The sequence below is a fragment of the Cyrtonyx montezumae genome, unplaced genomic scaffold (genome assembly GCF_038088225.1).
Source record: "Cyrtonyx montezumae isolate F1298 unplaced genomic scaffold, pur_monq_1.0 scaffold_3, whole genome shotgun sequence".
NCBI classification, from domain to species: Eukaryota; Metazoa; Chordata; class Aves; order Galliformes; family Odontophoridae; genus Cyrtonyx; species Cyrtonyx montezumae.
In genome coordinates, this window is record NW_027072034.1 from 18016791 (window position 1) to 18160969 (window position 144179).

The following is a 144179-nucleotide window of genomic DNA, read 5'->3' on the forward strand; positions in this document are numbered from 1 at the left end:
TTAGAGGACTTATAAAACTTTGGTCTGCAAGGCATGAACAATTCTAACAGATATTCTTGACTGTAATTAGTTCCAAATTGAAATTTTTATGGGAATATTATTTACTGCAGAGTATAGCTATGTGCCTGTATAGTACACTATAAGGAAGAAAAATAAAGCAAATAGAGTAATGATAATGGGGAGGAAAAAAAGAAGAAAAAAAAAAGAAAAAAAAGAAAAAAGAAAAAAGTAATATTACCACTCCTCAATTTTATGAAATTCATTTTAGAAATAAGATCATGCTATTATTCACAGATTAAAATATCCTATATGTGATACACCAAATGAATTTCATAGAAGTGTTGATGTTGTAGTTTGACAACATGCATTGCATACCAATACCATTCATTCTTGACATATAAAGCTACTTCAGTACTGTGACTTTTGCTCGTTACTGTTATTACTGAAGTGTAATAGAAAAAAAACATGTCAAAATTTAGTTAGGTTATGGCAAAAGACGACTTACCATATATACGTGAACTTCTCACCTATTTTACTATAAGTTATTGATCACTTTTTTCCAACATCCAGCATAAATTATATTTTCTACTCTTCTTGTTGGTAGGTGGAAAAACAAAGAGATTCAGGGTTTGATAGTGTCCTCTACAGATCAGAGGAGATCAGAAGTAAGATGTATACTTCCATGTGTACACATATCTGTGAATATCTGTGTCTGGGTAAAACTAATCAGAATTAGTTACAGAAGGGTTTTTAGAAATATTTATATATGTATATATTTATACTATTTAGTATTTTGTTTTATCTGTTGAGATTTTTATAGTAATCCTGAATGTACAATTTACTGATTGCTGGTTGATTACATATTGTTCTGATTCTGATTTTTTTCATAAACTAAATGAAGAGCTGTTTTACTCATTGATAGTGATATTTAATTACATATCAGAGTATGAACTGAAATTATGAAGTATTATATAGTGGAAAAAACATTTCTCATGTTTTGTCTATCTTGAAATTTCTTCAGATCATATAAAACTATTTTGAATCCTAGAGGGCTTATAAATATATTGCAAAAAGAACATTTTCTTTCATATTTCTGTAGTCTAATACTAGATGTGTTTTTTATTGTTGTTTGTTTGTTTTCTCCATAGTCATTGTCACTTATAGGATCACACTGTCTGTGCATATCTCCCTCAAAGGTTGCCTCAGAAACGAACACATTTCCACAAGAAATATTTCAAGATACTGTAAAAACAAACTGAAAAGTAAACAAAACAAAACAAAACAAAAAAATGGAGCAGAATCTCACTTAAGTCGTATTTGTTCTGCTTAGTGAAGGTACAGGATGCTATTATGCAGATCTTAGTAATCAATATGACTATCTTAAGAGCAGAAAAAGAATATATGGGACCAGGCTTTTCTCAGCAGTGCCCAGCTACAGGACAAGGGACAATGGACACAAACTGGAGTACAAGAAGTTCCATAGTAACATGAGAAAAATATTCTTTCTGAGAGTGACAGAGCACTGCAACAATCTGCACAGAGAGGCTTTGGAGCTTCTTTCCTTGGAGATACTCAAAACCCAACAGGACATTTTTCTGTGTAACCTACTCTAGAGAACCTACCTTAAGAGAGAGGTTAGACTTAGTGATCTCTAGACATCTCTCGCAACCCCTATGATTATGTGATTCTATGTATAATAAAAATATTTCAAATAAATTCTTCTAAGATCTATAGAGAAATTTTAACCTTTAAATGAAAAGAACTGTATTATAAATCTCTTCTAAAATAGATACTCATTAGATATCTATTTTACCCTGATATGAAACAGTTGTTGAAAAAAAAATCAATAGGAAAAATAAAGGATTACGTTCTTTATTGCTGTGCACATTGTGTAGTCATTTGCATTAATACTAAGTATGTGCAAACGCATTGATTTGCAAATGAATAAATACTCTTGAAAAGTGAAAGCACTGTCAGACTCAGACTATAGCTCCAAGACTTGGAACTGACTTTGAGCTCTTCTGAGAAATTCCAACTTCGTATATCATGAGTCATTAAGTTAGTCCCAAAAATAGGGCTACTGAGCTTAATGGAGTTAATGAAAAATGGAGAAATACACTACATCTGTGGTTTGAAATCCCATTTCACACATAATAAGCTGGTTGAACATATCAGTTACTTCATCAGAAAACTCCTACAACTGAACCTGTTCAGAACAAGTGTAGAGACACATACACATGATTGCTAACTAGAGCAAATGTTGCTTCAGGTTTGTGAGTTTAGTAAACATACTATACACAAGCAGCTTTACAATCCAAACACTTCCGATATTTGGAGTTTGTGTGATTTTGACTTTATACTAAAGTTTCCCTTACTATAAAAACGTTGGAGTTCATAAATCTCATGTCACAAGATTAAAAGTACAGTTTAGTATTTTCTTTATGTCAAGCATCAACCTAAAAAATTCTAAACACTACAAACAATTCTACCAAGCTTTTATCACCAAATTGAACTTTTTTTCATAAAAAGTTTTCAAAGTGTTGTTCCACTTAGTTCTATGGAAACTGGTTTCATATTTAACTAGCACTGAGTCTTTCTGATTGATTCAGACCCACTATCTCCTCCATTCATGCATCTGAGGTCTACAGTATGAGTGCAATGGACTTCCTTTCTCCAGTTATGAAGTCAGGTTCTATCCACTTTTATCCATTATTTATCCTAGTTTAAGGCAGAAAGGTTTCACAAAATCATAGAATCATAGGGGTTGGAAGGGTCCTCCAGAGATCACCTAGTCCAACCCCCCTGCCAAAGCAGGCTTCCTAGACCTGGTTGCAGAGGTAGGAGTCCAGGTAGATCTTGAATATCTCTAGAGAACAAAACTCCACAACTTTCCTGCTCAGCCTGTTCCAATGCTCCGTCGCTCTTACTCTGAGGAAGTTTCCACACATATTTGTGTTGAATTTCCTATGCTTCCCATGACAGACAAATTTATTTTCTAAACAGAAGTATAGGGAACAAGAAGGGATCCTTTATGTCCTTAATTCCTATTATATGCTCACGAAGGGAGGAAGTCACTGTTGATGAAAAGGCAATCTGGATCTAAATATCACCTATTTTGCCATTTCCACATATAAGACTCATCAATTTTCACCTCCATTTTTTGGAAAATTTCATTTCATATTCATTTATTTATTTTGTTTGTACATTTACTTCCAGTATAAATGTATTCCCAAACATTATGTACAATTTTTAGTAAATGATTTATAGTGGTTTATTATCCTAAATAGGAATTATGTGCCATTGAAGCTTTTTACACATGTATTTAAAGACATCCATTACATCATTCAAATTAAGCACAATGTTTTGACCTCCACTTAGAACATACTCAATTTTTCAGATCAGATGAGAATTTCTCCTCTGGATTTACAATGGTTCAATTTCATTTTATAACAAATGTAGTGAGATTTATACAGATTACTATGGAGACTGTATGTGTAACTTACACAGTATCATTATTAATCATTTAGAGTTAAAGAAAATAATCTTGATTTGCATGTCCTAGACATGCATTTGTATCTTTCTCAGATGCATTATGTAAACTATAACTTGACTTGTGATAGCTACATATTCTGCAGCATGCAGAAAACTGCAGAAACTATGAAATATTCCCAGGTGTTAGTGATGATACAAATATCTGCAATCAGTTAATAAAACAATTTCTTAATAATTTCTTAAGGAAAATTCTTAGCTTGTAATAGAAGTGTAATATATGGCCTTCGTTTAGTGTCACTAAATTTCATTTAACATCTATTCCTCAGAGGTGAAGTGGTCCTATGCTCCTGCTCAAGAAAAGATGCCTAGAAAACTTTGTCCAGGACTATGCCACAGAATTATGGAAGATCTGGATTGGAAAGAACTTGATATTCCAGTTAGTCCATTTCTCCAACCTGTCAAGGTCTATCTTGGAGGACAACACAATCTTCTATAATCTTCTCCTTCAAACTCATTGAGTGTTGTTGTTTTGTTTTGCTTTTGTTACTGCAGTTTGTTGTTTATGATTTTTGTTTTCCTTTTTTTTTTTTTTGTTTTGTTTATCTAATAAAAGCACTACATTGCAACATGAATCAAGTTAGCTCTCTGCTCACCAGAAGATTTAACATCATTTCCCAGATTTTCAGTTGGAGACATGAATCAATGCTTTTTGTAGCTTTCTCCTAAACTTAAGACCTTCCCTTGCTGCTCAATCAAGTTCTGGCATAAGATTTTGCTACTTAATGGCTATTGATATTTATGAGTATATTCACTGAATTATTACTTTGGCTCATATTCAGACCTTTTATATTCTATTTAAAACCAGTTTGTGTGTGAAAGTCTCAGAGATAAAGACCATTCTGCATTTTGGGGTTCATTTATTCAAATAGATTCTCAACACTATTGCAGAGAAATGCAAAAACAGGAATTTTCAGCAAAGGGAAATAGAGTCTGAATGAAATTTAACAAGAGCAAGTTTAGAGTCTTGCACCTAGGGAGGAATAATTGCATGCACCAGTACAGGCTGGGGGGTGACCTGCTGGAGAGGAGCTCTGTAGAGAGGGACCTGGGTGTCCTTGAGGATGGCAGGTTGACCATGAGCCAGCAGTGTGCTCTCATGGCCAAGAGGGCCAATGGCATTCTGGGGTGCATTAAAAAGTGCGTGTCCAGCAGGTCAAGGGAGGTGATCTTCTCCCTCTACTCTGCCCTGGTGAGGCCTCATCTGGAGTACTGTGTCCAGTTCTGGGCTCCCCAGTATAAAAAAGACAGGGATCTCTTGGAGAGAGTCCAGCGCAGGGCCACAAAGATGGTGAAGGGCCTGGAGGATCTCCCCTATGAAGAAAGGCTAAGTGAACTGGGTCTGTTCAACCTTGGGAAAAGAAGACTGAGAGGGGACCTGATCCAGGTTTATAAATATCTGAGGTGTGGGGGACAAAGTGGCGAGGCCAGACTCTTTTCAGAAGTGTGTGGAGACAGGACAAGGGGGAACGGACAGAAACTGCAGCACAGGAGGTTCCACATAAATGTGCGCAAGAATTTCTTCATGGTGAGGGTGACGGAGCACTGGCACAGCTGCACAGGGGGGTTGTGGAGTCTCCTTCTCTGGAGATATTCAAGACCCGCCTGGACGCCTACCTGTGTGACCTGGTGTAGGGAACCTGCTTTGACAGGGGGGTTGGACTCGATGATCTCTTGAGGTCCCTTTCAACCCCTATGATCCTATGAGTCCTGGCACCTGATGAGGAATAACCTCCTATACCAATACTGTACAGAGGCCAACTGTTGCAAAGCATTTTGGTGGACAAGACTCTGAGAAACTTTATGAACATGTTGACAATAAGCCAGTAACACGTTTGTGGTATAGAAGGCTGTCAGTATTTTGGTCTGAGGTAACTGTTCCATTTTGAAACAACTCATTTGTAAATGGGTTTGGAGGAGAGCCTGAGAGAAGATATTTTAATTTCTGAGCCTTAAGAAGAGACAGCAAAGGAAGATGTTACTGTTGTCTATGGCTTCCTAATGGGAATGAAAGATACATGGAAGACAGAGTCAGATACTTCTGAAATACTCACAGAGGGAGCACATGAGATGAAGGTGCCTGATCAACTTCAGAACTGGCTATGCTAAATTGTCATATGCATAGAAGAGAGGGGTGAGCACCATTCCATGGATTTGCATTTCATAACCCCACGCTGGCTGCATGGGTTCTAGTCATTCAATTGCCCCTTACATGTCATGTGATTAGTCCCACCTCAAGCCATTTGGTAATTCTTAGAAATTAACTGCATATGCTAATATTTATTTTGTCAGAAGAAAGCTGTGAAAAGAAAAAAAAAGGAACATTTTTATGAAGATTGTATTTCCTGGATGCTTCTAATTATCAATGCAAATTTAAGAAAAAGGTATTTTAGTCCACATTTTTCAGAGATTAAAAAATATTTCAACATCCTAATGAAACACAGAAATATTTATGACAGAAAATGCAAGCATGTAAAAATTTGTTTTATTTAGTTTTAAAGAAAGTTACTATATTTATAAAGCTTGAATAAAATAGCATTTTCTCAAAATCCCTTTAATTGTGACATTTAAGAAAGCATTTAGTCTAGACAATCTATTAATATAAACAACTTAGAATTGCATTTTGAGCAGAGAAACCTTATTAAAATAGAGATCAAATAACTGAACTACTTCTACAGCATTAGAATAAAAATAGTATTTGTGAATTGCTTATTCATTATTTGTAAATGCAGACAGTTTTAATATTTGGGCTGGTATTTCTGGTACTTGATTCACATTTACATATCTAACACCAGTATAATTGTGATAATTCATATTATGCAATATACTTTTGAGTATAATTGCTCTCTGTGCCCCACCAGTAGAAATCAAACAGAGGAGGCAATAAACTAGCAAGGATGAGCAAGGGACATGCTAGACAAGCTGAGCTAAAAGAAGGAGAAGTATAAGCAGAGGAAGCAGTGATGGCTGGACTGGGAAGAATATAAAGATGCTGTCTGGATGTGCAGAGATGAAATCAGGAAAGCTAAAGAAAGGAAGGAATTAAAATTCTTGAAGGGTGTGAAAAATACCAAGAAGGAATTCTTTATATACACTGGTCACAAGAGACAAGCAAAGGATAGTGTACCTCTTCTGATACATATGAGGGGAGAACTGGCTTCAACAGACATGGAGAATGCAAAGGTATTTAATGTATTTTTTTTTCTCTCAATCTTCACTGCCAACCAGTCTTCCCATGCCTTTCATGCCCTGAACTTGCAGGGATCAGGGCAGCAAAACCTCCACAGTAAGACTGGGGCTATGTCCAAGATACTCTTGTATGACCAGCATTTGGGTGTTGACCTGCATGGCTGAAGCTTTAGCCCACCCTCAACTCCTCCCCATGGCCTTGCTCAGCCACCCCACAGCTTTAACCTTTGGCCTTGGTCTATCCTTATTCTCGTGGCCTTTAATTAGAATTTAATTAGATTTATTTAGAAATGTTATTGAAAACACCACAATAAGACTTTTTTTTTTTTTTTGGCATGTTTGATTTTACTAAGCCTGCATAATTTTCAGCTGATTAAAAATACTGACAGATGATTAATGCATTGTATCCATAACAACCTTTGCCAATAAAACACTTGCAGTGGTGTATAATGTTACCAGTTTAGTGCCATGATCTGAAATTACAGTATATAGCAGTATCAAGCTTTAAGCTTTTGCAAAGATATTATAATCCATCAGGAAAAAAAAACCCAAAAACAAAAACAAAGGGGGGCTGGGGGGGAGGGGGAGGGGTAGGTTGAGTGGGGACATTCTGATTTGTTTTATTTTGTTCTTCCCACAAATATCTAAGTATCTGTGTATTCTCTTTCAGATCACTATACTATTAAAGTGGAGTTCATTGTCAAAATATTTATTTTTCTCTTTTCAATTACATAACAGTTACAAAGATATGTTTCTTTGTTTTGTCTTGTTCTTAGAAAACTCCTTAGCATTTTGCTATATGAGTGCCAACTGATCCAATTCCAGACTACTTTCTTAACAGTCAGTGTCTTTCAGGACTAGCTATTCTCTGAATTACTGAACAGATTGTATTTCCTCATTTCTGACATGGAAAAAATACAAAGAAGCTTCTTTGATCCATTTACCAAGAGAATATTGTAACATTACTAGCACAGAGGTGAAAGTTGGATATTTAACAGAATGGAATGTCAACCTCAAGGCTTTTATTATGGCTTAAATCAGATTGTAGTAAATCTTTCCCTGGAATATAATTTATGGTTTATAGAGGTGCATATACAAAATGTCTAGTTTTCATTTTCCAAGTTGAGTGTTGGTGTTACCATCCACAACATTTAATTTCGTACTTGCAAATTTCCACAAGGTAAATGCTATTATGTTTAAATTATATACAGCATATTAAATGTTATATTTTCACCTGAAGTATTACAGAGCACTCAAAACAGAAGAGAATATAAAATTTCCATTTGACCTTGACTTTTAGAAATATAATAATCCTTCTAACTGTACTGTTCTGAGTTAAAACCAAGAGAAGGTATAGATATCAGCAGAAAAGAGTATGTCTGTATACTCACAAAATCATACAATAAAGAGATCTGAATGGAATGAATTATAGTTGTGACTTTGGTATCTTTATTTGTATTTATATATCTAAAGAATTTTTGTACCACCATCAGGAATGGAATTTTCAAGGTATTTATTCGTGGATTAACTGTACATTTTTTTTTAATCAGTGTGAAAACCCTGACTTCGATAATAATAAAAAATGTATATGAAGCCTGTTGTTTTACATATATACATGCTTTCAGTATTACTGTTTAGTAGAGATTAGAGTGAAAACATACAGGCAAACACTGAATATAATTCTCATCCAATATTATTTTGTCCACAAAAAGTCCTCATGATGGTTTAAATTACACTTCAATATTCCTTCGAGAAACAGTTATTTTTGTATCCAGAACTGTATCTGCCCAGCTCTAACTGATTAGATTACTCCCCCTTTACTTTGGAGAAACAAAGAAACACAAATGGTCTTTGTTAAGTCATTATCAACCTTAACACTTTAAGAAAAGGAGACCAATGGGTGATTGCAAGTCAGTAACAACGGCTAAACTGCATTAGAAACAGTAAAGATGTCCTAAACTCTCCTGGAGCTATACGAAGAACCAGGCCACTAATGGCTTAGATCGACAAACTATTTCTAAAACACTAAGTCGTTAAGAAAAAAGCTGGTCACTAGGGAAGTTGGAGTTGGAGCCCTTTGCACATTAATCCAAGGAGCCAAGAAGTCAAGCAGACAGAGCAAGCGTCTTGTACCCCTGGGTTTGTAGTGGAGGTGCAAACAGGTCAGGAGAAGATCAGACATTGGCCTTCCTCTCTAAAGAGGATGTGATATATCACCAAGTGCTGAGTATTTGTTCTTGCATTCATCTTTACCCCAAATTCATCTGTGACAATTTTCAGCAAAAGTTCAAATGGATTTGTGTCAAATTAAATTATTTCTGTGCTATGGTTCTGTACTTTCCAGACAATGAAAAGTAGCTGAATAGTAGTCTTCCATTGTAGCTAGTATTCTGACTAAAAATAACAGAATACTGAAAAGATATTTTTGGCTGATTTGCAGTACTATATAATTATGATACTTTGGGAGGTGGAAGATATTAAACCTGCAAACTCAGTGGAGCTATTTGAATAAGTATATGTTGCAAGGCTAAAAGTTTTGTTCAAAATAATATGTTTCACTTTTAAAAATAACTAAAATATTTTAATAACTTTTCCATTTTTACTATACTGAATTATTATTTTTGCATGTTATTTTTAATTATTAGACAAATGTATGCAGGCTTTTGTGACTAAATAATCACACCTTTCTGCGTAGAGAGGTCATTTAAGTTTGTGTGGTTTCTCTGTCCCTGTATTTTTTGTTTGGACGTTTGATTTTTGTTTCTTTGGGGGAAGGTTGTTGTTTGTTTGTTTGTTTTTTAATAAACGAGTACATGAATATATATTACAAAATTGTTTTCCTGTATTCTTTTGAATAAAACCTCTCTGAATGTTAGTAATCTGGTACTATACTCACAGTAGTTAATTGCCCTCAATTTATGATTTTCAAAGCCTACTTATCTCTACTTTTTGAGATAATTTTTGTCCTTGCTTGCTTCCTTCCTTTGCTTGATTGCATGATAGCTTGTACTGAGGAGTCCAGATCTGAGCTCGGCTTTCCAGATGTGACCTCACCAGAGATGAGGAGAAGGTTCATTTCCCTCTTTCCAGCCTACTTGCAATGTACTTAATACAGACCAATGTTCTCTTGATCTACTTTAAGCAATGGTTATTTAGAGAAAATAAATAATGTGCTTAAGCTGTTAGCTTGTTTGTAATATTTATTTTTCTGCATGTTAAATTTACCATTGAATCCTTACACAAATAATATTCAATTCCTTACACCTTTTTATGTGAACAATGCAAAAACTTACACAATCAATACAAATAAAAAGGCTGTACCAGATGCTCAACAGATTATCGTGTAACTAAACAAAATATACTAATGATGGATGCAGTAATATGGCAAACATGAAAGGTTTCTTATTCAGAGTTCAGACAAAAAAAAAAAAAAAAAAGAGAGAGTGAAGAAAAAGCAACATTCTACCAAATTGTTCACTAATAAAATGACAAAGAGGAAAACAAACAAACAAACAAAACACTAAAACCAGAACATCAGTTTTATGAAAAATGAGCAAGGAACATAAGTCAGAAAGGATGAAAATACCTTGATGAATATCTTCCCCCTTGTATGGCCTATTCTTAATGTCAAGAGACTGAATACTACACCCTATTTCACTTGAATTGGGCTTGTTTCTATCCTATTCTAAAACTCAGTACAGATTACTCTTGATTCACACATCACCTTATCTTTTCAACATGTTGTGAACATTCTCCAGAAGACCCCAACATAGCTGTTTCTGTAACATTTCAGATTATCCTGTTGTCACCTTTAGACAAGATTCAGAAATAATTCAAAATCTTATGATATCATGATTATTCATTCTCATAATTCTTTCAGAAAGCAAAACACTGAAAAACACTGACACATCAGTCTCAAGTCGGTTTGATTAACAAATACAGCACTCATTTTTATCACAAGAACAAATCTGAAAACTATTTTCTGTAGAGACATAATGGCATATTAATAATTTCACTTTCCTGCTTTTAAGATGAAAGGAGATTACAAAATGTGATGTGTGCCATGATATCCCAAATGTGCCCCAAAACCAAAATCCAAACATCTCATTTTTCTTTCTTAGGATTAATGTTAACAAATTTAAATATCAGCTTTCACACTGTGTAGAGGGGTACATGCCAAAGCAGAAGAATCTGCAATGAAAATCTAGCAGTTCTATTTAGAGGTAACTGCCAGAGGAGGATCAATCAGAAAAATTTTCTTATCATAACAGTTGTCAAACACAGGATAAGTTCCCCAGTGAAGCCCACATCTATCAATGTTTAAGAGATGTATGGGCAGTGCCGTCATTAATATGCCTTAGCTTCTAATTAACCCAGAAGGGGTCAAGCAGTTGGATCTGATGATTTTTCTAGACTCCTTCCAACTGAACTTTTCTCTTACTTTTTGTTGAAGGAATAAAGAAGCTACTCAGACAGTGCCTCCTCAGTAATCCATCCATTCATTCATAATTTTACCAGAGGAAATCTGGTAGCTATCTTTCATTCAGTATCCTGGAAAACAAACAAACAAACAAATAAACACCCAGGTAAATAGCTTTTTCTCCTGTTTTTCACAGTCATTGTAGAGGCATTCCCTTGATTTTATCTTTCCTTTAAAATGGTATTATCTAGACATCACAGACAATCCTGTCCATGTTAAATTTGTGAAAAATGAATGAGATGAAAGTTCAATGACACTCTCACCCTGTCATGCCTTGTAAACCCATACTACAATATGGAAACATCTATCTAGTCAAGAAAGGGCATGTGATAGTGAATCTGATACATATCTCTCAGTTTTGTCTGCTTTCTATTGATTTCCTCTTTTTATCTTGGTTTTGTTATGAGGCAAGCTACTGGACTGCTACTGATGACTCTGTCTCTATAAGTACTTCTTTCCTGTGAAATAAAGACAATGGTTTATGCAAGAGCTAGCTAAATAGAAAACAAAAACAAGACCAAACCAAAACAACAACAACAACAACAAAAACACCCAGGATATACATCCTTGTTTCTTGCCCTCATAGATGGGCCTTGGATTTTTGTTGCTATTGTTTTCAACCAAACACCTTTAAGAGTTCAAGGATCAACTACTTAAAAAATCTCTTGATCAGAGACTAGTATTTTAAGCTGATTCTTGGAGTAGAAGTCTTCAAGGTTCATTACAACTAAGTGCAATTTTCTTCAAGTGGCTAAGCAGAAGGTAGACTTACAAAAATACTTATGCTTATATTGAAGCAGAAGATTTTCAGCTAATATTCTTCAAGCTTGCTTAGTCTGAAGAACAGCATGAAATATGGTTTTTGTTATAAGAATACGGTTAAAAATGCTATTATAAAGATTATTATAGCAATCAGGTAAAAGCATTTAGGTCTACATCATCCAATAACCGTTATATGCATAATGCAATTTTCTAACAGAGAAAAGAGCAAAAAAAGGTTGAATCATTTGATAAAAACAGAAATATAAAATAATAATAATAATAAATTAAAATAAAAGTTTTATAGGGAGTTCTTATTTTATGCATACCACCTACAAAACTCATGTGAAAGGTTCTTCTGTTAAGCAAGCTCTTTTACTAGTTAATCATAAGTTAGTAGTTAACTCCGAGTCAACACAGTGCTTTCAGGATTTGCTTTCACAAATCTCTAATCATTAAAATTATGACTAGAAAGTCTGCTGCTTGAATTCTTACATGCATTCAGTACTTAAGAAATGGACAGAGACTTCAGTGTTTTCATTAGAAAAAGTTTTAAACAGGAAGTGGAAGAATTAAAGTAATAGAGTAACATATTAACATAGTTAATAATTTATAACATTCAAAATGAAAGGGATGAAAGTCAAAAAAGGATTTGCAACTTTTTTTTTTTTCTGAAGGAACTGATCATGTCTTTTGTTTTGCTTTGCTTTTTTTCTTGATTATCTACTTTCTAGAGATGCAGTTATGATTAAGAAGCAATGCTGGCTCTGTCCATTTCAGACAGAAGTGCAGTGTGCAGAAGTCAACTGCTGCGTGTTTAACTTACACTAAGAGTCTTCTTAACTCTATTCCTATATACCATTTTTTGATTGGATAGTCTGTTCGGATAATTCACAAACTTATAATGTTAGCTGATGACAGGATGGGAGGGAGGGGTGGGAGGGATGGGGTGTTTTGACTCATCCCACTTTTTATCTCAAGAGATAGAATTGATAATTAAAGTTTATAAATTGCTGACACAATATTCAGTTCTGTTTTGTATGAAAGAATCTGAAATAACTAACTTGAAAAATATTTCTGTATAAACACATGACTAAAAATCAAGACACTAACAGCTGGATTAATTCACCTTACTTTTCAGCCATTTTTCTTCACAGTGGGGAGGATGCAGCATTTTTAGTAACAATGCTTGTAGCTTTTTAGTTTCCTTGAAGAACACCTTAGTTGAATACCACACACTTGACAGTTCTAGAAGCTGAGCATGAAAAATTGTAAAGTTGCCTTGATAAAAAGCCATTTCCCTGTAGGCGCTTGCGGGGTTTTGACTAGGCTGAGGAGTCTGGAGTTAGCTCGCTGTTGCTATGCAACAGGTAAGTAAGAAGCAGATATTTCTTAAGGAAATTAAGTGGTACTCTGCCAGGTGTTTGAACACAAAGAAGGTTTGGGAACGGGGTGGAGGGGTGGGAAACAACACCAAAACCTTTTTCTTCACTGACAATATGACTGAACATTTTAAATAGTGAAAGGTTATGTGCTGCACTGACTACATCCTGAGATCAATAGGATGGTCAATTCTTTTTCCTCTCTTTCCTCCTGCAGGAGTAAACAAAAATAAGTACATTACTAATCTGTTGTGAAGTTCAGTCTTTTGAATTTATATTTTACCACATTACTACTTTTCATGTTAATCTGAACCATATGTGGCTGTATTCAAAGAGGAAAGCAGGTTTACCTAAAGGAACAGGTGATATTTTATGTTGAATTTTTGTTGCAATATGTAAGTAGATCACCAGATGTTATGCACAAATGTAGGAGGAATTGAAATTTAAGTGAGGAATTGACCTATTTGAGGAAACACTAGTGTTTTTATCCAGTTATTTAGTTCAATAAAATGATGTGATAGTAGAATAATGGTTGTTATACATCAAAGTGTAACTGTCAGAATTCTCATACCTTCACTTATCTTCCTGATAAAATGTGGTAGGAGACCAGATAACACACTCTCCTATAGCCAAACTGACTGAACTGAAACAGTAGGAGAACTGAAATAATTACTATGAAAATGAAATTGAGGTTTTTAAGTTCAGGAGTTATATAGTATTAAACACTTTCCTTCTGCTGGAATCAGAACAGTGCACCCTGAGGAACTCATCTTTGTCAACGGTTTACGGGCAGGTTCGGCCCGGTTCCGTGACAATTGGTGCGGGGGACCCACGGACCCATGCCCCAGGAAAGGGGAAGGGGGAAAGGGAAAAGGGAGACAGGCCTTGAAACAAAACAGCGGCAACAATCTGAGGAGGAAAACTAATTTACTAAATAGATATAGGAAAGCAAAATAATACAATATAATACAATATAATTGGAATTAAAGCTAATAAATCAAATAAAATGAGCAAGAGAGAGTGTCCGATAAACCGAAGGCCTTACGCTAACGCTGAAGGCGGACGGCAGCGAGCACCCACTGCTGAGTCGAACCCAAAGGAAAGAGAGTGTCCCATGACCACAGTTTTTATCTTTCCCTCTGAGCGTAAACACGTAAGAACGCAAAGCATCGCAAAGTCCTCTGGGGAATGGAGTTCTTCTTCTCTTTTGAGACAGGTATACCTGGAACTATCGATGATCCACGGAGCTGGAGCATTAACTCTTTAACTCCAAATGCACTACATGATGTCATGATGTGGAATACCAGTACCAAAAATCATAAAACCATGACTATCTTCCATCACACTGAATGAAGAAAAACACATTATGCATAAATGAGATATTTTAGTTTGTGAATGTTGTCAGTAATGCTTAAACTTAGTACAAATCTTTGTATATATATTCTTAGATATAGCAAATACATACATAAATCTAAGTAAGGATGACCATTCTTGAAAATACTGAAGTGATTAAGTACAGGAATTCTTAGTTACAATGTGATAGCTAAACTTGTCTATGAAGATAGGAGCATCCTAAGAAAACATAATTAGATACCACGTCTAGCTAGCTTGAGGAAGGGAGGAGATTAACCTTACTTCAACTGACCAATTGTAAGCCAGAGGCTTAACAAACAATAAAAAATAATATGTATAAAAAGATGCTAGAGAAGTCCTGGGGTGTGCTAGCTTTGTGGAAGACTACCAAGCACTTAAATTTGTGCAGCTTTGCAAAAAAATCAATACCTGGTCTCTGTGCATGAGATTGGCTTACAGCACACCAGGTAACAAACAAACCTTTCAGATAAGACTGGTTCTCAAGAATAAATAAATTGTCTTCAATAAAGATCAAAAGCTCTATGAATCAGAAGAAAAATTGTTTCCTATTGTAATAAATCATGAGAATATTCTGAGAACAACGTAAGCAGATCTAAGCTGAAGGACAGGAGGTTTGCGTAAATACAAGCTCAGTAACAAAACTCAGAGACCTCAAAACTTGTTGTCAAGTGAAGATAAAGTAAATAGATGCCCTGTTTCTGAAGATAAAATGGAAAAACAGATGTGTAAGCTCAATGTAATATCCATGGGAACCAGCTCGGGCTACCCTCCTTGAAGACTGGAAATTTACAGTGAAAAAGACTGTTAGCTTTACTCCCATGACCACCAGAGTTATCAATAATTTATTGGAATTTCTGCCCATGTCCTTAGAATGTAATGAATATGTATGTGCTATGTCTTTAAATTTGTGGTCATTTCTCTCTTTGGTGTGTATGTTTGGTGAGCGATACTCATGCACTCAGCACTGTAAAATAAAGAGAATACCTGCTTGACTTAACTCACTGGCATGTCAAGTTACTTTGTTGGGTTTTTTTCAGCTTCAGTAATGTTTGTGCAAATTTCTGTTGTGAACAGAAGATATTCTTGAGGGAAATCACACGACATGTGCATGGCAATAAAGGGATCAGACCCAGCCAGCACGGGTTCACCAGGAACAGGTCGTGCTTGTCCAACCTCATCTCCTTCTATGACTGGGTGACCAGACAGGTAGATGAGGGAAAGGCTGTGGATGTAGTCTACCTGGACTTCAGCAAGGCCTTTGACACGGTCTCCCACAGTGTTCTCCTGGGGAAACTGGCAGCCCGTGGTGTGGACAGGTTCACTCTTCTCTGGGTGGAGAACTGGCTGGAGGGCCGTGCCCAGTGGTTAATGGAGTTAAGTCCAGCTGGCGTCCTGTTACGAGTGGTGTCCCCCAAGGGTCAGTTTTGGGGCCCATATTGTTTAATATCTTTATTGATGACCTAGACGAGGGAATTGAGTGTACCCTCAGTAAGTTTGCAGATGACACAAAGTTGGGAGGATGTGTCAAACTGCCTGGGGGTAGGGAGGCCCTTCAGAGGGATTTGGATAGGCTGAACAGCTGGGCTGAGCTCAATGGGATGAGGTTCAATAAGACCAAGTGCCGGGTCCTGCACTTTGGCCACAATAACCCCATGCAATGCTATAGGCTTGGGGCAGAATGGCTTGAAGAATGTAGAGAGGAAAAGGACCTGGGGGTGTTGGCTGATGCTCGGCTCAACATGAGCCGGCAGTGTGCCCAGGTGGCCAAGAAGGCCAACAGCATCCTGGCCTGTATTAGAAATAGTGTAGCCAGCAGGAGCAGGGAGGTGATCATCCCCCTGTACTCAGCTCTGGTGCGGCCTCACCTCGAGTACTGTGTTCAGTTTTGGGCCCCTCACTACAAGAAGGACATTGAGGCCCTGGAGCGTGTTCAGAGAAGGGCAACAAAACTGGTGAGGGGTCTGGAGCACAAGTCCTATGAGGAGCGGCTGAGGGAGCTGGGATTGTTTAGTCTGGAGAAGAGGAGGCTCAGAGGAGACCTTATTGCACTCTACCACTTCCTGAAGGGGGGTTGTGGTGAGGAGGGGGTGGGCCTCTTCTCCCTGATAAATAATGACAGGACGAGAGGGAATGGCCACAAGTTGCGCCGGGGAAGATTTAGATTAGACCTGAGGAAGCATTTCTTTTCTGAAAGAGTGGTCAGGCACTGGAATGGCCTGCCTAGGGAGGTGGTTGAGGCACCATCCCTAGCGCTGTTCAAGAAGCGTTTAGATGAGGTAGCAACCACTCTTTAGCAAGGTCTTTAGCAACCACTCATGGCAGAGTCAGTGATGAGAGGCATCTCCAGCAATGATGTATGGTTTATGCTGCACCCGTATAACATTAGTGATATTAGTTGGGAAAGAGAAGACTTGGGTGGTGTGGGCAGCTCGGTGGGTGAGGCCACTTTATTTTACAAATCATCCCAACAGAAATACATGATATAATTTTTTATTTTTTATTTTTTTGGTTTTGTTTCACTAAGTAAAATTTCAACTGTGCTCCATCCTGTTTTAAAACAGCTGGGTAGATAACCTGCCTTGTTTAAGAATATTAGTAGTTTAGTGGGTAGGGATGGTGTTAGGAGGATGGTTGGACTAGATGATCTTGTAGGTCCTTTCCAACCTAATGTACCTATGAACCTATGAACTAGGTGCTAAAGGATTTGATTTAGTAGTTGGGTAGAGATAGTGATAGGAGGATGGTTGGACTAGATGATCTTATAGGTCCTTTCCAACCTTATGAACTTATGAACTTATGAACTTTTTCTGCTGTTTAAAAAAAAATTACTGAATGGACTACAGTGTAACATTACAGCTGTCAAAACTGAGGCCCTTGAGAAATGTGGGAATGAAATAAACACATTTACATCTTTGTCACCTTTGTGACTTTTTTTTTTTTGTTTGTTTATTTTCTTTTCTCTATCGTTTCCTATCTTTTTTTACTTCAGTTTTCTAGACATCATCAGAGTTTCATCCAGAAATCCTGAATAATATCAAGATATTTGTGAGTACATGTATTTTCAAAATCTTCAAACAAGGTGGCATCTTTCCATGACTTCAGCTTCATATTCTTAGTGTTTTATTTACTAATAACATATTTGATTTAGCACATCATTTTGTACTGAGGATGCGTGATCTTGCACAAGATTTCAGGCTCTTCCCTTTTCGTTTTGTTCTCACTGCATAAAACTTTAGAATTTCACTGTTGCTCTCAGTGACAAGGAGCATATGTGTTAACGCAATGATTCGCAGATCTTGCATTTTGTATTTCAAGTGTTTATTTCTACTGTTCTCATTATAAAACTTCTGAAGCAATTAAAGTGTTGAATTAACACTTTGATCTCTTTCTTTTTAAGGTTTACACCAGTGCTTTTGCACTAGGAAGTTATGGGTGCACTAGACATGCACAGTTGTCTGCATTTCTTTTGTGAAATAAGGTTAAGTTTAACAGGTTTTATAGGATATTCAATAGTTGAGTTCTTTCTTAACCACCTAACTATTTAACTGGGCATTTAGCAATTCCAAGAAATAAAATTTTAAAAGCTTCTAAATATTATATATATATATATATTATATATATATATAATTTGTCCTTTATAGTGTCTCCAGATTGCTATTTTCAAAATAAACATGGTTTAACAAGTGTTAACAGACCAAATTTCTACTATCTCTCCATATTAACCCAATAGATAATGATCATCTTGACAAACAGTCGATCTTTTCAGATAACATTATCTCATTTTCTTATTTGCCTCCTGGTAACATGTTTAGCTGCAGCAGTTTACAGTCTTTGAGAAGTAAAACAGATTAGACACACAAGGACATATAGCCTGTGAAATTACAAGAAAAGCATATGACAGGAGAGCTTTGTTAAACTACTTGACAGTAGCAGGAACATCAACAACAAATTGAAAATGACACACTAATTATTTGAACTATACTAACTACAAAACCTGTGTAAAAACACTAAACATTTTGATTTTTCATTGTAATCAAAACAATCATATAATCATAGGAGTTGGAGGGAACTTCATGTTTCAGAAAAAAATTCTTTGTTTAAAACCTATAAGCAAATAGCTGTGCACATTAATTCCCACTGACATTTTCATTACTGTCCAAGTATATGCTATCTATAAAACCACAGAACTACAGTCTAGTAATCTGAAACTTGTCTGACAGTGGCCAAGAAAATCAAGTCATCTCAGTGAGGATTTTATTTCCCCAGTGAAGTTATTATTACATTGCTTATATATTCACGATGGAAATCCTAATAAAAAAAGATTAGTGAAGTTTCAAGTGTTAAGGGCATTAATTATTATAAAACACAGCATTTCAAAGGAAAGTAATTGTAATTCTTTGCGTAACTTAATTCTGCATTTAAATTACCATTAAAAATCACACATGCACAAAAACAAACCAAAACATAACAAAACAAAAAAAAAAAATTATTATATTCTCTTCTTCATCAAATGTTTTATTTTCATCACAAGTATTTTCTTTTCTTTTGCTTATATTAATCTTGGTCCCTGTGGATGATTTTGTGTAGAAAAGTAGGACAGTCTACACACCTGAAGTTTAGAGAATCTTACACAAAGAGGCTGATGCTGTTGGGATTATTTATGATGTCCCAAAAGTTATCAGACAAAGAAAATCTGCTAAAATAATAAGAGAAACTGTTTTCTTTTTTCTAATAAGTCCCATAAACAACATCCTTTCCCAGCATTCATCTTTCAAATATTATCTAAAGAAAGATGTAAATATTTCCGTGCTATACAATCAATAACCATATATTCATACTCAAATATTTTTATCTAAGACTAATAAATATAAAACAAATTCTATGGAATTGATGCAAGATTGATATAAAATTAAAATATTTCTATCCTTACTATGGAAACAGCAGAATGCAGGAGAAACAGAGGTTACTTGTCAATGCTTTAGTTTCTCACTATGTTTCCTCACTAAACCAGATATTTTCTAAATTTATTTAAACTACTATGTGAATTTTAAAGATGTTTTGACACAAAATGTTCCATGCAAAAACCATGGTGATTGAACACATATCTTTAATCATAAAATGTATTTAGCTTTCTAATATTACATAAAAGAAACAGACAAAGTCCATTCTCCAAAAGTTCCTCACAAAGGAAGGAATATTAAAATGGAAAATTTTCAGCTTAAGAAGAAATTAACCATCCAAGAAATCATGCAGATATTTATAGAGAAAGAGTTATTTTAGCAAGAAGGAACTAAGAGCAAATGAGAACAGCCTTAAATAACAAATCTTTCTCTCAGAATAATTAATTAATTAATTAATTGATAGGAGTGATCAAATCAAAAGAATTAAAAGAAATACTACAAGATATACTACAATAAGATCTTGAAATGTAGTCATTTATTGTATTGTACTGTAACACTTTATCCTTTTCCTGTTTCCTCTTTCTCATTCCCTCTTCCTATTTTTTTTTCTCTTTTTTTAATGGTTTTGTGGGTCCACTAAATAATTATCATTGAGAGTTTCTCTTGGCCACTCAGGAGACTTTTCTATCATTTTCTTTAGGTCATCTTGACAGATTTTTGTCTGCCTCCTGTGCTAAAGGTCACAAAACCTCTTTATGGTTCTTTAGGTTCTGCTTCAAAATGAGTTCATTCAGTTACAGGGCTATAATGAGTGTCTTGAGTTCATTACCATTTTCTACAATATACATGTGGAACCCTACATGACATCTGTGACAGTTAAAATACTTTAACATAAGTCAGATGCAGGTACATAACAGTTTAACTAAAAGAAGTCTTAGTTGTTTTTGTTTTTTTTTTTATCATCCTTGACAGAAGGTTTGAGATCTAGCTTGACTAGTTTGAGGAGCTTGATATGACTGCCAGAAGTGTTTTTGGATAAAATAATGTTTTACCTCTTTTATTTTAAAACTTCAGGGCTCCATCACTCTTTTTAAGTTTTGACTCAAGTCCAATACTCAAACTCTATGATCAATGGCCCAAAACTAAAATCTAGTGGATAGCATCTTCAGAACAGTTGTTGACAATGCAAGTGGACAACAAAATCTTCAGAATTATATCTGTCAAAAACTGAATGCAAATTAAGACAGTGTGTTATCAGATATACTAAATGACTATCTTATACTCACCTTTCACATTTGTTCTTGGAAAAAGATATGTCTGGATTTTCAACTAAATTTTTAGATTCTCATTTAAAACCCTCAGGCCATTACATCTACTTCCACATATTGTTGCTGTTTAAAAAGCAGACTCTTATGAATAACCTAGGGAAAAAAAAAGAAAAAAAAAAAAGCAATATTTTCAGTAGAGGAAGTTTATTGAGCTTACCGATGAAGCATGAAAACCTTCCTTTTCATTTACTACAGGAAGAGTTTTTTTCTGTGTCGGTGGAAGAAATACTTATTTGTATTCTATTTGAAACTCCTCTCTAAATATGTAAATCATCATTATATATGCACCACACATCATATCAGTTCCAGTAAAATATTTGTTGAGGATTTTTATGCTAATTTTGACTCAGGAAGATGGATTAGAGATAGAAAGATCTTCTGTATGCATTAAGTAACATTTATTTAGAATTAGATTTTTATATAAACTGCTCCAATCAGTTCAGTAAATAGGCTGCAAACCATGAATTATAAGTAAATCTTTCATAAAATATACACTTTGAATAAAACTGTCCACTTGTTCCATCCGTGTATTAAGAAAGTTTTTCCTGCTTTGTTAATTCTTTATCCTGAACGTTTCAGCAGTGAAGTCTATAATATTCTATGATCTATATTGATGCTATAGCATATATGTCCATGATTTCCATTAGCAGAAGTGCAGGATTTTTCCTAGCAGTTAATGCAATGGGGACACATGGGGGACCAGAATCCATCCTCAGGATTCTCTAACGATGACAGTGGCTGCTGGCCTGTGTGGATGATTTCTTTAAACACAGATCAGTGGACTAAAAGTTACTCAACCTTTCTGCTCCCAGGGCTGTTGAGGAGAACACTGAGATTGTTGTAACCAATGAGACTCACTGGGAGGAGTCCACCAAACAAGCCCTTCCTAGTCTTGTAGGACTCAGTATAGAAGGGAAAGAACAATTTTTGACTGTGCCTAAGATTTACATATTACTTAGAACCAGTTTTTAAGCAAAAATGTGAGTAACATTATTGGATATATTTAGGAGAAAGACGAAAGACAGTGAAAGGTAAGAACCAAAGAGAACCAGCAAGGAATAAGCTCTGGAATAGGCTCCCCAGGGCCTATTCCCTCAATAGGGAAATCTGTTTTGATGTGCTGCTCAGGGACATGATTCAGCTGTGGGTGGTTAGAGAACAGGTGGTATGGTTAGGTTGAGTTTGGACTTGGTGATCTTGAAGGTCTTTTCCAACCTGAGCAATTCTATGATTCTATGAATAACTGTTGAAAAATTGAGGACAAGGGATGAAATGAGCCTGTAGAGTGTCAAAAGCTTGCTGGTCAGCATGCTTATTTGACTGAGTTGTGATGATTGCAATCTCTCATTTATTCTTACTATATCTTATTTCCACCTATTTTTGTGTGTGTCCATGCTCCATTTTGAGTATCTGTGAACTTGAGTGAAATTCAAGCTAGAACAACTAGCAAAAATTCTAAGACTCCTAAGCAAGTGGAGTGAGAGTGATGACCTCTAGGCTTGTGGGTCCAGTCACCAAAACATGGATAGACCAGGGGGTTCTGAGGCCAGCTGCTAAATAGGTTCAATGTTTAAGTCCAACCATTGGGTGTGTCTATGTGTACAGACAAATGTACCCATCCATATTCCACCAGCAGACCACAATTTGAGCTACTTGATTAGCTGAACAACAACAACAACAAAAAAAAAAAAACAACCACTCAAACAAACAAACCTGCCTCCTAATTATTTCTATGGAAACTACAACAGATAAAAGGAAACCATAACAGTATTTGATAAAGCAAATTGTCAGCTAAAAAACACTATTTTTCAGCATAGTCGTCACTAGTAGCTATGCAGTTTTGCCAGTGATGAGCAAGTGCCTACATACTGTGCTTGTAAAAATCTATACAAGAGGAGGTGACCCACGGTCACTGTCACCACTGCTGAAACACTCTCAGCTCGCATCCATAGTTTGGTCTCCATAAATGCTGAGCAAGTGCTGACGAGTGTCAATGGGTGCAATTTTTTTTTTTTTTTCTGCATGAGGGAATCCAGTTACATACCTATGCTTCATCTGCACTTCCAGGTCAGACACCGTTTTGTGAGACTGCCCTTCTGCTGCCACCTGTCACATAGCAACTACATTTAACAGAATATTGGCAGGAACATTCAACTTCTACTGCCATACAACCAACATCCTCTTCTGATGTTGTGGGTGAAAATAATCATAGAATGGCCTGGGTTAAAAAGGACCTCAAAGACCATCTAGTTTCAAGATGACTGCCATGAGCAGGGTTGCCTACCATTAGATCAGGCTGCCCAGAGCCACATCTAGCCTTGCCTTGAATGCCTCCAGGGATGGGATATCCACAGACTCTCTGGGCAACATGTTCCCGTGTGTTACCACCCATGCAGGGAGTCAAAAACTTCCTCCTGATACCTAACCAAAATTTCCTGTCTTAGTTTAAAAGCATTCCCCCTTATCCTATCACTATCAACCCATGTAAACAGTCATTCTCCCTGCTGCTTATACATTCCCTTCATGTACCGAAAGGCCACAGTGAGGTCTCCTTGGAGCCTTCTCTTCTTTAAGATAAATAAATCCAGTTCCCTCAGCCTTTCTCATAGGAGAGATGCTCCAGCCCTCTGATCATTTTAGTGGCCCTCCTCTGGACCTGTTCCAAGAGGTCTGTGTCTTTCTTTTGCTGGGGGCCCCAGTCCTGGATGCAATACTCCAGATGGGGCCTCACAAGAGCTGAGCAGAGGGAGACAATAACCTCCTTCTCCCTGCTGGCCACCCCTTTTTTAATCTAGCCTAGGATATAGCTGGCCTACTGGGCTGCAAGCATGTACTGCTGACTCATGTCCAGCAGGACCGCCAAGTCCTTCTCTGCAGGGCTGCTCTCCAGGAGTTCTTGTCCCAGTCTGTAGAAATACCTGGGATTGCCCTAGCCCAAGTGCAACACCTTGCACTTGGCCTTGTTTAACCTCATTAGGTTCTCATGGGCCTTCTCCAGCCTGTTCAGGTTGGTCTGGATGGCTTCCCTTCCCTTCAGTGTATCAACCACACTGCTCAGCTTTGTGTCATCTGCAAACTTGCTGAGAGTGCACTCGATTCCACTGTTTATGTTATCAATGAAGGCACTGAAGTGCACCACTCCCAAGACTGACCCTTGGAGTACACCTCTTGTGACAAGCCTCCACCCAGACACAGAACTATTGGTCACAATCCTTTGGCTGCAACCAGCCAACCTGTTCTTAATTCATCAAACAGTCCATCTTTCAAATCCACACCTCTCCAATTTAGTGGGAAGGATGTGGTGAGGGGCCATGCCAAAGACTTTTCAGAAGTCCAGGTAGATGACATCCGTTGCCTTTCTCCTGTCCACTGATGCTATAATGAAATAGGAGACGCTGCTTTCAGCCCTCGTATGTATAGACAAGCATGGAAAACAAATGGCAGTTACAAACTCATACACATGTACATATCCATCACCTTACGGATTATTGAGAGGTGGTGAAATAAGTCACAAGGCTGAAATATTAGTGGTTAGACACAGGCTTGTCAGGAACAACAGATGAGGAAGAGGGGTGACACTGTGCAAAGGAATGTCTGTTGTGTTTGTAGTTTTCCTTGACACTCAGAATGAGCTGCTTGAGCAGTTCATTATGAATAATGATAAAAGGATAGACCTGTATGGATGACAACAAGGTGTGAATAAGTTACGGAAAGCCTCATTAAAAAGAGGAAGCAGATGAAGCCTTTAGACAACTGAAATAAAAATCTCTATTTTCAGATATCTGCTCGAATAGTAATGGTTCTTCATACAAGCAGGAGAAGAGAAATGTGGAGTGTTTTTCTGAAGAAGTATTGATGCAAATGACTGATGAATATGCTATAAGATGTTTTTATTCACAAATGTGACAAAAAAAAAAAAAAAAAGTATGCACATACTTTCAGTCACAAATGAAGAACTGTTGAAGATGTGAATGTCAAGGAAAGTCTTGACTGCAGTGACCATGACAGTGTGGAATAGAAAATCTTGAGGAACAGAAGTAAAATAGAAATAAATAGAAATTATATATATATATATTATATATATATCTTAAGCAGAGTTATGTGATAGTTGTAATAATCTAGTTAAAATGGATTTTCTCTGAGCCCAAACATAGTTAATCATACTAAAATATGGTAACCAACAATATTATGCAAGTATCTATTTATGTTGTAGCATTAGCAAACACAACACATTTCATGTACACACTTCTTATGCAAACATTCAAGCAATGTAAAAAACAAAAAGCAAATGTTTTTGTGGCTACAAACAGAATAGAGGAGAAATCATGGCAACAGTGACATAAATCAACAACATTTTCAAGATGAAGGCAAATAGGCAGAAAAATTATATAGTGTTATTTTGCTCTTTGCAGCTGTTGTAGTTTCTACGGAAACAAATAGGAGGCATTACTTTTGGAGCCACCCATGTGCATATTAATTACATGATTGTAATATTTTTTAGTCTAGCTCCAAAACTCAGAACAGAACAAAGCAAAACAAAAATAAAACATTGTTCAGGATTTGCATACAGTAGTAATTTTGCAAGATAAGTCCAGTTTTCCATGTGAAAAGTTCCAATGATTTGCTGCTATATATTCAGTGAGTATGGTTAGTCAAATCTAAATGAATAAAATTTGGCAAGATACCTAAAAAGAATATAAGACTGTCAGGGAAACTTAAATATCTTCACAAACTCATTGGGATTTGTTACATACTGGGTAAAATAAAAATAAACTCAGTGATTTATTGAAGAAAAGGCTCTTCAGTTTATTGGAAAAGAATAATACGTAGACAAGAACAAAGAAACAGAAATGCTAAAGTGAATTTTCTGAATGGAAAATTGATACTTCTGATGGCCCAATTATTGACATTTCTAGGAACTGAATGTCTAATAATCAGTGTTGGAGAAGTTAATAAACATTTACTTACAAACAAATGCTTTCTGTATTGTTCATCACTTACTTAAATATCACTTTAATTTCACTTTTATATATGCATATTAGTTTGCCACTGTTAATTAGTTCCACATACAAGGCAAATTGTATCCTAATTATTGTGAAGTTTAAAATAACTTCAGGCATTTTAATAAAATCTAAATGTTAAATGAAAATGACTCTTAAAACAAAGGCATTTTAACAGTCCTATGATTTTAAGAGGCTTTGTTAAATTCAGTAGGAATTTCTATTTGGTTTCACCATGTTGAATGTGGTAAGCATTAGTTGTTTTTTTTTCAAAGCAAGTGGTTGCTTGCTTCATGCAGTCAGCTCAGCTAAGGATAGATCCATCCTAATATCAAGTCCCCTTTTATTCAGTACAGTTTGTTTCTACATAATGTATGATTTCTCAAAAGTATTTTGGCACCAATGAAGACTTTCATAAAGACATACAGTTCCATCCAGTGGGGAACTTCTAGCAGACTTCTAGTACTTAAACTGGGCATTCAGGAAAGATCAGAATGGATTCTTCATCAGGGATTGTAGTGAAAGAAGGAAAGGGGGGTTGGACTGGATGATCTCTAGAGGTCCCATCCAACCCCTACAGTTCTGTGACTCTGTGTAATGGTTTTAAACAGAGAAAAAACAAACAAGCAAACAAACAAACAAAAAAAAAAAAACCCACAAAAACTGGTAGATTTAGACTAGAAGTAAGGAAGAAATTCTTCACGATGAGAGTGGTGAGGTTCTGGCACATGCTGCCCAGAGAAACCGTGGATTCTCCAACCCTGGAAGTGTTCAAGACCAAGTTGGATGGGACTTTTAGCCATCTAGTGAAGTGGGAAAGTGGGAGGTATTCCTGCCGGTCACAGGGAGATTACAGCCAGGTAACTGTTAAGTCACTATCAATCTAAACTGATCTATCATTTTACAATTCCATGACCAACCTTCTCACTGACTCCAGGAAGATCTCCTTTTCTTTGGCTCCACTTTGCTGCATAAATAGAAGATCCTTCTAGGCTGGCCTTCTAAAAGAGACTAACTTATGCAGCACTACAAATATGTGAAGTATTCCATCATATTACTGCCATGTGAGAGAGATCTTAGCCCTGTAACTTGAGGCATACCTCTAATTACTTATTACATCATCCCCTCACAGTTTACTTGGCATTAAAATATTCAGGAAAGTGAATATAATGGCAGCAGACATGTCTGAATAATTACATGGACAGTGTAACAGTAGTTAGATATAACAACAGTATGGGAGAAAGAAAAATAAAAGAAAGTGTGGAAGGCATGATCAATGAAAGAAATGCAGTTGTTTGTAAAAGATCAACAGAAAAGGCTAGCAAACTCAACTACTGTTCAGCTACTGTGAACAGAGGAGGTGTTGCAAAAATTTTTCATATCACCTAATTTTGCATATCGCCTGCCCTAAGCTATGTCACTGCTATGCAGTGCTATTATAGAAGACCATTCTTTCTTACACATACTTTATCTTTTTGTCTGTTTGTTTATTTCTGAGTGGGAGTGATAGATAAAGAGTTTATGTTTCAGTAGGTGCTGCACCTTTTTATTTATTATATTTTTTTACTGTCTATAGTCTGATAATGGGCCTGGAGCACCTCTCTAATGAGGAAAGGCTGAGAGACCTGAATGAAAAGAGGACTCAGAGGGGTTCTGATTCATGTCTACAAATGTCTAAGGTGCTGGAGGTGAAGGGATGAGGACAGACTCTTTTCAGCAGTGTGTGGTGATAGGACAAGGGGAAATGGCCACAAACCAAAGTATAGGAAGTTCCGCACAAACGTGCATGGGAACTTCTTCACAGAGAGGGTGACATAGCAGTAGAACAGGCTACCCAGGGGGGTTGTGGAGTCTCCTTCCCTGGAGGCGTTCAAGACCTACCTGGATGTCTACCTGACTAGGGAGCCTGTTTTGTCATGGGGATTGGACTAGATTATCTCTGGAGGTCCCTTCGAACACCTACAATTCTGTGCTTCTGTGCTTCTGTGATCTCTGTATCATTTCAATCCAGATCACTGTATTCAGGACATGAATGACTGGCTTCTCTGCTTTATCTTCCTGTTCTGTTCTTGCTTTAACACCTCAATACAGTTCATGTTCTTTAATAATTTTTTAGTAAGTGAGAAGCCAAAAATTGTCACTCTGACAAATACTGTTTATTGGAGTATTGCCTTATTACTGATGTTATGAGTGACAGGAAGCTGATGTTATGAACAAGGATTCAAATCTTATTTATTTGAGCAAACTGGCAGCACTTAGGACTTTTTTGTAGTTTTATTATATGAAATCTGATAACGTAAAAATTATTAATTTCAGCCCTAAGAAAAATAGCACTAGTCTGTCTGATCTCAGGACATGAATGGAATACTTCTGAGAGAGGATCTGCTCTTACATAACTAAAAAAATAAATAAATAAAGGAAGAGCAGATGTTTAAAAAAGTTAGCATGGTGTATTTCTGAGATATATCAGAAATAGGCCCTTTTGTAGCTGTTGGAAACAGAGGTAACTCATGGGAAAATGAGCGCATTCTAAGTAATGATTGTCTAAACAATTCAACTTCACTGAGTTTGAAGGGAATCTAGTAAAATAGCTTAGAGTAGATGCCTCAACTAAAGTGATCAAAGCTGAGGATACACAGCCCTCCTCTTCAGATGACTATAAGCAGTACTAGGTGGGAGAGCAGTCATTTTTTATGTTTATCTGTACTGAGTAGAGCAATTGACCTATTTTCTAAGGGATATTTCTTGTCCTCTTCAGAAATTCAGTGTTTATATCAATGACACCTTAGACAAAATGTATCAACAGTTGTTCATGCAGGTACTATACACAGAAAACTATTTACATTAGTTTTAAATTCCAGTCAAACAATATCCTCAAGTTCTGTACTGTGTGACATAACATATGCTGATTTCTGATTCACCTTCTATATACAGTTCCTGATTGTATAAGAATGTACTGTGTGTGCCTCCAACACCTCTGAATTGAAGAATCACCTACAGTTGAAGAACACTAATAAAAATATTTATTGTTTGATGCGAACTACATTTAGATTGTTTTTATTGCTTTTGTTTTCTCTTCTCCATTTATTATTGAAATGTCCAAAATATAATGTAGTCAAGATAAAAGTGATCCATGAACGTATTCAGTTTCTCAGTATTTTTTTAATATTTTTTCAATACAGTTTTATTATTCTAATTGCCTCTTTTGTTGATTTTTCGTAGCTTACTTATAACATCTGAGACAAAGACTCAGATATGAATGGTTGAAATCATTTATTACAGTTTCTAACATCCCTTATAAACATTCACAAGTTTTCTGTTACAACCTTCCCACCCGCCTTTACATGTGAACAAAGCATTCCACAAGCACACCTTAACTCCCAAATAATAGGGTAATGCTGATGAGATATTTTGTTTGTTTATTCATTTGCTCTCTTTTTTTTTTGGGGGGGGAGGGAGGGGTGTTGGTGGGAAGAAGTGGGGGTTAATAACTACTAAATCACATAAAGAAATTAAAGCCCCGTTTTTTAATTTGCAGTGTGACTGGCATTTGACTTTCAGTTAAATGAGTGAAATAAATTCTTATCTATAAAAAGTCATATTTGAAGTCCACGGTTGTGATAATATTAGTTACCCAGGATCTGGTTAGATAGCCTGAAAAATTTTAGTGATGCTGTCAAGTACAATATAGTGTATAAAGAGCAAAAAGTAAGTTTCTGAAATAGAAAATGGAAACAAAATCCAATCTAATTTAAACATCATACCTGCAGGAAAATTTTTGCAATCTTTTGAAATTGTATTATTTTTAAAAGATTATCTATATCTTTACTATTTAATCAGTGGAAACAAATACTTAAAACAGTTATGGAGAGAATCTTATGTGTAAGTAATGCGACAACTCTTAGTTTTTTAGACTCATTTAGAGACAGATAATGCATTCCAGGAAGTAGTACTAAGATGAGAAAAATATTCATCTTATTTAATTTCAAATATCTACTTTAAAAGCTTGCAGTTTATTCTACATATTTCAGATAAAATCTCTTTCTTACAAGACCAGAATACGTGACATTTGTTTTTCCAAAGTGCAAATCTAGTAAAAAATGCTAAAATAACAGGTCTAAATGAACAACTATTCATTAGTTTTTATACAGAAAAAAAGAAGTTAGATTGAATTTACAAAGAGTGAAAAGAGAGAGTTTAATTGAATACATGAGACAAAATTAATTGAGAAAAGCCTTGAAGAACACAAAATGCAAGCAAAAGCTTGGTATCTTCATGCTGACAGTGTCTTAAGCCCTGGCACTGAACACCATTCAGTGCAAGCTACATTGTAAAAGGAGAGTTTTCATGTTCATGCAAGAAAAAGAGTTAGGCTTTGTTTCTTTTTTAACAAAACCATGAGCGTGAAATTCAGCTTTGGTATTTTTCACTCCTCACTGTCAACAATTTCAATGAAGCTAGGCATTGTCCTCAATATAGCTTTGATAGCCATGCATTGTTATTATTCATTTACCTTATATTCAGATGAAATGAGATAAGACTGAGAATAATATCAAAGCCTAAAATAGAATGATGTGCATTGCTGGTATATTAAGAATATTCTTCAAACATTTTTGAAGTCAATGAAGGTCTTATCATTGACCTTAAAAATTTTGTATACTGCCCCCTGATTATTATTTTCTTACTATTATTTAATGGGTTATTCAAATGACATATGAAAGCTGTCAATAGTTTATCCACATGTATTAGAATGTTCTCATACAGGAAATTAAACTGAATTAATTAAAGCTGTAGTATTATTCTCAAGGATTTTTATTTTCTGCAAAGGCCAAAGTAATATGATTGAACTTGTCACAAGCAGATAATTGATACTGAGACTGTTGCTGGCAGTTGTCAGCAAACTAAAAGTATGAAGTGCAACCATAGTCAGTTGGATCCATTATTTCTGGTACACGTTAGTAAAATATGATATTCCAAGATTTTCTTCTCCATACTTTCTGCACCCAGCATAATAATGACAGAGAATGCCAGTCCTTTGGTTAGTATGCTTACTGATTTTGAAAACATATTATTATGTAGAAAACCCAGATAACATAAATTCTTGTCAATATTGTTATTTATTGATTTCTAATACACTTAAAGGGTGTTCTATTCTGGTGTTAACTGGCATCCTGGAGTGCATTAAAAAGAGCATGGCCAGCAGGTTAAGGGAGGTCATCCTCCCCCTCTACTGTGCCCTAGTGAGGCCTGACCAGGAGTATTGTGACCAGCTTTGGGCTCCCTGGTACAAAAAAGACAGGGATCTCCTGGAAAGAGTCCAGCAGAGGGCCACAAAGATGATAAAGCGTCTGGAACACCTCTCTTATGAGGAAAGGATGAGAGACCTGGGTGTGTTCAGCCTTGAAAAAAGGAGACTCGGAGGGGATCTGATCCATGTGTATAAATATCTAAGGAGTGGGAGGCAAAGGGATGAAACAAGACTCTCTTCAGCAGTGTGCGGTGTTAGGACAAGGGGAAATGGCCACATGGTAGAAAATATCAAGGTCTTTTATTTTTCCACCACAGATAAAATATATACTAAAGTTAAAACTAGTTTCATCTTGTAAGCATGAAAACATATGTTAATGAATTTGTTTATTGTTGTTCATACTAAGAGTATTATAATTAACAATATTTATACTTTATTGAAAAATTAAGTATGACTCAAAATACGATGTAAAAATTTTTTATTTCCTTCTTTAGGAAATAACTTTTTTATTTTTCCTGATCAGATTACATCTTCACAGTTTGAAATAAATATTACAAAATATAAAAGAAACTGAAAAAAAAACCGAGGTTATTTTATTGTTCTCCATGTAAGTCCACTAACAAATAAAAAATCAAAATTAATGACAAACTTAATTTAAAAAAAAATTTCCCGTTTGCATATCATTACCATGCTAGAGGATTTTTTTATATTAATGGGTTGCTAGTTATTTTTTTCTTCTCCATTATTTCTCTTTGATATTGTTATTATTATTATCTTTATAACTTATCTTCTTTGATCCAAAATATTTGGTATACCGAGGATTCAAATGGGAAGGGGAGTATTCACATATTTTTATATCACTGATTTATTCACCACAAAATTGGTCTAACTTTATTATATGTTTATAAATATATTTACTTTATAGACCTAAAACAACTAGTTGTTTGCAAAACAATATTGCATGCAATTCATTTTGTTCCCACAAGTAACTAATTTGAAATGAACTGAAATCTTCATTTATGATAATGAGTTATATAATTTGCTTCTCAAAAGTCTGCAAAAGGAAATATATTCAAATAAAGATTTAAATAAATGCAATTTTTCTATAACGACCAAAACGTATTTAAATAAGGGTATTTTGTGTACCACTACCACACATAACTGTGCATCAGAACAATCATCATTCTGGTCAGATATTATAATGACAATAGCAATTCTTGGAATCTATTGCTTTTGAAGAATGTCATTCAAAATGATTAGTAATGCCTGTTAAATGTTTGCACCAATTTTGCCCATTTATATTTTATTCGTACCAAGTCCTCCTTTTTCTGCTGGGTGTTCTCCAAAAGTCTGAAGGCTGCTAAGGATTACGAAGACTTGTATTGTCTGTTGCATGTCTTAGTTTTGGTTTATTTTTCCTCAGAAACGCATGTTCAAACTCATACTTTTCAATCTTTTGGAAAGGGAAATATTGCACTGAGTTAACATATCAAGGGTGCCATAAAACTGTCAGATTCTGACATTGCCTATTTTACCAATGCACCCTACTGCCACTTCAACTAAATTTCAAACTAACACACTTTGCAGTGCAGAAATGGAGCAGATGTGTCATACATTCTCTTTTAGGACTGAATAGATTATTAAACCAGTGCTATTCTCCAGATTTCTCAGATAATAAGCCAAAACAGTTCAGATATTCCTCATGATTTACAGTAGTTCAAGCTCCACAGTTACCCTCACCATGTTCTTTCTGTATTCAAAATACAGTACTACCTGAGACCCATCTCTCATACAGATATGGCATGTGTTTATTATGGCTTGGATGAGGTGTCAGTGATTTACCTCAGACTTCCAATTCTCATGTTTATGGTTAATATCACTGAGCTCTGATTTGTTCAGTAAGCAGAAGCGTGAAACCTGCTAATTTCCTTGACCTTACTAGAAAACAGCTTTGGCGCATTGTTGGATGAAAAGTAACTACCTTTGTATATAAAATATATATGTATATAAGCCTTCTCATCAATGTTTGTTTGTTTGTTTGTTTGTTTTACTCATTAATCTGAACATTCATAGGAAAAAAAATGGTATTTCTTCTCTGTTGAAAAAAATTCCTTAGAAGTTTAGAAGACTGAAAATAAAATAGAAGCACCAAGTGAACATTCAGTCAGGTTAAATTTAGTGAAAATGTTATCTCTTTATTAGGTTTTCTTTGTTTTCTCCTGAATCAAGATGAATGGCAGATGTCAGAAAACAAATTAAAATTGTTCCTGTTTTTTCTCACAATCAATTTAAATTATATATTCTATTTTAGGCAGCAGATACACATGTTCTGTAACAAATTTCAACACTTTTTTTACTTTTTTTAACATATAATTTTACGTCATTTACCTCTTAACTAGTAGCATCACACCCTACAAGTTTCTAGAACTCAATTTTGCAAATATCTCACACTATACTATTATTTTTCATATTGTGCAAATAATAACACTCTTAATTATCTAAGCTTCTCTGAAACTTAATTGCTTTCTGCTCACATAAACACCAGACCTTAGTATAGACAAGTATTTTAGTTGTCTAATTGCTAGGTTTATAGAAGACTACTCTAACATAGGGCACAAGATGATCTTTTCTCAGATGTCAATCTGAAGCCTGGTAATTTTTTTCTTTTCCAATCTAAATCAGCAAAGATTCCCAGGACTCCATATGTTACATGATAACTGCCAACATGATGTCAAAGATTTTAAAAAACAACCTAAAATAAGTTTCTGTCTTATCTTCACATTCACTATAATTAGTAAAGTGAGCCACAGTAATTTTAAGGAGGTGGCTTGAACTTTGGAGTCCATCAGTCCTTAGATTTCAAGTAAGCTTCCAAAAACACCATGAAGTGCAACACTTTATTAGATAAGAAAAAAAAGGATGAAAAAAACCCCACTAAATTTCTATTTGCTATTACAGTTATGCCATTCTATTGAAAAAGCCTCAGAAAAGAAAACTGTAACAAAGCTTCAAAATAAAAATTATTATGGGATCTCGCATCTTCCTCATATTTTTGTAATGAATATACATAAAGCAATCAGTAAAATCAGCACTCAACAAATGACAGGTACATGATAATTTGCTATATTTCACTTCCATGCCTTCTCATCTTATTTTCTTTTATTGACTTTTTTTTTTCTTCCCTTTACCTGATGTTTCCCTTCAATGTATTTAGGTAATTAGTTGTTGTTTCCTTATGACACTGAATGTAGACACACCAGGAGCTTGCACAAGAGATTAGAGTGTTAAGGTGGTCAGAGCAGGACCATTTGCATAAGTTTCTTAAAGAGTTATGATTTGTTATATATATATTTTTTTCATTTAACAAAAGGACTACAGTAGAAATTGGTGAGTGTTTCTTATTTAATAGTGGAAATTACAATATATTTGTTACCATTGAAATGGGGCTAATGCTAAATGCAGATGCATCATGATCTAAATGAATAGAAGAAATATGCAAAGGCAAATGGTTTGCCTCTTCTCTAATATCGTTTTCCCTCTTCTCTAATATTACAAGATTATTTGAGATTTGCAAGTACAAGGAGTTCATTTTGCTATGTAAAAGTTTTATTTTAATGTAATGAAAACCCATAGTTAGTCCCTTGTGTGTATGTCTTGAATAAAGCTTCTATTCATTTACTGTCTTTAAAATAAAGTAAAAGATAATCAACCAATTCTGCAAAGAGGTTCCCTGAACATCCAAAACTCAGTTAATGAAAAAAATGTAGTTTTACGCATTATTTTAGGATTTTTGTAATTGGTATTCCACATCATAACATCATGTAGTGCACTGGGAGTTGAAGAGTTAATGCTCCAGCTCCATGAATCATCGATAGTTCTGGGTATACTTGTCTCAGATAAGAAGAACTACATACCCGAGGGAACTTTGTGTTTCTTTGTATTTTTACGTTTTTCCACTCAGGAAAGATAATAACTATTTGAGTGTCATGAAGCATTCTCTCTTTCCTTTCGGAGTGTTTTAGCAGCAGGTGCTCATTAGCCATCTCACCTTCAGTGTTTAGTGTAAGGCCTTCAGCTTTATCAGACACTCTCTCATGTTATATTGCATTTCGGTATCTTAGTAAATCAGCTTTCCTCCTCAGATCATTGCCACTGTTTTGTTTCTAGGCCAATCTCCCTTTTCCTTTTTCCCCCTTCCCCTTCACTGGGGCATGGGTCTGTGGGACCCCTGCTACAATCATCTCGAAACAGGGCGGAACCAGCCCGTAAACTGTTGACACTTTTGTTGAATTTGAAGCTGTTACTTGAACACTGAGCTGCATAACTGCAGCTGGAATCTCTTAGTCCAACTCAAAGTAAACATTTTCTTTTGTTATAAAGGATGAAATAACACTCTAAATAGCTAGTTCAATGAGCAGTAAAACAAATGAAGCCTGCTCTTGTGAAAACATTTTCTTTGCTAGCTGGATTCACTGGAGTTCAATGAGGTAAAAAGATCCAATGTCTTTTGATATTTGTTGGTGTCAAATATGTGGATGCTCTACATTAGTTTCTGCTCATTGAGATTATCTTTCTTCTACCTGGTCTACAATTTTCATGAAAATAATATATGATCTATTTTAATATCTTTGCTTCTCTGGAAAAAAAAAAAAATGTACAACCAATTGACAGGAATTTCCACTCTAGGAAATCCACTCAGAATCTGTGGTAAGTACAAGACTTCATAAAATAATTTAAGGTATGTCATGCATGTTGCAGCAACTTATACTGCATTGTATTAATCACTCCAGCTCCTCTTTGTAATGAAGAAGTTAACTTACAGTAACTTTTTATCAGTGAGAATGAGAATAATAACAGACTGTCTTAACAGTAGAAGTCCATAATCTATATCATTTTTAGGCTGAGATCACAGAGAGATATTGAAGAAATATGAAATGATTCTATCTCAATATACACATTGCTTATTCAGATTTGATACAAGATAGCAGCTGGCTCTACTTTTCATAATTGAAATCCCCAAAGGCAGAAACATAAACCAATATACATACATATGTTTTATCTTTTTTAACACTGTGCAGAGTCAAGGGATATTTCTGCTTCACTGCAAAATCTTTATTTTTATTTTCCTTGAGATTTGTGTACTTTATTTTGTGAATTCACATTGCTCACAAGAACAGACGGTTCTGTTGGACAGATGGTTGGACTAGATGATCTTGTAGGTCCTTTCCAACCTTATGAACCTATGAACCTATGAACAGACAAATCCAATACACCCTACTGGTAGGTTGTGACCCCACAGAATAGGCAGAAATGCATGACAGAATATAGAACTTTTCTAAAAATTCTTCCTGAGGTTTTCCTAGAAGCAAAATTAATTTCCTATCTGTAACCACTGTGTGTGCAATACAAAGAGTTATGCTATTCCACTCCTTGCTTTGCATGTTTATTTGAGTAGTAAGTAGTAGGAGGAGGAGGAGTACTGGTTTGACGGTTCAAATTTTTATGATACATGTATATACTCAGATGCTAAAGGGATAATTTACTAAGATCTTATGGTTGAGTATTTTCAGATAAATTATTACAATAAAAATAATATGCATAGTAAGTGTTTATTCATTATAGAATTTACTTATGTCTGTTATTTTATGTAAAAATCAATAAAATTAAAAAAATATATTTCAAGAAAAGAGGAAGCAGAATAATGAGGGCATTTAAATCCTACAACTTCTTTGAAAACTAAAATGTGTGATCAATTCAAATAAATACTGTCAAATAAACAAAGTAAGGATATGACAAACATCATGCTATGTTTATCCATGAGCTGTCAGTTGCAGCCTTTTATTTTGATTTTTGCTTCTTAGATAAGTAAAGAAATAAGAAGTCTTAAAAAATGTTCTGGTGTTATACTGGTAATCAGGAAGGACAGTGATGTTACTTTGTATTGCAGCAAGAATTCTAACAAAAAACAAACCAAAAAAAAAACCCTGCAATTGATCATTCTTCATTTTATTTTATATGAATTATGGAGAATATCATCTTCATTTATTTATTTATTTTCAATACTAAACTCAGATATCAACAATATTGTGCTTCTTTGATTAGGTTGTGCATACTAGTTGCAAACGTTTCATTTCTTGTAGTTCTGTTAGTTAAAGTTTACTTATTTATTTTGTCTTCTACTCTTAGAACTATTCTATGTAGACCTAACATAGTAGGTCTAACAGAGGAGCTGTTAAATCAGACCAAAGTAAGGCTTGATCACATTTCTAGTTGTCTGCTGTTATAAAAAGTTACTGACATTTTTTTTGCATGGGAGAAAGATAAAAACTTGTCAGTCTAAACAGTGGAATAAATTTTTTGCTGCAAAAAAATGCTTATTCAATATTAATGCTCAAGTTAATTTTGTGATTTGTGCATGATTGATAGAATTAAATATAATTGAATTAATTGAATTTAATTCAGGGCAATAAAATTGGAGAGGGATTCTCCATCAAATTATTGTACGGAAATAAGCATTCTCACACTCCAAACACTCTTATCAATTAATGTAATGGACGTACTTTGTTTCTTCGTGTTGCCTGTCACCAGGTTTGTTTGCTGGTATGTTTTGTTGTCCTCTTTTCTTTATTATCCTATTTGGACAAGGTCCTTGATAAAATAATCTTAAAGGAGTAGATGCTCTGTCTTTATATATACTCCTATACAAACAAAACAAAACAGCAATGTAATACCTTTGAAATATTACTTTGTACCTATGCCTTATCTAACATTTTATGTAAGAGACTCATTTTTCCCGGTGAGCATCAGCCCCATGCCACCAGTACAGCCTCCTGTGACCTCCATGCACTATGAAATTTACCTTTAAAATTTATATTTTAAATATCATGACTGTTAAGTTCCTTCCTGTAAAGATAAAAATGTAAGTTCCTACTATTTCCAATACTGATTTTTTTATTTTTTTAAGTTCATTATTTGTGATGACCAGAATAATGAATAAGTGCTACTGAACATATCATTCAAATCTACAGGGCAAATGGTAAAGCACATCCAAAACAGCAGGGCAGTGTTCATTGCTGTTTGATTCAGGCTAAACAGTCTGAGAGCATCTCAGGACTGCAATTGTCTGCTCTTCTGCCTGGGTATTGCAGTCTCCAGCTAACATTTATGCAATATTAATATATTTATGAAGAGGAGATCCATGACCCTAAGTATTATCTGTTTTATTTTAAAAACTAATGCACATCAATACTATGAATTATTCAAGATATACTGAATTTAAAATATGTGCGTCAGGTCAGATTCCAGGTTCATCGTGTTTAAAATTCAGACAGAGGGAGTGCTGGAGAAGATCATGAAAAAAAAAAAATAACCTCTGGATTCATAAATGCTTTTTAAGGATTTATTTTATTTATTTATGTGTTTGTTTGTTTATTATACATCCCAGTCACAAGAATATGATCTCTACTGATGTTAAACATGTTAAAAATTGAGTCTTCCCATTTCTTAAGAAACATTCAGGTTGCACCTTCTGCAGTTCATCTGCATGCCATAAAAAACAATGATCAATCTTCCTGTCTTCCTTTGAATTTAACAATTCACAGTGACAAGTAGATCAATATGGTTTCAGATTCCTTCTCCCACATTACTTTTACTAAGAAGGACATCTAGAGATTTCTAATCAGGAAGTAAATGTCTCAAAAACTGTATTTGCTGAATGGATGGATTTTAAGTAGGTGACGTAAAAACAGTCTTAATACAATAGAAAATCTGGCAGCTAGTTGATCACATTTATGGTTGATTCAGTCTTACTTGATATCTTATTACTTTTCAAGTGTTAATAGTCTGGTCTTTTCAAAATATTATATTACTTGATAAGCTTGTTAAAATATTGTTTAAGTATGACTGTCCTTTACATAAACATTTGAAATCTTAGTTGTTATTCAAACAACAGCTGTCTTTCCATCACACAGTCAGAATGCAGATAGGACTGAAATCGTATTGTACATTCACTGTCGATTTGTATTTACAGAGCTGCCTAATAAATCATCTCAGTCTCCTATGGAAGGATGTTTTATAAATACTGTCAACATTTTTTTTTTTTTGCATGATTGCTATGTTTCTGGTATTGTGGAAATATTTTTTAGATCCCAACAGAATTTCTAGTGACAACTTGAGTGAAATGTGATGGATAGTTTCATTGCTTTATTTAAGAATCTTAAACTCTGAAAGCACTCTTTCTATATACGTGAAGGAGGGAGAAAACTGTATCTAAAGTAACACATCAGAAAATAGTTCTGTGTCATGTGGTGAACCACTAAAGGTGCACAGCAGTTATGTCTTTCCCTCATATAAGGAGAGGACATAGAAATATGATTCACTCCTATGCTCATAGGCTTGGAAGAGGGAAAGAAAACAAAACTAAATCCCCCCTATAAAGAATTAGGTTACCAAAACTTGAGTTATGCCCCAGTGGTCACATATAATATGATAGAGATCACGTTAAGAGACTCCAAAAATGAAAGTTATAGAACAAGATCCATTGAAGCAACTTTGGGTAGGATGGTGAGTTTTTCAATTAAAGTGTTAATTATCTTTTTAATATGGATCTTAGGGCACTCAGGAGGTGGAAAGCTCTGCTTTGTAAGAACCAAAACACCTTACTATCAATTGCTATTAATCTGGACTAAGTATATTGTAAGAAAACAGTTCCTCTTCTGAGGTTGATGAATATGTCTAAATTTCCACGTGAAAGACTGTGGTTTCAAGTCAGTAAAAATGTATGATGTACATCTAAATATCTCATCATAAAGCAGAACATTTATTTTCAAGCCAGGCAAAGTTTTTTTTTTCCTTTGAATTGTATTTCAATACACAACAAAATTTTATCGTTTGTAGTTTTTCTGTTTGATAATGATACTGTTACTATGAATCATATATTAGATTTCTGCATTAGAAATTTCTGATATTTACTGTAGTCTTAAAACATATATACTGTAATATTTTTTACATATTTCACCTGAAATTTATCATTAAATAGCTCATTATATTATCTTTTTTATTTGATTATTTTTCTGAAGGTTATAAATAGAAATGATAAGACTGTCATTAAAATTATATTCTATACTATTATTAAAATAAGTTGTGCAAATTTTTATGTACTTGACTAAAATGGCTTTTATGTACTGAGAATATGATATCTATTGTGCTGATGAATAAGAAGCTTAGTGATACACAAATTAACAGAACATGATGAATTCTTTCCTTCATTTTTGGAAACTCATCCAGAACTTATTGGATCATCTCCTAATTAGTAACAAAATACTATGCATTATGTTCAGTGGCTGTTCAGTGTATTTGCATGAGAAAATGTTATCAGGGTCTGATTTTTATATATCCCACATGATCATAGATTTGGCAAGTAGTGCTGCTACATTTCAAACATAAATGTTTCCTGATGTCATCTTTTAAAATTTAGTCAGACAATTAATACCACAATAAAAATGAGAAATGAAGGTTGGTTTCTTTTTTTTTTTTTTTACTATTTCTGTGACTCTTAGTACTCACAAACTGAATTTTATGAACTTTACTTCCTCACTCTCTACTGACAATATCCATCTTACTTTGAAAATATTAACCATATGTTTATTTTCATTAAAAAGCAGGGTTTTTTTTTTTCCCTGAAGTGTAATATTCAGATTTAGAAGCATTGAAATATATATATATATGCATATATGCACACATATACATAGAACCTCTATTTAGACGGATAATGAGAAGCTGTGATTAGTGAGCAGATGTATCTTCTGCTGTCCCAAGATAGGAACAAGTGAAATCTATGACAGAAGACAGAAGACAGAAAAAAAAAACCCATACCAAAAAAACAAACAAATAAGCATTAGGCATTATGATGTTCCTTGTTTTACCTTGTTAATTTATAAGTTTCTAATATTATTCAAAATCAACAAAAGGTAATTCCCTAGAAACCATAGATAACAAATGAGAACTATTTTTTAAATTTATGTTTCTAACCAAGAATTACATCAGAAAAGATCTAAAACAGCATGCTAAGGAAGAAAGGTGACTGCAGGACACTGAGGGATTCTTTCATTTAGGCTTGTATATCTGAGAAGTTTCATAAAACTACTATGTAATGACTACATAATGACAGAAGAACTTGATGTCTCAAGAGGACTCTCCCAAGACTTTGACCTATGACTTATTAATCTATTTTGAAAAGGTTTGTGATTCATCTATTACTTGAGAGCAAGCTTCAGGCAATGTATGCTTTTTTTTTAATATAAACCTTTATCTTGGACTAAAAATCCATTTTTATCACTATTAATCCAAAAGTAAAAAGAAATACGAGGAACAGGTAAATGGAAAAAAGGAAAAAAAATCAAAACTTTCCTCTAGTATTTCATGATTATACTGTTGACTTTGTCTGCTCTCTTAATATAGATTCAATTTTGATAAGAATTACATAAACATGCATTTGGATAAATAACATATAGCATAGAGTCAGATAGGTAACCCAGTTTAGTAATATTGGGCAATGGTAGAAACCACATGAAGATACTGTTTTATAACAGAAGAGAAAACAAAAGCACCCTCATTTAAGATTGAGACAATAGAGAATCATTAATTTAATCGTTCTAATATTAGTAACATTTTTAAAGGTCTAAATCAATGTATATGTAAAACTAGCAAGATTGTCATTAAACATGCCCCATGATATCTTGTACTTTCTGTGAGCAGATTGGATTTCCCATCAGTTTTATATCCTCCTGCGCAAACCATTCATGCAGAAAGTACAGCTGTTGGTGATCAGCTTAGATATTCAAATGCACTTGAAAAATCAGGGCAAAATGGCTTCTTCATCAGGATATCTTACAATGCCTATAAAGTGAAAACAACAGTACCCCAATATAGTTCATTTATTTTATACTGTTGGTGTTAAAGTGTTCCCTTGAATAAGCACTGACATAAACACAAGCTTAAGATTTTTTTTACTAATATGTTGCTCTCTAAAATTAATTTATCTTAGTTGTATACAAGTTCTTCTGAAATTAATTGGTTGCACTACATGTGTTACCTTAGCTTCTGATACTCAAAATTCCAGCAGCTACTGTTAGGACACAAACCATAATTAATGGGATCAACACAGGAGCATTACTGAAATAGTCTAATAACTTTATCAGAAATTGCAGATACACAGTTGGAGAGCTACTGCAAACTCATTGATGTCAAATTCTTTCATAATCAACAAAGATTTAACATCACTTTTAGAAGATGAAAAATTCTTACCTTAAAAATATTCACATCAAACATTTGATTACTCCTTGAAATAAAAATAAACTCAAATTACACTTAAACTCTATTACAATTTAACTCTCTGTAAACAGAGTGAGGGAATCCAGCAGTTTAAATATTTCTAAAATATTGCTCTTCTAAAATATAAAAAAAAGACAATAAATAAAAGACTATATATATATATCTTTTTTTTTTTTTGGCTGAATACTTATTCAGCTGAATACATTTCAGTGAGTGACCCATTTTAAAACAAACAACTAATTACAATGATTATTACATAATGATAGTCAAAAATAAACAAGAAAATCTTCATAATTTTTGTTCTACACATTATGCCAACAGACAAAGTACAGAAAAAGAAAACACTGTAAGAAGTCCAAAGAATAGTTCTTCCCCATTTTCTGACAAAGTGAGAATCCTTTTTCCATACAGAGTATTGTAAGCTTTTATGTGCACTTTTACACTGGTGGTCAATTTTATTTTTATTGTTATTTTTATTTTTATATATAATTTATCCTGCAAGATGTCACCAGTTTATCAGGTTACCTAGAGTTTATATTATGGTTTTCTTTGTTTTATAATTACTTCATTGTCACATGAGAATATTCATATATAGCTCATAGAACAAGTTATCTTAGGCAACTGTTTAGTAACTACACAATAGTTTTTGACTGAGAAAAGAAATAAAAAACATTATAAAAGCATATTGCATAGCGTACATTTCAGGAAATTGTTATGATAGCACATTAAAGGGTAAAGGTCGTGGTTCTTAATTACAAATCCAGAATTTGCTAAAGATACTACTACTTACTGTTATAGCAATGGAATAAATAGTTTAGTATTTAAGTATTTAGTCCTATGTACATGAATCATATTGCAATGCACTGAGAAAAACATGAAAAAAAAAGATCTAGAAAAATTCATTTTTACAGGGATATAAGGAATGGAGAAGGGATGGTTTATAGTTATTAACAAGGGGACAGTTGCAGCAAGGCTCCAGGCACCCTGGCAATGGAAGCTAATCAGTGTCTCCTAGATTTGCTAGAGCTCTTCAGGTTCACATCTTTGTGACTCTTACCCCACATTTACCTGACAGTGACAGTCACCCTCAAGTTTTCAGAGGGTTCTTGGGTGTCCTCAGTTATTTTAACACTTGTCCCCAGAAGGTCCAGAAGCACACAAAGAAAAACTCAGAGACTATTTTGCAAACTTCTGTATCTCTTAGCTGCACTGAAACGACCAAAGAGGAAGTTCTTGTCTCCACAGACAGGATCTGTGCAGGATGCTGTAGCAGGAAGTCATTCCAAAATCCAACTGATTCTACATAAACATGGAAGTCCCAGTATCTGAATGGATGTAAGGTAAATAGTCTATATTCTTATTCTGTCTTACTGGAACACCTGTTTATTAAGCCACTTGTTGCTGTGTTTTTCTATTTGGGATCCAGAATGAACTATACACAGCCAGTCCAAGAGCTGTGGAAAATACCTCCAGGCTTGGGATTACCTCTGCCCTTCCCAATCTCTGCTGACCTACTTGCATATCCACATGCTGCTCAATTGGCACATTCATATGCCAACCTGGTTGTGCATCCATGTGCTGCTCTATTAGAACATTCAGACTCTGCTCTGCTGGTCCATCTCCATTCTTCTCTCCCTCTTTTACCTCATTTTCTAGAGAGTGACATGTTTTCTTTTATTTATGACAGTCACTGCTATAAAAAGAAGGTTATGGATTCAATTACATCAGTGATTGTGATTATAGAAAGCTAGGAAATGGCTTTCTAGATGAATTCAGTTTTCATCCATGTCTCCAGTTTCTCACCTAAAATAAATTATTCTTGATTTTTTGTGTATTCATATAGAATTACTCTTTTCATAGCAAATACAATTTCCATAATGAAAAAGAAATAAGATAAAAACAAATTAAACTGAAACAAAATCCACAGATTTCAGTGTTTTGACATGTTTAATAACAACCACATTAGAAAACAAAGAATAGCAAGTAGCATGTGAAAGAATCCTGGAAGACTTTAACAAACCTAAAATCTATTACATTACTGTTAAATTGTCAAGTACCATTTTCTGTTAGACAATGCTGGTTATCATGAAGACAGGGCAGCACTCAGCAAATGAGGCAGATGTTCACTGTACTATTATTGTCATTTTTACTATTTTTACATCACAATTTGCCAGACAGAGAACAGATAAATGGGAAACCATAGTTCTTTCTAGAGCTTTAACTGTGATTGCAATTACCTGGAGTAATAGCATAAAAAATATCTCTAGAAATAATACAAAAAATATAAGATGTCCAAAACTTCTCAGAAATCTCAGTTTGAGGTGGGTTTTTAAAACTGAATTATATTATTTTATTTTATTTCTAGATGGCTTTTAACAATGCATTCTTTGTATGGAAAAAAAATGATTCAAAAGTATCTGCTTACTCAAGAAATACTTTTTTTTTTTGACATTATGATCTTTTTTTCTCGTATTGTACATTATGTACGATAAGCAGAGAATAGCCAGGGCTTTTTTTTCTGAAACTCCAAATTTACAGGTGCAAATAAAGGGAGACGGTTTTATGTCAAACATTTAAAAACATCATTTATGGAATTTAGTCATTTATACAGCTTCACACGTAATTATGAATAACTGTGGAACCTGATTAAAAAAAAACACAACAAAAACAAACAACTTGTTGTTTGGTTCAGCTTCTAGATTAATATGTGAAAACAGAATAATGATAAGGATGTATATGATAAGGATGATATGATAAGGATGATAATGATTATCCTAAACTAGTCTGTCCCAATAAGCAAAGTTGAAGCATATAAACCATTTATAATATATAGGAAAAAGATTGAAGTATTCCTTACAGAAAAAGAAGTGCAGGATATTTGCCTATGGAAAATAACTGCATAAAAGACAAAGATACTGTAAAGAAGCTGTATTGTGTTATTTAAAGGAAAATAAAACAATAAAATATGTACACTGAAGCATTTTAACCATTTACATCTACCAGTAAAAGGATGTTATCAATGCTTTGCTTATAAAAGAAAAATGTTGTAAAAATTCTGGTATACATTCCAAAATAATAAGGAGATCAAATTAAATAACTATGAAAATATTCTGAAATATTTATAGAACATATGCTAATTAATATTCAGTGCTGCATCACAAGCAATTTTGTACTCATCTAAACTGTATCTGAGTTCTGCACATACAAATTAAAAATATGAGTTCAACTTTAAAAAAGATCTGTAAAAGGAATTTTAAAATATCTCTTTAGAACCACAATTTACAATATAACTGTTTAAGAAAACAGTCAGATTTAGAGAACATACAAATCCATTAATATGGAAACTGCTATGCAATTAAGTAAGTAAATTATGAAAAATAACCAAAGAACAATTATTTAATCACAAACATAAATTGCCCAAAGTACACAGAGTGGCACAGATCCCCACTCTAGTTTTGTGTGCAAAATACTCATACACATACCAGTCATCTTATATTTCCTTAAGGAATTTAAATGACTTTTCAAGAAGAGATTCCCTGTGTTCTAAATTGATATTTAAAGTAATCTCATTGTTTTGTCAAGCTCTCTTGGGAACAAAGCGGGTTGATTGATAGTCTTAAATATTAGCTTCCTGTTGCCCATTTCTAGTTACTTCTACTTTTACTTCAACTTGATCTGATTTTATTAAAGACTGAAAATGTGATGTGTCCCTGAAATGTAACAGAAAAAAAGCAGGAAAACTCTCTCACACTGTGGTGAATATATAATAACTAGACTGAAAAGCTAATATTGCTCTGGAAGCTTTATAGGAGCCATTACAACAACCACCTGCCTCTATTAAGAAATTTCTGGCATACAATGGCTGCCAACACAGACAAAAGCCTGCTGGAAACTCAACTTGACAACCAGAATCTTTGAAGTGTGACTGGGTACCTTGTATAGGAAACAGCCTGAAAATACCACTCCATTGAGAAGAACCAGAGAAAGAAAGGAGAAACGATTTATAACCTGAGAAAGGGAAGACCAATTTACAGCCTAATAAAGGGAGAATTGACTGGAAGAATAAACTTTTGTTGAAACAAGAACTATTATCCATTGACTACCTCAGGAAGAAAAATGAAACAGCACATGTTGTTTACGAAAAGATGGTGTCCTACCCTTCTTAGGTCTCAGTAATATAAAAATGGCCCAATTTTTATCCAAGATGGAGTTTCTCTCTCTGAGAAATTTCTTCTGTTGCAACTACACCTTTCCTCTCTCCCTGTTTGTTAGCTTGCTTATTTTCCTCCTTAACTAACTCTGAATTGACAGCGCCAACACTGAAATCTGTGGTGCAGGATACTCAGTGATGTGGATCAACTTCAAAGTAAGACTGTTATTTTATTTTGAGCCCATTTCTAGAGGTGTTTAGTTTCATGATAATTGTTCTATTCGCTTGTTTGTTTTAAATTATTTAGTGGTCAGTTTTGTTATGGAGATTATTTATTCGCCACCACCGTTTTTACACTTGTCCCTCCCAGCACCCCTTTTCTACTTCTAGAATATATGATACATTTGGTACCAGTAGTGCTGTAAATATATGCATGTATAACCTGTTATAAGTCTAGTCTTGGTAAGTTTGTGATCATATGTAGTTTTGCTGTTGTGGTATCCCAGTTAGTGGTGATTTATGCTGATCTGTAACAGAAAACTTTAGTGATCAAACCCTCTTTATTCTTACGCATCACAGAATCCTGTGAACTCAGTGTTACAGTCATGAGATACCTGCAGACCAAGCAGCACCTCTCCACTTTCAGATCATGACAGAGCTTTTCAAAATTACTATTTTAAATAACGAGAAAATGAAGCATAGAATAACAACTTAGCATAAATAAATAAATAAAGATATACTGGCAAAATATATTTCTTTAAAACACCTTTTCAAATAAATCTTTATCCTTCATTTCCATATTATTATCCTCTATTTCTACCTAAAAAATGTCACAGTGCACTTGGGAAATAGGTTTCTTATAGCTCTTATTACACATGAGTTCACACAAATTAGGGTTATTTTATCATGGATAGAACATCATATAACTACAGCTATGTTATTTCCTTTACCCAAGTTACCTCATTCAAAATTATTTCAGATACATTTTGAGATGGAATGATTAGCAATTAGTTAATACCAGCATCTACTCTTCAGTTCTAAGAACTTCATAAATAGTCTGAATATTAAAAGTTTTTTCTACCAATTTCAGGTCTTAAAAGATTTTTAGTTACCTTTCAATACAGAAGTCAGGGAATAGTAAGCAAACATTTACTTTAAAAACATTTTAAGCTAGTCTTCATATTATTTTCATGAATGATTTGACTTCTGTTTTAACAGTAGTATAAGCCCTTTCAAGGTATGACATTAGTAAACATTAGCAATGTATTGGAAAATAAAATCCAAGTGTTAAGGATTTAACTTAAAGCACAAGATTCATTCAATAATGATAACTGTTTATCTTTCATCTTATATAAGGCCTCATCTCATAAACCTTCATCTGTATAACTTCAAAATATTCTGTTGTAGCCTGTAACTTTTAGCTTACTCAGAACTACTTTTGTATGTTTTCTGTTACTTCTAGAACAATTTAACAAGTAAAAAAGTGTCCAGGAAGTTTGTTATATCATTGCATATGTAAGTAACATATGATTTATTTTTCTCTTTCTAACCATCCACTTTACCTTCATACAAACTTCTCTGGGACAGGGATCTTTTCTACAGGCAAGTCCATGTTGAAATCAACGTAAATAAAGCAAAAAAATAAAGTGAACACAGTTATATTAATAAACATTAACCATTGGGGATGACTGTAGCTGTAAGATTTTAATTTTCATTGTACTTCTGGTATTTTATCATACATGTGTTTATTTGTTTATTTCTTAATATATATTTAAAATTTGAATTATTACTTGAATAACATGATATTTAAGTTGTTAGGCTCTCAAATAACCTTTTGGGCTGTGAAAATTAAAATAATGATAAAGTCCTAAGAAATATAAATAAACAGGTTCAAGTGATCTGGGGCATTCTACCAGGCATATACACTTAGAATCATAGAATGGTTTGGGTTGGAAGAAACATTCAAGATCATCTAGTTCCAAACCCACTGCTGTAGGCAGGGACACATCCCTCTAGATCAGGTTTCTCCCATCCATACCATACTGGCCTTGATAATTCCACAGAGAGGCTTTCTTTCACAACCTCACTGGACAACTTCTTAAAAAAAACAACAAGCAATGTTTCCCCTCCTTCCCTCCTTCCCTCCTGGTGCCATTCTGAGCAGCAGGAATTTACTGTCCAGTTTCTACCTGTTTTCACCTGTTGTAATGCTGCATGACACTGAAAAGCCTTGATTCTTACACTTCAGATATTTATAAACAGTTATGAGATTCTCTCTCACCTTTATCTTCTCCAAGCTGAATAGACCAAAGTCTCTCAGCCTTTGCCTGTAGGATAGTTGCTCCAAATCCCAAATAATCTTTATTACACTCTACTGGATTTCTTTTAGGAAAGCATTGTCTTTTTTGAACTGAGTCACGCAGAAATGAACACAGTATTTCGCATGTGACCTCAGCTGTGCAAAGAGGACAAGGATCTCATCCTTTGACCTATAGCTGACCTGGAGAGCAGTTAATAACAAGCAAAAATATGACAGTGGGGCAACAAACACTTTCCAGTACCTTATTAGAAATTAAGGTAGGAATACAACTAATTCTCATCAGAAACATAATCCTCTTGCATATAGAATGAGATATTTTGTTTTGAGCTTTTATTGAAGGACATCCAATTTCCATGTGCAAAGATCTACATGTTTTTTTGCATTACTAAACTAAATTTGCAAGTACACCTAGTTCATTCTGGATCAAATGTTACTGAAAAATAAAGAATGCCAGCATCTGATGTCAGTGTTGCTAAGTGCCTGTTATGCTAATGCTGTAATATGCTGCCAGATCATTCATCTGAGCTGACTGTAGCAGAGCAGCTAGAAATCTATTCTTTAGAATGGTACCAAATGCAGTACAAGCATTTAAAATATTTTTAATGTTACAATTCACTCTGCTTAATTTTATGTTGCTTTATTTTGTTTTCACTAATAAGATTATATATGTGAATGAAGAAATACTGTCTTAAACAAAAAGCTGCAAAGTATAATGACCATTTGTAATTTCCAATATGAACTGCCTATGTTGTAATAACTTTCTCTTCTAGGGATTATTTTATTAGAGACTGAAGCTAGACAATTTATAATTAAGAATGGTGAAGTTCACAAAGAATTAAATGAAAAGAATCTGTGTTCCTTGATTAATGCATTAATACACATTAAAATATAATATATCTGATCTACCCTTTCAAAACTACGCTTTCTCTTCCTAAAAGTAATTGTGAATTTTCCAGTTAAGAGACCTAACATTGAAAATCAGGTAATGTTTGAAATGAAAGCCTGCAGAAATTTGCACAGAAATCATTTTTTCTGCCAAAGACAAAATTTTAACCATTCCACAGCTGTGTGTGCAACTGAGCACATTAAGCTTGTTCTATTGGGCAGTAACACACTCTTCAGATCTTTATAAATTTGAAGCTGATAGGAATTGTTGTGGCAAAGAGATGCACACCTCATACAAAAGCTTAACAAAATGTCATGAAGACAAGAATCTGCTCTCTTTTTCATGCAAATAAATAAAAAAAAATACTGTATTGTATAGATTTCAAACTCGAATGTCAGCAATTTTGTTATGGGTCACTTTCACGTCTTTCCAGCTCTAAACTTTGTAGATGTTATTGTAATAGCAATGTACTGCTCTGCAAAAAAGAAAAGAAAAATCCACCTAGATTCTTTAACTCCAGAAAATATTTGTTGTTTCAGGCACTGAATCAAGATGTTGCTGCCTGTTTTTAGTAGATGTTCAGTAATAAATGTTATAGACAACAGATATCATGGTCAGAAACACAGAATCTCTGAATCATAAGGACTGGATGGGATCTCTGGGGATCATCTAGTACAATACCCCTGATAAAACCTGTTTCCTAGGTTTAAAAAACAGGTTATGCAGGAAAGCATTAAGGTGGTTTTTTAATACCTCCAAAGAAGGAAACTCCACAAAGAATTTTATTTTTTTTCCCATGTCCATACGGAACTTCCTCTGTTCCGGTTTCTGGCCACTGCCCCTTGATCACAGCCACTTGACTCTCATCCATTTGATATTTATAAGCATTGACAAGATTCCCTATCAGTCTTCTCTTATCTTCTGAATGGTCCCAAGTCTTTCAGCCTTTTCTTATAAGGCTGATGCTTTGGGCCCTTAATAATCTTTGTGGCCATCCACTGGATTCTCTCAAGAAGACTTTTATCTTTCTGAAAAGAGGAGCCACAAAATGGACATAGTATTCCATATGCAGCCTCATCACGGCAGAGTAAAGGGGGAGGATCACCTCTGATGACCTGCTGGCTATACTCTTCCTAATATACTTCAGACTATCGTTGACCTTCTTGACCATAAGGGCACACTGCTGGCTTATGGCCAAACTTCCAACTGCAAGGACACCTAGGTCCTTCTCAATAGAACTTCTTTCCAACAGGTCAGTCCCTCACTTGTACGGATGCATGAAGTTGTTCCTCCCCAGCTGTAACACTATATACTTGTCTTTATATTTGTCTTAATAGGATAAAATTCACACATCGTAAACTGGATAAAGTTCTATTATAACTCATGTTTAGTTTAACTAATGATTCTGTAGTTGAGTTACAGTAAAGTAAAAAGTAAAAGTTGAGTCAAGTAAAATTGTTTCTTAAGACATATCTTAAGTATCTTAAGCAATAAGATATCAAGTGAAAAAAAAAAATGAAGGAGAGAAAGGACAGCCTTTCAGCAATACATAAGGTATTTACAAAACGTTATTTAATATACCAGAAGAAACCATTCAGGTTCATTCAGAATCATACAAGGGTCAGAATGATTACTTGTGACCCTCATATGTCACAGTAGTTGATAGATAGCTAACACTATTATCAACAGCAATAACAAAGCACATCCATATTGGTGACTACCTCTAACATTTAGGATAATGAGATGTTTATCTCAAGAATATTCTTCTCCTCTGACCCTAATGCTGCATTTGTAGACATCATCCACACTTGCCCTTGGATTCTCTGCCATTGTTACTCTTGATCTTTCCAGTTGTCTGTACTCAACCTGCTTGTTACTTCTCTTGCTCCCTGAGGGCTGAATAATCACTTTTTCAGTTACAAATAAAAAAAAAAAACAAAAAAAAAAAACACCTCTATACTCAGAATGTGATTGTTATTACATTTGGTCTTTAAGACACATTGGCATGAAGCACATATAATAGAAGTTATTGTAAATTTCTCAGTCATTTTCTAGAAATTCAGCGTGACATTTTCTCACTGACATATGGCATCACCTTCACCTTTTGGGTAGATCTACTGTACTGTCTAATTAAGAAACTCTTTAATGAATATTACCTTTTTTGTTTTTAATTTTACTTGAGTTCTAAGTTCATATTTATTTTTTTCATTGTAGCTGAGATAGGGAATTACAAATCAAGCTTTTTCAAAATAAGTATTTTAGAAATGCTGATATGTAGGGCTTAAAGGAATTCTAAGGTTGCAGATGATTATTATATTTCTTCTATAATTCTCAACTGCAAAAAGATTTTGTAGTACACTTGGGTGTTTCTTAAGGGAATCAAAAGATAATTTTGTTCTTTGTCTTGGCAATTTGGAAGTTGATCATGAGCTAAATCTCATTCATGACTTTGAATCCTTTTTCTCCTATTTTCCTCAAAACATGCTTTCTCAAGCCAAGATCACAGGATCTATAATGAGATATAAACAAGTTTTAAAGTTATTTGTGTCTCAACAATGAGTAAATGTGCATAATGGTTTGCAATTTCCATGTCAGAAACTGGAAATGAAAATGTCACATAAATGTAAAAGTGAATCAGTGTTTAGAAGAGAAACTGAGTGCGTTCTTCATGGCTTTGTTTTGTTTAAAACTCTATCATAGATGTGAATTCACTTTTCTTTGGAAGTCAGTTCCTTCAAGATTTCAATGGAGTTTTCATGTTTCAGATGCAGTATCAAAGGAGATACATTTCAAACAAGTGGATTGAATTGTTGAGAAATCCAACTACATTAAAAAAAAAAAGTAATGTTCAGCAAATTCATGTTTTATTGTCGTTGTATTTGTAGTTGTTTGTTTTTCTTTAAAATTTTACGTACAAATAAGCTTACCTAACATATCTTATTCTAATGCTGAAGGCTTTTCACACAATTTTTAATTTGAAGCCTTTTTTAAAAAGACTGGTTTATAGAATCATAGAATTGCAGGAACACACATGATCTGTAAGTCCAATTTCTGGCTCCACACAGAAAAACCCAAAAATCAAACAATATGTCCAACAGTGTTGTTCAAACATTTCTTGAACTTTGGCGGCCTTGGTGCCATGAAAATTTGAAAATATCATAAAGGCCAATCTGTTTCAGATAAAAATAGATTTCAAAACAATTTTTGAATTACACACTATGTACTATGTACACCACACACACAAAACAAAACAAAAAAAAAACAGATGTAACTTGCACAAAAATTTGAAATGATTTCACTATTTGATAAAAATTTTGTATTTTGGCAATTCACAGATCCTCTGTGCAGAGTTACTTTCATTTCTACTTTATGACAGCTATTGATCTTTTCTGAGATAGAGGCACTTCAGTTTGCCTTTGCTGCTTCTGTTAATATCAAAGTTTGATATTCTGTACTGAATGTAAAAATTCTTTCCGTTTTTGACTATTTCATTTATTCTGTGAAGCAAACTTTTACTGCTTCAAAACAATAACTTAAAGGAATCATAGCCACTCTGAATGTTATTTTCAACTAATCCCTATCCTAATTTTGAAACATTTCAACTGGTACATTGCTTTGGGGTCTCTCAAAACTTATTATTTTCCATTTTTTCAGTGTGTGTTTCATATGTGAATATGCAGTGAATACCACCTAGCTGACTATAGTAAAACTAGAACTATTTTTAAGTAATATATATTTTTCACACTTTGACACTGCTGCAATACTGCTAACTAGTGTCATTGAATTTTAGACTATTAATTTAGTTTTTATGCTGACTTTGGCAGTGTAGCGTATACTCTGCTGTATAATTTCTCATTTCCATTACATCTCGATGGGTTCATACTGTTATCCATTCTACTAAAAGTTACAATAATTTCAAATATTTTGTCATGGTTTTATGATTTTTGTTATTGGCATTCTACATCATAACATCATGTAGTGCCTTGGGAGTTAAACAGTTAATGCTCCAGCTCTGTGGATCATCGATATCTTCAGATATACCTGTCTCAGAAGAAAAGAACTACATTCTACAGAGGACTTTGTGTTGCTTTGCATTTTTCCATTTTCCGCTCAGAGGGAAAGATAAACCTGTTTGCAAGACATGAGACACAGTCTCTTCCCTTTGGGATCAACCCAGCAGTGGGTGCTTGCTAGCTGTCTCACCTTCAGCATTTAGCATAAGACTTTAGGTTTATCAGACACTCTCTTGCTCATTTTATTTAATTTATTAGCTTCAACTCCAATTATATTGTGTTATTTTGCATTCTTCAATGCATCTTATTCAGTAAATTTGCTTTCCTCCTCAGATCATTGCCTCTGTTTTGTTTTTAGGCCCATCTCCCTTTTCCTTTTTTACCTTTTCCCTTTCCCCCTTCCACTTCCCTGGAGCGTGCGTCTGTGGGTCCTCCACCCCAATCATCACAGAACTGGGCCAAACCAGCCCATAAATCACTGACATTAGTATAAAATTTTATTACTTTTAAGCATTTTTGATATTTTAAAAAGCTCTTGACAAACCTGGAGGTACTTACAATGACTCTGAAGATGTTGTAAAATTTTAGTGAATATTTCCTTCAATCGGAAATATGCTGTAATTATGTTGAGCTTTTCATTTTTATATATAGTTCATAATGGAGTAATAATAGCCACATATCATCAAATATAAAGGGGTCTGAAAGCAGTAGAACTTGAGAGAGTTAAGATCTGTCACCAATTCTGTCAAACAATTATGTGATTTGGAGATAATTCATTATACTGTATTCAGTGGGCTTTTATTTCTAAGTAGTTTATGCTACACAAGCTCCTTCTTCCTCCTGATTTTGCTTGTCTGTTTGTTTATTTGACTTAGAAATGAATTATTTCCTAGCAAACGGAGCTGTAAGTGGCATACATTATTTATAACATATTTTCAACAAACTTACTTTACAGACTATTTCCTCTCTTGAGAAAATAGAGGACAGATGCCTAAGCAGCGTCAAAAGAGTTCCTCCAACATCTGAGAGGTTGGTGTAGCTGTCAGTGAAAACTGATGGAAAACTGGGAGTTAGCACCTGCTGCCACTACTCTTTCCTGCTTTCCCTTTTCCTTTCATTCACTAGTTCATCTCCCACTGATGACAGCAGAAGCAGCAACCTCTTTTGTAGTGTAGTAGCACAGATTACATCATTAAGTTGGAGATTTAGAAATTCTTTGTGCATCCCAAACTGGTGAGCAGTCATTGATCTCAAAAACCTATGAATATCTATGTACTCTGTGTTATAATGTTACTGCTTATTATCACAAGGAAGTAGAAAAAACAGATATGTTCCTCTGTAAAGAACAAATTAAATGTGTCAGAGAGGAAGGAATTTGTGGTAGCATTTAATGGAATAGAGACATGAGAGGTTCTCCAGCTGTCAAAAACGGAACAGAATTGGAAGTTTCATCACAGATATTGATCAGCATGTGTTCTAATTATCGCAGAAGGAAGTAATCAATAAAGAAGCAAGTATATTAAATACATTTAGAAGAACGAGAGTTTTGATAAGTTGACTGATCCTAGTACTGAATGGTTTTGTTTTTCTGAATTCAAAACTCAAGGGAAAAGAAATATTTGAGGACATCCAGAATTATTCTCATAAGTTGTCTTGTGCACTATAATATATAAATATATAAATATTCTGTAGATGCATTAAAGTAGTTAAAAGTTAAGGAAGTGTGTGTTCTTGAAGAAATGAATTAAGTTTTCAGCACTAATGTCTTCATAAACAAAAAAAGAACCTAAAGATAGTGATGTAAATGATGTACAGAGTATTTGCTATTATTCCTTTCTATATTCTTGAGCAACCTTCATTTTGGAACTATATCCACTTCAGTATTTGAATTCCTAATAGTGTACCAAGTTCTTGGGTAATGAAATATACTTTGATATGATAAATTACATGCATATAAGATTTTTACTATTTATTTGATCTTAAGATTTTGTAGAACAAAGGAGCAATACAGACATATTAAAATAGAAAGAGACGAACTATAGAAAACAGTGCTTTACTTTTCCCAAATAATGAAGAAGCTATTTCAAAATATAAATATTTAACAAGTTCCTTTTGGTGCTCTCGTGCATATTCAAAAGACAGTTCTTTCGAGTGATAAGAGAAAATCACAAATAAAATAGAAGGAAGTACGGATGAGGCAAAAAAGTTATTTTAAGAAATGAGAGTGACATTGAAGTCTAACATTATTTAAAGTTGGAAGAAGTGAACTAACTGCTACCAGAAAACCTCAAGTAGAAAACCTTTCAGATTTACTCTTTAACAAGCATGTTATTAAGATCCACATATTTATCGAATGCTTGACATGAAAAATCTGAAACAATCTTAATTTCAAAGGAAATTTTTAATTCCCCACTGTAGAATCTCAAAGTGTTTTGTGATAATAGTATGTTTTACAGACTAAAGTAAGTCAGTCAAAACTGGAATTACTCTTGCCCTTGAGAAGAAATTCCTTTGAAAACATTTTTTTAATTCTAAACCATTTTAGTAGTTACTCCTATGAAAATATTTCTGAAAAGATTGTCATCTGTCTTTACAGAAAAATCACAGGAGGAAGGAATGGTTAAAGTGTGTAAAGTGTGAAAAGTATGTAAAGAAAAAGATAGATATGAAGAAATTGGACAGATGGATGTATGAAATCTTTCAGAATGCGTTTAGGGGACAGCTGTATCTGAAAAGATTGAAAATTCCAGAGCCTGCAAATGCAACTTCTGAAAAAAAAAAGAAGAAAAAAAGAAGAAAAAAAGAAGAGAAAAAGAGAGACAGTTGACAATAAAGAGATAATCTGTTAATCTTAGTGTTCATGGAACAATTATTGAAAATAATCTCAGATTTAGCTTGTATACCTACATGAAGAAAAAAAACCCAACACCTTAAATTCTGGCTTATGTAGCAGTCGCCTATTGAAAGCAAGAGAGCAGCTGATGTTGTGGCCAAACAAAGAACACATTTCTATTTAAACCCATAAATTTTTGCATGGTATTCATAACCCCATTTTTATGATTAACCAAAAATAATAAAAAGGGAAAACCTCACTACCAGAACTCACTAAGGTGGTGTAAATTTGGTTATTAAAAATGAGTTACATTTAAGTTGCTTTTTCCTCTTGAAAATATTTATAGAATCATGCAATCACAGAATGCCTTTGCTTGGAAAGGATCCGAAGGATCATCAAGTTCCAACCCCCCTGCCAGAGGCAGGGACACCAACCTCCAGATCTGGTACTAAGGTCCCATCCAATCTGGTCTTGAGCAGCTCCAGGGATGGAGAGAATCCACAATTATTATTTTTAACATTTTTTTTTTATTATTTTTAACAATTACTATGTTTTAAACACTTTCAAGGTGCTCATATTTCAGAGCTTTCAGAAGTATGAAATTCTACTGAACACTTTGAATAGCACAATTTTAATGGTAATTTCAGCTTTACTGTCTTCTGTATTTACACAAGAAGAGTAAGTATGATGCAGGTTGACAAAGAGAATTTTCAAAGAAATTAAAAATACTGCAAATTGAAAAAAAACTCACTTGCCTTTACAGAGGGGACAGTGTTCCTTACAGTTCATCCCCCTTGTCTAGAATTCCTTAACCTGTTAATAAAAGGTAGAGAAAGTCCCTCACTCCAAGAGATTTAGAAATATTACTAGAGGGATAGTTGCAATGTTGTGACTAAAAACGTTCTACCAGAAACTTCACAAAGGGGCTAGGGTTGAAAATACTTTGAAAAAGAATTGAAATGCATCTTTATCCTTATCTCTAAATTGGAGACACGTGGTTTTGAAAGCAGAACTATTCTGTGTATATAGTATTTATTGCAGCCAAAGGGTTGTTGTGTTTAACAGATTTATGTACAGTTGGGGGCCAGAGTCAAGACTGGTGTTCTTCAACATCCTTGTCAATGGCATAGACAGAGGGATTGAGTGTGCACTAAGCAAGCTTGCTGTAGTTGGTATAACAGAAGGAAAGGATGCCATTCAAAGGGACCTAAACAGGCTTGAAAAGTAAGACCACAGGAATTAATGAGGTTCAACAATGACAAGAGAAAAGTGTTGCACTAGGGTTCGGTACAGGCATGTACATACTTGGAGAAGAATTAATTGAGAGCAGCACTGTGAAGAAGGGCTTGGGCGATTCTGAAGGATGAAAAGTTGGACATGAGCGAGCAGTGTTCATTTGCAGCCAAAAAGGCCAAATGTATGTTGGGCTGCATCAAATTAGGAGTACTCTGCCCAGGCCTGGGACCCCCTTCACAAGAAAGCTGTAGAGATGTTGGAGCAAGTTCAGAGGAGGGCCACAAGGATTATCAAAGGGCTGGAGGATCTCTCCTATGAAGAAGGGTAGAAGGAGCTGGTATTATTCAACCAGGAGAAGGGAAAGCTATCAGGAATCTGCATGGTGCCCTTTCAGTACTTGAAGGGAGCTTATAAGCAGGAGGAATGCTGTCGCATCTTCATAAATTGCAACCATGCCTCATATGTAGGATAGCCTAACAAACCCAACTGAAGTGGTCACCATATGTATGTATCCAAGAATTTACTGTTAATTTTTATAATTTAATCAAAATAATTTAATAAGCTTTAAGTCTGACTAGCACAGTTCATTTGATATTTTGTCATATTATAGTTGGATATTTGTTTCACATATGGTGGATATCTGTTCTTTATTCTTTTTGTTATGCCTATGCCTAGTTTTCTCTGGATCTCAAGGTAGCGCTTTTTTTAGTGGTCAGTAATCAAATACTTGTTTTTGTGCTTGTGAACCAGGAACAATCATTCTGCTTATGTTTTTGCACCTGTACTATGGGAATGTCTGTTACAGTCTCTTGACTTCCTCCAACATATTTAGAGATACTAGAGTGTTCTCTATTTAGATAAGATTAATTTAGAGTATACAACATTCTTTGAATTTTGCAGTCAGAATGAATCGAGTTTTTCACAGACATAGGAAGCATGATTAATGTCAATACATTCCTCACAAATGTAAATTATTTACTTGTTGACTAAAGAATAGGCTGTTCAGAGAGGAAAAAAAATGTTTGAAATCTACTGTAACTCTTAAAAGTTTACAGATGAGTGAAATGAGTTTATGAATTGTCTTATGCTTCTATCTATTGTCTTATGAGAAGAAGAAACTACCACTGCTGGTATTTTCTCATGAGACTGTGCTGTCTCCTTCACCACAGCTTCTTAAAAAATCATAAAACTGTCAAGAATATTTAATATATAGCTTATACACTTTCCAAATAATGAATTCCTTTTTTATTAAACTGATCCATACAATACACTTAAAAAGTTAAAGTAAAAATAAATAAATATATTTATATAGGTAGGCTTTGATTTTTAATTTATTATTATAATTTATTTCAAAGCGAAAGGGAAGAAAGTTGAAGCATAACAAGCTATTGCAGAAGAAAATAAAGCATTAAAGAAAAAATAATATTAATCATATTTTGAGAAACTTAGATGGTGTTTAAATATCTATTTTTTTTTCTGTTTCTATTAGTACCCTTTTCCCTAGAAATTCAGAATACCGTAGCAGAAAGAAAAAAATCAAATATATGGCTTCTGTAAGTAGTTCTGAGTGAGAAAGCAAACCAACCAACCAAACAAACAAAAACCCATAGACAAGTATTTATCCACCAGAATAAGGAGTAAAATTAAGTGATTCTTACTGACTTCAAGGAAAATAGGTGCAAGGGAAATAAATCAGCATTTTCAGGTTTGGCCATTATTGTTCTTGTTATTTTGTTCATTCAAATTTTAATATTCTTTCTTAGGTTAATTTTAATGTTAAGAGTCTAGACCCCATGTACCACTATTTCCTAGACTCGAGAAATCTATTTACTGGTATTAACAGACTCCATCCAAGGGTGCTGAGAGAACTAACTGATATCCCTGCAAGGTCATTCTTTATCAAATTTGAATGGTAGTGAAGACTGGGAGAGGTCCCTAACAACTGGAAAAAGGCAAACATTCCTTTTTTGCTAGCAACATTTACTCATCTCCCAGCTACAATAATCCCCTATATGAAAAAAATCATCCAAACTGAAATTCTTCAGGTATGTACTGGTGAATCAACAGATCTGTGGTATTAGCTGACTAGTTCAAGACATCTTTCAAAGGTTTAGTATAGATTTGCCCAGAATAGCGGAGCGTCAGCAAGTACATATTTTGCTCCTGTGCTCAATTCATCTTGTTTTGTGTAGAAACGGAAGAGATGGATAAGAGGAAACTGTCTATTAATCTATTTTTTCCCTTCAGGCATACTGAGTTACAGCTGTGGCTTTTTAACCAACTCATTCTCTGTTGCAGCTGGCTGAAAGTAAATATTGCATACTTTGTATGTCTACTAGAAGGAAAGTAGAACAGACAAATTGTGAATTTATTTTTCTCTGGCTTCTTCCATTCTCCAGCAAAGTATTGTATTTCATGACTTTTGGTCCTTGTCTTTTTTCCTGAATGTTCTCATTTCATCCATTAGTGTTAATGCTTTACAGGCCGGTTTGGCCTGGTTTCGTGACCAGTGGGACACGGGACCCACAGATCCACACCGCAGCTAAGGTGGAGGGGGAAATGGAGAGGGTAGGGAGATGAGACTAAAAACAAAACAGCAGCAACAATCTGAACAGGAAAAATAATTTACTAAATAAGATATCAGAATGCAAAATAACACAGCATAATTGGAATTGAAGCTAATAATTAAAGTGAGAGAGTGAGTATCTGAAACCAAAGGCCTTACTCTAAAGTTGAAGGCAAGATGGCTAGGAAGTTCCCACTGTTGAAGCAAACAGCAGAAAGAGGAAAGTTTCAGGTCTTACATGTAGTTTTATCCTTCCCTCTGAGTGGAAAATGGGAATGCAAAGTCCTCTGGGGTATGTAGTTCTTCTCTTCTAAGGAGAAGAACCCAGAAATTCATCAGTCCTTGGAACTGGAACATTTTAATTCTTTAACTCCCAGTGCACTACATGATGTTAAGATGTGGAATAGTAATAACAAAAATCATAAAACCATGACAATTAGTATGAGAAGCGCACACACTACAACCTTCTGAACAAAACTAGAACATGGAAAATACACGAGTACTTTGATATGCTTGCCTATATTTCTTTGAGGACAGGAAACAACCTCTTGTCCTGTGTAACTCCATATATCCCATATACATTCTGAGTTTTCACGATATGAAATGATATTCCACAAATAATTGTAGTCTGACCTAAGATAGAATTGTGAGAATGGAACTCCTGAAATAAATCATAATGAAGATACTGATACTCCCTCACTGTAAAACAGGGGGAACAACAACAGCAACAAAAAAGTACTATATTTAATTTTATTGCATTATAGTTTAATTTGATAGATACCGGTTTTCTGTTTTTTAAAGTTATGTTTTCATGGAAAAATCCAGACAATCCTTATAAGTTAAAATTTCCTTACTGTAAGCGGTACCAAGGATTGTGATAATGTTTACAATAATGTGTTAATTCAGTTTCAGTTCAGTAGGGCTTACTGGTATGACAACCTGTATAAATAAAACTGGAGTATCATAATCAGACAGACTTTTGATACATATGTTAGAGTTTGTTTTTTTCACTCAAAATCAAACTGTACACTGTGAGTTTGATTCTACTAATCAGACACACTATTCCTGAAAAGATGACAGGTTGCCATATTGTTTGAGTATGTTAATACCATTGCTTTTGTTTCCCAAAGGATTATACATATTCAGAACTCTTTTGAGAAGTCATCTGTGATGGTTGGACTCGTTAGAATTTTTTTATCTTCGGTTACTTAGAAAATAATTTTGTCTCAACATTTGTTAATGCAGCTTCTGTAATTGATACACATGTACGTATTACATGAATTCTCAAAATATGTCAATGAAAATAAAATTAATAATAAAATAAGAAAGAAATATACAGTCACATGGAGGAGTTAGATTTTTCAAGTACTCTTTCTTTTGTCTATCTTCTTCATTACCTGAAATCAACAGGAAAAAAAAGATGAGTTATCTGAGAAACAGTCAGACTAAGAGGAAGCTTGTGAAGGAATTTAGAAGTTTTTACTCTCTAGTAAGTACCATGACATTTGTTTTTGAGCAAGTGAATGTATCTTCTGTTTTTGATCCTTTGCCATATTTTTCCAGATGGTCTTTCAACAGCTAATTACCTAATGGGAATCTCTAAATATTTCTGTCTTGAAGCTTACCAAATCAATAGAGAAAAAAAAAAAAAAAGCTTCTACATGCAGTTTATAGGAGAACTTGTGTTCCATGTCACTGATTAAACTTCAACTTTCCTTATCAAAATTAGATTTTGAATAACAACGTGGACACACAGAGAATTAATGAAACATGGTATTACTATAGCCAAGACTTTCTTAAGGTCAACTTCTAAAGATGTAGTGTTGTCACACATATTTGATCTTCCTTGATTAGAAAGGCTTTGAAGTAATCTGACTTGTTTCTTTGAGCAGCAGATAATTATAAGTGGTTCTGTAATGTACTATAGATCACTATTTCATCAGAGTTCTCCATTAGAATATTTCTAAAATCACAGAAATTTTCCCTGAATAAGTTCTGTGAAATATTAATTTCTGCATTATGCTATTGTATGCAAAACACTTGGGAAATTATCAGTTGAATTTAATTAACTGCCATTTTGCACAAAGTTCTTATTGCTGACTTAGTAATGTGGATTACTTAAGACCACATTCTGTCAGCAGTGTACGTTTTCCACAGAATGTTGTCTCTTTAAAGGTGTATGTGACCCTGTTGGCTTCAAATACCTCATCCCAGAGTGTCTTTCCAGAAACATCTCCACAAATGTGCACAGTGTCTTCAGACCATAGTAATTCTAAATTTAATTCTTGACTACTTCTAAGTAAGAGTGCTGCATACTGGTTGGAATATTTGGTGCTCACATCAGTTTGAGATCTGGAACTGTAACTGCATAAAGTTCTAAGGATCAAAACTGCAATGCTTAATTTTTAAATAACTGGTTACTTAGTGAAATTCGCAGATGTATGCTAGGTTTCTGTATAACTTATCTATCTTCTGATAAAAATGAACATTTAAAAATGAGAAGATCAAGGGTAAAGTGAGTAGTCTGTTAAATATGGCTGAAGAGAAATCAACTGATGAAGAGATTTAAGACATAGGCTGCAACCACTTGTGATACAGCAATTCCTAATGCAGAATAGTTAAGAGATTTTAAACAAATCACTGCAAACTAATATCATTTATCATACTAGCATATAATAAATATTAACTTCAGATTTTCATCTGCAGATGAGGTTCAGTGCTTTGTTTGCACATGGAGATATGGTAACTGTGACCAACAAAACATTTGAGCCAGCTGAGATTGAACCACACATTAGCAATAGAAGGAAGTGATGAGTGACAGTAAAGAAAGACTACCTGCTGCACAAGATAGAGGCCCCTATGTACTTATATGCCCCGCTGTCAAAGCAGTTTTATGCTTGACAATCCAAGGCACTGTGGAGAGGCTGTTGAAACTTGTCTCTGACCTCCTGTTGCTCTTTTGCATGGGCACCAACAATATAAAGTTGTATGGCTACAGGAACAAGGATCAAGGGTAGTTTTCTTCTTGAAACAGATGTTGAGGGTAAAAGACTTGAGTAGTAGACCTGCCTTTAGAGTCAAAAACTGTACAACTGATGTTGACAACAGAGAGATTTTTTGTACAAACATGGTAAAACATTTGAGTATTGAGGACTGTTAGAGAGATATAGAATATACTTGATCAAGTAGAGGAAAGCAGTTTTCCCAACAAGTTGGAAAGCATAACTTTAAACCAGGAAGATAGTATGCAGAGGCTGATGAAGCAAAATCATGCAGGGGAGTGGTAGACCAAGCTGAAAATCAAAGGCTGCAGAGTGATGGAGATGAGATGCCATAATCAGTAAAGCAAGGTTGAAAGGGACTTACATCAAGCATATGTGCAAAAATAAGGAAGCATCTATAGTACAGCATAGCAAGGGAAGTTCTCATAGCTTCTCTTGCAGATAAGGAAGATAAGAAATCTGTCAAAACTACAAACTAAAATTGAACATAATTTTTCTCAATGGAAAGGTAAAACTATGGCTTGTGAATGTGAACAGTGGTCTAATGGAAGCTGACTGTAGGAGTTTAGTGTTAGATGATATTTAAAATCCCTGACAATTCAAACAGTTCTATGAATTGCACCCAGGATAATCTTCTTCAAAACATTTCCAGTTACTTAAGTTAGGCTAGCAGATCTGCAGATTCCCAGGACTTTTATCCCATTATAGATGGGTTAAACACTGGTTAGCTTCTAGTCAGCAGGGACTTCCCCAAATTCCCAAGAACTGGCAGAGGGTTTGAATTCGATGATCTCTAGGGGTCCCTTCCAACCCCTACAATTCTGTGATTCTGTGAATCTGTAAATGAAGCATTCGAATTTATGTTTGTCAAATCTGGACAACTTTTTTTTTTTTTTTTTTTTGCAGAGGAACTCCAGAAAGAGCTTTCCTTTTTTTTTTTTTTTTTTTTTCTTTTCATGTTAATTTACTTTTTGATAAGGGCACAAATGTGAAATACAAGAAGTGCAAAAACAGTTTAATCCAAAATACTTACAGACTCATATTAATTCTAAGTATTCCCATGGACTATTTTTTGTTCCTTAAACCAATTTAATATCTTTGGAAACAATGTAGTATTTTAGAAAAATTCTTAGTACCCAGTTTATTGAGTAGGAAACAGCTAAACTGCCAGCTGTATGGACATTCTGTATTTGTGCATAAGTTTAAGAAAAGGTATGATAATCTAATTTCAAATTCCATCTTACTGAAATCTGTGGCTCTAACTACACAAGAAGAAACTCCAAAATGCTACTGCTTTTAAGCTCTTTGCTTCTGCTAAGTTTTCTTTGTTTCATTCTGTTTTTAACTATCAGTATCTCCCAATATCTACAATTTCTCAGTTCTTTAATTTATGGAAAGGTTAAATTTGTTCCCATTCAAAAAATCCCTCAATAATGCTGTTAACTGTAGTATCCAAGTTAACTTTTTTTTTAAACTGTTTATATAAACATAGTTAGGGCACAGTTGAAAAGCAAACAGTGCCCAATGGAGCAGAGCAGTATTGGAAATGACAATAAGACTCAGAATAAAATCTCAGTCTATCACAATCAAAGTTAATTAATGTAATAATATTTTAACAAAAATATTGCCTAGGTCTCTGCAAATGAAAAGATTTTTCTTCTGATGCTGGAGTTGTAGCACTTCCCAGTTCCTCTTCTACTACCCATTTCTATAACTTGCACATGCATATATTTATAAATTGGCATTACCAGTAGTAAATCACAAGATAGGACCGTTTCTTTTTTCTTCTTTTTTTTTTTCCTTTTTCCCCAGATTTCTTTTCCCATGCAAAAGGAGTAACAATTATTTCGATTAAATTTACAAGGGAAAATAAATTGCACCTTACAAGAAGCTATAACATTGCATGATGTATTATCTATGTTAAATGTGAAACTATTTGTAGGAAAAATCTGCAAATTTAGATGAAAGAATTGTCTGGATAAAAATCAGAGTCAGTCCTAATGATTTCTTTTTCACTTACTATTTCTAAATATTACAAGAATTCCTGTTAAACATTTTCCCTTCTTCATTTTCATAATTTCCAATGTCCTCTTTCTTGTCATTGATAATTTGCTTGAATGTTCTCTAATGTTTGACACAAGCCTGTCTGTAATATTCACTCATCACTAAGTAGAAAATCTTCTAGAAATATCCCTTTTGTCTCCCTGAGGTCTTTTGAATCTACATAAAATCTCTATTATATCTTCTGAACAATCATAGAATTTTCAGGTAGCGAAAATAAATTTTACTTGCAATAGGCATTTTAAGACATACTTATTGGTGGTGATGCTCTGTGAAATCAGAAATGCTGTAGAAAGATTGAAATAATCATAAAGACTACTGAAAAAGCAAAATCAAATAAATTTTCTTCAGAAGAAAGAATCTCTCTAATGGAGAAAATATTTCTTAAGAATCAATTTCCATTTTTAACTTATAAAAGACACTCACTATTCATCTATTTTATACTTCAATTTGTAGATAGCAACATAATAAAAGCTGCTTTGTCATTTTGATTGCCTGATCACCCAAAGAAAGAAAAGATACAGCAGTCATTAAAACACATGACCTCCAAAATGCTATTAAATTTTTTATTATCAAGACAAACAACTATAAAGTAAGATTTCTTAAGTTTGATTCTAAATTCTAAGTTCACTTAGCCTGTTCTTTGAAAATGTGTAGCGTTTTTCTCCAACAAAAGACAGTCATAACTTTTGCTTTTGCAGTTGAAAAATACAATTTACATTCTACTTTAGAATCCAGTTCAGTATTTTCTACATTGAATAGAATGATGAAAAAAAAAAAAGTTTTGGAAAACAGTTGTTTGAGAGTAAATACATTGCAACAGGATAAAAAAAGATTTAAAAAAAAAAGTAACATTTTGATAATGCTTAGAATTACAATGGATTTATAATCTGGCACATCTGAAGTAATAATAAGTTTTCTGCCCTTTAAAGAAAATTTTATCAAATCTGCATATCACAGAAAGCAGCACAAAAAGAAGAAGAAGGAATCAGTCTCACAAATATTTAAATCTGAGTAGGATATTGTGTGTCTTAATCAATAAACTACAGCTTGGCTCAATTTCTAATATTTATTAATTATTTCTCTATTCTGATAAGAACATTAAAGCATGTTTTTTTGTAAATCCATTACTATTATATTAACATTCAATTCTGATCTCCTATTTAACACTAAGAGCATTAAAAGATAGAAGGTGCTTCCTTAAAAATAACTTTTAAGGGAACCCCATCAGCTTCTGAAATGGCCTCTCTGTTTCTGAACAGAATCCCTGAAACACGGATGACAATAGACATTAACTTGTTCTTTATTTTTGTAATTAAAAACTGTATGTATTTTTCATTTTCCCACTCCTCCAGATATTGATTGTTTAGAAAAATGACATATCTGATACTGAATTTCCATTTCTGTTGTTGCTGTTTGTCCCTCTGTCTATTCTATTAAAAAGTGAAAGAGCTTTATATTTTATCACATTTACTGACAGGTTTGAGATATCATCGCTCTTAATGCATATGAGTTTACAGAAAGTGGGTTTACAGACTTAGGGAACATTTAGTAAAGATACATAAGTAAAGGAAAGGTAAGTAAGTGAGCTACTAAAGCTCACTCACTACTAAAGTATTGGGAAATAGGTAAGCTTTGCCCCATTCAATACAAACAAGTTATAAGAGGTTCTGTAGAATATGTAATCACCAACTAAAATTTAAATATGACAAAACATATTCACTCACTGCTATCTTTTCCTGGGAATCAGTTGCTCTCTTTTGTTTTTTACTTTGGTTTCTCTTTTCAAAATCCATGAGATAAGGAATAACAAAAGATGGAGAAATCCTTAAACATTCAAAACAGAACAAAATAAATAAAATAAATAAATGAATAAATAAATAGTCTAATTAGTCTTTTTGAATGACTTCCACACAGCTTTTAAGGTTGCAAGCTAAAACTCAGTGACAACTTTCCTAAAGCAGTTACTGGCTGAGTCTACTAGATTGTGATAATTAAATCACATTAGGCATGCTGTTATTGCTATTAATAAGTACATTGAGCAATTTATTTTGACAGGTTTCACCGAAGGGAAAGAAATGCCAGTGGAAGTTAAAAGAGATCAAGAAGAGAAAATGTTTTCCCATTAGAAAATCACTGAAACATTCTACACGTCTTAATGGTAGCGGTAATATAACATTCAGAATGTGTATGTTGTAAAACCTGATCATAGTTTTGAAAATATCTGTAGGTTCACTATAATATCCTATGTCATATAGATTTGTTAGAATTTATGTAAAGAAAAATATATAACCAGAGCAAAAAAAACCCCAAAATTAAAAAAAAACAAAAACAAAAAAACAAAAACAAAAAACAAAAACAAAAAAACACAGTCTGGAGGCTTGGGGCTAGTTCGTTACAGAGTCCACAAGACTTGTATAGTCCTTGTAGAAAAATAGGACCCAAAACACAAAAAATATTCTGGAAATAAATCAGTAATAGGAAAATAAACAAACAAAAAACCCAAACAGGAATAAAAGGAATAGAACTTTAAGAATTAAGGACGGGATTAATTAATCCAAGATTCAGTTGCCTGAATAAAGGAACTATCTCTAAACTCCTGTTGTAGAACTTAAAGATACAGAAATAGATTCAGTTATCTAAATGGTAACACCTTCTGCTGTCTCATGGAAATTTAAATCATAAAATCATACAGTAATAGAATAGCTTAGATTGGAATGGATCTTTGTAGACCATCTAGTTCAAGCCCCCTGACATTGTCAGGGATGTCTCTCACCGTGTCAGGCTGCCCAAAGATCCATCCAATTTGACCTTGAGCATTTCCAGGGGCGAAGAGTCCACAACATTTCCAGTAGACCTATTCCAGTGTCTCAGCATCTTCATGTTGAGGATTTTTTCCTTGTATATGTTCTAAACATACTCTCATTCAGGTTACAGTCACTACAGTTGTTCTATCTCTATACACCTTTGTATAATATCTCTTTCCATCTTTCTCTCAAGCTCCCTTTAATTATTGAAAGGCTGAAATAATCTCCCTGGAGCATTCTCTTCTCCATGCTAAACAAACCCACCTTTCTCAGCCTTTCTTCCTAAGATAGTTTCTCCAGTCCTTTCATATTTTTTGTGGCCCTTCTCTGAACGCACTCTAATAGGTCCCTGCCCTGTTCTGGGGTCTCCAGAGGTGAACATAGTACTACAGATGGGGCCTCACAGGCCTGATACAGAGGATTGCTCCAACTGAGATGAAGGACCTTGCACTTCGCCTTGCTGAGGTTCATATAAGCCTGTTTCTTAAGTTTATCCTGGTCCCCCTGAATGGTACCCTTTCCTTCTATCACATCAGTTGCACCACTCGGATGGGTGTTTACCTGCAAACTTGTTAGGGATACATTCAATCTCACTATGTTATTAGTAGAGATATTAAACTCCAACTGTCTTTATGCTGACTGCAGAGAAACAGCATATTTCACTGACCTCCACCTGCACATCGAATGCAACTCTCTGAATGCAATCATCCAGTCAACTCCTTATTAATTATATAGTCCATCCTTCAAATCCATCTCTTCAGTTTAGAAACAATGATGTCATGTAGGACCATGTCAGAAGTTTTACAGAAGTCCGGGTATATTACATCTGTTTTCTTATCCCTTTTTCACTGATGTAGTCTCAGAAAGCCACAGAGTGGTCAGGCACAATTTGCTCTTGGTGAAGCTACACTGATTGTCTTGAGTCATCTAGATGTCTTCCATATGCTTTAACATAGTTACAGGAATAATCTGTTCCATGATCTTTCCGGGTATGGAGGCAAGTCTCACAGATTTGTAATTCCCCAGCTTTTCCTCTCTTCCTTTTAAAAAAAAATACAAGTGATGTTTCCTTTCTTCCTTTCTTATTGGGAACTTCACTTGGATACCATAACTTTTCAAGTAAGATGGAGAGTGGTTTGGTTATTACATCAACCATCTCTCTTAGGATTTTAGAATGCACCTCATCAAGACTCAGACCTATTCATGTTCATTAGGTGATATCAAACCTGATCTTCTTTCACAAAGGGAGGTACTGCATTCCCCCAGTCCCTGCCTTGAGGTTCAGGGACTTTGGAGACTTGAGAGATGTGAGAAGAGTGATTGCCAGTGAAGAGTGAAGCAAAAAAAAATTAAGTATTTTGGCTTTCTCTGTATCGGTTGTCACAAGTTCTCTTATCTTGCTTATCAGAGGGAGAACAGTCTTTAGTGTTCCTTTTCTGGCTAATATTTCTGCAGAATGCCTCAATATTTGTCATGGTTTTATGTCATTCAGTGACAGTATTATTCTTCACACCCTTGTGAAGTTCAGTTCCACCTGTGAATTGACTTTTCTTATCCAAATCCTGTGCTTCAAGGTGGTGTCCCTATATTTCCCAGGCCACATGTGTCCCTGCTTTCACTGCCTATATATTTCCTCCACTTGCATCTGCAGATCACTTGTATGGGGCCAGCAGGTATTCCACCAGACTGGAGAGAGGTCTTTTGTGATGATAACTGGATATCAGGTTATTTCAGATACTGGAAGCCTATGTGAGAGAAACTCAAATTTTTATCTTTACATAAAAGAGTTAAACTAAGTCGATTTAGCAGCCAATAGAGGTTTTAATGTGGTCATCTACAAGAGAAGTACCAAGATACTTTCCTTTTTTCATGGGAATTTAGTATGAGGTTATCACAAAAACATAATCTTATGGTTTTATGATTTATCAAACCCGGGCCGCAACAGTGAAAGCGCCGGCTCCTAACCACTAGACCAAGACATTAGCTCTTTAACTCCCAATACACCACATGATGTTATGATGTGGAATATCAATAATATAACAAAAATCATAAAACCATAACACATAACTCAGACATAAATTCGAAGATTTATTTTCTAAGAGAAATTTGTACAGTGCGTGTAGAAAAATTTCAGTTATATGGCATAAACATAGAAAATACATACATTTTGTAAAGAACTTACGCATATTGCCAGATGTCAGGTCAAGGCATAACAGGTACCACAGCGATTTATAATACTTCTGATCCTGCAACATGAAGAATACAGTCAGAGCAGGTTTTGTCCTAGGTATTTTATTTATAAAATGAGGGAAATCCAGGGAAAACATACTTGTATGTGGTCCTGTTGGAAACACAAACCTTCAATTTTCTTGGCTTCAGTAGGAAAACAAATAAACAACAATAACAAAAACAAAAAAAAAAAACAACACAAAAACAAATGATCAAAGAACAACAACAACCCAACCCCATCCCTTGCTTAAAATATAGTTAAGATTTAATTATTAATAACAGCTTTAATTTGAAGCCATGAAACATTATATCAAGAATATGACATAGTGGCATATATATATATGTAAATGATGATTAATTATTAATTTTATACATTAGAAACAGCTGTAGAACACTTTGGGATATAAACAGAATCTTAACATACTTTTTCCCTTAGCATCATCCCAATTTTATCATATTTGTTTTTTATGCTTATAGCAGGATGTACAGAAAGATTTAGGCTTCCTGAGCTTTTGGCCTCAAAGATCAAAACAAAGGCAAAGAATATGGGAATATCCAATATGATATTGTTCAGAACTGAATCGCATTCCACCACACTTCCCACTTCCCATCTGTTCATCTCTGAGAAATACACTGAGCTTCTTATGTATCATCTGTTTTTTCTATTACATAAGATGAAGAAGTCAATTCTGTTAACATGTTACTACTGTTACTCTTGACATACTCGACATGCTGTATGAAGGAATTCACATTACCTAGACATAACGATAGGGCTCATTACGAAGAGTACATAATAACTACCTGCTTCTTTCTACATGTAAAGAAGTTGTCTAAATTTAAGTTCCTTGAGAGACATTGTTCTATTGAGATTTCTACCTGAAGTATCAGGTTTGGCACAAAACATCTGATATCTAATAATTCTTAGAGTGGAAATTGTATATCAAGTTCATCATTAAAATCATATCTAAACTGTATCGTACTTTAAGATTTCAAAGTCAGCATATTAGCTAGCATAGATCAGGAATAAATCAGTTCTATAATTAAACAGCCATTTGAGATTTCCTGTAAACTATCCACCTGCCCTTTATTCAGAAGGACATGAGTCCCTGAAAGTCCTCTGCTATAACTGCCTCATGCAGATCTCTCAGATAATTCAAGGTGCTTCAAATTACAGTAGACATTTATGAGTGGCAAACAAATTGAGCTCATAATCAATTTGAAAGTAACAGTTTAGTTATGATAAGCTGAGTCAAGTGACTGCATTGATTAGTTCACCTCCATGGGAGCTTGTAGAGTTAATTCGCATGTAGCCTCTTAAAAGGTATACACCAAGAGTCTCTACATTTCTATATATACAGGTTCTTGATGTGTTCTAGGATATGACTTTTACATTCAGCTGCTGTTGAATGGAAGGTAAGAATTTATCAACAAATATGAGTCATATTCTTTTATCCTTACTCTGGTGTTCCAGAAGCCTAAGGTTATTTGAGATGGCATGATATGCTTATGTGCTTATGACTGAAACAATTTCCTTAGTGACAGCTAACTCCCACGCAGACTGTCTGCTGCTTGTATGCCTCAGGATCTCTATTTTTTTTAAAAAACAAGTCCATTTTCACTTTTGAAAAGGCTCTTCTTTCTTGCTTTTTTCAACTTTTAAAATCTTTCCACTTAATTACTGTCTTCTGGGGGAATCTGTTCAAGAAAGAACAGAGACAAGAGGCAATGGGAACAAACAGAAATACAAGAGGTTTCATCTAAACATCAGAAAGCACTCCTCTACTGTGAGAGTGACACAGTGCTTACACAGGTTGCCCAGATGTTGTGGAGTCTCCTTGAAAATTTTTAGATGTTGCCTGGATACAGTACCGGGGAAACTGCTCTGGATGTCTCTGCCTGAGTAAAAGGATTGAGACAGTAGGACACAAAGATCCCTCTCAATTCCAACTATTCTTTGATTCTATGTTCTCAGGCCTAATTATAAGAATACACCGGAGAACTAGTTTACATAACTCAAAGAAATAAATTAGTAAGTCTGTGTGTGATCATGCTGATGAGAAACTCATTTAAGCTGGGATGTGAAATTTGGTTACAAAGATCATAGGACACTTGTCCTACACTACAACAACAAAATAAAAATCTTTCTTATCAAAGATACAGAGAAGAATAAGATTACTGAAAATACAAGAACTAAAATAACACTTTCACTACAATAATATTCCACAGCTTTTTTGCTTTCTTGTTTTCAAAGAGTAGTATTTATAAATACACTGAGCAATGCTTGAATGGAATTACGTATCTTCATAGCAGCCTTTATAGCATTGAGATTTTGGTTTTTTGGATAAAAAAATGTGTTGATAACAAATCATTGGTTTGGTTATCACTGAGCGGTTCTTGCATAACTTAGAAATATTTCTTTTTCCACACTGCTTCTTTAGTAGACAGAACCAGATCAGCTGACTTGAATTGGACAAAGGGATATTCTACACTATATAACATCATGCTTGGCTATAGAACATGAAGCAAAGGGAAGGGGGAGCTGTCAGCCAAGGTGGCTTTACTCAGAGACAAGCCAAGCAGGGTGGCAAGGGAAAAGCAAAAGTCTTCAAGAGCTGCTTTTGCAGATGGTGTTCTTCTACCCATTAATTTTGCAACTGTCCGAAATCGTTCCAACTGGGCTTTGTGACTATACATTTTCTTCTTCAAACAATCTACCATAGAGTTTCAGTTATGCACCAGAAAAGAATAGATAATTATTTCAAAGTTATGTACACAGCATAACTACGTATATAATGTTAGACGAGAGAACTTTTTAAAGCAAGACAAGCTTCTAAAATTTTTGTGATGTTTATCCAAAAAATTAACCTTATACAAATGATTTCATGCACAAGAGAGCTTCTGTCCATATTGGATAGAAGGGTAAACCCTAGAGTAATACAACCATACATAGGTGAGTGAATAATGGAATTAGAATGAAGAATGCAGTGTCTGTGATTCAGGCTGACAGTATGGAGTCCAGTAGGAACGGGAACGAGAGAGAGCAATATATCTATTGTTCAGAGAAAAACCTTGTAGAGAAATGTGACAATGAGCCTGACCAGGATAAGAGTAGGAAGACAAATTATTATTCTAACTGGCTGAGATGGTGGAAAATACTTCTGTAGAATGCTGGGGATGACGTCAAAACTCTGGCGAGCAAAGGAAGACAACTGAACATAGGAGTTTTGGGCTCCGTAAGCTATATTTCAAATCCTTAAATAGCTAATTTTAAAGACCCTTCCTATCCAGAGTGTCAAAGAGTCAAAATTTATTTGCTAGCATCTAAGCAGATAAACAGAAATACAGCTTAAAGATTGAAGCAGAATAATAATAATAATTTATGGAGTCAGGAATGGCTCACAGAGTTATCGTCATGAGTATAACTCGAAGGGCTAGATTTACACACCAATCATAAGAAAAACTACTGACAATTTAATGGAGATCACAGCATAACCTGAATTTGAACACACTGCAGCCACTAGAGAGAACTAAATACTAACTTAGATCCTGAAGAGGTGTATAATATTGTACAATAAATTATAACAGAGTTAGAAAGTAATAAAATTCCAGAGTATTAGTGTTTATATATATATGGATAGATAGATGATAGATAGATAGATAGATAGATAGATAGATAGATAGATAGATAGATAGATAGATATTAATGGCTATGCAAAATGCTAGTAACAGGTAGATATTACAATAGATATAAACTTGAAATAATATTGCCTACAATTAAAAATCAGCTCAATTTTAAAATTTTTCCTAAAAAGATCATCTCTCCAGAGGAAAATATTTTATCCACCTTGATTTTCTCTTATTTGGGTGGATCACTCAATCATAGAAGTAAATAAGGTTGGTTAAGCAGGACCTGCCTTTTATGAACCCATGCTGGCCAGGCCTGATGCACATGTTGTGAGATCTCCCTTAAGATGATCTGCTCCATAACCTTTCCTGGCAACAAGATCATGCTGGCAGGCCTGTAGTTCTCTGGATCTCCTTACAATCCTTCTTGAAGATGGGAGTCACATTGGCAAGCCTACAATCACCGGGAATCTTGCCAGGAACATTGATAATGTGGTGGAATATGGCTTGGCTATCACCTCTGTCTGCTCCCTCACCACCCTCAAATGGATCCCATCTAACTCCATGGACTTGCAACAGTCCAGGTGGAGTAGCAGGTCTCTATCTGTTTCCACCTGAAGTGTGGAGGGATTTACTTTGCTCCCCATCTCAGTCTTCCAGGTCAGGGGGTAGAGTACCATGAGGATATTCTTCATGATATATTAATATCATTAATTAATATATTTATAAAAACATTAATATTATTGTTACTGTTAATATATTTGTAAAAAAATTTTTTGTTCTCTTTTACCCCAATGGCCAAGTTGAGCTCAAACTGTGCTTCTGCCTTTCTGATTTTCTGGCTGAATTGTGCAACTGCACTTTATTTCTCTCACCCCTAACCACTCCATCGTAATACCCCTAAGCTTATCTCTAGCAAGCCTTCATTTTAATCCCTCCCCCTTTCATACCTAGATTAAAGCCCTTTCAGAGAGCCCTACCAGCTCCTGGTCTTGTATCTGCTTCCCCTATTGACACAGGTGAGACTCATCTGCAATCATTAGGCCAAACACCTAAAATAAACCACTCCATGAATAAACAACAACACAGAATTCCAGCAGTTCCACCAGCCTCTTAGCCATGTATTTATGAGATGGGTTTTCCTGGCTCTCTCACTATCCTACCACTGAAGGGATAGAGGAAAATACCACTTGTAATCCTGCTCCTTCAATTAACCACCCCATTGCCCTGATGTCCCTTTTGATAACAATCAGGATTAACTCAGAAACATCACTGCTGTCAGCCTGAACCATCAGTAAAGAATAGTAATCTTCAACTTCAATCGTCAACCAGATAAAGAATTTTTTTAGTGATAGCAGTACTCTTCCCTACAGGTGGGGTCCAACTGACACATGGAGTTCTCTGTTTCCCCCAGAAGAGAGCTGCCTACAGCAACCATCCTTCTTTCCTTTTTAGCAGAGGCAGTCTTGAGGTATGGAGTCTACCACCCTGCCCTAGACAATCTCCTGAGTAGATCTTCCATTGCATCCTCACTTATCTCTCCCTTGAATTCCAGAACATCGAACCTATTACAAAGGGGAACTTCTGGAAGCAACATAGACAGGGAGGGAGTCTGCCTGCAATGCCAAGTTGGGCTCTGTTTTCACTCTTCCTTATCTCTTAAATCCCCTCCTATTGTGAGAGGGCAGGGCGTCCACCACTTTTGAGTTGTATCAACCCAGTGACTTTCTTGCAGTTATGGCAGGGAGTTACTCCACCAGTCTGTCTCCTGCTCACTCTCCTTGATGATCTTTAACCTCTCCTCCTCCTCTGTGAGCTCCACCAGCATATTCTGCATACTCTGCATACTCTGCATTCTCGCCACCTATTCACACTTAGAGCAGATAGTATCCGTGCAGTAATTCAGCACTGGAGGCCTGAACAGCTGAATTTTTGGTAAGGCACTCGGTGTCAACTTATTCATTCTTTGAAGCTTATTTGCATTTAATCCATTAAAAACTATTTTCTTTCACTGTCGTGTACATAATAACTATAAAAAGTCATTATATTAATCTACTCTGGATATGTCTATTTGAAATCTGATGGATTCTTGTCCAACAAAGTAACTTTAAATTGTTTGTTCAGGTTTTCATCCTGCACTTCAAAATAGGAATCCTGAAGTATGCCTTATCCATCAGCAATATGTGAATATCTAACAGAATAATGACAAATGTGCAGGCAGAGCTACCTATGCCTTTTCCAACTTTATTCATTCACACTGCATGTGTAAGTCTTTACTAGCCAAAATTATTGCGTGCTGGTTATTATTTCAGCTATGTTCAACTTTTCAGTACTTTCTGGACTAGTAACATGACTAGAAAAAATATTATACTATGGCATAGATCTTTGTTAGGTTAGGTTTTAATTAAATAAGAAATTCATACTGAAACACCTGTGCTACATTAACCCACTCTCATTGTACTGCAACACAAAGGTGGTCATTTGAGATACGTTCAGCACTATACTTGCCACATACTAATGAACATTCTGTTGGGGAAAAAATGTTGTAAGATATAAATACCTGTCCTTTTTTCCCCTTATGAAACATTTCTTAAAAGCTTTAGGCATAAGGACGCTTGCCTCTCTCCTTTTTTTTTTTTTTTTTTTACAGTGTGAAAAGTCAAAAATCAACAGAGAACAGGAAAAGAAGGTCCTTAAAGAGGAAGGTAACTATTATATACTCCAAATTCTATTACACTAGTTACAAATTTTTTATCTATTTACATCTTCTCAATATACAAAATTTTACTGGAAGACAAAATTCTAATGTGAGTTGTGAAATAGAGAAAATAGGTTATACTCAATGCTAGATCCAAACACTCATCCAGACTTCTCCTTTTGTAAGAGACAGGAACCAGATTAAAAATTAATCAGACAAACAAATAAAACCTTCAGAGATTTAGCTATGCAGCTGTTAGGATGAAATCTACACTATTTAGCTCAACACAGAAGTATGTTTTCTTCTAGAAACAGCCTACTACACTTCAACATTTTCTTGGGTTTTATAAAATGTGGGTAGAAACATATTACAGTAAGTTGTACTGGGAAAGAAGCTTCTGTCACAAGACTTCTATGCAAAATATGGACATTGAGAAAATATGGAGCTGTGTTCTCAAAAAGCATCTGCTATTGTTGAAGCTTGTTTTGTTTACATTATATTTATATATACTAAATATGTTTGGAGTGTTCATATTAGACTATGACCCTCATGAAATCTGGGTTAGGGTTATTCTAGGTAAGAATTCAGCTAAAAGCAAAATATCTGTATGTCAGCAATTTCATGTGAGGCAATTATCTAAATTTGCTTTTAGGCCATGAAGATCTAATCAGTACTGTTAGTAGAATCCGAAGAGCTATTCTATTCATCAAAATCTAGATCTTTGAATCTGAATCTGAATCCTTCTTTAACAGTAACAAATAGTATGCAAGAGAATACACAAGCTGACGTCAAAATTCTCTAAAATTGAGAGCCCTTTACATTTTAGCAGGCTTTCAAGGCATTTTCACCAGATGCATTTTGCATATGTCAGTACTTATGAGAAGTATTGTGGAATTCCTTCTCTGATTTGTCAATATAAATTTCAACTGAGATAAAAGTGGTAATACTTTATCTCATCCTAGGCTACAAAACAAGCAAATAAACAAATAAACAAACAAAAAACTCAAGCATAATTTCACATTCAATTAAATGAAACATCATATGAAGGTGCTGATGTTTCCTCATGTATTGTACAGGAAGAAAAGAGTATCTTAAGTCCCAGCTTTGAAAGCTTATTTAATTGACTACAGTTAGATGGTGTAAATTTAGGCTCCAATTTCTGCCATCTCAGTGCAAAATAGTGAACAGATCTGTTCCATTGCTGATGTGCAAAATCAAAACAAAATAAAACAAAAAGCTATGGATGAATGATCTTCTTTTGTTGTTGTTGGAATTTATCTGAACAACTATGCTTTGAATTTCTTCATTTCTGAATCTGTTGATAAAGACAGGAAAATATAAACATATAATTTATGAATATTAGGAAGATTTTTTAACCTCTCTATTTTATTGAAACAAAAATGCTTTCAGGTATGTATGTTAGTTAAGCCATAACAGAAACTTATTGAAGGTAAACCTTAATTTTGATTATTTAGGTGGATTTCTGGATGTTATTTCTGAAACAAATATTCCTTTTCCACTTTTAGTCTACTTATCTCAAAGCCATCAGTTTCAGAAAACAAAATAAAACAGAACAGTAACTCTGCATCAAGCTAACCTTTGAATTGCTTTTCTTCATCAGGTTTTTTCCCCCACTAGACCTCAAAATTTATCATGAAGTATAAAATAACACCTCAAGTCAAAGCAGGCTCTACATGTCTCCCAAATCAAATAGAAATTCCACAGACTTTTCAGAAATTAAGTGCTGTTCCTCCAAAACCTCTTGGGGACTTTTGTACATTAGACATCTTCATAGTTACAAACATCCATGAAACACTCTTTAAAACGTGTATTGAAATGTGTTAAATGCATTAAGTGTATTGAAGCTATCAATGCTCTATGAATTCAAGATTCATGGTATAAAAAGAATTTCAAAGAGCACTGCATCTGATGTTAAATTGGTTATTTATTATCCCAGACTGATTTCTGTGGTAAAAGTGAGCAAAGCCTACCTTTCACTATAGATCCTATTGCTAATCTTCCCACCTTATCTTCCCATGACAGCATTCTCCCAGTGATATTTGTCATTTCCTCAGTCAGCACTGCAAGCTGGTTGGGGATCATGTCCTGATAGATCTCAGAATGAAGGAAAATAGCAGTCCTTTGTGTCACATAGCAGGTGGACTACCCTCTCCTGTGGAGTTTCCAAGGCAGCCAGCAAGGGAGAAATGCAACTCTAAGAAGGGATTCCATCCCAAGAGGAGAGGAATTCCTACGAAGATCAACTTCTGCCTTGCAGTGAGGGTCATGGGATACTGACAGTCTATTCTAACTGTCACAGCTTTGTTCATTCTGAGGAAGATGGTACTGTCAACTTTGGGACCCCAACAAACTCTGAAAATTGAACGTAATAAATAGAAAAAAGGGATCTTAAGCCCATTTTTAAAAAGTTATTAACATTTAATGATGTTTTATGAATTATTAGATAATTTTGAATATTTTGAATCTTTCAAACTCAAATGTCAAATCATTAAACACACCAACTATCAGTTCTTTGCTCCCTATATACAAGGTGTTGCCTTCTGTCCATAAGAAACTAAGGATATAGTGTTTCATCTCCTATATACAGTTCAGGTATAACAGCTACATACAGCTCAGCCATCAACATCTCCCTGTGAATAGGTATTGAACATTTACCCCTCATCTTACTGTGCATCCTCTGCACAGTGATCTAGCCCTTTAAATATGCTGTACAGAGAGTTTATGACACTAAAAGGCTTCCTATTTCCAGACATATGGCACCTAGCTCGTATGCCTACATCCTTCTGATTGCTTTAGTTGTAAATTCTTTTTGCAAATACTTCTCATAAACAATAAGAGTGCTGCAATAAAGGAAGCTGAAGTGTACTAAGAGAAAACTTAGAAGTATGAAAAATTCAAGTACAGTGAATTGCTATAACCAGAGGATGCATATCTGAGATTAGTGAAAAAGCTAAAATTCAAAAATAAATAATTAAAAGCAGCATCGTGACTTGAACTATACCTTTAAAAATGCATCTCATTCTGATTCAACTGACTTTTCCTTAAAAAACTGAGACGTTTTATCCACAGAGAATCCTTCAGGGAAAGTTAACCAGTTAGTATGGCATCTAAGCAATCATCTGGAACATACTGAGATCCTCTCCTTGTTCATATATGAGTGTTTCCCTCAGATGCAAAGATTAATCTGATTGGGTATGGTCTGTGCTCTTTTCTTGTTTTGGGATGAAATCATGATACAGTCCCAAATTGTCATGGTTTTATGATTTTTGGTATTGGTATTCCACACCATAACATCATGTAGTACATTGAGAATTAAAGAGTTAAAGCTCAGTGGATCATCAATAGCTATAGGTATACCTGTCTCAGAAGAGAAGAACTACATTCCTCAGGTGACTTTGCATTGCTTTGTATTTTTACGTATTTATGCTTAGAGGGAAAGATAAAAACTGTGTCACGAGACATTCTCTTTCTTTTCAGATCAACTCAGCAGTGGGTGCTCACTGCCATCTCGCCTTCAGCATTTAGCATAAGGCCTTCGGTTTATCGGACACTCACTCATTTTATTTGATTTATTAGCGTTAATTCCAATTATATTGTGTTATTTTGCTTTATGATATCTTACTTAGTAAATTAGCTTTCCTCCTCAGATCAGTTTCTAGGCCCATCTCCCTTTTCCTTTTTCCCTCTTCCCCTTTCCCAGTGCGTGGGTCTGTGGGTCCATGGGTCCCCCACATCAACTGTCATAGAAACAGGCCAAACCAGTCCATAAACCCTTGACACAACCGTTCACTCAGTTCCACAAACTAATAAAGAGACATGTATTTACTACTTAGTTTAGACATACGTGCTGAGTTTCAAGCTCAGTGATATCCTAACTCCTTACAGAAAAATGTCAATTCAGTTTGTAGAATTACAAAATAAGAATGTATCACAGTATCACAGAATGTGAGGGATTGGAAGGGATGTCAAAAGATCATCTAGTCCAATCCCCTCTGTGGAGCAGGAACACCTATACCAGCTCACACAGGAACATGTCCAGGTGGGCTTTAAATGTCTTCAGAGAAGGAGACCCCACAACCTCTCAGGCAGCCTCTTCCAGTGTTCTGTTAACCTATCTGTGAAGAAGACTTTTCTCATATTTATGTGGAAACTCCTATGTTCCAACTTGCACCCACTGCCCCTTGTCCTATCATTAGATGTCTCTGAGAAAAGCCTGGCTTCAACCTACTGACACATACCCTTTGTATATTTATAAATATTAATGAGGTCACCCCTCAGTCTCCTCCAAGCTAGAGACCCAACTCCCTCAGCCTTTTCCCATAAGTGAGATGCCCTTAATCATTTCTGTGGCTCTGTGCTGGATTCTCTCAAGCAATTACCCGTCCTTGAACAGAGGGGCTCACAGCTGGACACTATTCCAGATCCAGTCTTTCCAGGGCAGAGAAGAGGGGAAATAGAATGGCAAAACTTGGAGGAGAACTCTGGACATCATTTGGCCCAAACACACCTGCTCAAGCAGGTACATCTAGTGCTCTTACCCAGGACCATGCCCATTCAACTTTTGAAGAACTCCTAACAAGATTCAAATTCAGTAGAATTCCCTCATAGCAAAATAGTTAAAACAAACTGAGCTGTGAGACTCTGGCTTGCCAATAAAATCTGTTTGAAATGCTGCCACCACAGTTGTTAGTGAACATCTCTTTGCTAGAAACCTTGCCAACTGACCAAGATTTTTCTCTCCTTAATGCAAGCATCAAATGTAGGTTTAATTAAGTGTTAAATTAGGTGAGATGGGTCCATCATCTCTTAGACATTTTTTTCTTTAGGAAAAAATATATACCAGTAAAAACAAAAGCTATTGATTCTTTGTTTTTAGTGGGAAATAAAGCTAAAATTAGCTGTGAAACTGAGACCCATCCTCATACTCGGAAGACTTATGAACCTCTAAAGGAATAAGAGTGCAATCTAATGACTTACTATTTCTTTTAGTTTCCAGTGCAGCTGTTAGTTGTTTTCTGTTTGTTTTCCTTTCTTGTTTATTAATTTGTTTTTGCTGTTTGTTTTTGAGATTTTCTGTGTTGGTTTTTTTTTTTTTTTTTTTCCTATAAGAATCTTACAAACTTCAAAGAATGACATGTCAATCATTACTGTTGAACTTACCTGAAATGAGAAGGGGAGCTAAAATGGAGAGGTGTTAAATGGTCACAGTACTGGATAGGCATATTTTGCCAAACAAACGTATATTAAACAAGCAAACAAGCAAATAGAAGCTCATAAATACATCCTAAAAAATTGCTATATGCAACCATTATCATACAGAATCTTCACTTCTTGCTACCTTGAATTTACTACTGCACGAACAGAAGTTCACAGTTCTGAGTTCACAGCTGCTTTGAAAAAGTTAAAGGAGTCATTAATTAGCAACAGTGAAAGACAAAAACTGCTTTTCCTTTTCTTTGTCTCAAAGCTTGCTCCGTAAAGCCTTTCTGGTGATAAGACTTTAACTGACAACTGCAGATTATTTAGGTGGGTGCTATGTGTAGCCCACAACCCTTTGCTCTTGTACATTACAAATAAAAAAAACCCAAAGCTAATGGTGTTGACTATGCTGAAAAATAGTGTTTTGTAGCTGAGAATTTGCTCTATCAAGCAATGTTACTGTGATCTTTGTATCTGTTGTAGTTTCCATTGAAAAGAATAAAAGGCATCACTTTTGGACCAGCCTACAAGCATGGGCGAATACAGGCTGGAAGAAAAACTTACTTAGAGAACCCTGCAGAGAAGGACTTGGGGCTCCTGGGGGATGAAAAGCTAGGCATGAGCCAGCAATGTGGGCTTGCAGCCTGGAAGGCCAACTGTATCCTGGGCTGCAGCAAAAGAGGAGAGACCAATGTGGAAAAGTAGGTGATTGCTCTCATTTTCTCTGTCCACGTGAGGCCCCATCAGGAGTATTACATCCAGGTCTGGGGCCCCTAGTGCAAGAAATGTGTGAAGCTGTTGGAGTGGGCCAAGAGGAGCTCCATGAAGATGATCAGGTGGCTGAAGCACCTTTCCTATGAAGAAAGGCTGAGGGATTTGGGCTTGTTTAGCTTGGAGAAGTGAAGGCTCTGAGATCTCTAGTGCGTGAAGGGAGCTTATAAAGAGAAGGACCAACTTTTTGCATAGTCTAATAGTGATAGGAGAAGGGAACTGAAACAAGGGAAATTTAGGGTAGATGTTGGGAAAAATTTCTTTACTCAGAGTCGTGAAGCACTGAAATGAATTGCCCCGAGAAGTTGTGGACAACCCCTCCTTGGAGGCATTCAAGACCAGACTGGACGAGATCCTGGGCAGCCTGTTCTAATGACTGACAACTCTGTCTGTGACAGGGGGTTTGGAACTAGATGGTCTTTCAGGCTCCTTCCAACTTTTACTGCTCTGTAACTATGATCCCACAGTGTTGAGTCATTCATTTTCTGTTTCTTTTCTCATTCTATTGATTGATGTAATTTCAATTTCTTTGGCCAGTTGTATGGCTTTAATCACGCTCTTAAAATCTGAAAAACACGTATAAAATCACTATAAAAACTCTAGCTTATTATGAATTATTTTACTACATTTATACTACATTGCATGTCGTCATACAATTACTCTTTAACCCTTATTTTTGGGGGTTCTATATTAGGTCCTTTGTTAGCACCTATTAGTCTCATGTGAACTTCAAGTAGGAAGGTCTTGGCATTTATGGAAAATCATTCCAATTAAATTTTGCTCTAAAATCTTTATTTATTTGCATACAAAGCATTAAAAAAAAAAGTTTATCAAATTATATTGGAAAGTCAAATCAAGTTAGAAACGGAGAGTTTGAGCTAATCATGCATCAGCCTGACCCTTCCTACTGGGTTTCACTTTAAACTACTAATTGCATCTCACATCCTTTGCCCTTTTGTGTCCTGGACTATTAAAACTGATGTATTGCAGGTAAAAATCCGCTCTCAATAGAAAATACAGTCTGAAGGAGAAAGAACTGTCTTTTTGATATATACAGGAAATGTATCTCAGTAAAATGAAATGACTTTTTTAGTGAACCAAGAATTTCTCCATAATCTCAGTGTACATTTTTTAACTTGATTTCTTACTCCTGTGACTTCCAGAATAAACTAAAAATCTTTAGCTATATCTGTTATTAGAATTTACTACAATAATATAAGAAAATGTCTGTTCTTCAATATTTTCTCTATATTCTATTTTTAATTTCCTATTCTATTTAAGAAAACATTTATTGGGTCATTTTCTATGAATGTATCCCATCCTTTAGAATAAATATTTTCTGACAGAGGGTAATTTAGTTCACTTAAAGCCACTATCATTTATTAAACTCTTTGTAATTAGAATAGTCAGCTGGTTGAGTGCAATCAAAATAAATCTATGCTTGAAAAAGAACCAAACATCTAACTTAGGAATTGCAGAAGTGATTGTCTTTGGCAGTCACTGTCTTATATTCCTGCTCACATTGATATCAGAAGGGTAACCCCAGTAGCTGGCAAAGAAAATCCTGAAGTAGCAGAGCTGATTAAATGGGAACATTTGTAGTAAGAATAGCAGCATCCCTGGCTGTAACTCAAGTGCAAGCTTGCACAGAAAGGCAGAGTAAAAATGCTCAGCCTTGACTGTCACTTTACAAATGGAGAATACACTCTTTAGTCTCTATCATCATCAAATTCCACTTCTATTTTCAAGAAAGCAGTTTAGTATCCCATAAAGTTAAATAAGCAGCAAAAAAAAACCACCAGATTTTGCTTCTCACATGGAAAATCAAAACTTACTGTTATAGGACAGAGAATGAACTGAGTGTAATTATCTTTAAACGTTTTCAGAAATAAAGCTCAATCTGAAAAGTCTTTCTAATGGATTTGACATTTTTGTATAGAGATACATGACTGCTGCTAAAAATAACAGATTAACTTTATATTATTCTTGTATCTAATGCTTTCAAATATTACAACTATTTGCAAGTGCTACTCCAAAAGTAACACCTTCTGTTTTATTATGTCAATCCATGATGTCCAAGACTGTTGGTGGTGGTACAACAGTGCAAACTGAACCTTCTAGCAAATATTCCATTACATTTTGTTGTTGTGAGATGGATCACAGCAGAGGGGCAGTCTGACAGAATGGCATCTGACATGGAAGTGCTATGAAGCAAGAATGCATAACAGAATTCTTCCATATGGAAAAACAAAACAAAACAAAAAAGAAATGTCACTCACTGACATCCATTTATGCTTTCTTAACATTTATGGAGACCAACCAGTGGATGTGAGCACAGTGAAGAGGTGGGTTCTGTGTTTCAGAAGTAGTGATAGTGACATGAAAGACAAGCCACCTTCTGGAAAACTATTAAGATTTTTACAAGTGCAGCATGCAGGCTCTTATTCAGTGCTGGGGAAAATGCATAGCTAATGTTTATGACTGTTGAAAAATAGTGTTCTGTAGATGAGAATCTGCTCTATAAAATGGTGCAACTGTACTCTTTGTATCCATTGTAGTTTCCATGGAAATAAATAGGAAATATTACTTTTGGAGCACCTCAAGTATTATTATTTAGAGTAGCTAGAAATTAATATCTTAAGGAACTAGAGACATTCTGTTTTGTGACCTCCAATTAAAGGTGTAACATAATTTTCCAAGAGCAGTTGTCAGCCTCCATTCAGGACTCAGTTTCTGTGAGCAGAAAGTCTCTTGCCAGAATTGAAGAACTTTTAACTAGATGTCCACTCAGCCTAGCCTTAGAAATGGCTGTGACTGTTTGGACAGATGTTCAGTAACCATAGGAATATCCATTATGCATGGACAGATCAGCAGTATTGAACATACTCTAGATATCCATAATATGTACGACATGCTTACAGTGTGCCATAATTTATTCATATTAATTTGCCATCTGTGTTGCACATGTACAGTTACTCTGAGTGCCCAAACTGAATTGGACTCATTGAATATGTCTATTTTAGCAAGTAATGAAGATATATAGGATTGGGTTTGCACAGCGAAACAGCTGGTACTGAGGATGCAATGTCCTCCCAAATAAGCATTTCAAATAAACTTTACATTAAACTGAATACCCAGTTCAATTAATGCGCTCAGGACTGAGGCAGCTACCTAGAGTATGTCTCAGTAAATTTCATCCAAAGAGAGTGCTGATAATAACATAGGAATCTGCTCCAAAAGTCACATTAATTAAAGGGAAATGACCACATAGTTACCCCACTTCTCTTTGACTGAAAAAGTCTTTAGGAACACAATAAATATGGCCTGAAGGAAAAAAAAAAAGTATAATTGCTTTGTTGTTTTCTTCTTATTCTGTTATTATCAAGTAAGACAGACATAAGCAAAAAATATGGATTAAACATGAATTAACTTTGCAATACAGACAGACACAGGAGCTGTTTCTATAGTACGACCTTCAAAGGGTAGGGAAATACTACATAGAAGTATCTCTACAGCTTCACAAATTAGATCAAACATCAGCTTTTGAAAAATCTGCTGTATTTTGAATTATTTGAAACAAAACATTTAACCTCTAAACAGTAAGGTGTCAATGGTTTATGGGCTGGTTTGAGCCAGTTCGGATGGGTTCCATGACAATTAGGACAGGTGGACCCACAGACCCATGCAGAGGGAAAGGGGAAAACAAAAAGAGAGATGAACCTAAAAACAAAACAGCAGCAACAATCTGAGGAGGAAAGTTAATTTACTAAATAAGATATCGGAATGCAAAGTAATACAATATAATAGGAATCGAAGCCAATAAATCAAATAAAATGAGAGAGACAGACTGTTCAAAAACCAAAGGCCTTACTCTAATGCTGAAGGTGAGATGGCTAGGGAGCACATGAAGAAAAAGAAAAAAGAGAGATCTTATGACTTGCTAACAGGTTTTTTTTTTGTTGTTTTTTTTTTTCCTTCCATCTGAGCAGAAAGCAGAAAAAATGCAAAGTAATGCAAAGTTGTCCAGGGTACATAGTTCTTCTTCTCTTATGAGACAGGTATACCTGGAACTATTGATGATCCATGGAGCTGGAGCATTAATTCTTTAACTCCAAGTGTATTAACATGATTTTACAGTGTGTAATACTGATTACAAAAATCATTAAATCATGACATAAATATTACATTCCGAGAACAGCCTTTTTTGTAAGAAAAAAATAATATATATATATGAACTAAAACTTCCTTTCATTAAAACAAAAATTTGATAATAAAGAAAAATATGCTCTAGAGGTCTATGCTAGTCTCTGTACAAATAGAAAAGACAGCTTAATTACTGAAATTAAGCTGAAAGTAAAGTATATAATAAAAATTATTCATTCTTCAGAGGGAGCTTCACTTTTAAAAATTTGTGAAATAAAAGTTGACATTTGAAAGTCATTTTTAACAAATGAAAACCAAACAAACAAACAAAAAAAATCCTACCTTCCCCTTCCTTCCCCCAGGAAACTAAACTACATTCATTGTTTACAAAAAAAAAGAAAAATCTTCAGCCTACAGAAGCATATCTGAGCCAATAAACTTGTTTATATATTTTTTAATATAGTTATACATTCCATAAATCACAGTTGTGATAATAAAGTATGACGGATCTGAAGTGTAAACAAGAATTTAGAAATGCTGTTTGTGGCTATGATGTGACATGCTTGAACAGTATATTCAGGGGATATTTCCCTTTGTTCTACTGATCATATCAGTAGCTGAGGTCTGCTGATTTGGAGCTGGCACAGCCAGAGCTGTGAATCTCGTGGTAAAGGAGAGGTTTTCACAGTTTTCCTTTTCCTGAGGAAACCCCAGAGAGGAGAGTGACACAGCAGTTGCCTCTAACTCTTGTGATAGCAGATTGAATGGAGCTCAGAAGAAATCTTGTTCTTCAATTCTCCGCTAAAGAGACATTAAATTTGAAAAAAAAAAAAAGCCTACCCTGATTTACATTAATTTGAAGTTGACTTATTTTCCAAGATTAGAATTTAAGTTCCTGACATTCAGAGTTAATTACTAAAATGTTTAGGAACATCTGAATTCAGAAAACTTGGTGCTACAAACAGGATATACTCTTCTTTCTGCTCATAAAGAGCATACAATTCACATATTTTTGCTTTGTTCTTTTATTTCAGATCCATTTGAAATTTTGGATAAAAGTAACACTTTTGACACTTATCATCAGGGTAACTTACGTAGGTCACTCTGAAAATAATGCCTCATACCTATTTTAGTGAAAATTATAACAGAGAACACCATAACACTATTTAATAGAGCAAACTCTCAGATACTTTGCTTTTCATAGTCACTACCATTAGCCAATTCATATGGATGAGCAGATCAAGAAGCTCTTCATTTTGTGGTGTGACTGTTCATAATCATCCAGAATGTGGTCTGTCTTTCATGTCACCATCACTACTGCTGAAACACAATGCCTACAGCTTCTCATGTGCTCATGTCCATGCCTCAGTCTCCATAAAATGTTCAGCAACTATCAGCAAATGTCAATGGATTCAATATTTTGTACATGGAGGAATTCAGTTACACACCTCTGCTTCATAGGATAGGCATCTCTTTACCAAACTGACCACCCTGCTGCCACCTGTCATACAGTAACAAAACATAAAGGAGTATTGGCAGGAAGTTTCAAACTCTACTACAATACCACCAACATCCACCTTTGACATCATGGGTCTAAATAATAAAATAGGAGATCTTACTCCCAGATCAGCCCTTGTAAATATTTATATATAAATATATATAAATGCATGTAGGTATATATGTATATGGGTAGTTTGTTTAATGTTGGCTGTAATGGTATGAATGCTAAGAGAAGTACAAAGTTCCTCCTCAAAAACATATAAAATGAAAGGGAAAGTAGTTTTATAGAAAAAGGTACATTTAATAATACTATTATATTAATGAGTCTTAATATTAGCACAGACTGCCAATACTAGGGGAGGGGGGGAAGGGGGGAGAGAAATTTGTCTTCTTTTCTGCTATGATTGTGTGCTCAGTTTAGGCTAAACCACATGGCAATTTTAGTTGCCATTTTTTCTCTAGTGGAAAATGCAGAGTTTCTATTAAAATTTCTAACTCCTAGAACCCAGATGCCTGTTTTTCAAGCATTCATACCAAATATGACAGTTTATGTGGTTCTTGAATAATTTCATTAAATTACAATTCAGATGCTTGGCTAAAACATGCACTTAGTAATTACTCAGCTGAATTAAAAGTACCGAAAGTATTTCAGTGAATTCCAAGTAGGGGACACAGGACTTAGTTCTGAAGTTACATATCAGTACAATTAGCAATTACAGTGTTTCTGTATTTCAATTTTTTAAACAAACATGTATCTGACATTCATCTTTTGTATATTTTTACTGTTGTTTTGGTTATATACACAATACGGAACTGCATCAATAGTGCATTCTGTTTTATTTCTCTCAGCAAGATTTGTTTTTAGGAAGTGTTTTAAACAACATTTTATGTTAAAAAAGCATTGTAATATACCTATTAACATAAATATTTGATTTGGAGTCTGCTCTTCCCTACATAAGGTATTCAGTTCAACTATTAATAAATCAAGTAAACAAAACTTTGTAGGTCCAAATTAATCATAAAATTCTAAATTTAGAATGGTAATCCAGTAGTATTTGATTATGTGCATTAATTTTTTAAGGTGCCTAAGATTTCAGAGAATGCTCTTTAAGCTATTAGTACCCTTATTAACTTTATTTTTATCAAACTAGCTACCACAAGCTTCATCTCCTACTATCAGGTCAGCTATTACTCAAAACCAAGAGTAACTACAGAAACATTTCCTTTTTTTTTTTTTTTTTTAACATGGTCAAATAGCACTTATATCACTCAAGCAATCTTTGCATATCCATACTTTTTCAGTTTTTTAACAGCTTCAACATTCAACCATGAAGGAAAAGACTTGGATTTTCCTTCATGGCCAGTAGAAAAGTCTACTGGCAAAATTAGGGTTTTACTCCACAACTCTTTTAACTCAAAATCCTTTATTAAGCAGTCTAATCAACAAAAGCACATGGCATCATTGAACTTCAAATTTATGCACACTAATAAATTCAAGAGAGCTACACTATCAGGTCAAGAAGTCTATATCATTTGACTTCACGTTTGATCCATAATCTTTTAGCATTCAAATTAGTTATCCTTAAACAAAGTTCAAACACAGTCCTACAGATAACTTATCCCCCCCCAAAAAAAAACAATTTGAGTAAAACAACACTATGCAATTGTCACAGTTCTCCAAAATTATAAAATCACAGAAATAAGTGGATAAAATAAGTAAACAAACAAACGAGTAGACCAAAACAGATCCAATCCTCTGTTGAAGGCAGGGTTTAAATAAGGTTATCCTGGACCCTGATAAGCCACCCTGAATATTTCCAGCAAGGGAGATCTCTGACCAAACTCTTCTAATGATCAATTGCTCTCTCAGTAATTAACATTTTTTTCTTCTACGGACATGGAATTTCAGAAATTTGTGCCTCACCTCTGCGAGACCTCTTGCAGTCCAGGTCTCACTTTACCTTCATCACTATGAAGGTGCACTGGTGGCAAAGTTAAGCTTGCTGTTCACTTGGTTCAACACTGTAGTGCTGCTATTCCTCAAACAGTTAAACTCTGTACTGACACTTGGCAAGCTTTCTTTTACTAGCATTGCAAGATACACTGAAATCTACACTGGCAGGTAACTTTATACAGGTCCTTATAAGGTCATTTCCTGATTTAAGACCTTGTGTGTTGTGGAAATGTTTTTGCATTGATAGAGAAAGCGAGGAATCAGCATCTCTTGTGCTTTCAATAGCCACTTTTTGGGGTTTAATCAAAATAGCTGAGAAAGCTGTATGATGCAGATGCATGTTAGTTTTTCTGTGAGAACAGCAGTTAGATAATGGTGATGGAAAATGCTCTACACAAAGTTGAATGAGATCAAAGTTTAAAGAAGAAATATGAAATTAAGAAAAAATAAAAAAGAAAGCTTCTGATAATGTCAAACCAGATCTCTTAAATATGAAATCTCAGTGAAAGAAATAGCTGGGACCTTCAGCTGTTCCAGACTGTCGGGAAGAGAAGACAGGAAAGTAGCACTGTGAATTTTGTAGGGAAATAAATAGCATCTAAAAATGCAGGAGAAAGAAGAGGAAAGTTAACAATCTTTGTACAGGTATGTAGAAGTAGAATGCCTGCTCATTCAGGTGTACCTCAAGGAAATTTTCAACATAACAAAAGAAATAGTAAGAAAAAATGAAAAAGAGAAAATGATAAGAACATACAAGGAGATAACTAAGGGAGAAATGAAGCAGTAAGAGTACCGAAACTGGTCAATCACACTAACTGATGAAGGCATTTGAGAATATAAGAATGTTTATTCCAATAAAATTATCTGATCAAAGACCTCATAATTGGTATGAAAAGAAAATAGGAAGAAAATATACGGAGAATCAAATCTGGCACAACAAACACGGAGAGAAAGAGAAGAAACAAACCTTGTCAGTTACTGATGGGCTACCAAGAATCTAGTTTTATTTCCAGGAAGATCAGTTTGTACTGTGTAACTGTTGCATTTTAATCTTGCTAAACAGCTAAGCACCACACAGCCATTCACTCACTCCCTGCTTCTTTCATCAGCTGTATCAGGAGAAATAAAATCAGAAGGGCAAAAGTTAGAAAACACGTAGATTGAGATAAAGACAGTTTACTTAGAAAGAAAGAATAAAAGTGAAGAAAAGTCCAGTGAAGCAAAATGCAATTGCTCACCATCAGCTGACTAATGCCCAGTCCACAAGCAGTGGCAACCTCACCAGCCAATTCCCACCAGTTTTATTGCTGAGCATATGGTATAGAATATCCTTTTGGTCAGTTTGGGTCAGCTGCTCTTGTTCTGTCCTCTCCCACCCAGCTCTTGCACACTCCCCATTCCTCACTAACAGGGTAGCACAAGAAACAGAAAAGACCTTGACTTAGTGTTAATACTTCTCTGCAAAAATTAAAATATCACTGTTATCAACATTATTCTTATTCTAAATCCAAAACACAGCACCATGCCAGCTACTGCAGAGAAAACAATCCCTGCTGAAACCAGGACAACTGGTAAGACTGTGAACTAGGAAGGGACTTATAAAACTGACAGGAAAGTGTGAAGGAGAGAGCTGCTCAGAGCCACCGGTCTTGGTGGGGGAAGAAATGCACTGCTGAGAGAAAGAGAAGAGCCAGGGAATGCTGTCATTTTAAGAAGCAGCAGGGGAAACCTCAGGTTTGTCTCAGAATTTTGGGAAAGCTCCTCCAAGTTTGCTGAAGTGCCTCTACAGCAATGTACACAGCATAGGAAATAAGCAGGAGGCGATGGAAACCATACCACACTTACAAAACTATGACCTAATTGCTATAACAGAAACACAGTGGGATGAATCTCACAACTGGAGTACTATGAGTGAGGGCTACAGGATTTTTAGAAGGATAAGCAAGGTAGGAGTTGCCATCTGTTGTAGTTTAATCCAGCAGGTAGCTAAACACTATACAGTCCTTTACTTGCTGCCTTGCTTCCCATTGGGATGAGGGAGAGAATTAAAAAACAAAGTAGAACTTGTGGGTTAAGATAAAACTCTTTACTAAGATAGCAAGTAAGCATTCTACACGTACACTGTAAGAGACAGGCAAAGGAGAACATACCCTATTTGATAAATAAGAAGGGAGAACTGGTTGCAACAAACATGGAGAACACTGAGATACTCAACAAGTTCTTAATCTTGGAGTTCACAGTCAACCTTCCCATACCTCAACATCCCTTAACCTCTAAGCAGGATCAAGGCAGAGAAGTCCTCCCACAATGGAGAAGCATAGCAACACCATGAGGCTGAATGAAAATGAATCTATGGAAACAGAAAACACATAACCCAGGGGCCTGAAGGAACTGGATGATGTTGTTGACAAACAACTCTCCATCATATCTGAAAAGTCATTAGATGAAAGGTTATTAGATGAAGTCTCGGGTGACTGGAAAAATTACAGTCATAGAATGGCTTGGGTTGGAAGGGATCTCAAAGATCGTTTAGTTCCAAATAGTCTGCCATGGGCAGGACTGCCAACCACTAGATCAAGCTGCCTGGGATCCCATCCAGCTTGACCTTGAATGCTTCCAGGGATGGGACATCCACAGCTTCTCTGGACTACCTAGCACCTCACCAACTTCTGAGTAAATAATTTCTTCCTCACATCTAACCTAAATCTCCCTTCTCTTAGTTAAACCAGTTCCCCATTGTTCTGCCACCATTAGACTGTGTAAAAAGTTGATCCTTCGTACTTGTAAGCTCTCTTCAAATACTGGATGGATACAGTCATGTCTCCCTCGATTTTTCTCTGTGCTGGACAAGCCCTCAATCTTTCTTCATAAGAGAAGTGCTCCAACCTTTTGATCATCTTTATGGACCTCTTCTGGACTCATTCCTACAGCCCCACATCCCTCTGATACTAGGGGTCCTCAGGTTTGGACACAGTAATCCAGATGGTATCTTACAAGGACAAAGTAGAGGAAGACAATCATCTCCCTCTCTCTGCTGGCCACCCCTCTTCTGATGAATCCCAGGAAACTGTTGGCCTTGAACTGTTGGCCTTGATGGACTGTCTCATGTCCATCAGGAAATCTAAACCCTTCTGTGCAGGCTTGCTTTCAATTAATTCTTCTCACAGTTTGCATTTATATCTGGAATTGCCTCAACCTAAGTGCAACACTTTGCATTTGGCCTTGTTAAACCTCATTAGCTTCTCACATGCCCACTTTTCAAGTCTGTCCATGTCCCTCTGGATAGTGTCCCTTCCTTCTATTGTATCAAGCTCTTAGCTTGGTGTCATCAGCAAACTTTCTGAAACTTCATTCCCATTTTCAAGAAAGGGAGAAAGGAAGAGCCAATGAGCCTTATCTCTATGCTCAGAAAGATACTGGAAAAGATTCTCCTGAAAGAAATGTTAAGACATATGCTAGATGGGCAGGTCATCCAAAACATTCAGCATGGATTCATCGAGGGCAGATCATGCCTGACCAGTCTGGTGGCCTTCTGTAACTGAGTAACATCATTGGTGAACAAAGAAAGTGTGGCAGAAGTCACCTACCTGGGCTTGTGCAAGGCCTTTGACATGACTGTCCAGAGAAGGGCAACAAAACTGGTGAGGGGTCTGGAGCACAAGTCTGATGAGGAGCAGCTGAGGGAGCAGGGATTGCTTAGTCTGAAGAAGAGGAGACTCAGGGGAGACCTCATTGCACTCTACATCTTTCTGAAGGGAGGTTGGGGTGAAGAGGGGTTCGGCCTCTTCTCCCAGGCAACGGACAGGACCCGGGGAAATGGCCGCAAGTTGTATCAGAGGAGGGTTAGGTTGGACACAAGGAAATACTTTTTCTCTCAGAGAGTGGTCAGGCACGGGAATGGCCTGCCCAGGGAGGTTGTGGAGTCACCATCCTTGGCAGTGTTCAAGAAGCGTCTGGATGAGGAGCTGCGAGATGGTTTTGTAGCCTGTGGTAGCAAGAAGATGGTTGGACTAGATGATCTTATAGGACTTTCCCAACCTTGTGATTCTACGATCCTACACCACATCCTTACCTCAAAATAGGAGAGATAATGGAGAGATGCAGATTTAAAAGGTGTATTATTCAGTTTATAAAGAATTGGTTGGACATTCACAGCTATGGTTGCAGTCCATAGCTCTATGTCCAGGTAGAGGCTGGTCACAAATGGAGTCCCACAGGGGACTTTCTTGGAATCAGTGCTCTTTAATGCCTTTATCAATGATCTAGCAATGATCTAAATGATCTATCAATGATCTAAATTATCAATGATCTATCATTCTGTTATGATGAGCATAACAGAATCTCATCAAGGTTGCTGATGACACCAGTCTGAATGGTGCCACTGACACAGTAGTAGGAATTGATGCCATCCTCATGCAGATCACCTGAGCCCACTGCTTAAACCTATCTAGGTCTCTCTGAGTGGCCTGCCATCCTTCAGATCCATCATCTGCAAACTTGCTGAGAGTGCACTTGACATCACCGTTGATGTCTTTGATGAAGATATTAAAGAGTATTGGTGTCAGCACTGACTCCTGGGGGACACCACTCACCACTGATCTCCATTCAAACACTGAGTCACTGATAACCACTCTCTGAGTTCTATCCTGCAGCTAGTTCTTTATCCACTGAGCATTCCAGCCATCAAATCCACCTCTTTCCAACTCGGAGAGAAGGATGTTGTGTGAGGCCATGTCAAATGCCTGACTGAAGTCCAGATAGATGACATCAGTGGCTTTTCCCTTGTCTGCTGATGCAGTTACACCACTGTAGAAGGCAACTGTGTGGGTCAGGTTGCACTTCCCTTTGGTAGAGCCATGCTGGTTGTCTCATATCACCTCTGTCTTCCATGTGCCTAATCATTGCTTCAAAAAGTATCTGTTCCATGAGCTACTCCTGCACAGAGGTGAGGCTGACAGGTCACTGCTTGCCTGGATTATCCTTTCTATCCTTCTTAAAAATGAGAATGACTTTGACTTTTTTCCAGTCACCAGAGACTTCACTTGATTACCATGGCTTCTCAAATATCATTGAGAATGGATTTGTGACTACATCAGCCAATTCCATGAGGACTCTGGGACGCATCTTATTGGGACCCATAGACTTGTGGATGTTTAAATTTCTCAAGAGATCGTGACCTTGATCTTTGCTTACTGTGGAACAGACATTACTCCCCAAGTCCCCACTATTCAACCCATCTCCTCGAGAGGTGTGTGAACAGCATTTATCAAAGACCAAGGCACTGTTGAGTTCCTCTACTTTCTCATCATCTGTTGTTGTGATCCTGCCTGTGTTGCTCACTACAGGGTTATGCCTTCATGGACTTTCCTTTCCTGGTCAGTGCAGCTGTAGAAGCCTTACTTGTTCTTTGCACCGCTTAACAAGTTCAGTTCCAGTTAGGTATTGGCCTTCCTGACCCAATAACTACGCAGCTTAGCAGTTGGGAACCTATACTGTTCCCAGGTTACCTGCTTCTGCTTTTTGTGAACACAAAAACAGCATGCAAAGTCCTAAAGCTGAGCAGGGGTTCTGAATCCCCAGGGCATCTGGCTGGGCTCCAGCAACTGGGAGGCAGCCAGTCTGAACATCCCATAATGTTCTGAATACAAAAATGGCCTAATACAAAAGTTTTATTTTGAAGATTGAATACTGTTCTGGCAGAACTGTTTATTTGAATGCACCCAGTTATTTTTAGATACTTCAAGCATAAATATTTTTGTTCTTCTCAAACTTCTACAGTGGAAATATCATTACATAACATATAAAAGAAAAATAATATTGACAGTATTTTTGCATCTATTTTTGTTTAGAGGATGAGAAAAAAAAAGAATTGAAATCTTCCCCCAAAATTCAAAGTTAAAGAAAATTAACTGTTCTGTGTTAGGAATACACATTTGCAGTGCACATTTTTATTTCTGGTTGAAAGAAAAAAAACCTACTGTCATTATCCATACAAATTTTAACCTCTTAATATACAAATAGAAGAATTCTATGCAACTTCAAGTACTATAGCATCATGCATACATACAAAAACATTAGAATGATAACAAAATATAACATCAAGGTTATAACAAAATAAGAAACATGCATTTGTTCCATAAAACTGTAGCTCTTATAATGAATTTCATGTTCTTATAATTTCGAATATTCCTCACTAACTTCTTCCCGACACCAGCCCCTCCTTACAACCCCAACCAAGAAAATGGCCTTGCTTTCTCTGGCAAAACATGACTTTCATAAGTTTCGCCAGCAGCGAGGATTATTTTCCCCACAACCCTCATAGTAATTTAGAAATGGGTTAATCTCTAACAGCAAGGAAGTATGGCTGAGATAAGCAATTTATGTGAAACTTTTCTTGATGGCCTAGGGCCTACACTGTGAATTTATCATTTAGTATTTTACCATATGTTTTGAGAGTTAAGACTATGTTGTGCCACTTCAAGAAAAATAAAAAAATAAAAAAATCAAAGGAATGTTAGTTCTGGGAGTCATATTTTCTTAGGGGAAGACCAGAAGCTTTAACAGCTTGAAATTGTGTCGACACAGGATAGAGAACAATTTGTCAAGCACCTTTTTGTTCAAAGAAACCTACGTCCCACTTGAGGACCATCCAACTTTATTATACCAGACAGGGGGTGGCATCTACTCATTTATGTCTGTACCCTAAATACTTTAGCAGAGCACTTGAAAGCAATGGAAGTAGTCTCCAGTTCCTTTTTACATTGAAAGTGCAGCTTTTCTCTACTACTTTTCTCTACTCCTTTTGCATGCATATAAGGTAAAGGTTCATTATTAAACTAATATTATTCCAGCTGGGTAACACTGACTCATTTTAGAAAAGGGAAACTTGTCTCCCCGATGTTTTAGCCTGGATCCTAGTGGGTAACCTCAGAGCTAACGCAATTTGATCCCAGACCCTTAAAACTTTTATTTCTCCTTCATCAGTTACCTTGCTAGTCTCTTTCTCTGCTGACTACAGATAGAACCATTTTCAATAGCTATGTAGTCACAGTTCATTAACTAAACAAATTATAGGAAAAGATAGTAGACTTTGTCTCAACTGTTTTTTACTATGACTACTTCTAACTAACACTCATTCAATACCTAATATTCTTTATTCCAGAACTTCAAAGTCTCTTTTATCTCTTTTCCTTTTTATTCAAGCAGTCTTTTTATTTAAGCTGCCTTAGTTTTTAGCAGCATTCCCCGAAATAATGTGTCAACTCAGATTTTGCATGTGGTTATTATTTTGCAGATACACCTCGAAAACAGAATATATTTTGTTTTAAATCAGAAATGGAGTTCACTCAAGAAGAAAGTATTTTTTTTTCCCTGGGAATTGGAGCACTAAAAACAATCTTCAGGTATCAACACAACTCCAGACCATTACTGAGTTTTCAATTTTTTTGTTTGTTTCATTGGCTTGTGTAGAGGTTGAGTTTTCTTGTTTGTTTTGTGATTATTTTTGTTTGATTGGTTTGTTTTGGTAGATTTTCTGACAATAAGGACAGAACAAAATCTAATTACAGTATTTCAATTAATATCTGTCCCAGTTAAGTTGTTAGTACAGTATGCTGATATAAATATTGAATAGGAATCAAAAAAATCTATTTAAGAAACATTCAGAAACTATATATAGATTTGATAATTTATATTGTTTTCTCAGTGTCACCTTGCAGCTATGGAATACAGCAAGCTGTGTTATTATTTTTTTTTTCCCCTCCCTTCTTACATAGATGATTCATTTCATTATGGTACTGACCTGCCAAAACACTGGTTTCTATTTTCAGGGCTTCCACAGTCCAGAAAAAAAAAAAAAAGAGATCTTGAAATATGGAATACAATATAATCAGTTAAAATGCAAATATATATAAGCAGAATTTATATTTCTGTATTTTTCCAACTGACATAGACCAACCAAAGCTAACAATTACTAGCAGTTGAATCAGACTATGAATTCTCAGAAATATGGATTTATTATTTGCATCCAGAATCTTTGGATCAACTTCTTGTATGTATTTGCTTCTCAAGAAGCAAGTGAATGTGACTGCTGAAAGCAGTCCCTCTTTCTTGGAGGCAAAAAATATGAACACTAGAGGTAGAGGGGAAATACAATGTCATTAGTTACTACTGGCTCAGTTTTTTTTAGAGAGAAATTAATCACTTTCAAAAAAAAGTGTATTCATGGACAACATGAATGTTCATTCCATAAAATATACTAACAGTAGACAAAGAAGGACAGACCCCTACTGAGTAAGTGCACAGCTTTTCACAGAAAAGAGTTGAGTCTGTCTACAAACTGCAATTTTAGTTGGTGTTTTTACATCTTTTTCTACTGTTTGAATGCCACTTAGGGCAGAGACTTTGTTTTTTCATTTGTACAATTATTAACCTAAGGGAGTTTAATAAAGACAATATTGGGCTAATTGAATCTTCCAGAAATAACTCCTAAATTTAACAGTTAAGATTAATTTTAAAAGAGGAAACAGTTATGTGTTCAGCTGATTACATTACAAATTTTTTCTTTATAATTTAGATAAATGTTTTCCTGGCAATGAAACAGAATAAAAAAGTATTAATTATTCACAAATTAAATGTAATCACATTTCACAGCCAAATGAAATTAACTGATTTCACCAAGAGGAATAAGGAGACCATAAATATTAAATATCAAAGGTGGAAAAAAACCCATGATATCCATGTTATTATTGTTTGTGCTTGTGTATGTTTTACATTACTAAACTTTCTGAACTGGAAGTAAAAGACATTTTTGAAAGTATGTCAATTGTCTATGCCCTGTTGTTTTTATTCTCACAAAAGGATTTATGTGAAGAAAATCTGAATAATTTGTTAGTCAGTTAGATTTCACAAAAGATATCTTTCACCAATGACCTTCAGCAATCTTTGGAAAGCAATAATGCATCTACAAAGGCTTCTCAGCTGCAGAATTTGTCTGTCTTGAAATAAATACAGATTACTAGAGGCTTGATGATGATATTAGTAACATATTTGCCATACCTTCCATATTAATACTAGCTGTGGATAGACACCCATACCTAGGTTGTGTACTACTTCACCTAAGAATATATAGTTCCCTGTTTCTTCCATATGGGTCATCATTTCTGACCATACTTCATTATGAAGGTCTGTACTTTACTGGCAGACTCTTTGCACTGCTGCTGGATTATGGTACTGATTTGTTGTACTGCTGGAGTATGGTACTGATTTTGTCAGAACGTCCTGATTTGAGGTTGCTGTTGTCCCTGAGCACCAATTTTCCAGATGTCACCAAAACTGTTTATTGTTAAAGGTACTTATTAATGAGCGTGCAGTATAAGTAATTATGGAGTATAACTTGTTTTACCGTGGGGCCTGAATAATTCAGATATGCTTTTGCCATGAACCATCCCTTGGATGAGTCTAAAAGAATAATATTCTAATTTAAGAACTTAAATTTGTTGACTAAAATTAAGGAAAACAGCTACTCAGAACCTGAGATATATGAAAGAATTGCAATTAAAACTGTGTTGTTTTAAAATAATTATATTAATGCAAACAATGATATTTCAGACCAGTACAACACAAAAATGCTTTTTGAGATAACAGGTGAGCTCAAATAGGTCAAGTACATTAAGAGATTATTTTGCAAGACCATATGTATGCACTGAATTGAAAAACACTGAAGTATTTTAAAGTTCTTCAAGTACTAATTCTAACAGGGTAAGATTGTGCAGTATTTTATATAAACTGTTCTTCAAAAGATTTGACCAGCAATCCTGTTGCTAGATGACATCTCTCTATTTATCTGAGCATTTTTAAAAATAGACATTTTAATTTAATTTGCTTTTTGCCCTGTTAAGCTCTAGAAATCCACTGTCTTCAAGTAAGGTAGCAGATTTCAATGCTCCCAGTGCTTAAGTTTAATAGAAACGGGATCAACACATCGAGAAAGAGTTACAAAGAAGAAAACAGAATGCTCACCCGTCTCCAAGGATATAGATGCACAGAAAAAAAAAACCTCAATAAAGGAGGATCTCCTGTTAGAGAACCTTCTTTGTTGGCAGTCAGTCCTTAAGGTCTAAGAGGGGTGGAGCCAGACCATCCCTTCCTTCACCTGTGCTCCCAGGGTTGACTGGGTATTTCCTCCAGGTGTTCAATCACTGGTTCAGATTGTGACTCAGCAGTTGCCGTACAGTAAGGTAAATTAATAAACATTTACTTTTGCTTACAGAAATAAAACAGAATGTGAAAAAGAGTTCAAGAAGCAATTTGTACCCTCTCATTTACAGCCTTCCTCTCTGCAAAGTAAGTAAAGACTAATCATATCTTATGCTGGGTGCACAGATATAAAGCAGTCATATTGTTTCATTAAAATACATTTAAATACACTGTGCAATTAATTCTGGCTTTCATGCAACAGGTACTTATGTTTATTTTAGATATATTTCACAGATATATCTACTACAGGGCATCAGGTTCCAATAGTTTGATGGTAGGAGGGGTTTCTTTGCTTGTTTGTTTGGCTGGGGTTTTTTAGATTTTTTCCAAACTAAAATGGCTTAATATTTTAGTAGGAAATTTGCTTATTTGAATACAATTGTTGTTACATTGAAGTTTTGTTTAGAAATGTGGTATAGCAGTCAGTATCTTGAAATCACTACACAAGCACAACACAGCGAATGCAGTATACATTTGATTTGTATTAGTTGTTATTAACTGTCACAACATTGAGCATCTCCACAAACTGGAAAAGAAAACATAGATTGAAGCTGGCCCAAGCTAGCTTACTGTCTTTAAACTTATTTTGGTTACTTGTTTTTAATAACCAGTGATGACTTTAGAAATGTGGTACTTAGGAAGGCCATTTATATAAGCAGATAACCCATTCAACTGAAAAAGACTTCTATGTGTACTAAGGGCCACCCTCTCACCTGTTATGTTGAAAGAAATTTAACTTCCATTATGATAGTTGTCACTTTGTTCTTCTCTGAGTTCATGAGCACGTCATCCTTACCTGTTCTCTCTGAGTCTTCATCCATTGTCATGGTCTCTAACTTAAACTAGATGAGAGATTACATCTCATGTTAATTGTGTTAGTATTCTTATTATTTCATTGTTACAATCTCAGAAAATTCACTACTCAAAATTTCAAATATAATATACCAGAATGATCCTTCTCCTGTATCCAATTCATTTTCTGATAAGAAAAAGCAATTACAATTATATTAAAAAAGTTAAATGTCAGCCATTAATAAGAGAGGTGCATTGTATCAACAAAGTATATTATAATTAATTCCTTTTTTTTAATTTACATTATTTACAAACACAAAATATCCAATGATATTTCAAAAGTCATGGCTCTCAGGTGAGTTACTGGTGATTGGAAAAAAGTCAAAGTCATTCTCATTTTTAAGAAGGATAGAAAGGGTTACACAGGCAACTAGTGACCTATCAGCCTTATCAGTCTTCTGCACAGGGGCAGCTCATGGAGCAGATACTTCTGGAAGCCATGTTAAGGCACATTGTCAACGGTTTATGGGCAGGTTCGGCCCGGTTCCGTGACGATTGGTGCGGGGGACCTGCAGACCCACGCCCCAGGAAAGGGGAAGGGGGAAAGGGAAAAGGGAAAAAGAGAGATGGCACTAGAAACAAAACAGCAGCAACGATCTGAGGAGGAAGCTAATTTACTAAATAAGATATCAGAAAGCAAAATAACACAATATAATAAAATATAATTGGAATTGAAGCTAATCAAATAAAATGAGCAAGAAAGAGTGTCCGATAAACTGAAGGCCTTACACTAAATGCTTAAGGTGAGACGGCAGTGAATACTCGCTGCTGAGTCGATCCAAAACGAAAGAGAAAAAAAGCCCCATGACCGCAGACAGTTTTTCCCTCTGAGTGAAAGCACATAAAAATGCAAAGCATCACACAGTCCTCTGGGGAATGTAGTTGAATGAATTCTGGGGAATTCTCTTCTGAGACAGGTATACCCATAACTATCAGTGATCAATGGAACTGGAGGATTAACTCTTTAACTCTAAATGCACTACATGATGTTATGATGTGGAATACCGACGCCAAAAATCATAAAACCATGACACACATGAAAGACAGAGGTGACATGAGATAACCAGCACGGCTCTACCAAAAGGAAGTGCAACCTGACCCACACAGTTGCCTTCTACAGTGGTGTAGCTGCATCAGCAGACAAGGGAAAAGCCACTGATGTCATCTATCTGGACTTCAGTCAGGCATTTGACATGGCCTCACACAACATCCTTCTCTCCGAGTTGGAAAGAGGTGGATTTGATGGCTGGAATGCTCAGTGGATAAAGAACTAGCTGCAGGATAGAACACAGAGAGTGGTTATCAGTGACTCAGTGTTTGGATGGAGATCAGTGATGAGTGGTGTCCCCCAGGAGTCAGTGCTGACACCAATACTCTTTAATATCTTCATCAAAGACATCAACGATGATGTCAAGTGCACCCTCAGCAAGTCTGCAGATGACAACAAGCTGTGGGGTGTGGTTGACCCCACTGTCAATGTTACTTTTGAAGACTATTGGTCCTAGCGTTGCCATCCAGAGCAACCTAGAGAGGCTTGAGTAGTGGGCTCTGGAGAATTTCATGAGGTTTAACATAGCCAAAAATCTAACATTTTGGTATATATAGAATTATTTAGAGGATTTGTTGGATTTATACAGGAACTTTGCAGCTGCTATAGCTGAAAGCTAAAATTTGATATTTTGACTCTCTGTGGATAAATGTTTAAGGAACAGACTGTATATAAAATGTAGAGAGCTTTCAAAGATTGTTTAGTCTGAACATGGCATTACTAGCCATGTAAAGGGAGTTTTACAATCTTTGCAATCTCTATTGGTAATAGAACTGCTCTCAGAAAGGGAGTTTATTTATCACTTTCAACTACAAGGCACTCAAATGCTTGAATTACCAAGGAATAATCACCAACTGTTCTAAACTTCAGCAGGTCTCCACTCTCCACTGCCAGTGCATAGAGAAGGGTTCAATAATAATTACAGGGAAGAAATGAGAAAGTGACTCTGTAGCCTACTATGTAGGCTATTCACATAAAAGTGGTGAAACAGGACTTTTGATCCCTGTTACTAGCGCTGATTCCTTATTTTTCTTAATTAGTTATGTAAAATACATGAGCACTAGCAGGGCAGGGAGCATAACCCAAGCCAGCATACTAATCAGTTCTTTGTGCAAGTATGTACTCTTGAGAGGTGTACTAAGCTACAGTAGCATTCATTTTTACACCTTCTCTAAACCTGTTAGCCTTGAGGTCTTTTTTGTTCCACTGAGGTTATTTATTACAAGAAGAGGAGGAATTTGCCTCATAAGCAAGACAACTTTAAGAATCTCATAATTTAGGGCTTTGGTGGAAGAGGGAACTGAACTTTAACCAATGTTTTTCTGGTCTATACATGAAAAAAAAAAATTTCCCATTTCTACTGGAAAAGAAGATTTTCCAGAAAGAAGCACACATGGTGTTTAACCTGAAGAAAATTTTTCAAACCATTCACTCCAAGTGGTAGGATGACTCTCTTGCTATCTTCACTAAGGTATTAGGAAAAGAAGAAAATTCAGTCCATTATTACTGTACAGCGTTCCTATTTATCAGCTATAGCAAAGGGAAGCATCTGTGTTTTTGTCAGTGGAACATGGCATTTCTAACATTTTACATTTACATCCCAATATTTTACACATGGAGAACAGCATCCAACCTCACAGATGCCTTAGGCCATTTCTTGCATATCATATGTTATTATCTTTGAGACCTCATCATGCCTTTGCAAAGCACCTGGGAGCTTTGGGACTGTTGTAACAGAAGAGCTCCAAGGAAGGCAAGTAAGAGTGCAAGCAAATTCATCCAGTCAGCATGCAGACATGATATTTCCAGTTATGAAGAGTGGAACACTATTTTCCTTCTGTGATTGAAGTCAGGCATTTAAACAGGACAAATTGACTCTAACATTTATTTTCTGTTAACTCCGCTCTCCTTTCACTCCAATCTGATTTATCAGGACATCTGTGGTGACAAGGAATAGTTATTTCCAAATTTAGTAACCCACTCTAAAATGCAGGCACAATAAAGAAAATCTTTTTTTATTACCCAATACACCTATCCTATTTTTGTTGGTTTGATACAGCCCAGCAAGCAACAGTGGCTGCATCACTCTGGCACTGACAGGACAGATCATTCTCAGTGGAGCAAGGGAAATCTTGGTTGTTTTGGAGCTGGTTGGAACTGGCTGGAATAATTTATCTCCCAACACCTAGCGGTGCTCACCCAACTGCTCCCACTCCAGCAGGAGCTGCCACTGGCCAGGCACCACTGCCAGCCAGCGGGTGGTAATAAGAGACCCTTGGGTGCTCTGAACACTTCAAAAGTGATTTCATAAGATCTAACATACTAAACGGTTCTGAAAATCAGGAGAAAAAAAAGTGTTCTGAAGCGTGCTTTCTTCTAGGTGAACTACACAGGTGGAATGGTGAACACTGATATCCCATAGAATAACTTCCGGTTCTAGAAGAAATGGTCTGATTGTCCTGCAAATGTAGATTAGAACTTTTTAAGAAGAATCTTTTGGCTGACTTAATTTGCCATGTGAATGGCAACACTTTTTAGAGCAGGTAGATATGGTTTAAGATTATATGAGTTTGTGAATTTCTGTCAAGTCCATCTATTTTCCAAACCTATACCGAAGAAAAACAAAGTTGTCCTTTCCCCAGAATTGTGTATTACTTCATTACAACAAAAGGTTGCATTGATTTTTCTCTTTCTTGACAGTATCAGTAATAAAAATCAAGAATTAAATGCTGTATTTCTTTTCATAAGCTTTCAGAGCACCTGTCTCTATTCAGATATTTTTTGGCAACTCATTTATCCCTTATATTATCCATACTTTCAGCTAAGTAGCTGCAGTATGCCATGCAAGCTTGGGAACCAAGGAACAACTGAGAGCATAGATAAAGGGGAATGTTTATAAGGGATTTCTGAATTATTCAGTCAGAGGAACTTCCAGCAAAATTTGTTATCATGTTAAATCATGAAACATTTTGCAATGATTTATCTTTAAACGTTGAATATGCATAGGTTGCTCTGAAAGTAATGCCTCCAATTTATTTCCATGGAAACTGTAACAGATCAAAGAGCAAAATAACAGTAATTAAAAGAGAAAATGCTCAGCTACAGAACACTTATTTATTATTATTATTTTTTTTAGCATAATCACTACTACTAGCTATTTATCTTTGCTAGCAATGAACAAGAACCTGCATGCACCACTTGTAAAAATAAGCATTGCCGTCTGGAAAGTGGCTTGTCTTCCATACTGTTGTCACTATTGCTGAAACACACCACCCACCACCTCAAACATCCATTCTATGGTCTCTATAAATTTTTAACAAATGTCAGTTAATTTCTATGAGTGCACTTTTTTTTCTTTTTAATTTTAGAAATTATAATGAAGTAGGAGGCAATATTTTCGAAGCAGTCTTCATATACTGACACTTGCAATAGTAAAATCTCTGTGTCACTTTCTTGATGAAAACATCTTCCAGTTTCTGAAGTAAAACTTAGTTTGTATAACAATTTTTCTCCTTATAGAACAGCAAAGATGAAATAAGTATATTATTTCATTATGAATACCTGTATACCATTATTATTTTAATATGAATACCTGTATACCAATAACGATAAATAGTAATTTCATTTTTACTGTTGTACTTACATTGTTGTAGACAATGCTCTAATTAGACCATCTTACATACTGTAATGGAGTCATACCTTATTATCAGTATTTACACTTAAAAATCCTACCTAATGGAAATTATATATTCAATAAAAATCAAACTCAGTTTATTAAAATCTGGATGCTCCCTCATAAGCCAGTTCAAATTCATCTCACTTATAGCATAAATCTGTTATCTTAGTAAACTCATGAGTCTACTAGTACTATTTTTAAACTAAAAGCTAAAGCTTTCCCTTTCTCAAGTCAAATTTGACATTTAGATTATTTTCTTCTAATCTCTGAGCTTTTAATGTATAACACTGGCTTATGAAAATATATGGAAAAAAAAAACAACAACCATACAGATCTTTAGAAAAAGAAATTATATTATTTTTCTTTTAATCTACTGGAACTACATTGTAATTCATACCATTAACAAATAGTTCAGATAGATTCAAATCCACAAGGTGTCCCTACAGGCCTTTTAAGGAAGAAATGAAATATGCAAATTGATAATTCAGAGAACACTTTCCTCAAGACAAGCACATTAATCTTCTCTTTCATTGAACAAGTTTTTCGCTTATAAGTTAATGGAGGTACTATCTCTAATTTGGCATGACTTTCATTGGTTAAAACAATGTTTGTGCCATGATGCTAATGTCAGTGTCCTTCAGACAAGTAAAATAAGGGTCATTTATCTCAGAGTATAACACTTGACTGGTCTTCATGCATTTTACCAGTTCTGCTGAGGGCAGACATGAACTATGTTTCTATAAACATAAAATAAGAAAAAGAAATTCACATACCTAAATACATATCTGAGACCTTCCCATTTTGTTACCTATGTTAACTTTCTATTACTGCTCTGATACTTCCTCAGGGCAAACTGATATATTCCCATTCTCAAGGGCTTTGGGTTTTGTTGTAGTTTCCTTATCTGTTTTGTACTTTGGATTATGACTCAGTCATGGGTGTTCACTACTGAGAAGGCAGAACCTTTCTTATGCTATTTGCATCTTGTTATATTTTTCTATATTGTTTTATTTTGTATGTGTATCTTTTGTCAAATATTGTTTTTTTTACATTGAATTCTAAATAAAGTAGAAAAATGCTTAATGAATTTGCATATGAAAAAACAAGTAAGTGTATTTAAAGTCTGATATGGTTGTATCTGTAAAAAAAAGATTTTTGAATACTAAAAACAGTGTTTAGTTTCATGTAAAATGAGAAATTAAAGTCCTAAAAAGAGCATTATGATAAATTTCGGGCAAGATTTATGTTGTGCTGCTTTGGGAGGGGGGTTGGGCTAGATGATTTCTAGAGATCCCTTCCAATCCCTAAAATTCTGTGATTCTGTGATAATATAGGGAAATCAATAACCCTTGATTTTGCGAATTTCAGAAAATAGGAATTTCTCTGTAAAATGTGTTATTATTATCGTAACAACTAGAGGAATAAAGCAGGAATCAGTCAGACCCACCACTGTAACCACATTATGACCAAAGAAAATACTTTCTTCTGATAGAAAAAAATATATATTATAACTTTCAAGGACATTTTTCATATTGTAAATCTTACAGGGCCAGAAACTACGTTCCATGCATTTTTGTGCTGTTATTACACTGATGAGAAGACACATATATTTTTAAAAATTTGACTTACTAAGGGCTTGACTTGTGTGTGAATTCATGAATCAGTTATATCCAACATTTCCATTATTAGCCATAGTTACTGAAGCTAATTTTCTCTGTAAAGGAACCATGAAGAACAGGTGAATATAATTCTGTAGTTGAAAACTAAAACCTTCTTTACTTTAGGGAAAAAGGAAGAATGCTTCAGGAGTGAAATTCAGACCCTATATTCCCATTTCTGAAAGGTGAAGATACTGTCTGTAGAACGATTGAGATTCATCCCTAAACTGCTTAAGATGTATGTGTACCTTCTAACCATTCAGGTATACAGCCCATCTTCTTATCATTTTATTCCTTAATATACTGCTTATGATCACAGTCTTTGAAAACAAGCCTCTATTTCTTGTTTGTTCTTTCCATAGTAACCATATGATTAGGAAACTGCTCCTCCAGACTATAACCTTCCTTATCTTCTTCTATTCACTGCTAATTTATTGAGGTCAACAAGGCCTAGGAATTTAATTGCTTTTTATAATGTGAATGCAATTTACTGTGAATACATAACTATGTGAGCAATTTAAAAGCAAACGTGAATTTCCAGGCTTTATAAAGGAGTTGGGTGAAGAATGATTTGGGGTATTTATTGTAAGCTTTTAAGTATATTCTCCATTTCTCAGTAGTGATCACATCTTTACAAAACCCACTAGCTGTAATCCAGGAAACACTGAAAATAATTACTCTCATGAAAGAAAAATATAATTAGAAATTATATAGATCAGTAAGTAGAATGACTGCAAGTCTGAAAATACAGAACTTCTGACCAACAATCTAAAAGCAACAATACTTTGTACCCATATAAAATAAGTTCTTTGTAGAAAAGTCAGAAAATTTTGGAATGATGTTAATGCTTTCAACATTTTTAGGAACAGCCAAAAGTTCCTGCTATATTTCACAACTCTAGGCTACATAGCCTCTATACATTTCTCCCCAGCATTAAATCTTATTAAAAAACAAAACAAAACAAAAAAACAACCTTCATGACAGGTTAAAATCTTAACAAGAATTCTTTTTAGAATTCCTTCAGAACATAAAAATGAATGTAAAATAATGCTTTAACAGCTTACATTCATCTAATTGCTAAAGTTTTCCAATTTACACTGACAAAATATAATGACAAATTTGAAAGAAAAATGTTTCCATTTCTACATTCATTCTAAAAATACCGTTTTCCATAAAATGTAAAATTAATTTTGAAAACATTTTATTTGAGAATTTAATTGAGAAAATATAAGGGTAGTAAGAGAATAAAGGAAAACTTTCCTTTTACTTTCTTCCCATAGAGATGCAATATGTTATATGGTTCTTTTTTATTCTCCAACTTCTTAAAATTTCTGTTCCTCTCAATTGCTTGCATTTCTTAATTTTACACAAAGCAAGATTTCAGAAGTAATCAGTTGAGAAACTATTAACAGAAACGCAAGAGATTCATATAACTAAATATAGGAAATGATCTGAGTGACTTTCTCACATGCTTCTTTTTTTTTTTAAATGCTTATTTATTGACAGATTTTGTATCTACACCTTTAGTGTTTCATGTACATTTATAAGTGGTCTCTACATAAGCTACAATGCAACTTCTAAAAAAATATATAGTGTTTTATGGTTATATACTTGTCATTCTGCTAGTGTCTGCAACAGTTCATATTGGCATAAAACTTTGAAAAAGAGAATTTGTTTAAGACTCGAATCATCATCTTCATGACACATTCCACCTAGCAGTGATAATCACATAAAGACTGCTTAGATTCATGAAGTGTAAATAATATGTAGCTGTCAGGTTCCATACGCTTATTTCCTGCAAGTCTTATTTTTGAAACACTAACAAAGTATCACCTTTAGTTTCATGTATATTTAAATTAGAGAATGTCAGGAATACCAGAATACCCGCTGTATGCAAGTTTGCATGTCAGCTATGGAAATGTGATGGCGTACCCTGAGCTCATAAAGAAAACTACAGTGAACAGAAATGGAAATGTAAGATCTTGCAAACTGTGCTGCCTGAATAGTAGGATCCTGTGGTTTCTACCTGTGAAGATTTATACATTTTCAGTTATTTATTTTTTTCTTGCTTATTTGACCTCTCCTTCTAGGGACAGAATTAAATGGAGCTATCATGTCTGAAAGCAATAGAGATTGTAGTCAATTTGAGTTTTGAAATTTAGAAATAGATGGAAGAGAAGACAACATAGATGCAAAATTTGGATAATGATGAATTAGTATGACTGGAAAGAATAACTCAGAAGAAAATCTGTGTGCTACTGACGGAAAGAGCTTTACTTTAAACCACAGAAAATAAATATATAATTCAAAGATGTTAACAACAGCTCATGTATATGTATATGTAAGGTACTTTCAATTTAAAATACTTTAGCTATAACATGTTTTTTTTCTTAGTACTACATTGACAAGACTGTTAGTGAAAGGAACTGGGATGACAAAAGGGTGGGAGAGGAAGCAGGAGGGAATTGCTTTCCTAAAAACAGTGTTTTAGGAAGTAAAACTGTTTTAAAGTAGCTCTAATGTAACCCTTTTAATTTTCATAAAGCACTACTATAATATTTAGCTCTAACTATTGTAATAACACTGTTCTTTTATTGAAAGCATTTTCTTTTGACTGAATTTTTTCACTGAGTAACCTATTTGAGGGTAACACCACTAACTTGAATTAGACTCGTAATTAAGGCAAAGATTAAAATTTGATCTTTTCAAATGTTTTTTAGTTTCAAACAAACAAACAAAAACCATACTAGATACAGCAATGTACTGTAATCATAATACATATCCAGGTGATCCACTCAGCTGACACAGCAGTTCATCTAAAAAGGTCACACTCTGTGTTCAGATAAGTTCAGCTATTTTTAAAAACTGACTGACACCTGTGGTCAGTTTCTGCATTCTCCCCTGAGAAATATCAGCACATGGTCTGTGCCTGTGTCCTTTTATATATTCTTCCATTGTAAGGGTTAAGTGATTAAATAAATGCATCCCATTTTCAACAACTCGGCATTTTTCTGGTCCATAGAGAATTTACACTGTCACATTAAACATGATGTGCTAATGCCATAGCAAAGGGAGCAGAAAATGGGGATAAATCAGAGTTAAAATCTTGCTCATAGAAGACATTTAAATTAAGCTGCTTTTTATTTTATGCCTTGATAGAGGACAAATAGTCTTTGGACTGCACATTCACCTGTAATGACCAATGTAGATGAATCAGGAGCAAACATACCCTTTGGGGTTGTAAAAGGGATAAAAATAATGTGATATTCTTTTTTTATTTATTTTGTTTGTTTTGTAACTACAGACAGTTAATCTAATATACAGCATAAGTTTAAACAGTCTTTGAATCTGCTGTAGTCTGTATCTGCCTAACACTGTAGGCTCTTTGAGACCCCGAGTTCAAGACTATTTTTCCTTCTTTCCCCAGCTACAGCTGAGAGGCATGCATTGGTGAAATACACCATAGTTATGTACACACAAAACATTCCTTTGCTTTACACAACTTAAGCATAAATATTAGTAGTTTGTACAAAAAATTGTGAAGACGCCTTATACTTGAGTAGATCAAATCACAATGCAATATACAATACTGCTCTTTAGCACTTTTTTCCTCTTCTTTTTATTATATATATATATATATACATACACACACAATTGCAATCAAAATGGCACTGAATTCAAAGTAGTCTAAACCAAGTCTAAAAACTGAGTCCTGCTCACTGGGGCAGCGAGTGCCCTTTTTTTTTCAAGAAATTGGCTATGATCTTGAAGGACATTATGTCCTAAATACAAGATCTGAATTATTTGGGGAAAATTATTTCTTTCCCAAAATAGAGCCCCAAAAGATTGCTTAGTTCCCTCGGGAAAATCTAAAAAGTATTCAGCCATTCACTCTTTCAGCAAAAGAAAATTTACACTGGGTAAGACTCTCAAAATTTTTTTGAAGGGGATAAAAGTCACGGTACAGTTTTAACCTCCCTTGACATGTCTATATTTAGAAACAGTATAGAACAAGCTTAAGCAAAGAAGATGTGGCAGAGATCATTAATAAATCACTTCTAAAGTTATTGATATTTCTGGACAAAGTAAAGAACATTTTGTACCTATTTCTTAACCATTAATCTCTTATAAAACTGAGAGAGAAAGAAAATGAAAAGCAGAAATGTTATAAATTCAACAAGAATGAGAAAAGCAGACTTCTTTACTTGATTATGACATTTTGCATTTTGCCTACCTTTCTATGAAATATGTAGAGGTTTTTTTTCACATCCAAACAAAGAAAGCTGAAATGATTTTTCTTCAGATGGAAAAAACTTTATCCCTTCAGAAATAGCAAAAAGAAAATGTAAAAAAAGCTACCACTTACTTCTGGCAACCTGACATAAGTATTTGGGCAAATACATGAAATATTTACGTTCCCTGAGAATTTGAACATTTTTAAAAATTGCTGCATAAAAAATGATTTATTTCTGAATCTCCTTTGAAGGTTCTTAACATTTCAAACTCATGTATCCTGTTTCTTAGGAAAGTGTCCTAACCAGTGTGCTCTGATATACCTTCAAGGTTTTCAGTTTTTCAGTCATATTCTCAAATGAAAATAGCTTGATTTTACAAGTTGTGCAGCTGCCAAATTAAAGAGTTTTGATTGAAAAGTTTAGTTTTTTTGATTTTTGAAGTGTCCTGTAAAACTTGTAGGTTTTGCCATTACAGCTGTCACAAACGCCTACATTTCTTTTCCAGATTTGGATGACACATTCAGGAACTGAGTTTTCATATCAGGAATACAAGGGTTTTATGCAGCACGAGAGAGGATTTGGCAACTGTAAGTAGTTTCCACAAAACAAACAACCAATAATAAGATTCATAGAATCATAGGGGTTGGAAGGGACCTCTAGAAATCATCTAGCCCAACCCTCCTGACAAAGCAGCTCCCTAGACCAGGTTGCACAGGTAGGTGTCCAGGCAGGTCTTATATATCTCCAGAGAAGGAAATTCCACAACCTCTCTGGACAGCCTGTTTCAGCACTGTAAACCTTACTGTGAAGAAGTTCCCAAGCACTCTTGTGCAGAATTTCCTATGCTTCTGTTTGGGACCATTACCCCTTGTCCTGTTAACAAACACAACTAAGAAGAGTCCAGCTTCATCCCTTTGCCTCCAGCTCCTTAGGTATTTATAGACGTGCATCAGGTCCCCTCTGAGTCTTCTTTTTTCAAGGCTGACCAGACCTATGTCTCTCAACCTTTCCTCATGAGGAAAGTATTCCATACCCTTTATCATTTTTGTGGCCCTCTGTTGGACTCTTTCAAGGAGATCTCTGTATTTTTTGTACCAGGGAGCCCAGAACTGGACACAACACCCCAGGTGAGGACTCACCAGGGCAGAGTAGAGGGGGAAGATCACCTCCCTAGACCTGCTGGACACCCCAGGATCCATTTGGCTTTCTTGGCCACCAAGGCACACTGCTGGCTCATGGCCAGCCTGTCACTGACCAAGACATCCAGGTCTCTCTCTTCAGAGTTCCTCTCCAGCAGGTCGCCTCAGAACTAGTACCAGTGCATGTGGTTATTGCTCCCTAGGTGCAAGACTCTACACTTGCTCTTGTTAAACTTCATCTGGTTCAACTCTGCCCAGCTCTCCAGCCTGTCCAGGTCTTGCTGAATGGCAGCACAGCCTTGTGGTGTGTCAGCCTTTCCTCCTAGCTTTGTATCATCAGTAAACTTGCTGAGGGTGGACTCTATCCCCTCATTGATGAAAATGTTGAACAGGAGTAGACCCAGCACCGACACACAAGGAACACTGCTAACTATAGGCCTCCAACTCAACTCTGTACCACTGATCACAACCCTCTGAGCTCTGCCAGTCAATCAGTTCTCAATCCACCTCACCAGTCACTCATCTATTCCATACTTCCTCAGCTTTGTTATAAGGATGCCATGGCAGACAGTGTCTAATGTCTTGCTGAAATCAAGGTTGACTACATCCACTGCTCTCCCCCCATCCACCCAGCCAGTAATGACATCACAGAAGGCTACCAGGTTGGTAGCTTCTCTCCCATTCTGTAAGAACCTCTCAAAGATCATAGAGTGCAGTTCAGCAATCACCTCTTCCAACACCCTCAGTACACATGGATGCAACCCATCAGGGCCCATTGATTTACATAAACTGGGGTAGCCTAGATGCTCCTGGACCATCTCCTCCCTCACCAAAGGGAAACCTTCCACTCCCCAGACCCTCTCACTTACCCCATGGTTCAGGAATTCAAGCGGGAGTTCCCACCATGAAGACAGGAGCAATGAAGGTGTTCAGTATCTCTGCATTCTTTGCATCCCCTGTTCCCAGAACACCACCCTCATTCAATAGGGGACCCACATTTTCCCTAGTCTTCCTTTTAGTTTTGACATACTTAAAAAAACCCTTTCTTATTATCCTTAATCTTTGCCAGATCCAATTCCAGGTTGGCTTTGGCCTTGCTCACTGTATCCCTGCAGGCCTTGACAACATTCCTATATTCTTCCCAGGTAGTCAGGCCCTTTTTCCACATTTCATGAAAAAAATTTTTAGTGTACTGGAGACTTCATTTGGGATCCTCAGTCAAGAACTCTCTGTTTGATATATATTCTGCTCAGTATATACTCAAGCCAACCATATGTTGCGAAAAAGAACAACTAGGGAGTGTCATTTCTTAACTAGTATCCTAGCAGAAAAAAAATAAATCCTCATGGTTAGATTTTGTAGGTAACTGCCAAGGAGACTTAATGAATTTTCTTGCTTCATGAAGTATATAGATACTTCCTAATCAAGTAAATGCTTCTGTCAACATGATGTTTTGGAGTTATTTAGTATTTGTTTCTTTGTGTATTTATTTTGTTAAAAGCTCTTCATTGTTACATTAACTAAGGAAAAAAAATGCCAGAAGAATTTCAGGTGAGGTTGGAATCACTTAGTGAGAGATCCATTTCTACTTCTTTCTGCTGAATATTCAACAGCTTAACATGCAGTAGAAGATCTTCAGTGATAGTGTACATGATGGGGTCTTAAACTCTCTTCCAGTGGTTTAATATTTATGAAGTGAAGGGGTGTTATTAGCATTCTGGGAATGTCTGAAGAGTTATTTTATCAGAATTCTTAATGTTTTAAAAAGCTTTTTTTTTCCCAAGTTGCAACTACATTGCTATTTATTTGTTAAAGTTCAGTCTTCAGAGCTCTTCTAAAGTATTTTTTTTTAATTGTAGCCACCACTGACATCATACCAACTATAATAAATTACTTAAAGGTTTTTAAAAGTACATGACTCTACATCAAAGTCTTTACAGTCAAAGCATCAAAAATTCCATTATAAAGTAACAGTGATAAATGACCATATATTCAGACTTTACACTGTCATGAGAAGTTTTGAACAGTGACTGCTTCAAATAATTAACAACAATAACAACAATAACATTTTCAGACTAATCTATCCTCTCTAGTTAGTACAAAATAGTGATACTGAGTTCCTCCTTTCAGAATTTTATGGCCAGAAGTTGCACCGGGGAAGATTTAGATTAAATTTGAGGAAACATTTTTTTTCTGAAAGAGTGGTCAGGCACTGGAATGGCCTGCCTAGGGAGGTGGTTGAGGCACCATCCCTAGCGCTGTTCAAGAAGCGTTTAGATGAGGTGCTGAGGGATTTGATTTAGTAGTTCAGTGGGTAGGGATAGTGATAGGAAGATGGTTGGACTAAATGATCTTGTAGGTCCTTTCCAACCTAATGAACCTATGAACCTATGAATTTCAGAATTTTGCCTGTTTAATGCATATCTTGTTACATCTCTTGGATATAAAAGTGCAACATTTTATAACCAAGTATGCATGACTTTAAGTTAAACAGTTATAAAGACATAGGTACTGCTTTTTAATATATAGTGAGTAATCAGACAGATTAATCTCTCCCTTGATGTCTAGAGAGGGTTTAGGTTTGCAGAGAATTGATCATTGAAGTAGCATTCTAACTGATCCCTGTTCCATAAGCACAACCTTGTTTTTGTTTCACCAAAACAGAATCTTAGGATTCCATTCCCTGCTGTCATAACATAAGATACATAAACTGGATAAGACTTCTGCTTTCTAATCATGTCGGACAGGTCCTTGGGAATACTTTGGAGTTACTGAGATTCTGAAGAAGCAAAGAATAAGAGAACTTTTTTTCTTTTTCCTATTCTTGTATATCTCAAAAGAAAAACTTAGGAAATAAATGAAAGAAAAAAAAATAGTGCTTCAGTTCACTCCAGCAATAAGATTGAACTCATTGAACTATTAAGAAAAAAAAATACAAATATGTTTAATAGTGGAGCTATGCCCCAAGAACTCTTTCACAGAATCATATAGTCATCGAATCACAAATTTTGGATTGGGACTGTAAATGCATATCTGATTCAAAGCATGTCTGGTTCAAGTTTGATGTTTTGTTCATTTAAGTATAAAATATTTCCAAGAATGGGGTTTCCACAAAAACTCAGAAATTTCTTTGATTCCCTTCACAGTGAAAAAAAACCTCTTCTGATATTGAGACATTCAAATTTGTGTTTGTTTCCCTTCCTAGCTGCACTTTCATAGTCCAGTTCCTGGAAATTCTGGCTTCACCTGATTTTTTCTTATTATCTAGGTAGCTGTAGGCAGCAGGAAATTTTCCCTTGAAACTTCTCTCCAAGGTGAACAAGTCCAACTTTCTCAGTGCCCTCTTCTTATACAATATGTGTTCTGATTATCCGACCATCTTATTATCACACTTATGAGCTTGATCTATATGCATTTTGTACTTGTACAGGACTGAACACAGCACTCTAGCTGTGTTTTTACCACTGTTGAATAAAAGAGAAGGGATACCTTCCTTGACCTGCTGGAGCAGTCTTCCTAATGCAGATCAAGATTTTGTTGACTTTTGTTGTATGGGAATATAGATGGCCAGCAGATCCTTTTTTGCAAATCTACTTTCTAGTCTCATTCAGCCTGTACTTTCAGGAGGTTATCCTTCCTCAGTTGCTGGTTTTGACATCTGTTGAACTTCCTGAGGTTTCTACTAGCCCATATCTCAAGCCTGCTCAAGTCTCCTTGAATAGTAAACTTACTTTGCAATATATTAACTGACCAGCTCAGATTGTGAATGACTATACTGCAGGTCTGTTTCAATGTTGGTAAGATTAAGCTACTAAGAATTTCATGAGAATATGCTACAGCTCTTCATAATCTCTCAGTTTTCACTCTTCTGAATTATTTTCTGTCTCTATACAACTTCTAATACACAGAAAAGCTCAGTTCCCAAGACTGTCCTCAATCACCTTGTCTTTCATGTCTCTGGAAATTTTCTTTGCTACTGTTCACTCCATCATCATTCCAAGATTCAAGGTAAGGCTGAGTTTCCTGGCATTCTCTGAATCTTTATTCTTGCCTTTTATGAATCAAGGAGCAATATTTGCTCTCTTCCATCCTTTAGAAACTTCCTGCATTTGTCATGTCATTTCAAACATAATCAAGAGTGTCCCTGGACTTCTGTGTGTCTAATCTGAACAATGCCCTCAGAACTACGGTTTGACTTTTGGGAGTGCCAATGTTTCATGGTCTGGTTCCATGACTAATGGGGTGGGGGGACTCGAAGACCCATGCCCCAGAAAAGGGGGAAGAGGGAAAAGGGGAAAGGTGGGGAGATGGACCCCTAAAAAAAAAACAGCGGTAACATCTGAGGAGGAAGACTAATTAACTAAAAAAGATATTGGTATGCAAGAAAACACAATATAATACAATATAATATAATATAATTGGAATTTAAGCTAGCTAATCAAATAAAATGAGTGTCTGAAAACTAAAAGCCTTATTCCAATTCTGAAGGCAAGACAGCTTGGGATCACAAACACTCCAGAGATGAACAGAAAGGAGAAAGGGGATGTCTCTTGACCTACAAACAGTTTTAACTTTCCCTCTGAATGGAGAATGGAAATGAAAATTCCTCTGGGATATGTAGTTCTCCTTCTCTTCTGAGACAGGTATATTCAGAACAATTGACAATCCACAGAACTGTAGCATTAACTTTTTGACTCCCAGTGCACTACATGACATTGTAATTGGAATAATTATAGCAAAAATCATAAAACCATGACAAGGAGGTCCTGAGTGGAGCCAGGAGTTGGACTTGGTGATCCTTGTGAGTTCCTTCAAATGGGATATTGTATGTGCGTGAAATATTTCTTGTTCTAATCTTCCTCTACTAAGTGTGGGTCTTCCTTGCTATAGATTTTCCCTCAGGTTTTAAGGGTCTAGGATTTCTTTAGTCTTTTTCACATCCATTGTCACCAGGACCCATGCCTCATTCAGAAAAAAGCCCATATTTACAGTAGTCTCTATCTTGCATGTACAATTTAATATGCTGACTTTTTGTTGTGGCTAATGGAAGCTCTTCAATGTTAAAGTGCAAAGAAATGTTTTCAGAACTGAGAGGTGAATGAAATACTATTTTTTTTCTTTTTCATCAAATTTTGTTTATAATTTTTACATCTTTATAGATCTGTTTTTATAAAATGTTATTTCAATCACAAATATTTGCTCTACATACACAGTCTATGACAAAGAGGATTTCTTAACTTTCTTCAGAAAGGAGAAGATACTGACAAAATATGTTGAGGAGATCTGTATCTACACAGATATATTTATCCTAAGAACAGATATTTTTACATCATCAAAGCAGTAGCTTGTGTCAGTGTAGTGTATTCCCCATTAGAAAATAAAATCAATCATCTTTCCTCCTCCCTTGTCCTTTTATTCCATTGAAGTTTAGAAGGGAATTTTATATTTGTATTTGTTTGTTTTAATCTATTCTGTTATTTTAGCCAATTTCTTGGAAACATGTGTATGAACTTTGCAGTGTTATAGCCTAACTTTAGAATACAACTTTATTTTTCAGTTATTGTGAACTATAAATAACATTCTATTTTTCATGAAAACAATTACACGTTCTGAATAAACATTCTAAAATATTTTTAAGTGTAATGAAAAAAATGATTGAGTTTCCTTTTTATATATTAAAAAACAAAAACAAAAACAAAAAAAACCAACAACCTATTGTAGTACCAATTTAGTTTCAGATCTTTTAATTTCAAATCAGTTGTAGAATAAGAGGAATCGTGTCCTTGGAAAGCTCTCATTTAAGTCTAAAGATAAACTGAGACACCTTAATTACTCAAAGAAATTTTAGTAAACTAAGTGAAAAAGTAAAGTTATTTCACATAAGTGTTATTGTGGATAATTTCATTACATATTAGTTTTCACTGGGAGTTGGAAAGCTGAAATCCATAGGTGCTTTACAAAGATTCAGACTTGAAAGTAAATTCCTAGGTCAATATTTGTGTATACAAAAATTTGGCTTTCATAATGAAGTTTATTATTTCATTACTTGTAAATAACAAATAAATAAATAATTACTAAATAGGAGTTAAAGGTCCTTATCTCTTATGAAATCAGATTCTATAGTACTGCAAATGTGTTTGATTGCTTCATCTCAATACTAAGTGACCACAGAGAACAATTTAGTCATCTCTTTGTAACATTTTCTATCTTGGCAATCACATTTGCTTTCTAATATATCAATAACATATAAGAATGACAGGACAGGTTTTTAAGACATTTGATAATATTCCCTACCTACCATTCCAGGACTGTGTGTTAAGCTTCATGAAAGAATCTTAAAAAAATAAAATTACATTTTTAGTGAAGTTTTTTTAAGATTCATTAAATAATACTTACCATATTAAACTATGAAGGAAAGGTGTATGTTTTAGAAATCCTGGATATGTGAGAGGATTGAAGTGGAAAATGATCCATAGTTCAACACTGAGCTCATCAATCAATACATTTGTTTATCTTCTGGATCATGCTGAAATTTGTTAATGTGATTTTAACTTAGACGTGCTCTACCCATATATTTGGAAGTACCAAGTTATTGTTACTACTCTTCAGTGAAAACGGCAAATTCAGTTCATAACAGAACAAAAGCAGGATAAATACAGAGAACTAGATTATTTCAAAGCCAAAGTCTTACAGGCGTAGAGCCTTTCCTTTTTAAGGGTGTTAAATGTTTACTGAGGACAGCTTTCATTCATGTGCATGTATGTAACAAATTAGTCTCCTTAGTAACTTTCCACTCCTAACAGCATGTGGGGACATTCTTAGCTTAGAAGGGTTTCTGCCTGCATATAGCCAAGTCATTAGAGGTTTAGTAGGCAACAGAATTATACAATAACAAAAAAGTAGGATATCTTGCATAACAGTGAGCTTTTGCCTTGACGTGAGAAGAGTTATGCAGGATTATTTCCCTCCACCCAGCAATCATTTAAGAACAAGGTCTAGCAGCAAAATGAAAATTTCACCCTCACAGGGAAAACGGTAAAGACAGCTTTCTCCCGCTGTGCCTTGTACTGTAGGTTAGCTTTTTGTTGCAGTTGTTGTATAAAGATGAGACAAAATGTTATCCAGTGCAGCTCATAAGAAAATAAATTCAGAAAATGTTCACATAAAAAGAATATAAGAAACATTCATGTTTGTTTTAGTAAAATATGTTCCATATTCTTCATTCAGAAGTCACACTGAAGGCAACATTTATTACAAATAAAATTCACATTAAAAATTGAATTTTGATTTTTTGGTACATAAATACAAGCTGAATAAAGCTACAAATCTGCAATTATATTCCCCATTGGAATATAACACTAAATATATAATCCCGTAGATACTGCTATATAATACTAAATGTTATACTGAAAGAGTCTGAAGAATATGTCATTACAAAATGATCAAAACATCTGGAAATCAATATCCAAAATGAGTGAAATCCATAATGTTTAGCTATTTAAAATTTTTGATTGCTCAAACTGATCACAAAATTTATTCTCATTAGAGGAATAACAGTAAAAACAAGCACCAAAACCCTGAAATATACAACCTAACTAACAGTTTTCCTCTTAAAGTACATATTTCACTTGAAAAAAATAAAATTATCAGCTGATATTTTTTTTCATTTACTTATGATGCCAATCCATTTTCTTTTCTTAGCTAAATAACTTTTACTCAGGATCCCTAATATTTTAGACAAGCCATTTTTTCCTTGAAAAACAAACAATTTTTTAAAAGTGAAGCATTAAAAAGCATTCTAAAATATAAATGCTATCGCTAGATTTGAGAAGCTGTCAATTTTATTTCAAAGTATAGTCGTGTATATGTTTAGGTACAGTCATAGAAGTAACTTTTTCTAGACTTATTATATGGTACTTCCATGTTTTCAAGCTGATTTGTCTGGATTCTAAAATATTTATTTTTAAAGTAGTTATCTACATATTTAAATGATAAATATAAATATGCACATGAATAAACAATATATAGGAGCACGTATAAAATTATGTACAAATACAAAATTATGCAAACACATAGGACTTACAGACAATACATGTGTAAATGTAATAGATGTACAATATGTTTATTTATTATATATGAATACATTAGCATATAAGTTTATGTAATCTCTAAACATCTTATAATATAAAAGTAATTGATAATTATATTCATTCAGTCCTGTAATGTTTTGTTAATGATCCACTTATTGATTCTGGTTAATGAAATGGGAATGTACATGAACTGAAATATTAGGAGGAACTCAGCTTAAAAAGCAGCATATGAAATTTTAAAATCTTATTAGTGACTTAAACTACAGCAAAAATAGATTTTAAAATAATATTGAATTAATTGTGAAAGATTTAATGAAACATTATTCAAATGCTGTTCCCAGTCTAGAACCGGTTGTTAAGTAAATAAGTGTTTGAGTACGTGCTTAAGTTCTACACTGAAGATTTCTTACCAGTTTATCAATACTAGTTTACTTGTATTTGAATTTTTACCTTAACCATGGACAAAAAGGAGTAAATTTATTCTGTACAATACTACACTTCTATCACTGATTAAAATTTTAAGTTATTTGTAGATTTTATTTAGCTAATAAAGATAGTCACAGGTTGTAGATTCTGGCATATTAGTACACAGTTTCCATGCAAAAGTGACTATTATTTTCTATGTATGTCTGTCACAATCAGCAGCCTAGATGTTGGGAATTTTACTTCATTTAATTTATTGCCAAAGCACAAACACTGATACACAAATGAAAAATGGTCTTTGACTTCCACAGTTTCAGTTTTACTTATTTTCACCACAGTAATATTGTCCCAATTTGTCTCATGAAGTTATGGATGATGTGTAAGGTTCACAGTGTCTCAGACCTTAATGCCTGATGCTTCATTCTTCAGTGTCACAGCCTGGCCTAGGCTACTCATTACCACAGTCCCTCAAAAGTGTCTCTGTAGGACACCAATGGATCACAGTGCCCTTAGAGATTTCATGGACTTCCTCCTTATAGTGTTTCTCTCCACCTCCAGTTTCAGCCTGCTACCAGTGTCTTTGTTAGATATGCTTGAGCAGTGGCTCTGGTTGTTTCTCTATTTGGATTAAGTTTGGTACTGTACACTTAGTTTTTTGTGCACAATGAATATTTTCAACTGCTGTTTTCCTTTGCTTCAAGGCAAACTGAAACCTCTTTCAACTGTTATGCTGCAGCTCATGAGCAATTGACCCTACAGGTCAAAATTGCAGCTTACAGTTGCCGACAAACCTGTATCTTCTACATAATCCATCCTGTGAACTATGAAACACATGTTTAAATTATGATAATTAGATATAGTAAGCTTGAATATCTGTTCATCTCAACTGTGAACAAACAAGGGCTGAGAATCATTGAAAAATGTTGTTCTTAATGAGGTTATTTTAGCATAAATTATCTTCTCCTTTGACAATTTAATCTTTGTATTTACATCTATACCATTATTTCAGGTATTTGAGTAATTTGTAGGGATTACTTTCTTTTAAGGTGTTTAGCAAGGAGGGTGACTTTTTTCTCCTACTTATATTTTTCTTTTTTACTGATATTTTTTGTCTTTTTTTTAAGTAAACAAATGAAACACAGAAATGAATAAACAACAGACAAGAATTGAGATGCAAAAAACACCAGACATTTTATTTTATTATTTTAATTAATCAGCATTTTGGCTAATCATTTTCCTTTGAAGTCAGTTTAACCTTGAATGCTCAGGACTCAGTCATCTCACTGGTTTTATTTTCTTGATCAGCTGTTCTAAGGAGAGATACTGATTTGTGGCTAAAGTAGTAACTAAGAAAATGAGTACCAGCTATCGCTAGACCAGTTCACGTTAGGCATGAGACAAAAGTAAAAGAAAAGTAAATGTTTCAAACCTTTCATATATGTTTTTGCTAATTATACCACGAACAACTGATCTAGAGGAGAACAGACATACACCCATAAAGAGATAAAGAGATGAATAGATAGATGGAGTCTTCAAAATGTTACAGTTTACTCATGCTATGTAGTCATCTCAAGACTATTTTATGTAACTGTGCAGTCAGATAAGGAAATTTGTGTCTGCATACTGTATATTTTATGTTGCCAGTCACCCAGGTGGTTACCACATCAGTATTGTTGCCATGTCCATCATTTATTTTAGAAAGATGCAAAAATGTGTCAGATTTTTGCTGTTTCTTTTCTAGAAGTGATATAAACAAAAGTAAAACCAATTAACTTTAGATACTTGATTGGCTAAGAAAATTGCTATCACAGCCAAACCAAATAAAAGAAGCTGCAGGCAAGTCAAGAAAATTTAAAACTGAGCACTCCTGACAAGCCTCATTCCCGAGGCCTTGCAAATTCATTAAAAGATTATGGCTTGTTACTGGCAATGGTTCTGCGTTGTTATAGATCAATCATATCAGCATTTTAGGCATTAATATATTAAGACAACTTTCTCTCATGCTTTTCTTACCAAAGGAAATAATTTCCACTGAAAGTGGGAAGGGCAAAAGCAAAATGTTTTCTATAGAACATTAGTTCCTGTCTGTGAGAGTAGATACAGTGATTTTATGAGAAGAGTGAGGTAAAAGATCTCTTGCCAACAAAAGGAGGAGTGTTGATTCAGAATACACTCTAGGAAAGTAAAGGGTAGCTTTTTTCTCATTTCAGAGGCATGTTAAATGCAGTTTGGGTTTTTATTTTTGGTAGGTTTTTTTGTTTGTTTGTTGTTGTTTTGTATTTTATGTTACAGTTTTGATAGTCTTTCATAACACATTAATACATTAATTTGTTGAAGTTCTGTGTGTTCAAGATTGGATTGTGATAGTATTCTCAGGTAGTGCATTTCTGATAACAGTACCACTAAGTACTGAAAAGTCTTGAGAATAACCTGACCACACCTTATTATATCTGTTTTGATTTTAAGAACAGATTCAATTCAGATGGTTTTAGATTAAGATCACTTCTATGCTAAGGACTACATTCCATTTCTAGGCTGCCATTATTCAAGTGAAGAGAGGAACTGTGTAATTTTATGTATTTCATATTCTCTATATGCAACAATGTTGGCAAGTAAGGAACTGAAACACTGACATAAGAAGTATACAAAATAATTGCAGTTACTTCTTCATGAATTAAAAATAGTGGCTCCCAAATTATCAGAAAATTTCCTAATTCACTATGAAATTGTCCAGAGAAAAGATGGAGAATCTTTACCAGCTGCTCTTTTGCTGCTCAGGGGCACAGCTTCAAAAATACAGAAGTCTCTGGATGAGAAGAAAGATGTGGATATGCAAGGTAATATTTTTATGGACACACATCTGATAACAAGACATTCTGTCTTTTTCCAGCCAGCATTCTTATGTCCAGATTAAATCCTCTATGCAGTCGCAAAACAAAGTTTCACAGCATTCATTCTTGACATTAAACAAGCTGCATGACATCATAATGGTTGCTATGTCATATGGGAAGTAAGATATACAATACTGAAAGATATTGCTTCTGTGAAAGCATGATGTAGTCATTTTCAAAGGGGAGAGCAGTACTTTTCAACAGTCCCATCTTTCTCTGAAAGTGGTGAGATGCTGGAACAGGTTGCTCAGAGACATTGTGAGTGCCCTCTCCCTGGAAGTATTCAAGTCTAGGCTGGATGGGGCTTTGAGCAACCTGGTCTAGAGGGTGGTGTAACTGCCTAAAGTGGGGGGTCTTGGAAATAATCTTACAGGTCCTTTCCAAACCAATCCATTCTATGATTCTATGAATTAAAAGAAAAAAAAAAGTCAGAAAGAAGTAGGAAGGAGATCTTTTTAATTTCATGCTGACGTAAAATTCATGCAAATTTGATAAATTTAACTGATTAGAAGAATATGCGCAGAGATAGTGTAAAATCCATTCCATACTTTTAAAAAGCAGGCATTTTAACTAAAGTATATTATCATGAGTTCTATACTATACTCTGTATCACATATAATACACATATACTGCATGAATCCATAATGTAATAAATATACTGCGTACCCACATATAATATGCATGTGTGTATAACTGTATTTATCTGTCCATATTATTTTTGCATGTGCTGTATATATATCCATCATATAAACACGTTATACATTATATAAGCATACAAAGAAGGAAAGGAAATGTAGACATTAACCAATTTCACCTTTGTTTTGCTTTAGTCATCTTTAACTATTACTCTTGAGCAAATAAGTGGTAAATAGAGTTCATCCATCCATTATGGAAGAATGAAGGGAATACATCTTTCTGGTATAGAATAACCTCTCTTTAAAACAAAGATAAACAACAAAATAAACAAAACAGTAAAAAAAAAAAAAAAAGAAAAGAAAAGAAAAGCAGGACAGAAAGGAAAATATTTTGGTAATTACTTATTTATTGGTTTATACAGAGAAACATCTTTCCAAAAGACTTCTATATGTTCTAATCTGAAAGAACAAGCTTAGGTTCTTGGTTGCCAGTGGTACCATTAATACTTGCAGATGCATCTACAAAGAATGTAGTGACATCCAAACTAAAACACTTACTGCATTTACAAGTTGCTGGAATGATAGCTCTAGAGAGCTTTTCTACTGTCTTTTCTAGAGCTCCAGTATCATTACTAGAACGGATCCCTCTTGGTCTTTAGAAAGAGCTGGTGGCCAAAGTAATTCTCTGAACTCTCTTCCAGTGATCTCTGCAAAGGCACTTAGAAATTTCTGATTCCTTCTCTTGCAATCCCGAGCCCTGACGTAGTCTCCCATCTTTTAACAATACTCCGCTCTAGAAATTCCTGGCAGTTTTTAACATGTCATTTACAAATAATACTCACAGACAACTCATTAAGGATTTTCTTTTACCGCAACTATTGCAGATGATATTAATAATCCCTTATAATTGCATTTATCAGTTTCATCTTAATATATCTAATAATTACACAGATTATTTTCAGATACACTTTTCTAATGCGGAGAATACAGTAGAAATTTAGAGAACGGTTTCCTATTTTTGTTGTTTAAATATATATTTCAGATAAAAAGCTTTGTTCTCCTCAATTTTCTTTCTTCCAATAAAGAAGCAAATTCATTACAAATGACATGAAATGATCTGAACTTTCACATTTTCACAGTTTATGTTTCATTCAACAATATTCTTCATATCTGCTCTTATATGCAATTCCATCTGTTCATCCACTTTGGTAGCTGTAGCCCTAAGAAGCTGCAGTTGAGTTCTGAGAATATATTTCGAGACATACTGTAAAGTTGGGTACCTACAGTTCAGGCTGACCTGCCATATAAAAATATCTGTGGTAAATAGGGCTCTTTACCCTACTGTAGAATATAAGAATGTTTTCTTCTGCAACAATTTTTTTAATGAATTCTCAAAGCAATTCAGATTAACTAACTTGAAAGCATCTTTCCCTTAATACAAATCAGAGTCTCAAGCTACACAGGGCATACACTACAGTGTCTGTAGTACACATGACAGCTTCTGTCATGTAAATTCTTCCTTAGACTTTGCAGTACTTTTTTTTTTCCTTTTCTGGATGACTATTTCAAAACACATGCTTTATATTTTTTTGGACTACAGAATCTAACTGATCAGCCAACAAAATAATTATTCACCGCTCATTAAAATCTTCTCCAAAACTAGGAACTATGCCAAAAATATCTGAAGTATATTTTAAGACTATAGAGATCACTGGCATTTTGTCACTTCTAGAGTTAGGGAGCTGTAACATGTCCTGCATCAAAGTAGCTGCTGGCAACTTCTACGTGTATGTGAACCTTTAACTACAAAAAATAAATTTATCTCAGTCAAAACAAGTCAACATAATATCCTATCAGGATTCAAGTACATGTGTTTCATCAATATAGTATTTGGAAATTCTCAGTTTACTCAATGCCCTCAACCAGATCATCGGTAAAGATATTGAACCAGACTGGCCACAATACTGACCCCTGAGGAGCACCACTTGTGACTGCTCACCAGCTGAGTTCAATTTCATTCACCACCACTCTTTGGGCTTGGCCATCCATCCAGTTTTCTACCAAGCAAAGGGAACACCTGTCTAATCCATGAGCTGCCAGCTTCTTCAGGAAAATATTGTGGGAGACAGTGTCAAAGACTTTGTTATTGTACAGGTTGACTACGTCAGCAGCCTTTCCCTCATCCAGTAGTCAGGTCACCTGGTCATAAGAGGAGATGAGGCTGGTCAAGCAGGACATGTTTTCATGAGCCTTGCTGGATAGGCCTTGTCACCTGGTTGTCCTGTATAAGTTGTGTTAATGGCACTCAAGATGTTCTTCTCCATAACCTTCCCTGACACTAAGGTCATTCTAAAAGGCCTGCAGTTTGCTAGATCTTCCTTCTGACCCTTTCTGTAGATGAACATCATATTGGCAAATCTTCAGTCATCTGGGATCTCCCCAGTGCTGATAAATGATGGAAAGTGACTTGATAAGTATTTTTGCCAGCTCCCTCAGTACCCTTGGATGAATCCCATCCAGATCAATAGACTTAGTGGAATAGCAAGTAACTAACTGTTTCTTCTTGAATTATAGAGAGCTTATTAAGCTCCCCATCCCTGTCACCTAACTCAGGGGACTGAGCAATTTGAACAGAGATATGTTAAGAATGAGATTTTTGAAAAGGTTAATGAGCTGTTAGAAAACACACAGTATGACAGTGAAAGAAAACATTGGTATCCCTGTATTTGTTTTTATATGATGACAGTAAAGCAGGACAACAGAGATCTACAGTAAAGTCAGAATCAGATTGATATTAAAAATTGATTGTCACTCAATAGAGGCTACTCTATTGTTTTTAATATTCTGATTATTTTCTTCATTTAAGCACAGTAGTGGGTGAAAAAAATATCCAAAGAACCTCTCAAGCTAGACGCAATTTCTGCCATTATAAAAAGCTGCAAACCTTTATCTGCAGAATTATCAAATCACAGGAAATAAAAGCCTCTTTGCTTTTCTAGCTTTAGAGAAATTTCAACGGATGTGAATCATCTGTTTAAGAGAATGAGTATTAATATTTACTCCAATCGATTATTACAAGAAGTATAAATGTCCGATTTAATTATATAACTTCTGAAAATTCCATCCAGCCTCTACTGATAATAGTAATAATGGAAGATTATATCTTGCTTGCAAATGACTTGGTAACTTGAGAACTTTCTCTTCTGATGGTCAGCCATAAGTGCCAACTGTTTTTGGGATTTTAATCTTCCCTGCTTGATTTATTACTCTAAATTCCTTATATAGATCACCATTCCACCCAAATGGAATTTGCTTTCAAGAAATTAATAAAAAAAAAAGAAAAAAAGAAAAAGAAAAATACAAAAGCTTTGGACAAGGGGAGCTTTTTAATCATTGATGAATTTCTATTTCAAAACGCAATTTGTGTTTAAGCACAACTGCAAAGTTATTCACTTAAACTCCAAGGAATTTTTAAGTTTTAGCATTACTTTTCTCTTTTTCAATTAACATAAACATTAGGAAAACTATACTACATCTTTATACTTCATCTTAAATCTCTTTGAGGACTATTACTGCTATGGATTTTTCTTCTGTCCATAATGTGATTTTTTCAGTTTCCACTTTAATGTTTACTCTTCAGAAAGCTTCATTCTATATGTAAACTGTTCTGTAAATCTACCTGTCCTCTTAATAATTGTCACCATATTACAGAATCAATTTTAAAATGTTATCAGTTTAATACTCCATTATTTTCATTTCACTATAATGAACTGAAGACTGAATTTGTTTAATGATCTGTCTAAATCACCTTTGAAGAATTTTTTTTTAAACTAAAACAGAAACATATTGTACTGCTGAATTAAATACTTTCCTACTTGGTGATATGAATCTACAAACCCACTTAAAAGTGTGTCAGTAAGGATACACAGCTACTATTAGAAAAAATACTAAGATTTTATAGACATGTGCTGACACTAGCATTTAGTTGTGTACATTCTTAGTAAGATCTGATTTTTTTTTTTCTGTAATTTCTGCCATCATATGGCATTCAAAATGAGGCTGAACATGTAAGAGCAATTCTTTCACCAGTGACAGAAAGTATAAAAAACAAGTAAGGCAATGACCAAAGCAGAATGCTTGAAAAATATGAGCTTATAGGGCCACTAACTGTTGTTCACTAATCACATTCTAAACATCTTCAATACATAATTATATATTAACTTTCTGCTCAGAAGCAAACAAAAAAAAAAAAAAAAGGAGAAAAGCTTGAATATTTTTCTATAAAATAATTTTTACGTGGATATATAAAAATGTAGAAGAGGCCATTAAAAGTATCACCTCTCCGTTTTTATTTCATTCTTTAATGTGAAACTGTACCATTTTCTCACAGAAATACAGAACATCTGAAATGGGAAGGCATGTCTGGAGATATTCTCAGCCAGATCTCCAACTCAGAGAAGGGTCAAATACTTGCTCTAGGTCATGTCCATTTGTGTTTTGAACCTTTCTATATACAGCTTCTCTGGGAAACTTGTTCCAGTGCTCTGTCACCATCACATTTTAAAGTTTTCTTCAATTCAAATAGAATTTTGTTTGTTTCAGTTTGTGCTCCTTCCCTTTTATCATCTCAGTGGGCACCAGTGAAATGTCTAGCTCCTTCTTATTCACTGTTCTCCTTCAGGTATTTATAGACAGAGATATGATGTGTGTATATGCACTTCTCTTTCCAACATTCATAGATCATTTAGTCTCTTCTCATCTGACAAATTAATAACTTTGTGATCTTTCTAGATGGCTTGGTGAGCCTACATCTAGACCAGCACTCTGTTGCTTGATCAGAGCGGAGAAGAAATGCTTTACTTTACTTAATGTTTTGACTTGAATTTTAAACTTACATATTTGCTGGATATTTTATTGCTTTACTTTACATTCAGCAATACAGCCTCCACCAAAAAGTGTACTATATAAATCCTATGAGCCTAAGACAATGGATAGTGGATATATGGGAGTCTCTAAAAGGTGAAACTGTAAGAAATCATGTCAATAAAAAATAAATTTTACCTGGAGTGATGAGATTGCATGACAGATGATCTTGTAAAATATCTAACATAAAAAGTATCACAATTATACATTTATTTCATGAGAAAATACTATCAAAAGTGACAAAAACTTAATGTAATAATTTTTACAATGTCTAGTTTACACACATTTTATATTATGACTTTTTAATATATTTACACAGACTAGGATAAAATTAGTGAATTATTTAGACAGCTAAAATCTGACTTATGTGAAAGGCTTTTCAGACTTTATTCAATTGTCCAGATAAAAGAATGCAGAACTATCTGAGGTGACTTATGGAACTCAGAATAAATACATGAGCCTGACAAATAGGACACTGGACCAAGTAGAAAGCCATGTCCTCCTGCTGAATAGCCAGAGGCAAGACAGAATATTTTAGGGCATCTCAGATAGCACTGGAAGCCCATACTTAATTAACTGAATCTTGTTCAGTTATGAGATGTATTTTACTTTGTATAATGTTAAATCCTGACTTTTGAGGTGGAAAGGGGTTTTACAACGGGAGTTGGCTAGATTCATTGATAGAGCTTTAAACAAGGTATGAAGGAGGGTGGGGTGAAACCGGGGTAACTAGAAAGGAGCTTGTATACATCACAGCAGTGCTTGTGGGTGGGAGATGTGCTAGTAAGATCCCACAGTCTTGTGTCTTGGTGAAGGAGGTGGATTTTAATTTTTAATGCTGACTACGCCATTAGAAATGTCACGCTCCAATATAAAGGAGGGCGACGAAGGTTCTTAGATTATGTATATACGCAGCGTGAGATTAAGAAACAACGGTTCAGATGTTGGTCCGACCAGTTTATTACCACTATAAACCAGGGAGATGGGGAAAGCGGACACTGTTAGGGTGATGGGGAAGGGAAGGCGAGTGATAGGAAAGATAGGAAGGAAGCAAGGGCTTGTACAAAGCAGGGATAGTCACCAGCCAGGATCTCAGGGGCGGTCCAATTGCAAGCGGCTCTGACGGTCCGAGGCAGAAGAGCAGGGGTGGCAGAAGCGGGGAGAACAGCAGCAGCGATGGGCAGCCCTGAGCAGCAAGCAGCTGTCCTGGAGAAGCGGCACCGGGTCAGCACAGGAGAAGCGGCATAGGGAAAGTCCAGGAACAGCATCAGTCAGCACCAGAGAAGCAGCCAACAGTGATCAGCTCGAGAGGGGTCAGATGGTAGAACACCTCGAAGGAGCGGCGAGGTCCAGGAGAAAGCAGCATGTCTCAGGCATCAGGCCCAGGAGGGAGTTCAGCAGCAGGGATCAGCTCATGAGGTTTCCGATGGAAGAACACCAACACAGCAACACCAACAAAACCACAACCATCTCATGGTGGTCGATCCCTCTTTTATCCTTCATTTCTCTTGCCTATGTGACAAATCCCGTGCTAGCCTGCCAGGCAAGCTTCTCCTGAGATGGCTATCTCCCCACGGAGATGAGTACTACACAAAAGAGTGTTAAGCGGCCACTGAGCTGCAGCTTATCTCTCTTTCGTTGCCCCAGGACATGCCCATCTGCTTGTCCCTGAGACAAAGGATTTCACAACCCTTTCCCAGGACTAGCTTGGACATGTTCGGACATGTTCATCAGCAAACTTTGAGGCAATTATATAAAATATTAGTCTCTTACAGGTGGGCACAACTAGGGAAGTAATTCTCCCCCTGTACTCAGCACTGGTGAGGCCTCACTTTGATTACTGTGTTCATTTTTGGGCACCTCACTACAAAAAGGACGTTGAAGTGATGGAGTAGGTCCAAAGAAGGACTACAAGATTTGTGAAGGGTTTGGAGAATATTGCCCTATGAGAAGTGACTGAAGGAACTTGGGCTCTTTAGTCTGAGGAAGAGGAGGCTGAGGGGAGACCTTACTGCTCTCTTCAAATACCTGAAAGGTGATCGTAGTGAGAGTGGGGCTGGTCTCTTCTAACTTGTGACAGGTGACCGAACAAGGGGGAATGGCCTTAAGTTGTGCCAGGGTAAGTTTAGGTTGGGTACAGTTCCTTGCAGAAAGGGTTGTTTAAGCACTGGAATAGGCTCCCCAGTGAAGTGGTTGAATCATCATCTCTGAATGTCTTTAAAATCCATTTTGATGTGGTGCTCAGAGACACCAAGTTGTTAGAGTAGTATGGTCAGATTGTGGTAGGACTTGATGATCTTGAAGGTCTTTTCCAACTTGACCAATTCTATGATTCTATGATTCTATGAAATTGAACCATAGGACCTTGTGCCAAGATTATACTGAGTATGAAGTATGCATGTTGAAGAACAAGGACCTTAGAGCAGAAATCATGATGTACTAGTCCCATTTAAGAAATAAATTGTATACTTTACCTCACCAAATGCTATGCTTCTGTTCTTTGCAGATGTTTTAACCTGAATTTATCCATCCTCATTATTCTTTGCAATTAGGATAGTCTGCACATGACCTCAGAATCAGTATTTTTCTCTGTTAGCTACTTCCAGTAGGACTGATTTGACCATGTGTAGATATTTTTGGTGCAAATGAGTTCCCTATACTCTTGTTATAATCAATTAAATCCCTAGCATATTTCTCTGGTCTTATGTAACAGCTACTGTCATATTGTAGAGCTAGCATTTTTGTTTGTTTTTAACTGCATTATAAGATAAATTGGAATGCAAGAAAATGAAAATAAAATGAATTCGGTATACCCTATGTGATTCCATTCTCTATTTAAGCTGCATTTTAAAAATCAGCATGGAATTTCTTCTCACATCCTACTGCTTAAACATAATAGCGCACTTTTTATCACCTAACATTATTCTTGTATTTTTTTAGTTATAAATCAGGTCACAAAAGCAGCAGCATGAAAATGTTAAATCCCGTGCTGTATTTTAGTAGAAAACATTTTTCCAAGTAACCTTTAGATTGTTCTTGCCTTTGCAACCTTGTCGGGAGGAACAAAATTGACATGACTTCTAACCTATTTTAAGTATGACGAATTGCAACATTTAAGAGTAAAATGTTCCCTTCATGTTTTTTTTTTTCTTTTTTTCCCTCAAGTTAATACCCTGAATCCTGCAATATTTGAGATCGCTGTATCAGTATGATACAGCTGCTTAAAGCGTATTGCAACTCCAAGTACTTTGTAGCACTCCATCTAAATATCGTGAAATACACAGAATCTACAAAATTATTAATATTAGATGTATATTTCTTTGGACAGTGACATTTTTCTATGAAGACATGATTCAGAACCCACTGAAGTAAGAAAACTGCCTATGTTTTAAAATTGATTTTGGATCATTCCCTCATTTGGAAGAATAAATATCAAGCCAACATTTCTGAAAGAGGATATTTTTCATTCTGTAATAACAACTGTTTGCTTCCATCAGAGACTATAAACAGCTTTGTTTATTCAATCAAACTAACTCTTCAGCTTTTCATTTTTCTTTAAAAAAGTCATAGAAAGCAGGAAATTTATTCGGATGGATCTTTCTCAGCTGTAGATAAAAAATTCATTAGGTGATATTCCATCTTCTATTCCTTTACAAGTTTTATTCTCAGAGTTTTGCAATAACTTAAGGTGAAATGTCAATGCCAAGTGTCATAGCAATATAGGCATGTAGAGTGTGTCTACAGTATAGGGACAGTGGATCACTAGAAACAAGTCTCTAGAAGGAATGCCAGAATTTCTGCAGAGGTTTTCTGACAGAGGAATATATGTGGTATTTCAAGAAAATGAATAAACTCTTATACATGGGAGGATTATTAACCAAGGTTCAAATTACTGTTTGTCTTTTCATTGGGTTGCTCCTTTAAAGATGCTTTCTAAGCAAAGATACCTTAAATTTGGGCCCCTCACTACAAGAAGGACATTGAGGCCCTGGAGCGTGTTCAGAAAAGGGCAACAAAACTGGTGAGGGGTCTGGAGCACAAGTCTTATGAGGAGCGGCTGAGGGAGCTGGGATTGTTCAGTCTGGAGAAGAGGAGGCTCAGAGGAGACCTTATTGCACTCTACCACTTCCTGAAGGGGGTTTGTGGTGAGGAGGGGGTGGGCCTCTTCTCCCTGATAAATAATGACAGGATGAGAGGGAATGGCCACAAGTTGCGCCGGGGAAGATTTAGATTAGACCTGAGGAAACATTTTTTCTCTGAAAGAGTGGTCAGGCACTGGAATGGCCTGCCTAGGGAGGTGGTTGAGGCACCATCCCTAGCGCTGTTCAAGAAGCGTTTAGATGAGGTGCTAAGGGATTTGATTTAGTAGTTGGTATCCCTTTAGTAGTTGGGATAGTGATAGGAGGATGGTTGGACTAGATGATCTTGAAGGTCCTTTCCAACCTAATGAACCTATGAACCTATGAAATTTTGGGAGACCTGAATCATAGAATGTGAACTTGCATAGATTACAGGCTATCTGAAATCACAGTAGAATCTGGTTCAGTTAATTATATGTACAGTTGCAGACATATCTGTAGATATGAAATAGCTCAAAATAAATGTGCAGTTTTTACACAGTATTTATCTTCTACCTTCCTACAACAGAAAGAAGGAGGAAATGTGATCCTATTCTTTCTTGTCTGCCAGTATCACATGAAATTGGCATAAATACTTGAACTGAATGCCCTATATAAAGACATTATTTTTTTTACATTCTCTGATGTTCACCTTTCTGAGTTCTGTTTTGATTAGTTTTGTTTTCCTTTTTTTAGAAAAAAATGTGACCAAAACTAGTAAATGGTATCTTTGAGGATAGTGAATAATCATACATACCTGTGATGACTACTTGTAGATATATTTGCATAAAGAGAACAATTTTTGGGTCCTTTTGTCCTATGCAAATCCTTTTCATTTCCATCCATTCACCTAATAGCAGATCTATTACATCTTCCAATCCATGGATGTCTGTCAGACTGTCTTCACTAGTTTTACTTGCCCTTCTGATATATATATATATATATATATATATATATATATATATATATATATATATTTTTTTTTTTTTTTTTAATTTGGTCACTCTTCCCTACCTCCCTCAGTTAATATATAACCATATATTTATTAGAAGAGACATTCAGGTGACATCTCATCAGTGCAGAGTAGAAAGGCAGCATCACCTTCCTAAACCTGTTGGCCTTGTTTCTTTTGATGCAGCCGAGGACAGAATTGGATTTTTGGGCTGTGAGGGACATTGACTCATATCCAGCTTCCCAACCACCAGTATTTCCAAGTTATTTTCAGCAGGGCTGTGCTCATCCCTTTCCTCCCTCAGATTGTACTGGTTATGGGGATTGTCTTGACAAGTAAGTGAAGTCCTACACCTGTTATCGTGTTTTAACTCAGCTAACAACTAAATATCACAGAGACTTTCACTTACTTCTCTCTTATCCCCAGTGGTATAGAGAATTGGAAAGAGAAAATAGAACTCAGAGGCTGAATTAAAAACTATTTACTAAAATAGAAAATGAGAAAATATAGTAAATATAACACTACATTTGTAAATATATTTATGAAACAACTGATATACAACACGGTTGCTCACCTGCTGACCGCTGCCCAGGCAGTCCCCAGGCAGTGGCTGCCTGACCTCCCCAGCCAAATCTCCTCAGTTTTAAAGTATTTTCACATAACGTCATATGGTATTGTGCTTTTGTGATTTTTGCTGTCAGTATTCCACATCAGAACATCATGCTGGGATTAAAAGACTTAATGAGGGAAGAGGAAGGAGTGGTGGAGCTCCAGGATGGAAAACAGCCACTCTCGGTTTTGGCAAGGAGAAAAGGAGAAAAGCACGTGTGTTTCCCCTGCAGTGTAAGATATTTTGGACAGTGTTCTCTCTTATTTTGTTTGATTTTGTTGGATTTATTAAATCATCATTACTCATCAGATCATTGTTGGTTTTTGTTTTTGTTTTTTAGACCCATTTTGCTACCTCCTTACCCCCAGCTCCAGCACCCCCCCCCCCCACACACACCCTCCCCTTGCATATGAGATATTAGAAATACATAACATTTTAATAGCAAAAATAGAATCAACCTTTGGAGCATCTTCATGATTGAAGCCATAATAAAGCAAGAATTTGTCAAGCTATTTTTTTAATAAGCTATTTGACAAACTAAGCTATTATAATAATAACAGATGACTTTTGAACCAGTACAGATTTCTACAAATATTTTAGCTTTGAGTAGCACACACAGAAAAATGAAATAAAATTCTGTCTGTGAGTGTTCTTAGACTTAACTGTTTATTTCCTACTGCTGTTTTTCATCTCAGTGCAGAATGCTCACCTAGGCAACACACTGCATAACCAAAACTCTTAACAATGGAAAATAAGCAAATTAGCAAGAGTAACAAATAAATCGTTCATCTGTCCACTTTAAATATATATATATTTATGAGAATTAACATTCTCTAAATATTTATAAAGACAGCATGATTATATATAATTATTCAGAAAATGAAAAATAAAACGTGCAAAAAAAGTTCCAATGGAATTTAAATAAATCTGTCCATAGGTGGTTTCACTCAGTTCTAGTATTTAATGCATAGAATATACTGAACACATCATTATTATTTTTTCATTTAATTTTTATTAGTAGGCAACAGAGTACCCTTTCCCTGTTCATTATTTAAAATTCAGTGAGAATAGTCATTATACAGAGACAAATAACACAGTTGTAATGTTAATTGCTGTTAGCTACATTTTGGAAAACCCGTTTTTGTTAGATAGCAGACAGTTATGAAGGAACCACTACAAACAAGCTGCTACATTTTTACAAACTGCCAGCTACACTTTTTATGATCCCAGATTTCTCTTTGTGAGTATAATAAAAGCAATATAAAAAAGGTGTAATACTGCAAGCATAATGAGTTCTGCCTGAGTTTCTTCAGCTGAGTGGCTATGCTGTTTTTACTCATTAACTTTTCTCATGATAACTTGAAATACATTAAAAGAATACAGGAAAATAATAAAAAAAGAACAGAGAAATACTAAGTATATTTTTGATATTTTATTAATTTTAAGCAAGGTAACAACAAATTGCAAAGTTATTGAGAGATTTTGTTTGTTGTTTGCTTTAACTTGAATGATATTGTATATTATTATCTTACAAAGTATATCTCAGAAAATGTCTTGGTGGAAAATTTGTTGACCATGAGCCAACAGGTGTATCTGTGGCCAAGATGGCCAGTGGTATCCTGGAGTGCATTAGAAAGAACATAATGAGCAAGTCAAGGGAGGTGATCCTCCCCCTCTACTCTGCCCTGGTGAGGACTTACCTTGAGTACTGTGTCCAGTTCTGGGCTTCCTGGTACAAAAATGACAGGGACCTCTTGGAAAGAGTCCAGCGGAAGGCTACAAAGGTGATAAAGGGTGTAGAATACCTCTCTTATGAGGAAAGGCTGAGAGACCTGGGTCTGTTCAGACTTGAAAAAAGATTCAGAGGAGATCTGATCCAAGTCTATAAATATCTAAGGAGCAGGATGCAAAAGGATGAGGCTGGATTCTTCTTAGCAGTGTGTGGTGATAGGAGAAGGGGCAGTGGTCACAAACTGATGCATAGGATGTTCTGCATAGATGTGCTTGAGAACTTCTTCACAGTGAGGGTGGCAGAGCACTGGAACAGACTACCCAGAGGGGTTGTGGAATTTCCTTCTCTGGAGATGTTCAAGACCCACCTGGGTGCCTACCTGTGCAACCTGGTCTAGGAAGCCTGCTTTGTCGGAGGGATTGGACTAGATGATCTCTAGAGGTCCCTTCCAACCCCTACAATTCTGTGATTCTATTATTCTGTGAATTTGGCAATGAACTCATTTCATTTTATGAGAACTGTCTTTCTCCCATATTATCTCAGTTTAGGAAAGGAAAACTAAGCTTTGAGTCCCTGAAATTATTATACCTATTTTTTTATTTTATTTTTAACTTCATATTTGGACCTGGGTCAAGGTGCTTCTGACGTTTAAGTTAAAGTACTGTTATGTGAGGACTTACTGCCTGAGGGTGCCGCTGTGGTCACTTCTTGCCTTTTCAAGCCACATATTTTCTCTTAGGCATCCAACATAAGGGAAGATACACAGCATTATTAATATCAGACCAAATTAATTTCATATTGCTTCCAGTTAAAAGAGTGGAAAATAATAATTACTGTAAAGTCATAATGGTAAACAGAGGTAATAATTGTGAATGTCTGATTTTTGTTTGGACTATTTTAGTAACAAATCATTGAAAAGGCTGTCAATGTGAGATAACAGTGGGTACAATGCATCACTTTTAGAATTATTATAGTCGATGTAAATGTACAAGAAATATTACTACATTACCATTTTGCTGCAAACAAAAGCCACTTACACAGGTATTATTTAAAATTCATGAGACTGATACGGCTATATCAACAGAATTTGTCTGACCAAACTATCTCTAGAAAGTGTCCGTACTGCTAGTATTTTCTCAACATCACTATCCTGTAAATACCCATACATTTGTGTTATAATTTAAAATAATGTAAATTGAGCAATAAAAAGATGACAGGATTATGTTTTTCTAAGTATGTGTAGGATCACTGAATGCTAATAAAGCAGCACCAAAAGATTTTTCAGATAATCAATAATGAAGGTTAAAGCAAGATCAAGTATATCTAGATAGATCATGATATAATTTTATCTTAACAGTGTTTAATATTTGGGATTACATATCTTCTTGCATGATTTATACCAGTTTAAACTCAGATAAACTTTTCATTAAATCTAGTATGTATTTCCATTGCTGCAGAATAACTGGGTTATTTCTTTGGCTGGACTTGGACAATAACTAAGACTTTCACTTTATGTATTCATATTCTAAGCTCTAAGATGAATATTTCACCAATATATTTTAAAATGTGTCTGCTTAGAAGTATTCATATGAAATATATCTGAAATAATACATTCAGATACATACATTTGAAAGACTTCAACTAATTCTTAAAGCTTGAAAAACTGAAAATTTGTGTTAAATCTCGACCCAGGTGCAGGATCTCTCTAGACTGTCCACATCCCTCTGAATGGCATTCCTTCTCTCTGTCACTTTCAACTGCACAACTTAGCTTGATGTCATCCACAAACTTGTAAAGGATGAACTCAGTTGCTGTGTATGTCTATTTTATGTGACTAGTTTTAATTATAACATTAATAAAGACATTAAATAGCTCCAGTCCCTAGACGAACCCATGAGGGACACCACACATCACAGACATCCATCTGGACTTTAAGCCATTAATATTACTTCAAAGGAATAAACCTTGTAAGTTCATTTATGTTTACCATATGCCTGTAACTTCTGTTAGTGAAAAATGAACTGCAAAAGTTTATTCTTTATTTATTCTATATTCAGTTATATAGCTATATTCTGGCCATGTCATGAAGAAAAACATAGTTCAGCAATCTCTAACTTGAAAAAGGAAAGTGCCCATTTGCAGTTTTTCCTTTAAATAGATACTGTTCTTCTGCCTTTGAAAGAATGTAATGACAGCTGTTTCCCTCTTACTTTTTTATAGTCAATGCCAATAGGAGAGTAGTGCTTTAGTTTGTTCAGGCAGGAAGCTAAGCACCACACACAGCTGTCCAGTCACCCTCCCACAGTGGGATGGAAAGAGAATCGATAAAAGGTTTAACTCCTGGGCTGAGATAAAGATAATTTAATAAGACAGAAAAGGAAGGGAAATAATAATAATGTTACTATTTCTTTTGTTACCAATTATTATTCATTATTATTACTAGAAATACATAGGCACATATAAGACTAATGATACACATTGCAATTTTCTTTACCACCCATCAACTGATAACCAGCCAGTCCTCATGCAGTGGCCATCCCTCCTGTCCAATCCCCCCAGTTTTACTGTTCAACCTGATACCACATGGTAAGCAATATCCCTTCAGCCAATTTGGGACGGCTCTTTTGGTTCTTTCCACTGTCAGCTTGTGCACTGCCGGTCTTCTCACTTTCAGGGCAGCATGTCAAGCTAAAACTTTATTGACTTAGTGTAAGCATTGTTCAAAAGCAACTAAAACATTCATGCGTAATAAACACTTTTTTTTCTTCCAAATCCAAAATACAGTAACTAGCAGTCACTGGGAAGAAAATTAACTCTATCCCTGGCAAACCCAGGACAAACAGAATGATAACTGTTGGCTTTTTCTATACACACTGGAAAAGGCCATGAAGAATTACAATTCTCCTAGAACACTCACTACTACAGCTAAATAAAATAATCAACATTAATAGTTGCAGTGATGTCACAAAGTTATCTTTAGATCTGAGTACGTGACAGAGACACAGAAAAAAAAAATAAGAAGAAAACACAAGGAGAGGAGGAAAGAAAATAAAACTGCCCTGGTTTTTGCAATGTGGCTGCCAGAGCAGAGCTGAGCACTCCAGGGTAGAGAGGGAAGGGTAAGGAGGTAGCAAATGGGTCTAAAACCAAAACAACAACAACAATCTGAAGAGGAATGGTGATTTACTAAATCTAATTAAGTCCAACAAAATAAGAGAAATTAATGTACAAAATACAAGATCTTATGCTGCAAGGGAAGCATGCATGCTTTTCTCCATGCAGAACCAAGAGAGCCAACTCATGAGTGCAAGCAGCTGGTGTCAGGCCAGAAGCTCCACCCCTCTTCCCCTGCCCGACAAAACATTAACTCATTAACTCTCACTGTTTTGTATGATGTTCTTGTGAGGAATACCAACAACAAAAATCACGAAACCAGAAGAAGTGGTTTTTAACTACTTCATACAGAACAGTAATGCAGCTTGCTAAAAGAACTCAGATTTAAAGTCAGAAATAGTCATTAAGATCATGTTCACCTGAAGGAGCTTAGAAAGTGATTCAGCACTATTAAGTACAAACATAGGATAATGAACCCTGTTTATCAGAACTCCAGCTTTATTGAAATTAAAAGCAAAAGATAATAATAAAAATAGAAGTTAAAGAGTTCAGTGAGAAAAAGTTGAAAATCTGTTCAGAAGCTTTGATATGCCAAGTAGTAGACCTTTACTCAAGAAAGACTCCAGTAAACTTGGCCATTAGAAACTTCATTGAGTTTAGTGAGCAAAAATACAAATATCAACTTGAGAGAAAGAAGTGTCACATACTAGTGGGAGAATTTGGGAAGCACTTGATTGAAGAGCAGTTCTCCTGGAAAGAACAAGGGATACACCAGGCATCAGGCTGAATATGTGCCAAAAGTGGGCTCTTATCTCAAAAAAAACAAATCTTGCCTTATGTCACTTCATGAAAGTGTGATCAGTAGAAGGAACGATTATTATTCTCACTCCTCATGAAGTCACAACTGGAATACTGTATCTAGTTTTGTGTTTCCCTAATGGAAAGGAATGTGGAGAAACTGAAGATAATCCAGCAGAATGCCACCAAGATGGTCTGGAGCGTTAATACAGATAGAGATTGAGAAGACTAAGATTCTCTGGTGTGGCAAAGAGGAGACATAATCTAACACTAGCCTATTACCACTTAAAGGGCAGTTACCAGAGCAGGCATTTGTTTTTAATTATATTAGAATATAAATTACTGCATGACAGTCAATATGTTAACCAACATGGTAGCATTATTTTAATGTACAATATTCATAATATACATTTATAATATTTCAGTGTTTCAGACTGTTTTTCAATATCATTAAGGACAGTTATTTATAAAAATCTTGAGAGCAATTCTTTTTTACTCAAAAAGCAGGTTCATGTCTTACTCCTACATATTCACAGTTTTCAAACTTGAAAACAAAATTACATACCAAAAATAATAGAATTACTCTGGAAGATATCAGCAAAAATTCCTGTTTCTTTCTATTTGATATAACTTGTTCTAATTTGTTTGTACGTAAAGTTTACCTACAGATTAACAGTTTCCTTGGCTATTATTTCTCATTCTTACCCTTTTGGGGATAATAACATCCCTTACATAATAATGGTTTATGATTGAAAATCATAATCATTATTATAATAAATATAATTAATACATGTTTTGCTTTGTGAATGATAAAGTTTTATGGTACTTACAATTTATTTAGTAACAATTAAGTAGAAAAGTATTTCATTTACTATTTCATTTTTAATATAATTTGAATGTAGCTTTCATTTTATGAGGTTGCTCTGCCAACAAATTACTATTTTGGGCAGGTAAATGTTCATTATGTTCACCATAAATGTTATCTTTATAAATGTCAGGATCTTATTCTGTACTTTCTTTTTTCCCTCCACCTTTTCTTTTTTACCTCCTGGATGATATATTGTTTTTTTTTTTTTTTTTTGTACTAACTTTTTCAGATATTTCTTCAAATGCCTATATAATATGGGTAACCATTAAAAAAAAATAATTGAATTCTATATTCAAAATAGATTGAGGCTCTAAAGAAAATCTGACTCATAGTGTAACCTCTCATTGTCTCCTTCCTCTTCTCTGTATCTACGGAAAGAACATAGGTTAACACAGCATTGGGACCATACTGACAAAAACATTTAATTGCCTGCAGATTAGATAGTCACCAGCTGGGATTTACTAAGACTGCTCAGTAAATGAAATGCATAGGTTAGCAAGATTTCCTGAACTGATTTTACTCCAAATTATAAAGTAAATTAAAATATGAAATACAAATGACCTCTTGTCATGTTTAGACAACTTTCCAATAACTGTATCCATTATTCTGAACTAACCTAATGTAAAGAAGCACCTTTGGCTCTCTCATGCATTATATTTATCTTGAATAAACTGATACATCTTAATTACATAGAAAGGAGAAAGAAAGGAAGCATGGGAGGAAAGGACAAGATGAAAGAGAGAGGGAGAGAGGGAGGGAGGGAGAGAGGGAGGAAGCATGCATGCATGCAGCTTGACATACTTACTCCATAGTAATGGAGTCAGAAATGATTAATTTTAATAAAACAATTTGCAACAAGTGCTCCTTTTTTGTTAATGTAGCACAACTTGTTTGTTAAGGTGTTGTTTTAATCTATAATTACCTCTTAACAAATGAAAGGGAGATTTCACCTTAAAATGCTAAGGTGAAAATGCCTTTTCAAATTGTAGTGACTGGGAAGCCTCATGATGTAATTAAAACCTGTTAAAAACATAAATGAATGGGTAATTGAAACAAACTAAACGTCTGGAAAATTGATTATGCAATTAAAATTACAGTGTTGATTGCAATAGTGGAAACGTTCATAGACTCTGACTTCAGAAAATGAATTTCTCTGTATCCTTTACACCATCCCCATGCCTTAGGAGAAAATAATAACAAAAGCAACAGCAGCAAGAGCAAAACAAGTAGAACATGGAGAGATTATTTACTGTTAGAAAATATTCTTTTTTTTGAGTGAACTTAGTGAGTTTTGTAGTCATTCTGAAGCTCATTACTCAAAATTAATACATTGGTAGGAATATGAAATAATTCTTATATTGTCAGGTATACAGCTCAACTTGACCTTATACAATGTCATGAAGCATTATAGATATCCATGAGAGGAGGTTTTTCAGAAATATTTTTCCAGATTTCCTTCTTTATAAACATAAAAGATTTTATGGTTGTTCAAATTCTCACATGATTTTGTCAGTCACTGGTTAACTGCCTTTTTAAAATCAAGGTCTATGGATGTGTTCAGTTCAGCTTGGCTAACAGCCAAAGTCCCATTAAGCCACTCATTCAC